Genomic DNA, 120,464 nt, shown 5'->3' on the forward strand with positions numbered 1-120,464 from the left:
GATATTCTGAACTAACAGTAATAATTACTAGCTTCCGACCTATTGAAGAACAGGCGCAAAAGTGGTACCTCTCACAATATTCGCTGTTACAGAATCAATCAGACTGGAGAAAAGGAAGATATTTCCCATTGCCTTGCTTTTTAAAGGCAGAGACTAGCTGCCTTAAATAACTCATTCTTTAAAAATTTTGGAAAGCTCGCGAAAGTTGTTAACGAGCTTTAGAGGTTTCTGCACTACGTGAAATAGATATTACTTTACTATCTACACAAACAATTGAGTAATTTGCTGGTAACTACAATATGGTAACTATTCAACCCTATACCCTTATACACTTTCAGGATTTCTTTCAGACAATTTTTTTCAATGACTTGCATATTTCAATTCACAAAATTATTGCTTGAAAGCCCTTTTAGCTGTAGTTCACATCCACCATTATACCTTGAGCTAATATTACCAACATTTTCTCTTATAAGGCCCAGAAATCAATTTAATATTTTTTTTCTAAAAGTATACATCTTGTTAGAATTGGCTTCTTAAATGCTCCGGTGGCGTACAGAAAGACGGACATAGGAAGAGGAGTATTTTTGATTTTTTTTCTCAACATCGTGTCATCTATATGCTTGGTTGGTTGCGAGTATTACTTTTATGGACTTGTAACTATTAGTGTTGTGATACAAGTATGATAAAATAACAATCTCCTCTAAAACTCTTCATCTTTGTTACAAAAATAGTAACGAGAAAATGTCGGAAAAGAAATTTTCTGATATAAATACCTGAGATTATACGAGTTCACTATAAAAAAAATTGTGTAAATAAGACCTTGCATATGAACTTATTTATTTAATAAATATTATTTTTTTCAATTTTCTTTGAATTTAACTTTAAATTTTTTTTTTTAATTGTTTACAATATAAAATAAAATTCAAATAATTTGTTATAATAAATTTTCTAACAAAATATCACAAAAAAATTTTGCTGTGCACCAACTAATATTATAATTTTATATCAAAATGATGTACATACCACGTCGACCAATTAGGTGCAAGGAAGGCACGGTTCCTCTTCCTCCAATTCCCTCATATAGACCGAAAAAACCGCTTGTGAGGATCAACATCTTAGAGGAACTTGAGAATAACAAAATGCCAATTATCGAAAAAATACTTGAACGTCCATGCGGTGATTATTCTAGACGAAACCTAAAACTGTATTATGGGTCCATAGATGATGTTTTTAATGAGGAGATCCTAAAATCTCATTTTACACATTTTCGTGAGAACTATTATGAGAAATTGTACTCCCGCCGACCTGATGTTGCAGAAACAAGGGTATTAGATGCTAAACCGGAGCATATTAACAATTATACTACAACATTTGGCAAACCAAGCACAATCGAAAATGCTAAAGATATTATACAACCCAACGAGGAATACAAAGATATCAATATAAGATATCATTCTGGTCATCGTGATTATTTAATAAGTCATCAAAAATATTTTCCATCTGAGCAGGTTAACAGACAGTTAGTATAAAAATATTGAAGTCTAATTAAAAAGACTGTTCTTATACGTTTCCTCTATTTTTCAAATAGCTATACAAAACCATTTAACCCAAAGGCCATATTTGGAGATGCCACAAATGTAAATAAAGATGGTTTTTTAGTTAAAGAGTGTTTAACTGATAAGAGTGTTCCCTTTCCGACTTCTAAATATTCATTATATCGTAGTAAACGAGAGAATCCTTTTGTGGGAAAGCCAAGAAGAGGGTAAGCTTAAGAGGAAATTTCAGGACTCAGAATTTTCTACAATTTTATTAATGACTGAAATTCGAAAAAAACACTAATTATTATAGATTCATACGTTTAGGGTTTCACAATCGAATTGCATATTACTATTCATTTATTATTTATTTGCAGTTTTGCTCCTTTAAATCGAATTTATGGCATAAAGACAGATTTCCGTGAAAGTACAGTTAAAAGCATATTAGAAGAAACGGATCCATCTGGCAAAGACCTCGAGTTAAGCTATGCAGTCCAACACGTACACTCCATACGACGTTTCATATTCAACAAGCCTCATGTGACTGTTATAGACATTAAACAAGCAGTTTTAGAAAATACCAATGAGGAGGATTATTACATTCCATTGGATGTGTTGATTTCCATAACGAAAAGATTTCGGATACCGATTTGCCGAATTAAGACAGGAATGGCACTTAGTCATTTCGGTTATGTACAAGTTCGAGATGGCGTAGATTACGTATTCTTATTTGATTACATTAATTTCATCAATGCAAAACAAAATTTTCCAACACATCGACCAGTAGCAGTTATGACACCAAATCAACATCACGTAGACACCGAATATCGAGACTTATGTAAAGGTTTGAATGAGCCAATAAAAGAAATTAAAACCGCAACAAAGCGCCATAAAGTTGGTGATGATCATGTAGATACTGTGAAAGAGCTTATAAATCGAACTCCGTTTTCAAGAGTGGGCCTAACACCAGAAATATTTACAAGACTAAGACCAAAACCTGAATTGGAAAATCTTTTTAATAATGTTATAGCTCAGGAAGTATTTGAGGAAATGTGGGGATTGTGCATAGAGAGGTTTAAACAAAAAGATAAGCTGGTATCGATAGGGCAAGTATATGATATGAAGAAAAACACAGAGTATGAAAGAAGCCTTGCTGCTATTGGCAAATCTTTATTCTAAATTCAAATCATATTTGCATTTACGATATTTGGATATTTCTAGACCATGGGCACAGCTTAAATTAAAAAAAAATTATATTAATAAAATGATGAAATATTGAAATTGCTTCCAGTTTTTCTCTTTGAATTTATGTAAGATCGACTCATCATAAAATTTTAAATATTTTATGCTCTATTATAGAGAATATAGACTAATACATATAAAGGTATATATATTATTTAATATTTATGTAATAGTTTATTTGGTCTCAGCTTAGAATATTCGTGTATATTACTTCTATTGTCAATTCCTGTGAATTGGAATCTTTTAAATTCTACCAATCATTTTGTTTTCTTTTTGTCATGAAAAGAAATTTTTAAATCCAAAAAATATAATTTTATTTGAAATGGATTTATTGTCATAGAACCTTGCAATCAACCTGGGTTTTGACCAAAGTTGATGTGTGCGTTGAGACATGAAACAGATGGGTGACATCATGGGATGTAGAGCTGCAGTTAGACCACTCATTGGGTATTGACTACTAACTGTTCAGCATATGGCTATATTTTGTCCTCAATTGGGCTAAAGTGGTGCTTATTGCACGAGGAAGGCGTCGTATCTTGCAGATGGTGTTAGACGATACAGAAATAGTATGAATGAAGGTACGATTGAATATGATTTCTTGTAGTTTTAAGATTTAGATATGAAATTCGTCATTTTCAGTGAAGAGTGAAAATTTTATAAGGCCCTAAAGTACGTCTAGAGTAATTAGCATTGTCAAAGTTAATCAAATCTCAAGTATTCAAACGGTGTGTTAAGGCTTCAAGTATTTTTAAAGCCACTAATATTCTACTGCATATACGAACTAAAAGAATTAAACGAGAAACAGGTGTCATCTTTGAGTCAAGAAATAATGTTTTATTTAAGTGTGAAGTGCATATTACACATCAAAATTTTTTGTCAAATATTTTTGTTATTGCTGGCTATCACACATCAACACAGTCGACATTATTTTGAAAACACCCCCAGCATAAAATGCAATCATTTTTCACTCATCAGTATAAAAAAATCAAAATTTTTTGATTTCCATCAAAACTTTTTGTCAAACTTCAAATGTTGCTATTACACATCAAATTTGGCACAAATTTTGGATTTCACAAAAAAGTTTGACAAGAAATTCTCATGTGTATATACGCGCTTAAAGGAATGGAGTATATTTTGTAGTATATTTGTTGTTTTTCCTTTTTGCCGGGGCCTGCTCAAAATAATGTCAACTGGTTTGATGTGTAATAGCAAACGACGACAAAAAATTTTGACAAAAACATTTGATGAGTAATATGCGTTTAAGTGAAATATGCAATGACCAAAGAGGACAACAATTTTCCATTATTATCCTAATTGAAGATGAAAAGAAAAAGGAAGATAAAGAAAAATGAATCTCAAAATGAATCTCAAAAAGATGGTTCTTAAAATTTGAATTTTGTTCTGATGCTTTCGTTCACTGTTATATATTAATATGATGATCGGTATTTAAATATAATGTTTAATTTTCTGATGATGACTTTAGACTAAAATCGAAATATCGATGAAATAAAAATTATTGTATAATAAATCGTAATTTTTTTTTTTAATTTTTATTTTTAGCAATAAAAAATTTGACCAACTAGCCTGCTAAATCATAGAAATGTAGATGATCCAAGACAAATATTTTTATATTCAACTTATTAAGAAATGGTTATTGTTGTTTGAATGCAAAGTTTACAGTATTTTAATAGCATTAAATACCTATGTATCAGAGAGCTGATCTACAGCCAGATTTTTTTTTTCTTTCCTTTTATTAATACAACTAGTAAATATACTTAAGACTAACAAGCACTTTTAGTTTAATTAATTATAAATATTTACACTAAGGTTTTATTACTTAATGAGGTCAGAGGGTTTTATACGTTTTAATCTCCGTGCTGAGTCAGTTGTGTTGACTAATTATAAAACAATATACATTTTTATGACGTCCTTGACGGGTTTGATTGCTAGGTCCCGATGTAGGTCTGCACTACGAATGTACCAGGGCGAATATACAATATTTCTAAGTACTTTGTTTTGGAAACGCTGTATTATCATAACATTGCCCTTACTGGTGCATCCCCATAACTGTATACCGTAAGTCCATACAGGCTTTAAAATTTGATTGTAAATCAGGAGTTTATTTTGTGTCGATAACACTGACAATTGCATTTGTAATTTTCTCATAAGACATTGATGCCACACCTTGTCAAATGCTTGCAAAATATCAAGGAACACTGTCGAACACACTTCCTTTTTTTCCAAACAGTTTTCTATTGTACTACTAATTCGATGGACTTGTTCAATTGTTGAGTGGCTGGTTCTAAAGCCGAATTGATGATTTGAAATTAGGTTTTGTTTTTCTATAAGATTTGATAGTCGCTTTTTAAATGTTTTTTCAAAAACTTTCAACAAAATGGGTAGCAAGGATATGGGTCTATATGAAGAAACTTCATATGCAGCTACTCTCCAGAAGGAGGGTACGTATCTCAATTTGAAGCGTGTGTTCATAAGAAATGTCAGAACTTTGATGGCATTTTTTGGCAAATTCTTTAGAATCTCAACTGTCAAGAGGTCAAATCCAGCAATTTTTTTGGATTTTAGAGACTTAATAATATCTTTTATTTCCTGAGCAGAAGCTGGAGGTATGCTTAATTCGCTGTCTAGTTTTAAATTATCCGTAATATTCTCTTCAGCATTTTCTATTGTAAAAGTACTTTTAAGATATTCCGAAAAGACTTCTACTTTCTGCTGATTGCTTTTTGCCCAATTATTTTCAAAGTTTTAATGGCGAGAAGTGTTACTGGTCGTCTGAGGTTTTTTGTTGCCTTCCAGAGTGAGTAGTGTGAATTCTTTTCGCACGATAAATTGCCTAGAAATGTTTTGAAGGAGACGTTTTTCAAATCTCTTACTCTTTAAGTCAACCTTTTACAGGCTCTATTGAGCAGAGACCTATCTCCAGGAGATCTGGTCATTTGCCACTTTCGTTTTAGTTTCGTTTTTCGATAACTAATTGGTTGATTTCATTGGGATAGTTGCAGCCAGCAGTAACCTGCTTTTTAACGGGAGTACTATTCTAACAAGCTTTATGTATATTTTCTGTAAATTTTTCTATATCGCTTTCTAGTTGGTGTTCATCTTCTATGGCGATAACATGATTTATCATTAATTGATTCGCAAGTTCTTTAAAAAGCTTCCAATCTGTGAATTTATTAGCCAGAATATACGGATTTTCTTTTTTTTCTATAGAACTGCAAATATTTAAAAAGATTGGGGAATGATCTGATTTCAGATCAGCTCCATCCTTAATTTCCATAAATCTTTTAGAAACTTTTCTTGAAATTAAATAGTCAATAAGATCAGGTATCTTACTTTGATCTGTGGGCCAATAAGTAGATTGTTGAATAGTTTTTAGAAGTTCCGAACCCTTAGGCGTAATAAGTCTCGAACCCCAGAAAGTATTTTTAGCATTAAAGTCGCCACCAGTAATAAATTTATCTCCAAGAGCCTTTAACATATCAATGTATTTTTCTTTGCCTATATTATAATACGGAGGGATATATAAAGCCGCTATCATAAAAGGCTGGTGATCAGCTTCGATTTCAACTGAAACTATCTGGAATTCAGGAGCTGTTAACAGCCAGATAATTATACCAGCACTACTTTATGTGTATGTCGCGTATAGCAAAGCTGTCAACTCTACTATCCAGAAGCCACAAGTTGCCTAAAAGTCAGACTCTCCGAAGACTCTTTAAAGTGCCATGGTACATCCGCACGAATGACATGCTAAGAGACCTTTAAATAGATCCGGTCAAAAAATATATATAAGGGGCAGAGCCCTGAGGTTACATGCGAAAACCGACAGGCTGCCCTACTTAACATAGCACTATCTAATCTCAGAGTAATCACTAACCATACGAGGGGGCACGCAGATCTTAGATCAGTCATTGAATAATCACGAATCTTACGAAGAATACACAAATTAGTCAGTGAGATGGATGGAACTCCGCAGAAACCTTCAAGCTATCAAAGAGTAAAGTGCCCAGATGATCTAAATCGAAAAAGGCTCAATATAATAATATTAAAGTAGTGTAAAACAGTCCAATTGTTTTTTAAGAAAGGAAAAGAAACGTTTTAATAATTACTGATTTAATGAGTTACATTTTCTTAAAAATATTACGAGATTATTTAACATTATTGCTAAATAATTTTACAATAATATCATTAAATACCATTTTGATGCGAAATTAATAACAAAGACCGAAGCTACTACAATTCTTTTTTTTATACGGCAGCCCTTAGATGATAAATTGTACTATACTGATACGGTACTGTACCGTACATTGTACAGATTTTTAAATTTAGTGCTGAAAAATTGAAATTTAGTCCTGTGCAAGGGTGTACGCGCATTCGCTCTACTCAACACTCGAATAATTGACAATGTTTCATTTATATGCATTCTGACTCTCTCTTTCGTGTACTTGACTCTACCAGATTCACACATACAGCTGACAGGACTTATAACGATATATACTCCGCTCATATGAGACTCATAAACATCGACATTCGACACAAAAAAAGAAGTACAATGGCGGTGCTCTAAGAGACGTATACGAGTATAAGATTGTAACAGATGACGAATCATGGATATATGCATATGAGCCGGAACATAAACAGCACTCGACTGTGTGGCTATATGGGTGTTTCAAGATGAACCAAATCGATGTTTGCGCTCGAAGCACTTCGAAACAAATGGTCGCTTGTTTTTTGGGAAAACTGGTCATGTGGCAACTATAACGATACCATCACAATGGTGCACAATCCTTTATTTTCCAGAAGTCTTCAGTGAAATGCGGAAACAAACAAGTGCCATCGAATCATTCTGGATCTCCATCAAGACAATGCGCGTGCTCACACATCTCGCCTAAAAACCAACTATTTGAACATTCAAAAAATCGAATTGATGGTTCATCCGCCATACACTCGTGATTTGGCAATGACTTATTCCTTATCCTGAACTTCAAGAATAAGTTGCGTGGACAACGCAATTGATTTTTGTTGGCGGCACCATCAACGAAGTTTTTGTATTTGAAAACCATATTTTGGGGTGTCTGAAGAAAATTAGAAGAGGACTTTGACAAATGGTTCGAACGCATGCAAAAGTGTATTATTCATAATGCAGAATAGTTCGAGAAACAATAAAGTAATTTTCAACGACGAGTTAGTATTTTTTCATTATTAGGCTCAAAATATAAATTGTGACCCTCGTATGTTACGATAACTAAATGGACAAAACTTCACCAAAAGTACAGAGTTCAATTCTACCCATTTGTCGTGTTACTTCTCAACGCTATTGAATGCTCAAGTTGGATGTACATTCAGTTTAACAATGTCAACTATTAAAATAGATCTTCTGAACTTCTGAAGACATTTCCTTTTTAAACTCCACTATATTCCTGTGAATAGAGTAATACTCCTTAAAAGTCTAAAGGCTTGGGTAGCAGAATATAATACTCAACAATCCATAATATTTTTTGTCTTACAAGTATAGCCAAATATTATGCGGAAAAAGGTAAAAAAACTATATGTATTTTTCGTCGACTTCAAAGCACCATTTGACTCAGTAAACAGAAACGCTTTACTATATAAACTCTGTAGTATTAACAACCAAATGTCAACCAAATTTATTACGATTCTAAGCAGTTTACATACCGAAAATCGTGCAGCTGTATGGGATGGAGAACACTTATCGCATGGTTTCCTACTAATTCAGGAGTTAATCAACGTTGCGTACTCAGTCCGATTTTGTTCTCTTTTTATATAGACGATGTGTTTACACATCTATCTGAAGGCTCAAATATAAATCTGCAGATGGCATCGCACAGTGTCGCGAGTGTGGCTAAAATTCAATAAAATAACAGCTGAAAACTGAACCATCTTTAAATGCAGTTTTATAAACAATTGTTCCACTAAGAATAATCAAAGAAGATTTTATAAATATGTGTGTAAATTTGACTGCTGGACGACATCAAAGTTTGAAGATGTCGTCCAGCAGTTTAGTTTTCTAAGATAACTACGAAGATTTTATTGCTTAGCCTCCATTTGCTAGTTGCTCTAAAAAAGAATTGTAATGGTTGGAAGTCTTTTCTGTTTAGAGATATTAATAAAGCTTTGATATTTTATTAAAAATAAGATGTCTGTTTCAATTAACCCAAATGAAACAACAGAAAAACTAAAATTTCTTATAAAAGAATTAAAAACACGCTAGAGTGGATCAGCACCTAGAAGTAGGTTATTTCATTAGAAATAGTTATAGATTTTAAACTTAGTAACTTAATGGATATCACATAAATACCATTCATTTTGAAGAGCATCTTAAAAAGACTAGAGCGATTTACTTTAAAAACTACATATGGTTTTTAATGACTATCACTGTTCATAAAGTACTTATTAATGGAAGGAATATAATTGAAGCATTTGATCTTCCTATTGGAGTATAATCTGAAGAAACTTTAGAAGTAACTACGTTAAAGTCGCTTATTTCGAACGCACTTGCAACGTATGAATGTGCGGCCAACTACTCCGCACAACTAACGGCAGAAATTAGTGGATGCTTATGCTAAAAGGGGAGAGACAAAATGTAATAGAAATATACGAACTCGTTAGACCCGAGTTGCACATTATGCAGTACTGGAGAAAATGAAGATACAAGAGTCTGTACTCAGAACCATACATGTTTATAGGTACAGTGATCAAACAAAATCGAACGCACTTGCAACGTATGAATGTGCGGCCAACTACTCCGCACAGCTAACGGCAAAAATTCGTGGGTGCTAATGCTAAAAGGAGAGAGACGAAATGTAATAGAAATATACGAACTCGTTAGACCCGAGTTGCACACTATGCAATACTGGAGAAAATGAAGATTTAATTTAGACATTTTCTTAGTAAATGTCCAATTTTAATGGAGTTACGGGTACACTATTTCGAAAAACAAAAATTAAATATGAACGAGTCAATGAGGCTGCTGAATGGTGAAAACTGGCATATCTTATGGATTTAAGTGAAGCTGACAATTCATTATAGAGAAAATATCGTATTAGAAGCATTTTAAGATTCATAGATTGAAGTTCTCCATATTTCACTTGTATGAAGAATAGTCAATAAAGATGAATCCAAACTACAGATTGACGGCGAAAGCCATAAGCGTATAATAAATAATTAAAAACTATTGATATGTTAGGTTATATTTATTTATATATATATATTATATAGGTTATATTTTATTTATAAAGCAAAATCTGTAAATTTAAATAACCTATATATAACAAAGAAGAATACTACTATTTAGAAATGAATTACCAATTATTAAAGGAATTAAGAATATTAACTAAGTTTAATTATTAGAAGTTAATTAAATTAAAAAGAATTAATGCAAATTTAAAATAAGTTATATTCCGTGAGTCTTAGTTCATTTTGATCGTCATCTAAATTGGCGTCACCACAACTTTACAAAACGGAAGCAGTTAAGACTAAAGCACGCTCACTTTACTGGCTACTTAATTCCAAATCCAAATCATCGCTACAAAATAAAATACTTTTATACAAGGTCGTCTTAAAGCCAATCTGGACATACGGTATACCCATCTGGGGTATAGCAGCGAAGTCAAATCTAGATATGATTCAGAGGTTTCAATCAAAAATATTACGTATCTGCTCCGACGCCCCCATAGTTTATTCCGAATAACGTCCTACATCATGATCTTGGCATCTCTACAGTGTACGAGTCAATACAGCAGATAAGCAGCAACTATCACTCACGACTGATAGTTCACCCTAACCCCCTTGCCGCTAGCCTAACGAGGGATACTTTTAACATTCGTAGATTAATACGCTTCGCAACTTCTGATTTGCCGAATAGATTCTAGAAATTGTAATTCTTCATAAGGCGGTGATTACCACTGGGTAGTCCCGTACATGCCAATCATATGTTATATATGCATAGAATATAAATAAATATTTACCCACAAATTTAGAGGAGTTCTAATTTCAGATAGTTAACGAGTACAAATCTTAACAGTTTTACGAGTATTTAATAAAGTAATATACGCAAACTCTAGTTCACCAAGGGATCGTAAATTATGTAAAAAATACAATAAACAAATAAGAAAACAATAAATTGATTTTTTAAATATTATTATTATCTTAATATGAACTTAAAATAAAAAATAATATTTTCAATATTTAACTAATATGACGTTAAGCAACACCACCAGCTCCATTAGAATCGGGAAGAACCTCTTCGAGAAGTTTATTACTGAAACCAAACGAGGTTTCAGACAGGGCGACACCTTGTCGTGTGATCACTTTAACCTAGTGTTGGAAACGATAATTCGAGCAGCAGAAAAAGTGTAATGATACTTGTGTATGTTAATGATATTAATATCATTGGCATGAACACCCGCACCATCAGTACGGCATTTTCCAACTGAAAAAAACAAGCGAAGCAAATGAGTCTTGTGATAAATGAAGACAAAACAAAATATTTTCTGTCAACTAACAAATCTTCAGAGCGTCTTGTAACCCACGTTACTGTTGACAATTATAAGTTGGAAGTTGTGAAAGACTTTGTTTATTTGAAAACCATCGTAAACATCAAAAATGGCGTCAACTCAACAAAGAATCACTCTTACCAGCAGATGTTACTTCGGACTAAGTAGGCAATTGAGAAATAAAGCCCTCTCTCGACAAACAAAAATCATACTCTACAAGTCTGTTATCATCCCTGTCCTGCTGTAAGGTGCAGAAGCTTGGACAATTACCAACAGTGATGAGATGGCGTTAAGAGTATTCTATAGAAAAATTCTTCGGAAGAACTATGGTCCCTTACGCGTTGGCGACAAGTTTCGAATTAAATGTAACTATTAGCTATATGAGCTATACTACGACATTGACATAGCTAAGTGCGTAAAAATTCAGCGGCTTCGCTGGTTTAGTCATGTCGTGGGAATGGAAGAATATGCTCTGGCTAGAAAGGTGTTTAACTCAGTACTCGCAGGTGGAAAACGCGTTAGACGATATCCGCGTGGAAGAACCAGATGACCAACGATTTGGGTGCGCTAGGTACTACCAACTGGCAACAACAAGCAACTGATCGGACTTGCTGGCAGAGGGTACTCGACGCGGCCAAGGACGACTCACGTCTGTAATGAGTTAGTCATTAAGTAAGTAAGTAATATATTAACAAAGACGATAAAATACTTTTACAAATCATTTATGTTAGAAACGTCAATGTTGTGCGGAAATATAAAAAGAAATTAAATTTTTCTTTCACTTAATGCAATATATATATATATATCTCATTTTTAAATTTAAAATTATTTTTTGGTTATTTTTGTTTTACAATGGTGAAATATACTTTATATTTGAAATATATACTTTTTTAAAGTATTTAAATTTGAAAAAGGTGAAAAATTTTAGTCATTTCAGTTGGTGTTATAGTACGTTTCCATTGCTTACTTAGTAAGCTTAACTTACTGAGTAAATTTCATTTCCATGCTGATTTATTTTCTTCCAACAATACAAAATTTAATGTCATCTGTTTACAATTAAAATATAAACACAGAAAAGCTCTAAAACTAGAACTTTTTGACACACAAAAGCTCTTTCCCACTCCTTAAGTAACTTGTGATAATGTGAACGCAAGCTTAATGTTACTATATGGCTTACTAAGTAAGTAGTGGAAACATAGTATTAGTGCACTCTTCACTCACACCTTCAAAAGGTCCACGGTAAGTTATTGTTGTTCGAAAAAACTAAATTTAATTCACAATGGAGTTGTAGTTCTTGTGAGATATTTTTTAATAAGCACATAACCCGAATATATATTATTTCAATGTGATCAAAACAAGGAGATTTTGATTTTGAGCATTTAAAACAGTTGATAAAATAATTGTGGTGAATTTGTTGTTGTGCTGAAAAAAGTTATTTTTTTGTATTGCTTATTTTGTGGAATAACTGAAACAAAACAAAACAACAAGAAAAAAGTTTTTCGGATAATTACTTATACCTGGTAACAAATGTACCAATAAATACAGAACAGGTCTGTTAATCAGAATAAAAAAGACTTGATTTGAGAAAGAGTTAACAACTTGGAATTGATAAATTGGAATGGTTTGGCAATCTTTTGGTGTTTACACTGTAACAATTAATTTATTAATTTGCAAGAACTAATAAAATACATAGTTGTAGGATAATAAAATGAGTAAGAAAAATCCAATTGAGGAGATTTTCCGACAATGCTTTAAACATAGAATATGAAATATAAATCATATATAGATTACGCACAAGATCAACATCTTACTTGTGCAATGTAGTGATCGACATGAGGACTTAGAAATTAACTTTTGATCAAAAAGAGAAGAGGTTGTTTTTGTTTTTTATACTATATAATTTTGAGTTTAAACAGATATTAATATTAAGTTACGGGTATAATTTTTTAAGAAAATTTCACTGCACTTCCATCTCTGCACTTTTTCACCAAATTATTTTTTTTTTTCTGCAAAAACGTTGCTTCGTAACTAAGCATAATACCCGTAACAGACTAAAGTTCAGAAGAAGAATGAACATCTTGGTCAGATATTTTGTTTTCTGGAATTATTTAGAAATCTCTGGAATGAGAAAAGTCAATTTAAATTATAAAATAATCTATTAATTCTTTAATACTTTTACCTTATGCTTGCCTTCGTAAAACTTCCTTTATAAATGTCATTCACAAAGCGAACTTACTTTGTTTTGGAGACTTTCCAGAAAGTGGTATTTTATCTGGGGAAGAAAACAAAATTTATTAAGACATATAGCAAGTGACTGAAATTAAATACTTGATGTAAGTTAAATTTGTATATTAACTTTCATTCATGAGTGTCATTCACAAAGTGAATTCATTTTTTTGGAGACTTCCTAAAAACGAATACTTAGAGAATACAAACTACAAAATTAAATGAAATATTTAAATAATAATTTTAATTTAATACTTACGCATAAATATTAAAATATTTTAGCTTCCAATTATTAATGTCCAAGTTTCACATTTTCATTATACAGTTACTTTGTTTTGGAGACTTTCTACATAGAGGTACTTTATCTGTATGAATGACAAAACCAAATTGGATATTAATTACTTATACTATAATGCTACTATTACTAATACTCATATTGTTACTACAATTGACAAAAAATAGTTGAAACAACAAAAAGGATTTCCACATCTAATAATAGGTGATTTTAGTGCTTAGAGCGAGAGACTTATTTGTTAAGCAGTTTCAAGAAAGTGGGCTTATTTTTGCGAATCTTGTTTTTGCTTTGTATGTTAATTTTTAAGCGACACGTGTTCTATTGCAGCATTAAAGTCAAAAAAATATCAACTAATGTTGATAGGAGACCGTGTGCCACTTCTCGCAAATTCTTTGAATCAACATTTGCTCAGAGATGTGCAGTGTTCCGGTATAAGCTTTAATGTTTTGAAAATACCAACACGGAACGTAACATAATAACCTATTGACTATCATTACAAATGCAAATTATCCTGCTAATTATTGTGGTGAATTAAAACGAAATAGATAACAAAAACTGCTGCCTTCTATGCAGTCATCCACTAGTCAAAAGAATAGTTTTAGGTTGAGTTCCTCAAAGAATACACAATTATCAATCTTATTTTCACGTTTTAAATTATCTCTGCAACTGTCTAAGCACTTATAAGGAATCTCGTTGCTCTTAGCTCGAGATTAGTATCCAGCTTCTACTCTAGATCATGCTCTGATATTGTGAAGCATGATTACAGCAGTTTGGGCCTACTGTCGAACCCGATGTTCAATTAGCGACCAGCAATTGGAGTAATAAATATGGTATCTGTCGGTATAAGAACGACTGTTCTTCTTACCTTGATCACCTTGGGGTCATCATAAAACGATCAATCGTTTTTCATTTGTATTGACGTCCAGAACTCCACTCGCCCAATAAGCAGATTGGAGCTTCGTCGTCCCCATGAGCAAATATCCAATATAAATAAAAAACCATTTACCCCAATGTGTCGATCAACGGAGGAGATTAAAAATGCAGATTAACTTAATCTCGTTCTCTTAATCTCACAATGTATATGTAATATTACACACATATAATTTTCTATGTGAAATACCAAACACACAAAATCGTACAAACAACAACAAATTCTGTTATCCCTAAAAAAATTTGTGTTTATTTGTGTGTTGCACATTCATTTGCATTTGGTGCTCTTCCTTTAACTTTTGCTCACGAAATCTTCGAATAATTTCACTGTGAATAATAATCGCAAATCCGAATATTCGAAGACTCCGGATTCAATATTTCCGAATCCAATATTTTTTCAACTCCGAAAACTTCGTTGCTATCGGATCAATCGAATAACTTCGGTGTTAGAAATGTCCGAATAATATGAACAGGACTATTGGAAACCATTCAGTCTTAATGTCCTCAGGGAAGTATAAGATGATTGAGTATTGTTGCGTATCATTTTTGTAGTTCACTGTTCATGGTACTCAACATCAACTAAAGCCAAATAATTATACTTTTAGGTGTGCTAGCCGAAGAGCTTTATAAAGATTTGTTGGACTAAACGTTAGCGTCGCATACATGAAACCTTTCAAATAGACCTGGTTTAGGCAGACTGTTAAGTTGAATGCTTACTTTTATAGACTCCATTGATAATTTTATATTTATTGGTTTATATTACACTCTTCTTTTTGCTGTTTAGTGTATACTTTAAAGATGAGTTGCCTTAATTAATGTCGTTTTCGGTTGATAAATCCAGGAAATCTTTTTTACGAGATTTTTATTTTTATGCAGTTTTCGATTGTTATATCTGGGTTAACTTTTTCAATCGAGATTCACTTTTGGTGTAATTTTCATTTTCGATCTCGAAAAAATCTCGAGAAAAATGTGTAACACTTGACAGCTATTTCATAAGACTTGACAGGTAATATGCGATTTAATTCAACATATAAGTATATTTATGAAAAATATAAATACCCATTAACTGAACTACAAAAACGTCAGATTACTCTGCAAATGCTCGATTGAGCAACAAAATTTGACAGACCGAGACCAGACCGAAATCTAAATTGATTCCATTTTATTGTCTATTTAGGCAAAATGTGAAACACTCGAGATTAATTTATAACACTTAAGATATTTTGTCACATTAATAAAATTAATCTGAAATGAACAGTTGATTATTATTATTTAACAACAACATATAGCTATTACCCTAAACATGTTCGAGCAAAAAGACTTGGAGTGCTAATCTAGATATGCCAATCGAGCACGATATGCTCTAGATATGGTCGAGCTCCAGAGCACAAGATAACAAGAAGCAATAAGGCAAAAACAACGATGTTATGTTAGGAATTATGAGTTTCTGTGTATGTACGAAATACATTTTATTGAATAAATAATGCAAATTAAAAACATATGCATTGCCTGTAAATTTTTGGAAACTGATATATTGGACGTGTGCGAGTTAGGCTAAGGTCGTGTGCGAGTTAGGCTAAGTTGCGTTCTAAATGAGGGAAATTCTAAGTTGTGTCGATAATGTATTGATGTATCGATACGTGTTGATAAATGGCAAAATGTGTGCAGTGCAAAAAATCCCAAAAAATCTCCCATTTGGTTTAGCATCAACTTAGCCTAACTCGCACACGACCATTGTACACAAAGTATTCGTCACTATTTATATGAAGGGTATACTAATATCAAAGTAAGCCCGTTCACATGGAAGCGCTATGGACATATTTAATGCCTAGTTTTTAAATTAGGACTTACCAAGCATAAGAGTATCAATTTTGCTATTCGTGGTAGTTTACGGTGTTTAAAGCTTTAAAGTCGAGCAGGCATTCTAGGATGAAAACGAATTTAAAAAATTAGCAAAATTAAAAATATAATAAAACTGCCTATTACCTTCTTTTATTCGTAAATTTTCAATTTAATGTTGTGAATAACATATTTTTTAATTTATATGTTGGCGTTTTTGCTAATTTGGTATTATCATTTTCAAAAGTGCACCTGAAACGGATTATTTTTTGTTTTTAGTAAAAACCAACTTAACTAATTTTGCCAAATCACATATTAAGTAGAATAAGAATTTGAACTTCAGCACAGGAATGAAATGAAATTTACATGTCCAAAATAAAAAACAAAATTGATATAAGTCAAAATTAAGAAAATATATAATAGCAAAATCCATGCATGCTTTATGAATAAATAAAAAAATTAAAATCAATGAAAACCACAAACCAAAGATTTTTATTAAAAACTAATTAATTCCATAGTCAAACAAAGACCGTATACGTATTTTTCTAAATAAAATCACCAAAGTCCAGAACCCTTTTATTTACGAAGACCGTAATATTGCAAAGATGTGAAAGAACGTAATATTACGGTTTTGAAATACGTTAAAATTTTACGGAGTTTACTAAAGACAAAAACCGTCCCGTCGTAATTATTTAGTACAATATGGTATACGTGTGTGTGTGTGTCTGCTATGTGTCATAGTGCATTAACTATTTAATACTCATTGGAAATACACAATTCCCAACTGAGCATTGGCTCCCTTTGACAATTTGCAGAAGTGAGCATTTGTCCTTAGAAAGTTCAAGGAGTCAATAACAAAAACACAATCGGACGCTTCCATTGGGTGGTTATGCTAAATCAATTATCTTCTTTTTGGTTGTTAGATAAAACACAAGTTAGTGTCTAAAGCACACTTACTCAATGGTGTCTGTGACCACTTGGGTGATCCAATAAGACAAGAACTGTACTGAAACAAAAGGTCCACTGAATCATGATAATGTATTACTAAGGTGATTTCACAGAAATATAGTTTAAAGCCGTTGGATGGTTACGTTATCTCTATTAACCAACGCATTTCTAAATAACATTAATGGACGCACCGGTGAACTGATGAAGACACCAAGATAATAATCTTATAGTAAGGTGATGTGAAATACATTTGCAGAGAGAAATACTGCTGCTGATATTGTGTTTACATACATAGCTGTGTAGCGAAGATCGTAAAAAATAATAAGGGTAAATTCTGGCAACAAAATGTTATATATTGTGGAACTTTGGGACAGCGAACCGTACAACAGCTCTCCTCATAGTCTCCAATGGCATCTACGTTTACTTGACCACGATCTGGATGAGGTCAAGAATTTACCAATGGCCCACCAATTTTCCGAAGTTGTTCCACGTAGAGCTCCGGTTCATGCGAATTGCTGCTAATGCCGCCGTTTTCTTTATATATAAGTTAACCATTGTCCGGCTTACAATTGTTAGTTGATGATTTCAGTGTCTTCTATGAAGACTTGGTTTCAAAAATCAAACAAGAGTTTTACGTTCGCTCACTATGTAGCGCTTTTAAAAACTGATTTTAAATTTATTGGTTTTTAAGTACGGCACGTACTTCAGCATAAGAATGCTGACGTAGTGTCTGGAATACAATAAGTTATTAAAATGAGCACTACTGCATAAACTATTGGTGAATCTTAAGCGTTTAAATGTTTGCGTTGTTTACTTATAAATCCAACGGAAGCAAACCTAACATTGCCTCTAACGCCGGTGTTGACGTGGTGCGCATACCACCCGTCTGATAACCATGTTACTTCAATGTCCATTCAAGTATGCAATCATTAATGAAATAGCTAGGTTTTCGAAAATTCTTGACGCACTATAGTCTCAGTTAGAAGACTTAACTGCATAATGATATATGCGCCAATGCTAATGTAAAATGTCGATAAAATTTTTAATCTGCCAGATCTGCTCCTCATTTATGTACATACATATGTCTGTTATTATGTTGTTATTGTTGTTGTAATTTGAGTTAGTACTATTGCGCACTTCCACCCTATTGTAGCTGGGAGGGTTATCCCTGCCCCACACTAAACTTTAACTATACTAGAATCATTATCATTTATTTATTTTCTAACTCATGACGGACTTAAGGTTTGTTAGAGCGGGGTTGGGCAACGTATCAACTTTTGCAATATATTATAGAAAGTTCCCAATTTCTGTGCGTCTTTTATTTTATATTCATTTTTGGTTTTTGCACAAATGTATATATAAATTAGTTTTTCTTGAAAGTATTTTGTTGCAATGAATTTTAATGTAATTTATATTGTTTTTTTTTCCATTGAGGTGATAGGTGATGATACATCATAAATTTTTCTAAGAACAAAACATAATATATTTGTTAGGTTGTTGATTTCTGTAGGTGGAGTTCATACTGAGAAACGCATATCACGGCGGGTGCAATCTTTTAAATTTAAATAAAAAAATTTCCAACAGCTTTTTCCACCAAACTATATGCCGATACAGCTTTCTTCTCGAGATATTGAAACTCAAAGCCACATTTTCGCATTAATTAGATTAATTTTACATTAACAGCGCGTCTACTTGTGGTTGGTGCTATCTATAAAGAATTCAGAATTTAAAATTCCAATATCTGAAATTAAAACAAAATTATATTAATATATGACGTAATGGAAAAAGTTATGCAAAATAGCTGAGTCTACTAAAAAGTCATTATCACATGAGCGTGTCTTGGATATCGAAATCACACTAAATTATTATATTTACAAGCTTCACCACGCCACACAGCGTCCCCTTCAGGATTTTGATCATTGCCTCCAGCAAACATAATGCATTTTAAGTCATATGATGTGTCCGGGAGTGACCATTTCATTAAAATAATTAAGTCAAGAACCACCAATCATAAGCAGTAATTAATGCTACATACAATTTATTCGAGCTGCACACAATAACAACAATGTTAATACAATAGAATTATTTAGACTACCATTTGAGGTGGACAGCTGTGACGCAAGTCACTCACCAATAATTAGAAACAAGTGCCACTGCTTTTAGTAATGTTCGTGTCTACGTCCAAAAGCAAATACCTGCTCGTATTGTCTGCATTGGGAGTGATAAACGTCGCGATCAATTAAGCAGATAACACAAAAGGATTCTGGAAAGGCGCTGGTAATACGAATGGCTTGTTGATCCGGCTGCTCCTTGACACAACTGTTACATAACCCACGCATTTGTATTTGGAAATCCTTTTATGTTTTCTGATAAACGATTTTTTACATGTTACAACAAAAACGTCTCAGTAGCCCTATGTCCTCAAAACGAACAAGTGCCACTCGACTCTCGCAACACAAAATACTCTACGTTTAGCCAAAATGTGATTGCAATTTTATAACATAATTTTACCTAAACATATGCGTTACTTTATATAATTGACACTGTATTAAATAGTGAGGGAATTAAAAAAATTATTTGTACAATAGAATTAAGTTTTTATTCGAAGTTTACTGATATAAAAATAAAATTGGTGCAAGAGCAATAATAGTGACAAAATTAATATTATTATCTTTCATATTCCGTTTTTCCTTATGTCGAAGATTTATAAACATTGAGCTGTTATTCTTGTATTTTTTTTTTAAAGTATTTCATACACATATAAATCGACATGTACATTAATAAAGGCGACTCAAAATTATATATAAGCTACGTTAATTGTTAACATTAAATTAATATAAAATAATTAATATTAACACAAACTCAAATTATACGGAAAGTTTACCGAATACTAAATTCGGTTTAAACATACATTCGGCTGGTGCATACCAATTTCATTTTCATTACTTTCTTATAAGGTTAAAACATATTAATTGTAAGACTAGCACATATAAAAAATAAATATTTAATTTATTCTAAACAATTGTAACTTCAGGTGGCAATTCGTCATCCGATGAAGACAAATCTGGTATATCAAAACGTAAACGAAAATCTTCATCCGATTCCTGATCGCTACCAGCTACCGACAAAACGGGCATCAAAGCATTTGAATACAAATCGATGAAATCTTCAAAATTTGCTTCAGGTTCAAATTCATCGTTATCCGAGACTAGGTTATTTTTGACACCTTCCAACAATTTGTTGATGAACGAATCATCTAATGCACCCATTTCAGACCATACTTGTTCATCAGCTAAATATCATATGAATGTAAAGACATTTATTAGCATAAATAAAATATTTGTGATTGATGTCATTCATAGCTTACATAGTTCGCAACAATTGAATTTACTGAAATCAAATGAATCGATGAAATTCTCATCGAATTCATTGGAATTGATATCTTCACAGTTTTCGGATATAGCAGCCTCAATTTCATGTACAGCCGGTGTTTTAAACTCAGGCTTCTCAACATTTTTCTTTCCATCACCAGATTTGTCTTGGTCACTATCCGACTCCATGTTGCTCTTTAATTGACTTGTTTGCAAATGGATGACATTTTTAAGTTCCCCAAATGCTTGACGCGACGCCAGCAGCTTATTTGCTTTCATATGACTGCCGTTATTTATGTTCGGATCACTGCCATTAACATGTGTATCCATCTGAAATTTTTTTTCACTTTTTTTTTAAAATATTTTATACTTTTTAAAACTTCTATACATAGTTTTTCTAAAAATAAGGACGCAAATTCAATATTTAATTAATTTTCTGCAAAACAAATATTGTGCGCGTTCACTCAAAAAGTGTTTAATGAGCGCCAATTGCAAACCCTTTTGACAGTAGAACACAGAGTTGCATTTAGTTTGAAATATTGTATTATTGTACTCAAATTGTACACATTATATATTGACATTTATAAAAATATAAAAAAAAATTGACAATTTTTAAATTTCTATTATCATTGTTTCTAAAATATTTGTATATTATAATTTTGCTATTAAATATTAAATTATAGTAAATTATATATAGTTTTATATAAATATTATATAGTAAATAAATAAATAGTAAATTAGTTAAGATCAGTGTGTACAATTTTATTTACACAATATTCGGTTTTAATATATAAATATACCAAAGTTATGTCTGTTTGTTTATAATTGTATTATATTATATGAACACATGGTTATGGCTATCAAAAAATTCAAAAAATGAATAAGCTGTTATTAATAATATTTCCACCAACAACAGCAATAAATTGTTACGAGTTCCACTCTGTTTTTAAATTTTTTATTTATTATTCCATAAATTTTAGTTCTACGTAAGTAGTAGACTCAATACCATTAAGGGTTTCAATAAATATATTAAATACATATGAATATATACAAAAATTTTTAGGAGTACGTGAACAAAGTATGATTAAAAAACGATTTAAAATGTTTAACTTATTAGTTACTAACAAGTTAATACTTATTCAAACATAAATTTTTTAAACTATTATTAATTTTGTTGTAAAAGGAAATTTCAAAAATATTCTGCACACTTTTACCTCTTAATTCCATTTAATTCTGTTTCATTTTAATTTTCAATTTATATTAAATATTTATTTTTATACAATATATGATTTGCTTGCATTATGCAAAATTTACCAAACCATAACACATAAAATTTTGACACTTCAAATAATAACAATGAAATAAAATCTTATAAGCATAATAAACGGCTTGTATTGAACGTACCTAATGCGATAATTTTTTAACAATATGTCAATTTACTAACAACTAATATATTCGCCGCTTGATTGCATTTTTGTAAACTATATGCTGCTGTTGCAAGTTACAGAATTTTGTGTGTATTTATTTTAAAATATATTGATAATTCTAGCGTTTATTTATATATGTGACATAAAAAGTTAAGACAATAAGGAGGAATATAAATCAAGCACAAATTGTTTAGTAAAAATAATACAAAAAACATCATTAACGCACAAAGACGATGCCAAGCGAAATAATTACTCTACAACTTGGTCAATGCGGCAACCAAAGTATGTTTTATATTTTAATTAAAGTGATTGATAATTATTAACCACATTACGTCATTTTTAATTATTACGAAATAGTTGGTTTTGAATTTTGGAAACGATTGTGTTTAGAACATGGCATATCACCAAATGGTGTCCTTGAAGATTTTAGCGCTGATGGTTTCGATCGGAAGGATGTGTTCTTCTATCAAGTAAGTATATATCCATTTAGTTAATTACAAAAAAATGTACAACTGTTTATTTAATAACATCTGTTTGTTTAAGATCTGATATTGTCAACTTTTATTTTTTATTATACTTTTTACCATTATTAAGTTTAGTTACTGTAATAGTCATATTATCGAATTTTATATTGTAACGATTACGTTAGAAAATTTGTTAAGAGTTATTTTGTATTTCATACTTCGCTTGTAAAAATAAATAAAATTATTTAAACACAATTTTAGGCCGATGATGACCACTACATTCCCAGAGCTGTTTTACTCGATTTGGAACCGCGTGTTATACACACAATTATGAGTTCACCATATGCGAAGGTAATTATATTTGCATTAAATCAATTTTAGTTAATCTTATCAGTTTGAAAAAAAAAAAATCTGCCTCATTAATGCTCATTTCAGCTTTACAATCCTGAAAATGTGTACTTATCAAAACATGGTGGAGGTGCTGGTAACAATTGGGCTTCGGGATATAGTCAAGGTGAAAAGCTTCAAGAGGAAATATTCGATATAATTGATAGAGAGGCTGATGGAAGCGATTCATTGGAAGGTTTCGTGCTTTGTCATTCAATTGCTGGTGGTACTGGATCTGGTATGGGCTCTTATATTATGGAACGCTTAGCTGATCGTTTTCCAAAAAAACTGATTCAAACTTATAGTGTATTTCCAAATCAAGATGAAATCAGTGATGTTGTTGTTCAACCTTATAATTCAATGTTAACCCTACGTCGCTTGACCACATCTGCAGATTGTGTTGTTGTATTAGATAATACTGCGCTGAATCGCATTGCTTCTGATCGCCTTCATATTTCAAATCCAACTTTTACACAAATAAACTCATTAGTATCTACCATAATGTCTGTCAGCACAACAACATTACGTTATCCTTCATATATGAATAATAATCTCATTGGACTAACCGCTCCACTTATACCAACACCGCAATTACATTTCTTAATGACTGGTTATACACCCTTAACTACAGATAGTGATGTATGTTGGTACATTTTATATTAAGAATACATAAAAATATTTTTAATATATTTTTATTATGTTTATATAACAGCAAACTGGCAATATACGTAAAACCACAGTATTAGACGTTATGCGACGCTTATTGCAACCAAAGAATATGATGGTCTCTACCGGAATTGATAAAACAAATCATCATTGCTATATATCGATACTAAATATTATACAGGTAAATAAGTAAATATATAATAAAATTGTTAATCTTACGTTATTCTTATTAATGATTATTTATATTTATAATTTGTTTAAGTCTTATACACATAAAGTAATTTTATAGAGTAATGAATCTGAAAGTTATAATTTTAATTCTCTAAACTGCATTCATATTATATATTTTTATCTTTTATGTTGGTGATAGAATTAAAATCTTCAAGAAGTATCTTATTAAATGAACAGTTATATTAATAGATTAAAATTAATTTTTATATATTAAATTTATATTATATATTTTGTTGCTATATGTAAACGTTTATACTTATATAGTTTATTATTAAAGTCATTCTAATAAGTAAATAGATTTGATAAAAATTGAGTATATAACAACTATTTATAATTATCGATATAAAATTATCTACATATATATTAAGCTAGTAATAATATTGATTTATTTTATTTTGAAATGGAAAAAATTTATTTAAGAGTTTAAAAATATTTATTAAGCATTTCATTTTTACAATAAAATTTCCTAATAAATATAATAAAATGTTATTTTAGGGTGAAGTTGATCCAACACAAGTACACAAATCGTTGCAACGAATACGTGAGCGAAAATTAGCACAATTTATACCATGGGGACCAGCTAGCATACAAGTTGCTCTTTCTCGCAGTTCTCCGATCGTGCAGAGCAGCCATCGCGTTTCCGGATTGATGCTTGCAAACCATACTAGTATTTGTTCCTTATTTGATCGTGCCTTAACGCAATATGACAAACTTAAGAAGCGTGGTGCATTTTTAGACCAGTTCCGACGCGAGGATATGTTTAAAGACGATTTATCTGAATTGGATGAATCGCGTGATATTGTTGACGCCTTGGTTCAGGAATACGAAGCAGCAACGCAACAAAATTACTTGCATTGGTCTGTGAAAAAACGTGTAGCTGATTAAAGTTCAAAACAAGATTTTTTACAAATATATAAGCGTATATATTTATATATGCTTGTGTTATATATATATATGCTTATATTTATAAAGACAAATTTTCTGTTATCTTATATGATATGCTGTAATTTTAAAGATAAATGTTTTAAAAGATTTTAACATTGTTGCCATAAAAATTTGTTCGGTTTATTCGAATAAATTAAGTTACATAACTTTAAGACTTGTTTTCGAATATAAACTTATTGCCTTAAAAATATTATTTCCATATTTATTTATACCTTTTTTTTTTATTATATAAATAATTATTTTAAATATAGTGTTATTTTTTATTTTAAATATTCTCACTAGTGTATATTTTTAATTTATTATCAAACAAAAAATTTTCCATTTATATAACATTTCATATTTATATTATTCTATTTTTGTTTTTTAAATATATATTATTGGTATTTTGAGATTATTTTGTAATTGAATTCGATTATTATGTTATCTACTAAATGTTCACATATTTAATGCTCAATAAGTTTTAATAAATAAAAATGTTTAACACATAACAGCACAGCTATTGTAGATAATAAATATTTAAATTTTTGCAGCATTAGAGTAATGCTTCCATGCAACAAGCGAAATGTTTACTGTCTATTCAGTAGATATTGTATTTCACATATATTTGCCAATTTCGTAATTTACTCTGATTGTTATGAAACTATGATTTAATTATTTTACTGCTCCTTGTAGCAATTAAATGTTTTATATTTATTGTGAGCTGTAATTTTATCGAATAGGGATCAGATTCTTCTTTTTCTTTATGCCCAAATCGCTCTGCAACATTGGTGATCATATAGCATAAAACTACATTGATACGTGCTTGTTATATTTATCTCATCCTGGGGTTCTTCCAGAAATGGAAAATAAAAATTAACAATCTGAACACTAAAGTCTTGTTTATTACTCGTAAACACAGGCAACATCCACCGAGAGTGAGAGTTGGTGACATCGTGATTAATTGGGAGGATAGCATTAAATACTTAGGTGTCACGTTTGATAAGCGGTTCACTTAGCATAAGCATATACAAGTCAAAAGAAGTAGTTGCGCTAAAACACTGCAATGCTTACAATCACTTTTCAAACACAACAACCTTAGCGCGAAGAACAGAAAACTGATCTATAGCCAGATAATTAGACCAGCATTACTTTATGGGTGTGTCGCGTATAGCAAAGCTGCCAACTCTACTATACAAAAGCTACAAGTTGCTCAAAATCAGGCTCTCCGAAGACTCTTTAAATTGCCTTGGTACATCCGCACAAACGACATGCTAAGAGACCTGAGAATAGACCCGATCAAAAAATACATAAAAGACAGAGCCCTGAAGTTATATGCGAAAACTGACAGGCTATCCTCCTTAGCACTATCTAATCTTAAAGTAATCAGTCTTCGTACGAGGAGGTACGTAGATCTTAGATCAATCACTGAATAATTATGAAGCTTATGAGAGATATACAAATTAGTCAATGAGATGGGTGGGACCCTGTGGTACCCCCAGCTATCAAAGAGTAAAAGTGCCCAGTTGCGCTGACTCGAAAAAAGGATCAACATACATACATTGTTTAAATTTAATTTGAATAAACATAATTACAAATTTTCTACAATTTCTACATATTGTTCTCTGTACCTAGCTATATTCATAATGTACCCCTCGTATTCTAGTCTATTGTTGGATGTTTCGCAGCCATGAATTCTCATGCTTTCCTACCAATATATCGTTTTCCTTCGATTTTTTCCTGAATAATTATTTGGAGTAGCGTATATTTTGGATTTCTCATAATATGCCATAGGTAGGTTCTTATTCTTATCTTTATGGTTGCTAACAATTCACGATCACAGTTCATTTTTCGTAAAACTTCATTATTTGCAACACGGTCCAATCAAGGAATTTCGAGATTTCTTAAAAAAATGAATAACTCAAACGCTTATTAAAGTTGAGATTTTCAAAGTCCAGGTTTCCATGGCGTATAGGAGTATAGATCAGACAGCATTTACAGAACGGATTTTAGTTTTAATATTGAGATCATAACTGTTAAGAACTATTTTGTATCTGAGAAAAGCATTATGTGCTATTTCTCCGCGACATTTGATCTCTCTCTCTCTCTCTCTCTCTCTCTCTCTCTCTCTCTCTCTCTTTGAAACAATTCCAATTTTCATTTATATAAACTTCAAAGATATTCAAAATGTTTTATTCTTTCTATTGGAATATTGTTAATTATTAATTTTGTGTTGCTCTAAATATTTTTTCGGTTTACAATCATATATTTTGTTTTATTTATGTTTACTTGTAGCCCATATTGTTCGCTAGTGGTGTTAATCCTGTCTACTAGCTCTTGTAGGTCGCTTAGACTGTCGACAATAAGGGTGCTGCCAGTCTTATTATCTGATGTGGTTAATGAAAACACCGTTTACTTTTACACCTATGTTGACTATCGCTAACAGATTCTTCAAATATTTTTTTGAAGTAAACATTGAATAACAGTGGCGATAATTTGTACCTTGTCTAACGCCCCGTAAAATAGATATTCCTTCTGTTATATCGAAATCGATGCTTATATGAGAATTTTGTTACCAGTACAATTTTTTAATGCATCGATTTTCCTTGTCATCAATATCAATGTTTTGAAAAATTTCTATAAGCTTATCATATTTTACGGCGCCCCTTAATAATAATCATAATACATAATAATACATAATAGTGTCTCCCGAGTTCCAGAGTCCTTAGTCCTTCTTTAAAAACAAATTGCGATTTTCGCATCAATTCCGCGCATTTTTGTATATTCTGTCGTGTATGATTTTTATAAATATTTTTAGTGCAAGTGGGTGGCATAAGGCTGATAAGTCTGTACTCACTAAAGTTTTTTGGATTTTTTTTCTTAGGCAGTGTTATGAAGGCAAATCAGATGTACGGACGTAGTTTTGCAGACAAAGCTTAACTATAAATAGAGCTACTATATTTCACTTTATGTATATTATGTATTTCAATATTGGTACGTTGTAAAAAATAAAAAACATAATATATACTTAATTTAGGAAATAGTATCGATTCCATTAATATCGCTAAAAACCCGCTATTGAAATATTGGCAACAACAAAAAATAATTCCAATTTAGATTTCTATGGGCCACGAGATCACTTTGTAAAGTGCATGCTCTAAAAAATCCGAATGGTCTTACTGAACCATATAGTTTTTAAATTCTACAGTTTTCTATATCGCACAAATATTCAGCAGCTTTCTAAGGCAAATAAGATACGTATCTATCCAAACACTCTTTTAAATTATTCTACAACTGCGGATTTTGTTGTATAAAACAAATGAAACGAATAAGATTTGGTTTCTATTGAAAGTTAACACCTTAGATGATTGATTTTAAAAAATGTACTCAGACATTTTAATACCTGTGCCAAAAATTCAGAAGATATTGACTTCGGACAGGCCCAAGTTGTTCAGATAACACCTTAGTTTAAGATCTTTTATCAAAAACCTAGTAAGAATAAACTCTATCTCTATCTGCTTTGGACCTTTGATGCTTATACAGTTGTTCTTGAATTCATATTGCTCACAATATGAGTCTTTCACAATAAATTCCAATAGAATTGCTCCAATTTAGTTAATTATCTCTAGTATATAGAATGGTTCATCATTTAGCATTATCTATGCTAATTAACATATAGTACACTATCTTTTGCTTCCAGTCGTTGGTTTTTGACAAGGCGCATTATTATATGGAAGTGTTCATTTTTTCTTGCAGTACATCTAAGGCTGTGTGTATCGTTTCGCTGATCGAAGGTTCCTAATTTTCTAGCTACCTGATTGAAGTACTGTACTTGGGTATGTGTCGTTCAATTTAGTATTATCCTAATAAATAGTTGTATTGTAATATTGTAATACATAATGCATATTAAAGAATCTGTAAACAATAATTATATATATAGAATAGTTTTGCTAAAAACTAAATTTATACATGAAAAATGACGATACTCCAAGACTACAGCTGATATCTTTTGAGAGTATATGAATATACTTTTTAATAATTTACAGTAGATGCCAACCATGTTTAGGTGGTAAATTCATTTACAATTATACTGTTAACCATCAGATGTTGTAAGTTATGTGATGGCTATGTACTAGATGTTCTGTGACAGATAGTATAATAGTTGTTAGCGAATAACTAACTGTACACTGCTTTTATTATTATAATGTCTAGTAGATATTACTTGTGACTAACCCTTATATACTCTTTGTTTAATATATTTTTGTGATTTAATGATAGCACCAATATATTTTTATTAATGGACAAACTCGAGTACCATCAATGGCCTGCTAATAATGTTCTGTTTAGTGATATGTCGAAAGTGATACGCCAAAAACAAATAACTAATTTTGTCGGAATAATAAATTGCGAATTTAATTACATTAATATGAATTTATTTAGCATTTCGAATGTTCTAGAATACAACCTCAATTTAAATATAAAAATCTTATAACTTTTTTATTATCAAATCATATAAAATCAAGCTAATATTACAGTCAATAAAGTTTAAAAATCTAAATCGTAATTAAAATCTACTCTTCCGGACACATATAAACTATAAATATAATTTATACATTTTACAAACCATTTTACAAATATTTTATATGTTTAATAAAATTAAATATACATTTGATAAAAATTATGTAAGTATATATTATTTTGTAATTAAAAAATTTATTTTTAGACATAAAAGTTGTACTCTTATATAAAAACACTATGTATATGAACACTGAGATTTTACTGATACTATATAAATACGACAAGTATAAGTATAAGTATAAGTACTGAATCATACAATCATAAGTATTAAAATACACAATTTATAAAAAGAATTTATATTAATTTCTGCTTAGAAAATATACAGTATTTTGGTTGCGTTTATTAAACACAAACGTTTTTATTCAAAATTTATCCTTCCGGATATGTACAAAAAATATATTAAACATATATATATATATTCTTAATATTTAAAAAAAATTTCACAAAACAAACGTTATAAAATATACAGTGCAATTAAAATATTATTCAATTAAAATGTTATAAATACATGTAAATAAATAGATATATTTTTACAATTAAAACCATACAATCTTCCATTAGACATCAAAATATGCATTAAAAAATGTTTGCTTATATAAAAGCACTATGTATATAAACACTGAGACTTCACTGATACTACATGAACAATTACAATTACGCACACTGTAAAAAACAAATAATTATAAAATAAACTGGGACATTAATATATGTTAAAATACACAATTACACAATTACACAATTAGTAAAAGAATTTAAGGTTACTTCCTAGTTTTGGAATATTTAGCATTTCAGTTGCATTTTCTTGTGCATATTGTAAGAACTCATCACCATAGGAAAGCATTAATTTCGTTAGCATTTCTACATCAGTTTCTGCTCGATGTGCATTAATTGGCGCTTGCTGAAAGACTCTTTCATAAATTGAGCCTAATTTGTATTTCCCAGAAGGAGGAAATTTACGAAACAGTGAACGCCGTACTTCTGGACTTCTCAATTTCGCAACGGTGTTTGCTTCATCCTCAGCTTGAAAACTAAGTCTACGCTTCTTGAAATTGCCTTGCATTGAAACTGCTCGCCGATTAGGTGTGGTTTCATTGCGTGTACGCATTTCGTCGGCATTGTAGCTATTGAATGCTTCTTGCAACACAATTGTACTTTCGTTAAGCTCATCATTACACTCTCCAGTGTCTATAACACTATCATCTAATAGTGGAAGTGGTGTTAAGTCTTCCTCCTTTTCTGTTTCCATTCTCGCTTGTATTATTTCATTCTTTGCAATTCTTTCACGCATAATGTCGATCACCCAAAAAGCTATTAAAGAGTCTAAGCAAAGCGTACCAATAGGTAAAGTCTATAAGAGTAAAAACAAAATATTACTTTTTAAACAATAACAAATTTAATGCAATGTTATTACCATATTTATCCTTTCGAACATTTGATTCAATATGGGAAAATCGAAATTTATACCATTATGTGCTACCAGACACAATGGTTTTTGCAAGCGCCCTAAAAAGCTCAAAATGGTCTTTGCTGTATCTTCATTGAATGGTTGTTCATATTCAAGCATATAATTATTTAGACCTATGACGAAAGAAAAAATTAATTATTAGTATATAAAAATACATCTGTAATAATTAAATAAACTTTAAATTAATTAGACAATTAAACAATATATTTTAAAAGAATCATAGCTATCCTGCTTTATAAACCGAAAATCCTAACTGTCTTTCACAATAGTAAAGGCTAGATTTCTTCGCTTTGATATTAGTTAACTTCAATTTTAATCCCAACAATCCCCAATCCATTCTCACTGTTAAATAATCCCCTCCTCTCTCACATTACCATTACCTTTAACACATGCTAACCCATGCATACGTTTTTGTAATTCTTTCATTTTATATGCTTTATAAATGTCACGACGGAAGAATCAATGTAAAAAAAAATCTATGCTCCTTCTACGTCTTATACACAAGTAAAGCACAAGGAGCGTTCGGAAGAAGTAAACAGAGTAGTCAAGTATGTATTTATTTTTTTCCTAAAGACAAACATTTTTTTTAAAATGGGATTAAAATCCCTTTGAGGTTGGGGAACCGTTTTAGTTTACTGGTTCAGTGTTCCTAATAAATTTCTATTAAATTAGGGGTCACCAAAGTTATTCCAAAGTTGAAAAGTACAAAATTACATCTAATTTCAAAATGCGTTCCTTATGAATGATTAACAATTAGGTGAATACACTGCTCGCAAAGTGTTCAGTTTCAACAGGAACCGAGCACTATCATTAGTATACATCATTATAATACTCTTATTTTTCTGTTTTTAATTATTTTGTTTTTGTATCATAAGTTTATGGTTCACTGTTGTAAAAGTAGTATTTTTATGATAATATTATTTTGAATTATTAAAAGATATAATACTATGAGTAACATTTGTTCCTTTAAGCTGTCTACTAAATATTTTATCATGAAATTTGGAACTAATTTTATTACAAGCAATGTTTGTTCATTTTTGAAAACACATTGATCGCGTATCTTCAACTTAACCGTATTTTCCTTACAATTCATTCCTTAAACAATTGTCTAGAGCAGCCAAAGCTATTTTGACTAAATTCAAGTCAGAGGCCTGAAGCTGAACAGTTACCCATCGACATCAAATCGAAGATAAGAGTCCATTTTTTTTTTGTTGAATACTTATTTATTGCATCTTCTCTTAGAATGAGTCTAACAATAAGTTCTAAAATCTTATCACTAATTACATATTACAAAATTTTATTTTAACTATACATTGTATAAAATAAAATAAAATAAGTATACCTTATATCACGACCCTCACTTAGAACAATGGGTTAAATTTCATTGGAGTGAATGTTAGGTGGTTTATTAAGAAAACACTTCAACTTTATCAGATTAATTAAAAGAAAGATGCGATGTTTACTTCAAGCTATTTAATATAAATTATTGGCTGGACGGTCAGCTCTTTTTAGGCGGGAAGTAGTGGATAGATGTGTAAGATTTCTTGCTAGGAGATTAACATGTTCTGTCAGCCTTTTATTGTATTTTTTTCTTATATTGTCAAATTCAGTTTTAACTAGGGGAATTTTTAGATCTCGGTGAATACTTTCATTCCTTATATACCATGGGGCATCAGTGATTGTTCTCAGTATTTTTGACTGAGCTCTTTGGATAATTTCAATATTTGAAGCACTAGCATTGCCAAATAGCTGGATACCATAAGTCCATATTGTTTTTATAGCATCCATAAGCTTCCATATGTTGAACTGTCTCCATATACACACAAAATTGATAAAATTGTGTGTAACTTTCATATTTTCGAAATGACGAAGCTTCTGCGCAGATGTAAAGAAAGATTAAATTAGAAGTACAAATCTACTTTCATCCACATCATTAAATAATCTCTCTATAGCAAATTGAACCAATAGTCCTTAATACTCAATCTCCTCACAAGATAATGTTATTATACTTTCTGTTTACTAGGATTATGCACGACTTGTCGAATGCAAACAATAACATATTTTATAAACAAGTTTTTTCACAATTAAATATTAGGAATACAATCCTAATTATGTTTATAATCAGTCAGATAATAATAATAACAATGTAACAGACTTTTAAAAAATATAGTATCAATCAGTTTCCACAGAATGATACCCGAAAGGAGCACAGTGGCCAGCGTACAAATAACGCTGAAAGACGCGACTCCCAGGTCTAGGTCCGGAGCCACTCGTCGCCAGCGACGAACAAGTACCGTTCAACACCTTCTAAAGGAACTTCACAAGCAGGTCCCAGCGGATTACCTCAACAACAATAACAGAACAAATTATGGTATTAAAATTAAAAAAAAAATTAAAAAAGAACTTAGTACATATTAATAAGAACACTAAATATAAAACCAAGTATTGAGTGTTCTTTCGTGATTTTAATTACAAATGAAAGCATTAGAAAAAATAATTGGTAGCATGGATGGCTGGTTTATAAGTTTATTTTCATATCTAAAATGAAGTTTAAATTATTTTGGTAAGTTTAAAAATGAACTGTAGTTGAAGGTACTAAGTTATTATTCAAACTTTTAAAGTACTAGGAGTACTAGTAGTATCGGAGAAGATAAAAATACTAAGTATTAGAATTGATTCGGGATTGCTCTATCTACATAGCACAAAAGTAACATTGTAGGTATATTGCTATTTTGAAATACTATCATTTTAAATATTACTATTATTCTTCTGTGTCAGATTGGTACACAAAAGGCGTTGCATTATATAAACATTATTATTCATATAAATTCTTCAATAATTAATGTTCTGTCACTTAAAACACTTTTCATAAATTTATACAGGTTATAAGTATTGCTACTGTTTAACAAAACTTAAACTTCTTCTTCGGACAGAAGTGCTCTATCAAAAAAAAATACGTCTACGTTTTATGAAAATCGGACATACACCAATAAAATGACATATATATATACCATATTTTCTATTTCACGACGATTACACCAAGAACAAACACGTTCAGGTAGATTAAATTCTCTACCGTTCAGTTTATAAAGATTGCCTCTACGTTTAAAAAGTATGCTCGATATGTGCTAAGTGTTTTCGTAATAAAAACTATACATAATATCATATTGCAGCTGTGTCTATTTCAAATATTAATAGAAAATATATTGATGAGGTTGACTAAAATGAAGTAAGAACTATCAACATGTACCCAAATAAACAAGAATCTCCATTCAGAATATATGTATATATTTTTTATCTATCGTACTCTTATATCAATCTTCAATTCAAATTTTTATGTGTATTACCTCAAATCTATTTCGAATAGAAAAATGCGATAATAGGGAAGAAATCTGACTATATAAATAAATTCTTAATTAAGTTAATTTTTTGTTCTATTTTAAATATTTCAAATTGCCATTATCAATGGTCTTCGGAAATACATTTATTGATTTTAATTTTTCATAAGAACCGAAATTACATTGAAATTAACATTAATAGATACTTCACAAATATCTGTAATTACTATTGATATTATAAATGATACCGCATTACTTATTTTCTTGACAAACTGAGTTACAAGTATCTGTTATTAGTGTAACCTGTATTAGGAGTGAAACCTGGCTATATGAGAAACAGCAATAGACTCCGTAGCTTTTACAATATTTACAAATAAGCAATAAATGTTCAATTCTAAGAAATGTTTTTTATAATAGATTTTAATAGATCAAAAAATCGACATTTGCTATACCTAACAATACTGGTTTATATAGCCAAATTTTAATCAATTAAATTTAAATTTACAAAATATCTTATAAATAGCGACTTTTTTTAAAATTAAAAGTTATTATATGTTAGCTACACATGCAGATCCGGTTTGTGTCAATTCCGTAACGCTTAATTAATTACCTGTAAGTTTCTCAGCTTTGGGGGCTATTAAAGACTGAGGATTGATAAGCAAAGTCAATTTATGCAAAACACGCGGATTCGCGGGTATCTCATTGTTAGTTGGTTTATTCTGTTTACATTGCGATAATACATTGGCGGAAAATCCATAAATGCTTATCTCGGTGATGGTTCCTTTATTATAATTATAACAGGGCAGGTTCGCTGTTTCCAAATCGAACACAGCAAATGATTTTATTTCATTTGCAGTCGATTCTAACATTTTAACACTGGTACTATCCCACTCTTTTGATACTTAAATCTAATTACATTATGAAATATAATAGTATTCAACAATTTTATCGATCAGCTTGTTCTAAATTTTTTTAATTATTATTAGGGTTGCACTTTCAAATAAAATTAATAGAAACGTAGTAGCTATTATTTCTGCTACTTTTTTGAAGTAATAAATTATTTTTATATCAGGTGTATTTTTTTTGACATGAATGCGCTCCAATAGAACACGCAAACAAAAAATAACAAAAATATGTCTACTTTCCCTGAGATCTATTCTTTAAATATGCAAACTGAAGTGTACTCAAAAGTTTGCTTATATTTTGATTTTTGATTTTGCTACTTCGCAATTGTGAATAATGAATTTTTCTGCCAAAAAATGTATACTTTTGTCGAATTTTATTCACTGTAAATTTGGTCTTGAGTTTTTAAAAAACAAAAACTTTCGTGGAAAATTATATATAATTTTGTATTATTAGGCAAAAAATAATTATTTTTATATAATTTGTATCATTTTCGAGACATCGAAAATGTGACAAAAAACGCATGCTAGCCTATATTTGCATAGCGCGACAATGTGTCATTGCACACTTAAATAATCGTGAATACACTATATGCATATTAGTCTTGAAAATATTTAGAACAGCTGATTTTTATTTACGTATTTATTTACTTGTAAAATATAACTCCGATTCGATATGCATAATTTTAACAACGCCAAGAAAATATCGAAAGCAGATTATATTGACATTGTTGGACGTAAAATAAAAATAAAATCAAACAATTTCACAAATTTCAAAATCACAAAATTACAAAATCAAACAAAACTTGACAGTTTTGCTTAAGTATTGCCCAGCGAACAGTAAAAAAAGTAGTATCATTCACAATAGAGTCTTCAAAATCAAATATGCAAAAGGTAATTGGTGTTGAAAATATAGTCTTGAATCTTGTCTTGCAAATCAAGTGCAGAATCACAAGAAGAGGAATTTTTTTTGTAAAATCAAATAATTTTGCACATGCGACGAACCACGGACATCCTGAATACCCCTATTTGCATTATTGTTGCAATCTATCAAGTGTTATGTTTTAACAAATTGCAAATCACATTTTGCATAAAAAAAAAATTAATATAAATTGAAAATTAAAATGAATACAAAATTTAAAGGAATGGAAAAATTTTGAAATTTGAAAATAAAATGCTGAAATTTTTCCTTTTTTCCCTATTTTCAAATTTATAAAATTTTTGAATTTTGTTTGAATTTTTATGATTGCAATATTAGTTGGAATTTCCAATGAAGGTTCACAATAGTTCGCTTATTACATTAGTAACAATTTTTTATTTACTGGCCGAAGTGTGTGGTTAGTATACAACTATTAGGTTAGATAGAGAAAATAGTGTTGTTGTGTTGCGTACATTTCAGCCAGTATAGCCCAGCAACTTGTTGTTTTTTCTGCCACACTTGCGTGCCACCGAGGACGCCTAATACGGCATTTACACTGGTCGAAAATGGCTCATTTTGGTCAAAAATCGAGAATGAGAAGCAAATTGCTCATTCCTGCATACAAAATTTCAACCGCAAATACGATCTATTTCATCACATTCTGTATGAATACGTTCGAATGCGTTCCAAATATGTTTCAAATACAAAGAATTACATTGAACACACCCTAAATAAAAGCTCTTCATGGCATTTTGACAGTTTGAGAAAGCTATTTTTGACATATTTACAAAAAAAGTAAACAAATGTTTGGTGGTTGGATTTTATTGACACCGACGCACCTCTTTTTATAACTTCTACTTCCCGAAAAGAAATCGAAGTTAAAAAATATGTTTTCAGTATATATTTTAAGGTTTGAAGGTATATTAAACCTTCACGCAGCATACAAAATGATCCATTTTCGGCCAATGTAAACGCCATATAATATAATTTTAAGATATCGGTCTTTAAAGTTTAAAATTTTCACATGAACATTGCCAACAAGAGATGGAGCATCTACTTATTATTACTATTTGCTTGTATAATCAATGCAAAAATTGACGTTAGATGGCGTGTGTTTTTTTTTATTATAATCAATGAAAAAAGTTTACTTTAAACCACACCACACCTGATTTTACTGAAATCTATTGCAAAACAGGACTGCCTAAGAAATTGGAATAGTTCTGGAATATTTCCTACTTATATCCAATAATAAAATACCGTCTTAAATTGTCAAAATTTTTTAACGACTAAAGAATTTAAGGTAATGTAGAATTTATGAATGATTGTAATAATTAAGCAGTGTTTTGTAGCAAAAAATATAACAGTTGATGCTTAAATATTTAAATGAAAGACAACACAAATAGGTTCAGGTCGCACGTTTGTCGCGCAAATGTAATTTCAGTCATTATTGTTTGATGGGATTTTGTGTACGAACAAACAAGAGAAATCTTTACTTTTATTATTATTCTATTATTGTTGGTAGGTTGGTTACATTTCGATTAAATAAAATTAGCACGAATACAATTTCTTAGTCGAAACGATGGGACAATGAAATGCAATAAAATTAGCTTTTCTAAGGTCGTGTGCGAGTTAGGCTAAGGTCGTGTGCGAGTTAGGCTAAGTTGATGCTAAACCAAATGGAAGATTTTTTGGGATTTTTTGCACTGCACACATTTAGCCATTTATCAACACGTATCGACACATAACTACATTATCGGCTCATCTTAGAATTTCCCTCATTTAGAACGCAACTTAGCCTAACTCGCACACGTCCTAAGTTGCGTTCTAAATGAGGGAAATTCTAAGTTGTGTCGATAATGTATTGATGTGTCGATACGTGTTGATAAATGGCAAAATGTGTGCAGTGCAAAAAATCCCAAAAAATCTCCCATTTGGTTTAGCATCAACTTAGCCTAACTCGCACACGTCCTAAGTAACTTTTTTCACTACGTACTTAAAATTCCGTCAGATGGCGTATCTACTTATCAATTGTGGTTTTTATAATAAATAAATATAAGAATTTTATACATTAATCGCCGTAAGATGGCTTGTCCAGTTCTTATATGCATAAAGTCAAAATTTGCAATTTAGAGCCCTAAATTATATACTCAGAATATCCAATTTCATCGAAATCCGTCAAAACTGTGATCGGCCTTAAAATTTTAAATAACACTCAAATTGACACAATGTCAAAATAAAAATCGTTTCATGTAAATCTAATCTATTGTGTGTAGGAGACTCGAGTGTTTTGTGTTATCAGTGACAATTTTCTTTGGTTTTATTTTACTTTCTACATGACCTTCATTTGGACGTATGTATATAGATATGTGTACATTTCATAAAATTTTGCCTTTTTGTGAGAAAGTATTTATTTTTTATTCTCTTTATGTTGACTGCCTCGCGCTAACAAAAAAATGGCGTGAGAGATAATGTGAACCAGCTGATAGCTTCAAAGTGTGATTGAAACAAGTCCCTCCCCACTCGCTTCAACGTAGATAACTAATTACGATGATCTCTTGTGCATACGTTTATGTTGTTGAGTTTGTTGGTTTCTGTATGTTTAGGGCATAGTATCTAGTTTTTTTTTATTACATAATATAAATAAAGTGATCGTATTTTATTAATTTAATTAATTATGTCGGGTCCGCTCTTTGGTAAACTAGCTATTGTAACAGGTATATATCTTAATTAGTACTATAATTAATTAAGTACTGCACACACAATTAACATAAAAATTCTATTTATTACACTCAGGTGCTGGCTCAGGCATTGGTCGTGCCACTTGTCGAGTACTGGCTAGAGATGGCGCAAAAGTGATAGCTGCGGATCGTAATTTAAAAGCAGCAGAAGAAACCGCAAATGAAATTGGCACAGGTGAGATTTATAGTACCTTGACATGGCATGCAAATTTTAATTCATAATTTAATTCATAACTAGACGTTGCCTCAGCCGCTGAAATTGATGTATCCTCATATGAAAGCGTCAACAAGACAGTTCAGAGCATTGTTTCAAAATTTCAAAAAGCACCGACAATCGTAGTCAACTCAGCGGGCATAACACGTGATGGCTATTTACTGAAAATGCCTGAACGGGATTACGATGACGTTTACAGTGTCAATTTGAAGGGTACGTTTTTGATAACGCAACAGTTTGCCAAGGCTATGATTGCAAACGATTCAAAAGGCGGTAGCATAATCAATCTTTCCAGCATTGTGGCTAAAATGAATAATATTGGGCAAGCAAATTATGCTGCCACAAAATCGGGCGTTATATCATTTACAGAGGTCGCCTCTAAAGAATTTGGTAAATTTGGCATACGTGTCAATGCTATATTACCTGGTTATATAAACACACCAATGGTTGCTGTTGTACCAGAGAAAATCAAAGAGCAAGTTAAAGTACGATGTCCTTTGGGTCGTTTAGGTAAGCCCGAAGAAATCGCTGAAGTCATAGCATTTCTCGCCTCTGAAAAGGCTTCCTATATCAATGGCGCAGCAATCGAAGTAACTGGCGGCCTAAAGTGATAAAGTGAAATATTGTAAAAATTTTAAAAATGTTGCATTTATTTTTTAATAAAACTAGTTGTCGGAAACCTGTGAAAAATCATTAAAATTTTCTCTATGATACCAATTGGCTTAAGTGTTTTTATTGTGCAATTATTTTCAAATTTGAGTAACTGTGCAAAAAGGTAATTTATAAAAAGCTAAATTAGTGTTTTTTTTTTGAGTTAGCCGGTTATATACAGAATTCATCTATATTAAGTAGTAGTTTTTATATTTATTACAAATATAAACTTAACTGTTCGCAAAAAAATCCATAAACTGCGGAATCTATGCTTGTAGGTAACCTGGAAATATTTTCAAATCACATAAATCGAACAACTTTTTCATGGGTAAAGATAAGTCCAATCTTTCTAAATAAGCTGTATAGTTATGGTTATACTGGCGATCCTAAGGATGCACTTAGGGCTATCAGCCCATTGTGTTACTGTATAATAGCTTAAAACTTAAAAACCACTTTAGACCTTCGGCAAAGCCAAAGATGCTCTTAAAAAGAAGGTCATGAAACTGGTTAAGATCCTTGATAGGTAGGTAGGTTATACCGACGATCCACTTAGGCCTATTGGCCCAATTAGCGTATATATAAGAATAACTCAGGGTTTAAAACAACCTAGAATTTTAGGCGAAGCCTAAAATACTGTTCAATGTCAGGTCTCGTAAAAGATCGATTCTCAAGAAGGGGGCTCCTAAAGTGTTAAATCGCCGTCGTGCATGAGCTGGGCAAAAACAGTAGATGAGAGGCATTGTCATCATCTTCCCCACAGCTGTGACAGGTTTGATTGAAAGGAAAATTTAATCCTCTAGCATGGTTCCCTAGTTTACAATGGCCTATAAGTAAGCCAACCAAAAGACTAATATCTCTACGGGGCATCTTAATTGGAATTTTGGATATTCTTTTATCAGAACGTGGCCAAATTGCATACAGATTTCTGCATATCGTTGATCCTCGATAAAGACAGTCCCAAATATAGTTAATCGCATATGCTGGAAAATAACAAAGCAGATGTAAGGCACTTTTATCGTACTCTCCACAACTGTGATAGGTTTAACGGGATATTCAATATTCTAGCGTGGTATATAAAAGAAATTGTTGAACTTTAAAGCAGTTAGTATATAATTTAAGAACTTCATGTTTTACAAAAATAAAATTTTTTTCCAGCAACTTTTTTATTATAAAATTTGCAAAATAGGTACTAAGACAGGTGGGTTAGAGTGGTTCTCGATTTCCTATATTGACATGACCCCAGTAGGATTTCTACAACATTATACCTCGTTGAACAAATTTCTCAACTGATCAAAAAACTTAAATCTGATAGTCTTTTATTCCTTCTGCATCAGCTTCTGCAACAATCTTCGAACTTTTGTAATAGAATTAATAAAAAAGGATTATTATCAGTTCAGTTCAGGGTTCTACAACAAGTCTCGCCGGTAAAACTATTCCGAAGCTTTTCCACAAACATATAACATTATTATTAAACTATATATTTCATTGAAACTAGTACATTAATTTGTAGAACTAAATTTTTCTATATATCTAGAATTCCATGGTTGTATTAACATTGTATGAGCAGTCAGTCTCACTTCCTTAAACATCAAATATATTATAAAGAATTTATACATACATATAACTACTCCATACTCTATACTATACGATCAAGTAGTAATAGGAGCTTAAACATTTCTATGTCTTTTGCAGATTTAGCACTAATTAGAAAGACTGAAAATACCCTCACCAATAAATTCCGCCCATTTCTAAACAGGACTGTAGACGGTTTAAATATAGATTTAGTTTTTCAACATCAATTTTTTTTAAGCTGCAATGGTCAGGCCTCAGCTTTATTTTTAATGCTAATAATTTATATATTACTTATAATTTTGTGTTGTACTCAAGAAAGACTACTATCATTCCATATTTGTGAAAATAAATTATTATACCTCTTTATATACTTTTTTCTAATATTCATTGTGGCGATGCCATGGATCTTATAGTTGCACTTGCAAAATGTTGTGTTGTACAATTTATGGTAAACAATTTTGCACTACTTAAAAGAACTTCAAAGATCTTGATCTGATACTGATCTAATGTACATTGATAGAGCCAACGTGTCATAAAATCTCTCTCAATAATGTTTTTTTCGCACTTCTACAAGCATTGAAATAAGCTAATTCGAGCAAAATATGGTATATTATCGAGCTATAAGTCAGTTCAAGGTTAAAAATATATTTAATATTTATGTTGCACTTTTGATATAGTTTTATTTTATATATATTTTTTTCAATTAGATATAAAAGTGCAACACATACTTTAGATATGTAAAGTTATTGTCTATTGAAGGATTTTTTTATATATATTTGAACCACTCAACTTATTCATGCTTTGCCCCGTTATAACTACGTATGATGTAGGTATATACTTGTCTACGAATGTTTTAAGTATTACTTTCATTTCTAAGGTTATTGTTTTCAATTCCAACTTATATGTTATGGCATTTAAAAAGCTAAATTTATTTAAAACACAAACCTGTTTATTTCTCCCATAAGCAAATGAGTCTAAGTCTTCACAAATAACCTTTACACTGAGAAGGAAAAATTGCCCACCGGTACGCCTTAACGATGTGTTAATCCCTCAATCTACCCAAGCGAAATATTTACGAATACACTTTGACACGAAACTAACTTGGAAGCAGCATATTTATACAAAAAGAAAAGCGCTTGTCATCAGACTGCGGGAGCTCTATTGGATACTGAACAAAAGTTCAAAGCTCTCAGTCGAAAATAAACTTCTTATCTACAAAGCTATACTCAAACCAATCTGGATATATGGCATTGAACTCTGGGTAACTGCTGCATCTTCAAATATTGAGGTTATCCAACGTTTTCAATCAAAAACCCTTAGATTAATCTTAAATGCTCCTAGATATATAAAAAGTGAATGTATACATTGCGATCTCAACATTCCAGTAAGCACAAAAAACGTATGTTACATCATCCCAACCACTTTATGAGCAGAATGATAGCAGAAGGAAGAACGTTCACACACCTCCGCAAAGAAACGCCACTGGAACTTTAATAAGTCCGACTCCAACAGACGGATGTACTATTGAGCACAGTCCCTTCAAGCTCACAAAAATTTTAAGTATATAGTCACTTTTAAATATTGTTTATTGTCTATTCCGATTTGACAGATCGCAATATAAGAAAATAAATTTAAAAAAAAAAAAAAAAAATTTTCCCATAATCATCACGAAGTCCTCATGCACCCAATCTTTCGTTTTAACCACAACAGTTTTAACGCATTATAAAATCCATCAAAGTAATCATGTACATTACGCATATACTTACCTAAAGTGATCATACAACGCGTATTGAATGGGACTTCTTCTCCCATTGTACCCAAAATATTGTATGTTACAAAGAATCTTCCCGTCTCCGCAAAATGTTTGGATATTAATAGTTAAGCATCGTCGTTGGATGCAATTCCGACTTTTAATGCGGTAATCTTTATGAATTGTTTTAATGATCAAATTTCATTTATATTTTTTTGAACAGATTAATTGGTAAATTTTTACATAACTTTATAAATTATTATTATAAAAATTATATGTTATTGTCACTAATATTTCAACTACAGTCTATGGTTATCTTCAAGGTACTAACATAATACCAATGTTTATAATACAGCAATCTTTAATCAAATAAGCTAACTTTAAGACCGTAGAAATCTGTCCATTCTGCTTAAGTTTATAACTTATTTTGTTTTAATTTAATAATAAACATTTACTTCACTTTTTATATAATATATTTATAGCTTTATTGATTTTTTTTAATGAATAAGTTATTCCTCCGTTTTTAATTAAAAATAAATTGAAATATACAATCACAATAGAAATAAAAATTATAGCTAATTTATATAACTAAAATCGTTAATATTTTATATAAATGTGGTGTATATAAAGTAATATATTTATATATAAATTATAAATAAAAATTGTACATGTATAACTAAAACTAAATACATTAAATAATGAATATCTTCTACATGTGTTATATATACATTCTGCTTACTTTACAAAATATCTTCTTATATTCTTGCTTTCTTTTAAATAAATATATATTTATATATATATACATACATAAACATGCATATGTATAATATACATATAAATATAATAAAAATATGCTTAATATTAATATAAATTGATATTGATATAGCTTAATTTAAAATTTACTTTTATACATACAAAAAGCTTAATTTAGTTTTAAATTACAAGTTAATTAATTTTAAAATACAATTTTAAATATAATTAAGTGAATTCATGTGTGTATTTGCTTTGTTTTAATTTTTTTAATTTTTTTGTTGCAATGGTAAATGCGCATTACCCGCGTTTAACGAGTTTCATAGTTTGCTATTTTTTTTATTTATATACGCATATCCGTAGGCAGTATTATATGGGATTTCTCATAAACGATATATTTGTCGTAGACTGTTTGCAACCTTATCGTGTAATATATATACATATATATAATATATATATATATATAATATAATCACTTTATCATATTACACGACACAAATCCGTTAAAGTGGACATTTTCAAGATTATCGAACAAATATAAAGTTTATGTTTTAAATGATTTCAATTTATAAAATATAAATAGTTTTCATTTCAATAAAAAAATATTTCTCTTCTTCAACTTCATATTCATATACAGAAATTTGGTTCTTAATTTGATTTGATTGATTATGATAATGATTGATTTGGAAATTATTTCAATGAAAAAAAATTGTTTTGGAGATAATTAATGTGTTACAACACCTTTAAATTCAATAAAATTCAGGTTAACTGCAATTAAATAATTCAAATACTTTTAACGGTTCAACACTCTCAGGCAGGCAGCAAAATCACGAAAACCCTTATAGGCTCCATATTACATACGAGCAGTTTGTGATAGCATTACGTTTGTATTCAGAACTGCTTATTTGCTTTGTTAAGCAGTTTGAGTCAAATCAAAGTATGGCATATAAATATCTATAAATTTTTTTGACTTATGTCCCGCGCAGGTGACTGAAGATTCAGCCACCAAATGAAAAACCACACTCAGTAACCACTTAAACTCTATGGAAATTTAGATACCATTGTGGTTGTCATTTATGCGGGTCATTATGCTTGTACACGTATAATCAAAGTACCTAGATTGGTCGGATATTTGTTCACGAAGTACGTCGTTGTGTTTTTTTTTTTGATTAATAAGTGAATCATAATATATACGTATATATTGTACGACCTCATAAATTTATTAAATATATGTATATAATAGAATTATACATTATTGAGTTTGGTTTTAATTGGCATCATGCCTAAGAACATATTCGTTATTTTTATTTAAATAATTGTAGTTAACTACTAAAAAATAATGTATCTGGTACTTAATAAATTTAAATCAAGTATTGAAGTTACAATAAGTAAAAAATTTTGTGTATGCTGCTTGTATATTTAATGGGGCCTATAATATTTATTCATATGATCGGAGTTATATGAATTTCGCTTATATTAAAGTTCACGTTGGAATTATTTAATAAATAGAAGATTAAAATGTACGTATTTGTATGTAGTAAATAGATAATTCTTGATTGAACTTTATGGTTATTGATTTTTGTGTTTTGCCTTGCTTGTTATATATCATATTCTCCCCTTACTTCATATTATGTTTGCACGCAAACCATTCATATTTTGATCAGAACCAAAAAGAACTAAAATCACTAATTAGTAATGAAAAAATTAAGTGGTAAGACTAAATTACGTTTGGCGTCGATCATAATCTCTTCTATACTCATTAGCATAGTCCATACGATTATCTCTTGGCGGTACCCAATCGGCAGAGTGAGGATAACGTTGGTCTCGATATCCTCCGTGTGGTAATGCAGGACTTGGCGGTAACATACCGTTGGTCATATAGTAACCTGGAGGCATATAATGGCTGGGATAACCCATTGGAGGCGGAATGCCTTGCGCATATCTGTAATGATATAAATAAATATATTATAGTTATATTAAAAAATTTTGGATTTTTTTATGATTTTTAAAATTAAAATTAAAATTTTCACAGCTAAAGCAAAAAGGCAATTTACCTTCGTTTATCTGGTGGTCGCCGGTCTCTATCGCGATCGCGGTGAAAGTTAGATCCGCTACTGGCACGATTATTGTAATTGTCGTAACGATCGCGTTTATAATCGGAGGATCCACCACCATAACCGCTAAAACGAATAAAAGTCGATTTTATAAAATGTCTATCAATAAAAAGTAAAACTGCTTACCGGTAACGTCCATGTCCCCAACGGTCGCTTCCATCAGCAAAGGCAGACATATTACGACCATCCTCACGATTTTCACCACGTCTATCACCCGCGCCTGCTGCATAACTACCATTTCGATCACGATTTCTATAGAACGGAATATAATAAATTTAACAATAAAATTCCGTAATTCATCATTTGTTCTTAAAATTTTAAATTAATCTCTCGCTAGTAACAGCGCCCATTTTGTATGTATTTATCTTATATGGTTGTTATATGAAACAAAATTTTAAAAATTTGGAAGCATAATATGAGTAGTATTTTAAATATACCGAGAGCTAATTAAATTACCAGTTTATATGGCAGCTATAGCTAAATGTGTATCGATCTGGTCAAACCCTTGTAACTGCCATATAACAGGTATATTCAAATAGTAACCAATCTGGTTAGCAAGCAAAAGTATTCCTTTGGCAATTTGATAGCTAAATATCAAATTTAAGTAACATATCTAAATATACTTTACACATCCACCGTGCAAAATAGTATATAAATTTTATGTTTAACCAAATAAAATATATATAAATTATATTTTTTTGATAATCTTTAATGCAAATATTACGAACAGTTGCCTTGTATTTAGTTTGCAAAGTGTTTTATAAGGTGTAATAGAAATTCATTTCCAAACAATATCTCAATTTGGAAACTTAAATTGATATATTTCCGATATTTTCTCGTAATGGAAACTTATTCGAAATAATGCTCATCACTATTTGTAACCAAACACTATTAAATGCAACATTTGCGAAATTGTTTCATTGATAACTTCCATTTGCTAACGTACCTATTATTATCCATATTTACACGTTTGTACGATGATTTTTGTTCAGAGCCAATCATGCTGCCACTTGCATTCCCGCCACCTACATCAGTCTCTTCACGCTTTCGCTTTGTTGGTGATTCGGCCATTACGTTCTGCTTTGCTTTGTCATATCCACTATATCTTTCAGTTTTCTCTCTAGTTCTTTCTCTTTCATGATCTAATCTATTATGTTTATCCTTTTCTCTATCTTTCTCTTTTTTCTTTTTCTTTACAATTTTATCTTTTTCTGTTGTTACTAAACCGTTTTCTTGCACTTTTCTTTCGCTTTTTACTTTTTTTACTGGAGTCTGTGGAACTACTTTGGAATTTGCTTTTAAGGAACCTGAACCTGAACCTGATTCTTCACTTAATTTCAATGTATGCTTATAAAGCTTAAATAGCTTTTTTGCATCGAATTCTAAAAATAAACAAATAATATTATAAAAAGTCATTTATTTGCCTCTGAATATTGTTTTATTGCACTTACCAGTGAACTTTGAAACGAAGTACCATAAATTACTCCGCCATTCTTTCTTCTCAGGATCTTTATAAGCTAATAGACAGTTGTCAATTTGTTTACCGATTGAAAGCAAACATTCGCGGGTATGTTTTACTTGCTCTTGATTTGATAATGTAGAATCGGGCTTATCTAATGCTTTTAAAGCCTTTTTCACAGGTCGCATTTTCTCCTTACATTCATTAAATATATTTGGATCTAAGTCTCCCAAGACTTCCAGCGCTCGTGGTTCGTTATTCGCTGTAAAATGCATTGGTTTATTTGTTGTATCCGAAGTACTTATTTTCTTCGGTTTCTTGTGTTTATCAGTATTAGTTTCTTTGGCAGCGCTGCTTCGTTTGGATTTTTTCTTTACAGATGTATCTGCATCATTTGATATAGGATCGTGCTCCATATCGGGCTTCGGCAAAGTGTCACGATTTCTCGTTTTACGATCAGCTCGTTCTACATCGGCAGGTTGTGAGTTTTCATCACCATGTGATTCAGATACAGTTTTCGGTTTACTTTCTGGTGTTGGAGGTGTTGTGACAGTAGCTTTCTCTTTAGCTTTACGAGGTTTACGTGTTTTTCTTGGTGTTCCTTTTTTGAGTTCAACGTTCTTTTTAATAATTTTTAATAAATATTCTGCCCGAGATTGTAAATGCTTAGCTTGAGGTTTGCGATCGTCGTTAAAGAGTATTTTTTCTGTAAGGTGTAACGTCGGGTCAATTTTCATTTGTTCCCAAGAACCTATACCGTATTGGTATATACCGCAAAGTAGTTTTGAATCTTCGTCAACTCCCCAGTCTATATCGAAATTCGCAGGACGTGTTTTTATATTTAAAGACCAATTAAGTCGGTCATTTGCTGCACTTGGCATTATTTCGTTTAAAGGAGTAAGTTCTTCTTCGCAGGATAATAATGTTTTTGCATTGAAAGAAACTCCACCAAGCTTAATTGAAAACGTCGCACGGCTTCGTCTCTGTTTCTTTTCATCAACATTACCGGTTTTTGGAGTAGCAATAGCTTCCTCTTTGTGCTCTTCAAGAAATTGTACACATCGTGCATGCAACATTTCACCAATTCTTTTTAATTCTGATAAAGGCTTTTCTTGCAACTCAGCATCACAGGCAATGGCTTCTAAACGCATTAACGGTGCAGGGAACTTTTTATACGATTTAATGAAACGTCTGATTTCACCATCAGTAAAGCCATTTATTTTCTCTTTCATGGCAGGTCGACCACGTTTTTTCGGTCGACCATCATCTCCACTTCCATCAGATCCAATTTCATAATCAGAGTCAGCACCTGAATCAGGTTGTTGTTGGGCTTTCTTTGCACCTTTAGTTGATTGACTTGTTGTTGCAGTTTTTCTACGTGGAGGTAAGTATAAATCTTCCATTTCTTTGGCACGCTCCTGATTTTCAACAATTTTGCGAAAGTTTTCAGGTATAATATCATCCCAATCTTTTGTGTCTTCTTCTTCAGCACCAGCTGTTTCATTGTCTTTTGTTGTGTCACCAGGATCTTCTTCAAATGCAACAATACTTGCAACCTTAAATGCTGAAAGAAGATCATCGCCAGGCATTTCAGGGTCTTCGTTTCTTGTTTCCGCACGACGTAGTATTTCATCGATATCGCACACTAGTTCGTCATCATTTTCTTGTTCATCCTTAAACAATTCTTCAGCACCGAATTTTAAAATTGCAGATAAATCATCTTTATTAAATGGTGTCGTGTTAGATGAACCACCTCCACTTTTATCTAAAACGGTACGACCAGTGGTATCCATACGTTGTATAACTAAATGATCCAACACCATTTTCTGTTTCGCACGCTCAACTATTTGTTCTTCGACTGAACGTGCTGTCACTAACCGATATATATTAACCTGATTTTTTTGACCGATACGATGTGCTCTCGCTTGAGCTTGCAAATCGTTCTGTGGATTCCAATCTGAATCAAAAATGATAACCGTATCGGCGGTCGCTAAATTGATACCCAAGCCACCAGCACGCGTTGACAATAGAAAGCAAAAATCTTGACTACCTTCCGCATTAAAATGATCCAAAGCCTGTCTTCGCATTTCACCTTTTATACTACCATCCAAACGTTGAAATGGAAAGTGTCTTTTTTGCAAGTAATCCGCTAAAATATCAAGCATACGCACCATTTGCGAAAAAATCAAGACACGATGTCCTGTTTCCTTTAGTCTGCATAAAAGTTTATCAAGTAACACTAGTTTTCCTGAGCCCTTAAGTAAAGTTTGTAAAGCCTCATCTTGTTGCATACCTAATAGATCAAATTCCGTTGGACGTATAAGTGCTGCATGATTACAGCATTTTTTTAATTCAATAACGATGTTCAAAAAAGTTGATGTTGATCCCTTTGTACCCTTACGCAATGCATCGAAATTTTTTGTTAAAATCCATTTATAATATTGCTTTTGCACGGACGTCATTTCCACACGCAATATTTGCTCTACTTTGGCAGGTAACGATTTCTCCACATCTTTTTTTACTCGTCGCAAGATATAAGGCTCTAACTGTTGATGCAATTTAGTATAGCCTTTATCCGCTGCGTTTCCGTGCTCCACCTCAAAATCTTCCCATGTCACAAACTTATCAGGCATAATAAAATGAAGTAGAGCCCAAAGTTCTTTTAGAGAATTTTGTAGTGGCGTACCGGTAATGAGCAGTCTGTGATTTGTATCGAATTCTTTTAGAGACTTATAAAGTAATGAATCATCATTTTTTAAACGATGTGCCTCATCAACTAATAGCGCTGCCCACTGCGATGTGCCAAGAAATAATTTATCCTAATACGATATAAAAAAAAAATATAAAGAAATAAATAAATAAATATAGAACACATTGAATTCGATAAAACTGTTAACTAAAATGTATTTAAAAGCAACGTAACAATCTATAATATATAAAATAAATAACTAAAAGGTGAATAACTAAAAAGGTGGGACACTACGCATTATTTATACATTAGATTTGTAATAAATATGTTGTATCGTAAAATTGTATGCTGATATCACAATTTTGAAGATAAAATATGTAGAAATCGAGCAATGATGTCAATTAAAACATTTGTGCCCCTCAATAATCTAATTTATGTTACATACTTACGCAGAAAAGTATTAGTTCCAACATAAATATATATGTAATATATATATATATATATATATATATGTTATATTGTCATTTTAATTACTTATACCAAGACCTTAAGGTTTTTCAGAATAACAGTTTATCCAGAAAGGAGCTAGTTACTTACTAACATTAAATAAAAACTGTATATTAAACATCAACTGTGTTACTGTACACAACTGACGAGTGCAGCAAGAAACTACAACATTAAATATTAAATATTTCTGTAGTTTGAGGCAAAATTTTAAAAATAGGATATAAAAAACATTACATACTCATTAATGGGTCTGAATAAAGGGATATGAACTTGTCGAACAATAAAAAAATTATATTTAATTCGACATTTCTAGAAAAACCAAATTTGTACTCTTATAATTTACTTCTTAAAAAGCTAGATAATAATTAAAGTACAACATCCATATCGCACTACTCAGCATGATAAGATGTATATATATGTATACATGTCACTATCAGATTAAATTTGGTTAATGGTTATTAAGGAAAATTGTTAACTAGAACTAATTGAAATAAATAACAATAAATAAAATAAAATAAAATAAAATAAAATAAAATAAAATAAATGTATAGTTTAGTATAAGCTAATAACTAACCTTAAGCACAATTTCGTAAGTTGTGAGAATGCAATTAAATTTCAGTCTTTTAGAGCCATTGAATTGCCATTCATATTGGCGTATCATTTCCCGAGATTTAACATCACCTAAATATGTAACAACATTCAAGTCTGGCGCCCATAAATCAAATTCACGTTGCCATGCTGTCATCGTACTTAGCGGTACAACACAAAGAAAAGGACCATATAAATTATGCACTTTAAAAAGTGAATAAAGAAAGCAAATTGTTTGAATAGTTTTTCCTAAACCCATTTCATCAGCTAAAATGACAGAATTCTCTTTACACCATGAATGCAACAACCAATTTAAACCATCCATTTGATAGTCTCTCAATGTCAGGCCTTCACAAAGAAAATCAGGTTGTCCTTTGATTTTATAGAATTTTGGTCGTCGCTGCAAGACTTTGCAATGTCGAGATGGTGTACATTTAGAATGTTCTCGATCATCGAATTGATCAACACATCGTTTCCATTTTCGCATGACAAGGCCCACATCTTCCCATGTAGCCTCTGAATAGGGCAGTGATTGCCATTTGCAAAGGTATTCACATGTACCGTCCGACTTGTCATTTCTCGCTATTATACGATCAACGTTGTTATATGATTTTAGGAGATCATTTTGTAATTCCATTTGACATTCAAAATAATCAATGTCTTCTGGTCCAGCAGTACGACGCCAATATTCGATGTCCTGTTCTTTTTTAATAAAATTATCTAATTTCTTCATGCCTTTAACTTTTTGTTCGCGTAACGATATTTTAGACTCCCACGTATTATGAATATACGACCATCCTTTCCATTTAATTAAATATTGTACTTCTGTATTCTCCAAATCATTTTCATCAACACCTTCATTTGGATCACCGTGCTCTTCTATTGCATAAATAGTTGTTTGGCCTCCCGTACAACCTTTTTTACCCTGCCGTTTAGCTAATATCCGTTCAATGGTTTCACATTTTTCTTCCTCTTCAGCAGCTGCTGCTTGACTTTCATCATATTCAACTTCAAGTAAATCCTCAGAATCTGTTTTTTCATCCTCAGATGCCTCCTTATAGCTAACAGTTGCAGCATTACGCCGTGTTCCAAATCTGTATGAAAGAGAAAAAGCAAATTATAATTCATATTTATATATATATACATATATATATATATTTATATTAAAACTATAGTTTTAACCATTTGCTCTTAATTACAAAAATATTTTTTTGTGTACAACACTTCTCGCACCTTTTACTATCCTCTTCACTTTCATCACTTGAAAAGCTCTTTTTGTTTCGTTTTTGTTGTTTACTCTTGGATGTTGGTTTTCGTCTTTGAGGTGTAGAACTATCACTATCATCACTTGGATCGCTTTCTTCGGAGTCCCAACTGTTAATTTATACCGATTTAATATAAGTAAGAATATATTTTTACTAAACTTGTTTTACTTTTGTTTTTTTCGCTTTTTCTTTGCCGGTTTTTTAGATTTTTCGGGGGATGATTTCTTAATTTGTCTTCTGGTACGTTTAGGTTGATAGTCGTCTTCATCGTCTTCCTATATTAACCAAATATTGCAAAAATAATAGATGAATATATATATATGTATTATGTATATGTAACTTAACAAATTTTTAAATATTTCGTTAAATATGTGTTAACATAAGTTTAAAATATATTAAATTTTGTGGTTTATAAAATACTTTAAACTATCCCAGCACTGATGCAGAAATAAAACGAGTACCTACGTGGGTATCTTATATTCGATAAAGAAAAACTATGCGTTTAAATTAGGATCGATTTTAAATTTCCATTTATTGAGGAAATTGGATTCAGAGAAATACTCAAAATCCATGAAGATAGGTCCAAATGCGAAATCCCCCAACTTATTAAAAATAATAACAATATATAATAAGTTAAAATAACTTACACTTGAGGAAGAGCTGGGAGACTGAGATTCTGCAGAAGAAGCAGATTGTGCACTTTCAGCTGATTCAGATTCATCTTCATCATCCTCCTCATCTTTTGTTGCATTTACTGATAAGGATGACGTTGATGGCGCTGTTACAACTCCATGTGGTATTGTTTTATTGCTTTCCTTTTGTGCTTCATTATCACTGTCTTCATTGCTGTCTTCATTTGACTCCTCATCGTTATCACTATCATCATTTGTAGTATTTGATGAATTCATATCAGTTGCGGATGTAATTGAACTATGCGTTGTATTATGTAAGGCATTTGTAACAGAGCTATCAGCACCATTAGCTACTGATCTTTCTTGGCTTTCATCATCGTCATTTGTATCTGTATTACTGTCGGAATCACTGTCACTGTCATTGTCCTCTGAAAAACCATTCGTTTTTGTGTCGTCATGCACAACAGCAGCTAATGGTGGCAGTCCGTCTATTGCATTATTTGTTGTTGCAACTGCTGCTATATTTTGTTGCTGGTGAGAATATATTTGTTTAAAATGATCATTATCTTCAGGTGGTTCTGGCGAACTATGTTCATCACTTGAATCAGAGGAAGATGATGAGGTATCCGAGTCACTATCAGATCCAGAGGAACTACCACTGCTGTCAGTAGCGTTTGCATCCGGCATTTCATTCTCTTCCGAACCAATGCTATGCATGGACTCATCTTGTAGCTAAAATTATATAATATTAAAAACGAAATTAAATAAAACTAAAAATATTTCATTTAATATGAATTGTTTTTGCAAAATTTTAAAATATTTTATAATCTTAAATATTAAATTTAACAAGATATTTCAATTTACAAATAACGTTAAAAAAAGCACAACATATATATTTGTACAATACAATGTTACAATCATATTAACTCAAACGTTAGTAACAATAATTTAACAAAACAAAGGAATATATAATATAAAATACTATTTGGTGATTTTAATTTCAATAGAACAGAGAACAGATCATTATTGCAAATTTTGAAATTGTTCCGTAATTAGATATAATCATTTAAAACATATAACGTAAAGTTCCCAATAAATTATTTTAAAAGCATATGTATATTCTCTTTAAACAGTTGTAGAAGAAACTGGCTTTTGTTGTTGTTGTTCCATTGCACTCTTTTAGTAGATTGGGACAATAGGTTTTTTATATTATATATTGCTGTTCGGGGTTTTAAAACCATATGTACATTCTCTTTAAACCATTATTGAACTGGCTGGGTTTTGCTGTTGTTGTTCCATTGCACTCTTTTAGTAGATTGAGACAATAGCTTTTCTATATTATATATTGTTGTTTGAGATTATGAAATACAAATACTATTTCATAATAGTTATCTATTATCTACTAGTAGATAACAATCAAAAGCACTTCACCTACTTTCGAACGAAAACTATCATAATGGAGACTTCTATAAAATCTAAGTTATGAAAAACAAAAAAAATATTATTCAAAAAAAAAAAAAGTGAGGAGGAATCAATCTCAAAACCCTCATGGAACTTCATATTGAAAAGAGTAGAAACTTTCACTTAGCAATGTGCAATTAAAAAATAATAAAAACAGAAAAACTATAACACAAGACAGCAATTTTAAAACCAGAACCACAGGTAATAAGATATCACCGTCGAAAAAAAAGAAACTTAGCGATTTAATATTGTTTTTCTTGTATTTGTATTTAATGTATGGTTTTTTATTCGATCACAATAGAAAAAAAAATATTGCATAGATGTTTCGAACCGTCCAACTGTTTTCTGAAGCGGAGTGTAATCAGATTAACTAAAAATTTGTTCTCGTACTTTACGTTCATATATAAAAGTGAATCTAATATAGTTGAGAATTCATTTATAATTTTAAGTAACCGATTAAATTTTTTTTAAAATGAATAAACCATATCTGAAATCGGAAAGATAACACTTCTTTAGACTATATTATAGAAAGTTAATAAAATTTTCCTTTTTTATAAAAATCTGGTTTGGACTTCGGTGTACTTAGTTCTTAATTATTACAAAATAAATTTTATTAACCTCAGTTATAAATTTATTTTATTTCTATATAAACCTAAACTTAAGGTTTAAGTTTCAGATGAGTGTATATTTTAATTATAATTACCAAGAATTTCTTGTTTTACTCTAAGGTCAGATTAATACCTAATAATTCGACCCAGAGTAGTGAGATACGTATGTGTAGTACAGAAATAATATTCTCTAATCGAGATTGGTACTATACTTTTGCTCCGTTAAAAATATACCAAACAAAAAGAATAGTCCAGTAATCATTGTTTGTATTATTTACACAGTATAAAAAATAAGATTATCCATCTTTCATATTTTAATGTTCATCTAACTTCTCATAATGCTGCATGTAATATAAGGGTCCTGATCTTATATCTATAAAGATCAGGGACCTTAATTTGCACTCTTATGTTAGGTTAAATTACACTTAATGCAGTCGTCTCCGTACAATACGGAAATAATAAATAATATTCTTAATTAATATTAGTACTATTCGCATACAGCTTTTCTGTTGAAGAGTTATTTGTTGATATAAAAGACTGCTTAAGATCACAGTACTTTCGTTTCCTTTGTTGTAAAAAAAAAAATCGGTAAAGGTGTTCCAGTCTTAAAGTTTTAAATCACTTTCTGATATTTGTGATCAACAACAAGTCTGGTCAGCGATTTTCATTCGTTCTATATATTGAACAGTTAAAAATAGCTTATATAGATCTTTTTTAAAAAAAAACCTTAACATAAAGATAACCCTTAAACCTCGTTTTCATCATGAAATAAAAGATCATTTCATATGATCTTTGACATAAGCACGGACCAGATGGTTAAGAATATCACTGATGCTAACGTAAAATGTTACAGTCCTTTTTATTACCAGTTTATTGAGAAATTACAATATATGTTTTAATGTCATTGGAAGTCAAAACTCTTGCTCTAACTGCTACAACAGTGGTATGTATATCTATACTCGAAAAGTAAATCTTTGTACATCATTTTAAAAACCTTTCAATCCCTGCACTTTTATAGCTTTAAGCTTAGCTAACGATCGTAGCGATCAGTATTAATAAGTAAAAACCAGGATTACAAAATGCATGTGTAGGTAACAGATATCATTTAATTACTAATATATATTCTTAAACACCATATAATCCACTAGTTTATTACACGGTGGTTTTTAGAACATAATTCTCTTTCTTTCAATTAATAGTCTTTACATACAAGAGGTTGTAAAATCCTGATTCAATAATAATCATTACGTATATACATATACATATATATATATGTATATATATATATATATCGTTCTAAGACTTAATGCTAAGTTATAAAAATCGTTTAAAACTCATTAAAATGTACCATTTGCTGAAAAACGCTTACAGTTAGTCCTTCTGGAGCACTGGGTTCCAAATTATATAAAATAATGTTTTCCTTACAACAAACCGTTAGCATGTTGATAAGATGAATCCTCTCCAGAAACTTTCAGCACATGCTGAAACGTCTGAAATGGAGCTAAATACAGAATTTTTCTTACTTAAAGCTATTATTTCTCGTTACTATCAATCCTTTTAAATACTGTACGGAAAATCTTGCATACACATCTTGAAGACCACATTCCCTTAAAGGAAAGCTCATCCTGGTCATAATAACCATTGAAAATCATAGAAAAAGGTCTAAATTCTGAGATTTTCCGGTAAAAATTATAAAAAACCCAAAAATTCATACATAAATCACACGAATCACTTATTTAACTTTAAAATTTTGTTATTTTTAAAATAATGTGTACTAATTACCTCAAGGGCCATCATTAAACTACTTCAAAACTCCAATTATCCCAGCTTGGACTGTTTCAAAGCTTATAGTGAAATTTTTGGTGTATAAACTTGGATTACGTAACCATTAAAATTTTTGTAAAAACTGTAAAAATAAACAAAAAGGACATCATTTTAAAGCATTTTTGATAAGAAATACTCTGAAAAACGTTTAGATTTTGAATTTCAAATAGAAATTGCTAAAATGGGTCCCCAATAAAAATTCAAAATTCTTGGTTCTCTAGCTAGCTAGATTCTTTAAGAATCGTTTCGCGTTTGAAAAATATTGAAACAAGTGATAATTTATTTGGAAAATTAAATTTTTTAACAGCACCTATATTATTTTACATGCAATTGTTTATTATTGGGCAGTCTCTAAATGCATCTCCAAGAATATCCCATTTTTATTGCCACACCCATAGCGCGATTTCCAAAAATTTTTATTTCACGAATAAAAGCAAATATTTAAAAGTATAATTTATAAAATTTAGCAAAATATTTACATTTGAAGGCGGTCAAATTTCAATTTTTACTAAAAGTCTATTATATTTTTTCGCACTCACCTGATTCATAATTACTTAAAACATTAAAGCGTATTTTGCTTAATACGTTTATGAAATTATTTAAATAAGTTAAAATTTTTATAAATATTATTATATTTTGCACTACATTTAAAAATATTAGAATTAAATATGTAAAAAAAAAATTTCCAACGCAGCACAAATTTTTTTCCCGTTGACTTCAATTGCCCATTCAGAAATCATTTGTCGAAGTACGAATGGTCGCCATCTTGTGTCTTCGAATAAGTGTTGCCAATCACGAAATATTTAATTCGAATTCGTATGGCTTTGTGTTTCGCGTATAAAATTTCACTTCGTCTCCGTTGCAAGCAGAAATATGTGAGTTCGATCCGTTAATTAATTTATTAACTAACATTTTATGTATAAATATAAAACTTTAGTGGGAAACACTAAGTTACCCCACATAGCACTAAAAAAACAGCAAAAAATATTTGTTTATTGTTTGTAGTAGCATTTTTTATTAATAAAGCCACTGATACTTGTTTGCTTTGGTAGTGTACTGATTGCGATACGCTCGCCAGCGCCATTTTGGAATTCGCAATTATTTCGAACTTGATATCGAATTTAAAATTGTTGTTCAATGGTATTGTACTAGATGCTACATAATATATTTGCAAAAACTAATATTTAATAATATATGTATGTGGATTGATTTATTAAAATTATTATTCGCAAAGATAAGGTTATCAAACTAATTCTTAAATAGTATAAATTTGCAAACGAAATGTAATACAAATATAGTAACATTAAAATTTTTATTTATTATAATATTTAATAGATTTGTCATGCTGGTTGCGTAAGTTTATTGTACAAAAAAAGCTATGAGTCAAAGCATTGTACGTTATACATATATACTGCATTGATAACTGCAGTGCTAGAGCTCAATAACTTTCCAAAATTAAGTTTGAGTTATTTAGAAATTTCTATTGAATAAAGTTTATCTCTTACAATATTAACATTTATAACTTCTAAATCTAATTAACAAATATTTGTTTAAATTTTATATAAAAAAGGTAAAAAATTGTTCATATTTACAAGTTGACTTATAAATTGACTGTTATAATTTCAATATCTTCTCAATGATAATCTGCAAGAATTATATACCAGTACAAGGAAGTAACAGACAGATTTTCCTATACACATGGGGCTTGCATATAAAGAAGAACCAAAAACATCAAGTAGTTAAACCTTTTAACAAAGGATATGGGCCTCAAAAAAACTCTGTTTCTGACCGTTTAAACTAAACTTCATTGGAGTTTGCAGTGTAGATGGTGTAATCTTTATCCCTGATATTGGTATGATATCTCTTAAAATTCGTTAATGACCTACACGTCTTAAGTAATGTATAGCGTCATTTTTGCCCTTCAGAATTCAAATTTGGTATTGCTGCAAATCTATTAGGTCGATGTGTGGTCTAGATCAGCCAGCTCTATCTATATTATATTTATAATCTTTTAAACTTATTTCAACGTTTTAATATGATTTTAGAGATGTTATCAAAAACCAAATTTTGGGGTTTATACATAAAAGAGTTCCTGATAAAAAACAGTTGAATATACAAAGGATTTACAACCTGATTTCTAATATTAAACAACGTTTGACGTAATGGAAATATGGTATTGGCGATATAAGAAAGTTTAAATTATTAATTAAATTAGTATGATGGTATTAACCAAATAATATTACGATAATTAGTATTAAAGAAGCATTTTAAAGTAAAACTGAACACATATAATATACAGCAAACGTCAAGTACTAACTCTTTTTATTTAATGATATATATTTATATTTCACAAAAATTGACCATCATTTAACGATTTTAGTACAATTAAAATTAACTGTTTACACAATGGCAAATAAAAGAGCAAATTAAATAAAATTAAATTATTAAAAATTGTATCCTACTTAAAAAAGTGCTTTTTGTTATTAATAATTTTTTAAAAAATTGTTGCTTGGGTTTAAAATTAAATTCTCTTTTACAACCAGTATTATCTTAATAGAAGATAATTATAAAAAAGCCATTCCATTTTAGAGAAATGATTTCGCATATTTTCGAATTTTGAGAAAATTAATCAACTAAAATGGTATAAACATGTACGGTAAATCACACTAGGAGTGTATACGGAGACATTCCCTTGTATATACGCCATTATATTCTGCGATTATAATGCTTAGATTATCTATACTTGAGAATAGCATATGTGAATTCGAAAAATAATATTTTCGAAGGTTGTAATATCATATTGTATTAGTTTATGATAATGTGTATTAGTATTTTCTAAAAATAATATGGGATAATGATTAAATATGTGGAAAGCGAAATAAACTTCGCCAATTCCAGCAGGATAATAAAAACTTTAATCGATTATTAACAATAATAAAATTATTGATAAAAACTGTCAAATAAAAAATTATCAATAAAAAAATAAATCAAATGAATTGAAAAACAGCTGAAAAGTTTATCATATTTTGAGTTCTCAAGTTGTTTTGTTAATTTTTGTTTGTATTTAAGGGAAAATACGTAAAGAAATTTAAATATATTATAAAAATTTGCAGTGCTGGCTAAAACTTTTACTCAAGTAATAAATAATATACATATATTTATAATAATGGCATTTTATAGTGCTCAAAGACCAGACTATCATGTGACAAAGTGTTTTAATTGATACATCATATAAAGCAATAACCATTTACCAATTCATTAATTATATTAAATTTAATGAAAATATATAAATATTAAAATATATATAAAATAAATTATATATAAATATTTAAGTTTATACTAAATACTTTTAAAAAGTATGCATAAGTATTAAATTAATATATTTATACATTATTATTTTTATATATTAAAAATACCATGACATGCATAATTGTAATAGATTATTCGTTTTTGACATTAGGTAATTATTTTGACAGCAGCTGTTGTGTATTTTATTAATAATATTTGAGCAGACCAGGCAGCTAAAAATGTAATGTATGCAAAAATGGGCTCATGTAACAAAAAATGTTTCATTTTATAAATATGTAATGTAGTACTATAAATATTGCATATTTTATAAACTACTGGATAATATTGTTCTTTCAAACAATTTTATTGTAAATAATTACGTTTTTGCATTTACCTTGTTTGGATTTTTCTCCTTACGCATGGTCGAAGTAATATGCTAAAATCAGGTATTAAAACTTGTCTCTTGATGTCATTTGCTAACACAACATATATATATAGAAGAAGTATCGGCAAAATAGAAATTAACTCTCTACAGATATTTGAATTAATGAATTTACTTTACTAATAAAATATCAAATTTCTTAAATTTATTTATGGAACAAGCAATAAAAATTATTTATAATTTTAGCACAAGTTATAAAAATTGTACAATTGGGGTCGACAATAACTTTTAGCAGTCTTAAAATTGTTGAAGTTTTTAAAATTAATTTACAATATATATATTATACAAAATTTAATAGCTTAAGAATTTTATATTATTATGCACTGCTACTTTGTTTAAATATTTATATTTGAACTTGTACAGAATAATCATGTGGCTTGAGTAATTTGTCCGTCTATCCGTCCTTTAATAAATATCTATGAATAATATATAGAAAAATTTAGAAAATTATTTTCTTGATTTATTTAAGTTTATAAATAAAAATTAAATGTAAACTTTTCAATATATATATTCAATATAAGTATATATATATATCTTCTATTATATCTACTTTCTTTACTAATTTATCATCTGTAAAATTACTAAATTTTTTGCCAACAGCAATGATATTATTTTCAAGTTCAGACATACGGATAAATACCTGCAAAATCAATCAAATCTAATTATTTTTTTGTTAGCCAACTATCAAAGAAAAAAGGAGTGAAAATGCTAACACTACAGTAAGATTCTTTAATTTAAATTAGCTAATTATCTTTCTGTTCAGTTTTTTTCCAAATAGTGCGACTTACCTAAAAAAATTAGAAGGCTCAAGTTATTTAATTACTTATGAAGTAATATAAACAGCAACCACAAAAAGCAGATGATATCCAAATGGTTTGTCAAGCTTTGAGAGCAGTACCGTTGTTCGTTTTAGAATTGGACAGACTTAATTAATTTAACAGCACATACTACCTGTTTCTAAATCACTAATTTATAGGTTAGATAAGGTTAGAGTGGCGGTCTGGTATCTAAAGGCCACTTGAGTTCATATAATGCCAGTTATGAGATCACGAATTACCGTTTTATATACACAGACCAAAAGGATTCTCAAAAGGACCGCAGAGCCCAGCTTAAGCGCAACGCTGAAAAGCACGTCCTCCCCATTTAAGTGAAAGAGAATTAATCTGACAAGTTTATAAACTGGGTCAAGTCCCTGATTTTCCAGGATGGTAGCTCTGTCAGGTCAGTAAGAAAATAGAGCCCTAAAATTTTGAATCTAAACACTGACACGTTAGCTCTTTCAGAGAAGTCTAGAATTTTCGATTTATATTGGATATAGCTGTAGCGTTTACCAGAAATTTCATAACAGCTTGGTTATCCGAGAAGATTATTATTTTTACATGGCGAATCCTGTTGCCCATGACACAAATCACTGTGTAGTGAATCGAAACTACTTCTGCCTGAAAGACGAGTTGAAAACATTTGAATAAATTTAAATTCGTTTTGGAAAAACTATGGAGTACCAGTTCTTTTCTACTTTAATTTTTAAACCAATACATTACAAAATAAGGTAAAATACACCGTTACTACATTAATGCCATTAAATACCATTAATATCATTAATACAAGAGATATTATTAATTCAAAGCTTCACGATTTTTTAGCATGCTAAACAGTGCTTAAATGCTAAAATATTAAATAGCAAGCAATAAAAGAGATTGTTTACGAGTTTCTCAATTACATATAGCAAAAGAAGTGAAGTTTAACTGCTTGAGGATTTGATTCTTGCTGCAGTCAGCATCCAAGCGTAGATATCGGCAAAGTAGATATGTTTATTCATTGCAGTGCAGAAAAATTCAGAAATGAAACACCAAAGTTAAGTTAACGTCTTTACATGTCCACCTGAGCTATTGGTGTCATTGCTTTCTGCAAACTCCACCATTTCTAATAATTTTCTGAATAACATTTGCAAATATAATTCTGTATTTTAAATAATATTTTTCGGGGCCGATAAAGTACTTGCAGACCAAAATGCAGACCAATTTATGACTGTCTAGGATCACATCTGCTAGTTCTCAACGCTAAATACATTTTTTTTTTATAAATTTACTTCATTAGCGACGATGATGAGCAAGTTAATGAACGAAGACTATATTAACGCAGATTTGCAGACACAAATCGATCATATAATGGATTGCGTTATTCTAAAATTTTTTGACAAGGGCAGGATGGATATCATTTTAACATTATGCAAATAAATCTTATTACAGACATTTAAATTTATCGTTTACACTATCAAGTCAGTGTCGTATTCCTTAATTTTTTCATTATATTTTTAAGTAACTCCAAACGAGTTTGTTATGCCGAGTTTAAGGCATAATACTTACTTATTTTAAAATAAAGAACTATTATCTATCTAACCATTTGAAATCAGAGACTTTAAGAGTATATTCCTTTATGAGATGTGCGAGTTCGAGTAAATTGAGGTAAAGTAAATTAAAATTTCCTAGACATTTGCACCATACCTATTTATTTATTTATTGTACTTATTTATTATTTTTCTGGTAAAAGTTTTCAAATTTATTTATTTATTTATTAGACATCTTATAAAATTTTCACAATGATAACACCTAATTTACCTAATTCTTATCTAATTTACTCTATTCGAAATTGTGGTAATTTAATTTACCATCAAATTACTCGAACTCGCACACGGCCTAAAAACTATAATGTGTGTATATCATCAGCACGGTTTATCAGGAACTTTGTTTTTCTAAAACAATTATAAAGCATTGTGTGGTAATGGAAAAACACCGATTTTCACTTCCACTAGAGTCGTGTGTCATTGTTGCATTCATTGAAGACTCATGTAAAATATTTTCCTATAAATTAACTCCAATTACAAAAGCTATCAATGGTTCTACGAATGTGCAAATTTAACACGGTGTATAAACACCGAAGTCAAAGCAATCAACTACGTAATTTAAAAACTAATTACAGTTGAGTCCAAGTCATGTTAGTCCATTGACACTATCCTTTACGTGTGCCAAAGAAATTGCAAACTATTCAATTGAATTTTGAAATTTGATAGATATTTCAGGGATCCCACACTACAGATTGGCACTTGACGTTGGAGTGCCAATGATTTTGTACGCAACATTAATCCACATAAACCGTGCAAGGAAACTAGACTAACGTCGAAAAACTGATGCCAAATATAATTAATGCAACAATTTGGAATGGAGAATTAAAAGGAGTAGCTGTATTCCTCCAAGGACATGCGACGACAATTTTACGTTCGTCCTACATTTTCAATGACCATGAACAAAGCGCAAGGTCAATCTCTTCAGATGTGTGAAATAAACTTACAAAATCCATGTTGGGTTATATGTTCAATGTTGACAAATTGAACAATTGAAAAATCTGTTTGTTTTGATTTAAGAACGGAACACAAAAAATATTGTGTGTCCACAAGCACTTGAATAAATCGGATATATTTATAATCTAATTTTATTTTTTTTAATTTTTTTGCGTTTTTATCATCAAATAATCTATGAAGTTATTCATCCTGTCCATAGCAGGTTTTTGTATTATGAAATTTGCTATTTGTCCCGCTATGAAGTTTCAAATGAAATCATTTGTTTTCTGGGAGACGTAGCAATGCACGCAGAATACAGCGATTATTTCACTTACAAAAATTGCAATAAAAATTAATATTCTCAAAATGAAAAAAGAGTTATCAATAAAAAAAACAGCGCCAAAACGAAAAGCATTTCAATAATTGTAATTTAGATTTGCAATACATGAGCAAATCACAAGGGGTAGTAAAATTATCCAGCAATCCACGATTACAGACGTTTTATTCAAATTTTAAAATATTGAAGTTTAAAGTTTTTAAGACAATTCATTTTAGGGGATATTTATGTATCTATTGCAGTTAATTGAATTTGATTGCAGAGTGCATATCACAACTCACGAAAGCTGAAAGCTGATGTTGAATAAAAATTCAGTATGCATTTAGAGTTCGATTAAAATATATGTGTTTGAGATTTCACAGTTAATTTTTTGCATCTGCAGAAATTAGTACAAATCAGTAAATTTAATTATTGTTAGTCCAGTGATTGCAATTATTTAAAAATAAATTCATTTGAGTTTCATACAGCTTCAAATTAATTAAAAATTAATATAATAACTGAATTATACAATTTATTTAATACTTTCTTCGGTTCTATATATGAACATATTTTAGAATTTTATTAAATTGGAAAATAAAATAAAATACAATAAAATAAAATAATAAATATTTGAATTGGTATAGCGCCAAAAAAATTACTTTTAACTGTAAGTATTTAACTTTTATAATTATTTTTATATTAATTTAACACACATATTGCACAAAACTTACGAAGGTTCTATAACTAAATGCAAGGATGCCCATCTCAGGTGTCTTTGCACACCGCTAAGTCATTAAACATATTAAAAATTCAATTTAATTTCAAATTATTTATTAGTTTTTATTAAATTTGAATTTCTTTAAAGCTAAATGAAGTGTTAATTTAATGGTAGGTAAAATAGGTAGGTAAAATTTAAACTGCACATCGGGTGAAATTATTCCGCCCACAAATGACGTGCTGGTGCCTGGATTTTATGTATGCATTTTAGCTCAAAACTATATTTTGCATACATAACTGTATGTATTTGTGTAAGTGCAGGTGATGGCTGAAAAATGTCTTTTAATATATGACTAACTACAAGAACTATATGTGTAGCAAAAAACTGATAGTGAAAATAACAAAAGTTATAGTGCTATAAAAAAAAAGTATTAATAACTTATAATAATTACAATATACAACCGAATAATACAATAACACCTGTTTTTATTTATAATAAAGCTCTTTTGAGATGAATTTTACGGTTTCTTAATTATAAATAAATACCTATTAAAAAGTTTGCATGACATTCAAATAGTTTTTTAATAAATTCGTAAGTGTTATTATTATATATAAAATTGATAGTTGGAAGATATTAATAGGTACGAATTTTTGCCTATACTCATATAAAATAAAAATAAAAAAGTTTGCTTTTTTTTATTTCTTTATTAATTAAAAATAATTATAAATTATTTATAATATTTTTATTATGAAATAAAAACTGTTTTTTAATTTGATGTTTTGTAGTTTTTTTTGACACTTCATCCCCCTGATGGTATAATTAGCCCTTTTAATTTTAATAAAAATATATATTTTCAATTTAATACTATATTATATATACAAAAAATATTGTATTTCAAGTATCTGTAATTATTTTTAAATATGTCGTAGGTGTAAAAAGTAATACTTTTTTTGCTATATATATACATACATATATAGCCGTAATTTTTTCTTTCAAAGTAGCAAAAAATACTCGAATCGTACAAAAGACAACATTAAAGCAATAACAATGCTCTTAAAAATTCAGTTAGGTTTTACTCGCAAAAATTTTTACGCCTTAAGTTTTAAGGCATCCAAATTCAAAAATCAGTCTATTGTAAATGTTCACTGGAAATATGTTGCAAGATTCCAGTCATCCATTAAAATCATATGAGCAATACATTTACTAATATACAATATATAAATTCAAATACATAAATAAATAAATTAATTTAAATATATAAGATAAAAATGCTTACCTTTGCTCTTCTATTATTCTCTTTTTTATTCTCTTCTCTTTTATTAATATTTAATCTTTCAAATTTTATATTTCATATTGTACACAATACAACAAAAAAATATGTCAAAAATAAGCATTTAACATATTTTAAAAGTAATGCCAATTTGTTTCAACCAGACTTAATGTTGTTTTTTTATAACTCTGAAATAAAAAATCCTTGAAATCCCTGAAAATTTCATTCTTAAAATTTCAATGGGGTGTTGATTGACGCCTTGTATTAATACGCGTGTTTTTGGACACCATAGTGTTAGGCCGCCACGGCATAGAACGCTACGTAAAATAACATTAAAACTACTACTAGATTGTACCGCCTACTTTAACTACCGACAGATTTTGTAAAGCGTATTTTTATTAAAAACCATTTTAAGAAAAAATAAAATAAGTTCGCTTTAATTTAAAATATAATTTAATTTAAAGTAAATACTTGTGGCTCTTTTGCGTACAAATTAGAGACTTTAGCAATAGAATTATTATTTTTTTTTTTGTCGCACTTCGGAGTTGCCGAATACACCTATATTAAATTTGTATTCGGTAAGCTAATAGCTGAGTAGTTTATACTCGATAAGTTTATACTCGATAGAGTATAACTCGGCAGTCCGAAATTTGGTGTGCATACTTGAATATACACAGTTTGATTTGGTAGCAAGGCATACTTGGTTTGCATACATGTAGCATCGTCTATATCATACTTAGACCGTGTGCAAGTTCAAGTAAATTGATGGTAAATTGAGGGAAATAGTAAATAATGTCGGTCGGTATGGCAGTGAACGTTAGTATTTATAAGAAATTCGAGTAGGGTAAATTAAGTGTTATCATTGTAAAAAATTTTTAAGATGTTTAGGACGTGTGCGAGTTAGGCTAAGTTGCGTTCTAAATAAGGGAAATTCTAAGTTGTGCCGATAATGTAGTGATGTGTCGATAAGTGTTAATAAGCCTGTTAATTAGCCTAACTCGCACACGTCCTTAATAAATAAATTTGAAAACTTTTAACCAAAAATAATAAATAAGTGCAATAAATAAGTGTGGTGCAAAAAATTCCTAGAAAATTTTAATTCATTTTACCTCAATTTACTCGAACTCTCACAGGGCCGTAATAAATTGATCTTCCATCAGTTATAGTCAAGTAAAATTTATTAAGTAATCTTCATGATATTTTCAAAAGCAACCCTGTCAACTGATCATTTTAAGTTATTTCTTTGTTTACATGTTTTCTGTCAAAAAAACATGTAAATATCAAGCGCGTAGTTTAAAGAGAACGTTGAGATTAAATTAATGCCTAGTTGCTGAATAATGGTAGGTGTATGATTTAACATTTTATGGTTTTAGAAAAAAATCATTGAAAATATATTAAATGTATCTAGCTGCGCAGTTTAGCACCAAGTCAAAATGCGACAGGAAGCACAAAATCAGCTTTTACGCCACCTCTTCAAAACAAACGTAAACGTGCGTGTCAAGAAAAGCTGCAGAAACAGCAGAACAATACAAATTTGATATCTTTGCTGCCACTTAGTGAATATGAAAAAACAATTGCAAAAGTCTTATCACGGCCTTTTAAAATTCCAATTGCCAATTATATACCTGATTTCAACAATGGTGGACGCTGCTTGGGTATGCGACGACTGTCGATACGCAAAGCATTACATGATCCACAAGCATGTAATTCTCTTGTTTTATATACGCCGCCTGAGTATACAGAACATGAACGCTTGACACTAGATCCTGTAAAAATACTGGTGCACGTTGTTGTAGATCCATTGCTTAGTAACATATTACGTCCGCACCAAAGAGAAGGCGTACGTTTTATGTATGAATGTGTTGTTGGCCGCCGTGGAGAATTTAATGGCTGTATTATGGCTGATGAAATGGGTCTTGGAAAAACCTTACAGTGCGTAACACTAGTGTGGACGTTATTACGTCAAAGTCCAGATTGTCGTTCAACTATAACTAAAGCTATAATTGTGTCACCGTCGTCTTTAGTTAAAAATTGGGAAAAAGAGTTTGCTAAGTGGTTGCAAGGTCGTATTCACTGTTTGGCTATAGAGGGTGGAGCAAAAGAGGATACAATAAGAGCTCTTGAGCAATTTGCTCTGAATAGCAATCAACGTTGCGGTACACCTGTGTTGTTAATAAGTTATGAAACATTTCGCATATATGCAAACATATTATGTAGGACTGAAGTAGGCATGGTTATCTGTGACGAAGTTAGTACAAAAATACATTCAATTCAATTAGAATTATATTCTCTTTGTTTACAGGGACATCGTTTAAAAAATAGTGACAATTTAACTTACCAAGCATTAATGGGACTAAAAACTAAAAAACGAGTGCTACTTTCAGGCACACCTATTCAAAATGATCTTACTGAGTATTTTAGTTTAGTTAATTTTGTTAATCCTGAAATGTTAGGTACAGCAACTGAATTTAAAAGAAACTACGAAAATGCAATTTTACGTGGCCAAAATGCTGACTCAAGCGATAAGGAACGCGAGCGAGCTGTAGAAAAAACTCAGCAATTAATAAGTATCGTGAATCAATGTATCATACGCAGAACGAATCAAATTTTAACCAAATATTTGCCTGTCAAATTTGAAATGGTTATATGTGCTAAGCTCACACCTGTGCAAATGGAATTGTATACTAACTTTTTAAAATCTGATAAAATTCGAAAAAGTTTACAAGGTACGTTTTCTCTTTGTGAAAATTTTGAAATAAAATTTTGGATATTGTTAAGTAATGCAATAAATATTAGACTGTAGTGAAAAGGCTTCATTGACTGCATTGGCCGATATAACAACTTTAAAGAAATTATGCAATCATCCAGATTTGATATACGATAAAATAGCGGCAAGAGAAAATGGTTTTGAAAGTTCTGCACATGTTTTGCCACCAAATTATAGTACTAAGTAAGTAAGTTTAAATGACATCTATTTAACATAACACTCACTGAAAAAATAAATTAGTAATACTAACACCAAATGGACTTCAAAGCTACGATTTCATGTATCTTATAATTTACGTTTTACAAAATAATTAAAATTTAAAATAGAGAAATAAATCCTGAACTCAGTGGAAAATTTATGCTGCTCGATTTCATGTTAGCAACCATTCGGGCTAATTCCGACGACAAGGTAGTGCTTATATCGAATTATACCCAAACCTTAGATCTTTTTGAGCAATTGGCGCGTAAAAGGTAAATATCTTTAGTTCTTCAATATGACTTGTTCACAAGACTAAATTTTAGAAAATATACATATGTACGACTTGATGGTTCCATGACCATTAAAAAGCGTAGTAAAGTCGTGGATAAATTCAATGACCCTACCTCAGATTGCTTCCTTTTTATGTTAAGTTCAAAAGCAGGTGGCTGTGGCTTAAATTTAATTGGAGCAAATCGTTTATTTATGTTTGATCCCGATTGGAATCCTGCCAATGACGAGCAAGCCATGGCACGTGTTTGGCGAGATGGACAAAAGAAACCTTGTTTCATATATCGTTTGGTTGCTGTAAGACAATTCTGTACTATGTTTTAATTGTATATAATGTAACATAAAACGTATCTAAATTGTAGACGGGTTCTATTGAAGAGAAAATATTGCAAAGACAAACACATAAAAAATCATTGTCTAGTACAATTATTGATAATAATGAAAGTGACGAAAAACATTTTACACGCGATGATCTTAAGGATCTATTCCGTTACGAATCGGATGTTTTATCTGATACACATAATAAGTAATACGAAAATATGCTATATATATTTAAGTATAACAATTTCATATCTTTTTTTTTTAATTTAGACTTAAATGTAAGCGCTGTTTGAATAATATACAAATAACTCCACCACCAGATGACTCGGATTGTACATCACATTTATCGCAATGGTTTCATTGTTCAAATAATAAAGGCTTACCTGATAGTACATTATCGCAAGCTTGGTTGATTAGTAAATGCGTTTCCTTTGTATTTCATCATCGTTCACAAGGCGAAGCATGTTCAAAAATAATAGAAGATTCGCATGAAAAAAATAAAGAAAATTTGAAGAGTAAAAAACGTAAAAGCGCAATGAGCGAAAGCGATTCTGATGAGGACTATACGAACGATGGAAATTATAGCGATTAATGCAAAAAGTATTAGTATAGTAAGAATTAAGATATAAATAAGAAACAAATAATGTTTTTTAATAAAGTATAACGTTATTGATTATATTTTGGTTATATGTAAATAAACTTAATAAAAAAGTATCCTCAAAACAATCGACTATTCGTTATTTCAAAGTAAATTTATATATTAAAATAATATAATAAATATAAAGCTTGTTTAAAAAATTTTCTAGTTCTTTATAATATTTAATATCCTTAGGTTTGAATTTTAACTTAAAACAAACTGTAATAATATTCAATTATAAATAAATTTATATTTTTTAGTCATATCCATAAATATATAAACAGTATTGACTATGTTTACCGGCAACAATAACCAGGATTCCTATTGGAATAACTTCTTGAGTCAAGGCCAGACAAATATAGGCTCAAATAGTAGTGTCCATAACGAAGAGTCTAAAAGCCAGAACTACAATTTCAATTACGAAAGCTTTTGCATGCAAGGTGATAAAAGTTATCGCATTCAATATAATGAGCAAATTGTACACCATAATGCAGAACCAGATCCACGATTCAATCATTTACAAGAAGCAAACCAACAGCAAATGCAAACAAATCCGTTAACATGGAACTCAGCTGACACAGCAAGTGGATGCTATGAGGTATTTTAATGAATACACAAAACAAAACAAATATTAATAAGTAAAATTAAAGGTACCCACTACATTGCAACCAAATTACGGTTCGTATGCAAGTCATACTCCAACTGTAACTTCTACATATCCAAATTATATTCCAACTTCAACTTCTACTTATGGAAATTATACCGAATTTGCAACTTCTGCATATGAAAGTTGTACTTTACCAGTAACTTCTACATATGGAAATTGTAATCCAACAACAACAACTGCATATGGTAATGAGATTCCATCAGCAACTTCTACATATGAAAATCCAATGGAAATGTCTAGCTATGGTAATGACATTGTAAGAACAACTTCTACATTTGGAACTTCTACTCCATCATCAAATTCTACATATGCGGATTCAACAGTAAATTCTTCATATGAAACATATATTCCACCAACAACTTCTATGTTGTTAAATACTACCAATCAACCAATGTCGACACCTGTAGAATACGCATCCGAATATACATCACGGCAACATTCGTTTGATTTTATAAGCCATGACAATTCTTCAAACAATTACTCATATAGTAATTATGAATATTACAATAATAATACCACATATGGGCCACAACCTCGTAAACGACAGCGTCGAATAGCAAGTTCGACATCAACATTTAATGAACAGCAAAATATTTTATCACCCTATGAAGTAGTTTTTCGCCGTAATCAATTAATGCGACAACAACTTGCTGCGTCTATAAGAGAATTAAGAATTGAGGAACGACAATTGCAACTATTGGAGAATTTCGTACCCAGTTGTGTAAATCACCAGAACATGATATTGAGTCGTATTTTTATGCTATTTTAGCAATTAAGTAATCTAAGAAATGAATGGAATATAATCAATGGAATATAAAATGGTTGCAAGCTTTTGATGTATAAAGCTACATGGACATGAAATCTTACCGAACATCAATTAAAAGTAATTGGTATTTTTTCAAAATTTAAACACTTATATACAATACAAATATTCAGTTATAGTTAAATAACATATATATTATTATTTAATTGATAATTTTTTAAATCATAACTATACAAACATGCAGCAAATTTGTTTTTAGTATATTGATAGTAACGATAAATTGTTTCTAAAACGAAGAGAAAAAAAACTAACACAGAATAATTTATTTTTTTTTAAATCGATAATGTTTAAATTTTAAAGCATTAAAGGTTTCTTAAATATTAAACAAATAATTAAAAAAATTTACAATCCATTTTTGGCAGTGATATTTTTAAATCATTGTCTAATAACTATTAAATAAAAAACAGACAAAATTTACATTTAAAAAATAAACTTAAAATGGAATAATTATAACGAGTGAATTTACGATAGTAATAGATTTCGAATTTATAAATTTAAATTAAATTTTGTTATTTATATTAAAAAACATATACAACACTGATATGTTTGTTTTCTGCATATATGTTGTGTTGTTGTTATAGATTAATGTCAATTGGTGTTTTCTTATTGTTGTATTAAAATGCAAAAAAAAACTAAAGTTATAAAAAGCTACGCTTTTTTTAAGTAACTTTGAAAAAAAGTTTATTAGATATAAGATATTTCCACATTTAAAAGTGTGAATAGGTGAAGGTTTTCAATAAAAAGTTTTTTTATTTAAAAAAATATACAATAATTATATCTCTATTCCAGGAATAAAAAAATTTAAGCTGAAATTTTTCTATATTATATATTAATAAGTTTACATATTTTAAATTTCGACTTTATGTAGACGCATTTAATTCAAAAAATTTTATTTTAATTTTTTTTTTATTTTAAAAATGTAATTTATTATTTAAGTTAAATTAATTTTATTGTTTAGTGATGATTTAAGAATTATTTAGTTTTAAAAACATGAGTCTTAAAATATTAGTTTACATATTGTTAATTAAAGAAAAGAAGAAAAATTAAAATATTGAAATCCTTATATTCCACCTTATTATTATTACTAAATGTTTTATATTGACAAAAGAGTTTAATGAAAAAAATGTAAATGTCATCATTGTTGTAACGTTAAATAAAAATATAAACAGACATTTTAAGCTAACTGTGCGCATCATCTATAAATGAATGAATTAAATTAATATTTTTAAAAATATAAATAAAAACTGTACTTTCAAATAAATTATTTATATATAATTTTTCTATAAATTTATTGAAGAAAATTAATTATTTTAACGAAATTTTTTTATTTAACAATAGTTACTATTTATAACTAATAGTATATAAATGATGATTTTATTACAACTGTTTGCACGAGTAATATATTTTCAGAAACCATTTAATTGTTATTAAGCGCACAAATTGCTGTTTCACAGAGAAAAACATGACTTAAATATTTTTTAATAATATTAACAAAAAACAAAAAAAAACAAAAAAAATATATTTTATCTTTTTATAATAAACTATTAATAAAAACTGTTTAAACGATAAGTAAGTGTTTAGATGTTTTTAATTAAATGTTAAGAATATAAAAATATATATACAACTTTACAAATATACAAATGTATTTATTATATATTTGATTTTTATTTTTTAGAAAAAATTTTAAATTTGCATTAGTTAAATATACACATATATGTATATTACCTCAAAAAATTTTCATACTATATTTTTTATTTTTCTAAAATTTTCTTCCTATAAAAACATATAAGTATTACCTGATGAAACATCCTAAAAAATTAAAAAATAAAATATTTTATAACAAAATGTTTAAATAAAAAAGTCAAATAAAAAAAGATTGATTAAAAAACTATTAAAATATTTAAAATTAATACTGTAAGAAGACAACATAGTAATATTATTATAAACTAAAAAAATAATTTTTAAAACTAAATTATATAAAAACACAATAAAACAATAAAGTTGGACAGCTGGAAAAATATATATGTTGTTGAAATAAACAGATTTAAACATTTGCTTAAAAATGAATTTGATACTTATCAGTCATCGCTTGTGATTGTTAAAAAGTGAAATATATAAGATTGTTTAAACAATAATAAACTTATATATACATATATTAAAAAAAATAATGTTTTATAAAACTAAAAACCGTCCTTTTGTTTTTAAGCACGGTTTGAAATTTTATCATATATTGATAAAATTTGTTTTATACCAGCAAATAAAATATATAAAATATTAATTTTTTATATAAAATTGCTATTATAACGTCCAAGCCAAAATTGATAAACTTATATAAATCCTTTCTGGAATCGAATAAAATTGCATTCATCAATTTTTCTTTTTTACATGATGAAATGCTTTATCTATTAGGGATATATATAAATATTTCAATAAATAAGTATAAATCTGAATTAAAGCATTTTGCTATATATGTATATATATATATATATATATATATATATATAAATATATTTATATAATATATATATATAAAAGTATATCTATATAATATATTATCTATATATTTTCTAATTTGTTTATGTACAAATTAAGAATGTAAAACTTTGAAATTTCAATAAAGCTCCTAATTCTTTCTTCTCAAAGCTAAAATCATTATGTTTTATATAATTATCTGCAACTTTTTGACACATATATTGACAATATTTATTAAATTGTTGGATATATGATTCTCAAACTATTTGAGAATCATATATCCAAAAGCTATATTCTATCCAAAAGCTATATTCTAAATAAGATGATGAAGTGCCGTTTACCACTAATTAGCTCAACTTACCACTTTAGGTTGTACATCATATCTGTCACATCCGTATGTTTTATTTCTGTCATTAAAAGGGCTATATCAGTAAGTACTTTTTGAAGCAATTAACAACTTAATTTTTCCGGCTTTCAAATTCATATTAATAAACCAACAACTAGAATGTACGATTTCAGCTCCAAAATTTTTATTAATTAAAATCCCACTTGGATAGATTCCCGTCTTTGAAGTTCCTAGTTACTGTGTTAGTAGTTAAATTGTTACTTATAAAAACACAAAAAAGGTAAGGTTTGGTCTCTTAATCGTAGGAAGTAGTTGAATGACCTGAGCTAACTACTGGATAATACCTCAACAAATAAAAACAGTGAATTCGTCATTATAATTTATGCTAAAGTAAGAAAAGTTCCTAACTACTGTGTCAGTTGTTAAGTGGTTATTCAAAAATACAAAAAAGTTAGAGTTTAGTCTCTTAATCAGATAGAAACAATCAATTCGTGTCATTATAATTAATGCCCAAGTAGTAATAAGATAATCCCAAGTCTAATTTTAATATAAGCACAAATTTTAACTTAGTTTGATACCCCAATGCCTATTTACTTAATTGTCTTGTTTATTAACGGATTGAATTTAGTTCTAGTAGGATACACGTTTCAAAGCCACACGTATACTATAACCAAGTACCACTTATCACCCAAGTTGGAGTTTCGCCGTTCGTAAGAATGATAAAATGTTAGTAGTTGCAGTAACAATGAACCTAGTAGAAGTATACTACAACTTTTTACAACAATGTTTTCGCCATTGTTCCATTTCAACGAATCACAATTACTTTTCTAATTAATAAGCACGTTTCTCATTTCGGTGTTATCGCAACTGTGCTGGACTTTTGTATATTATAAAGAAACATAAAAACAGATTATATATTCTCATATTAACCTAATGTTTCGTTACTTTTTGCTAACATCTTCAGGGACAATACTTGATTATTGTCGATTGACATAATTTACAAATATCATCATATATCATCAGGGGATTCAATATAATAAATTTAAGGTATTGAATTGCATGATTTTGCAATTGATAAATTATTTCGACACTATACAAAAAATATATATATTATATATTTTTATAAAGAATTACCACATTTAGATTTTTCAACAATATATTTATTTAATTGAACTTGGTTTTCGCTTGAATCAAATGATTTATTATATAAGTAATTAATTGCTTTTTGTTTCTGATAGCATTTAAAGCTGATTTGTTTCATTTATGTCAAATATATTATATACTTGTAATATCTTCTTGTTGTTTCTTGTATGTTTTTGTACAGCATGTTTGGTATTTGATTTATACATTTTTGTACAACATTTATAAAAACAAAAACATTTTAAAAATTTTGAAATAAACATTTAAAACAATTTTACAGTTATCATCTAAAATTTTATAAAATATATGCAATTTCTGTTTTTTACCTTACATTTCAGTTTTTACCTTACATGCTGCATATATACATTTAAACTTATTTAAAGCTTCACTTATTTAACTTATTATGTACATGTGTTTTTCTTATTATTTGAAGAAATGAATAATAAAATAAAAAAATTATAGTTTAAAAATAATGTTAACAAAAATAATGTTAATTTAAGTTTAAAAATTAATAATTATATTAATAATTTTAATCGCGTAAAACTGTTTTTCCACAGCCTCTCTCACTTAAGAATTTTGTTCACGAACAAAACATAGTAATAATAGTAACAACAACCATTTGACTTAATAATAAATTCTATTAATGTAGGCAGCAGTATTAAAATTCTTCGTTGTCTTGACGATTAAATATTTTGAATCTCTTTCCATAGATTTGTTTTCAATGGGGGTTTTACTAAGGGTAGTGACATATTTTGGCATTCGTTTAGAAAGTTTTTTATACCCTGATAATAACTGAAAATAAAATAGAAAATATAGTAGATTTAACTTTTCAAATATAGTTAGTTTTAAATGCATGACAAAGCAACTTTAATTTTAACGTATATAAACATTCGTTTTAAAGTTTTTTAGAATATATACAAAAAAGTGATATTTACTTTAAAAGTACCTATATCCTTTGTTCATTTTGTATTGTTATTTTGCATATCATATGATTCTAAGCAATTTTATCGTTACGATATTGAAATTAATGATATTTCATATTGTTTCTTTGCCGATTATCTTGATCTTATTGTATTCGTTTATTGTATTCGCATATTTAAATACCCGTGCTTTGATTTTAGCTCTTTATAACCATATACAATCATATACAAAAAGTTCGAACAATTTCTAGCTGTGAGTTTTTTCTATATTAAAAATTAAGAAATCATTAATTTACTTATAATTTTAAAAGAAATTTAGATTAATGATTGTGTATACATCATTAACTATTCTGAAATGAGCACATTTGTGTTTATTTCAGAAAAGCGTTATTGATCTAACTGATGAAAATATACCGACTCGTCAGATAACGGATAAAATACACTTTAATGAAAATTGAATGCGTCTTTTTCTGAAAAAATACCGGGAAACTAGTCACAGACCGGGACAATTAAAGGATGACCGGCACATTGTTTCATTGGAATAGTCAGGAAACTGTCTCAATCTCAATCCAATTAAAAATATTTGGGCTTTAATAGAACTAAAGAAAACAATTAAAAATTTGCACTAAAACGTTACAGCAGAATATTAATGGCACTTTATTTAATACCATGCCCAACAGAATCCAAAGTGTTATTAGGGCGAAGAGGGCACTACAAAATTATAAATAATTGTTAAAAAATATTATTATTGTTGCTTTTGAGTTAAAATTAATAATTCATATATAAATCAGAATCGATCAGAATTAATTTATAAAGTACGAATATGAATTCATTTATATTCAAAGACAGAAAAATGCTTAATTAAAAATTATTTAAAATTTTTTATAACTTATATATGCTTCGTATGGGAGAATATGTCTACATATAAATAAAAAGGGGTTATTTTTATGATTTCGAGTTTAATGCATTATGTTAAAAAACTTTAAACTACGTTGCATATATATAGTTTGAGGTTTACAAAAGAAAAAACTCAAAGTTTTTTCAAAAGAAAAAACTCAAAAAATTAAGTAACTTTTGTATTAATCTAATTTTAATATTTGAAAAAAATATAATTTATTTTTATTTTATGGTTCAAACTTTTAATACTGTTGAGGATTTTTGTTAAAACTTATTAAAATAAATAAGTATTATAAAAAAATATTTTATTTGTATTGCTACAATCATAAACTTTCTTAAAATGTTTGTACCAGTCTTTTAAATTATGTTATTAGTAGTATATCGGTAATATCAATACTGGAAGTTTTTAACACTCGCCACTCATCCCTTTCCCAACTCCTAACTCCTATATTATAAATTTTTATTTTTCCTCTTATATTCCAATTGACAAGTTTTGTCATCCTTAAGTACTTGTAATCCAGCTTAACTTGGTCTATAACATTAACAACAACATGTTTTTAATAGGTGATATAAAAAATATGTTAGACGTGCTAAAATATATATATATATGTCTCAAATCAATCTTACCCATCTACAATCCATGTATCGTTATGTGAACCCCCAATAAACTCCAAAACGTATTTTTTTTTACTGCCACATTCTGTGTATAATGAACGCATCATACGAGGCGGAACTAAGGTATCAGCCATACCCGATAGAAACAAAAATGGCACCGAACTATTGCCTATTTTACCAATTGAATTAAACTGAAAAAAAAAAAATATGAAAAGCAATTAGAGTAATATATTGCACAGTATAATTAAAATAAAGTTATGTCATTTTAGATATGTTAATTAAATTTGTTTTTCCTGCCTTTGATGAATGTATTTCTTATACTTTTTTGAATTTGTTATTAACTTGTCTTTAAGTTTTTTATTAACATTTAGCTTAAAAAATTGAATAGATAATGTTATAACCAGCCCAATACACAAAAAAGCAGTACTGGAAACTGCGCCAATTATCGCGTGAACAGTCGTTTAAATATCGCACAGAACATTATTTCTGTCAAACGTACAAAAGGTTCTGTATTTCATATAGAAAGATTGAAGTTAATCGTCAACCAACTGATTGGACCTTATAAGTGTGGCTGTAGACCTGGCAAATTCACAATAGATCCAACATTCACAGGGCGCCAAGTCTTAGGAAAGACCCAAGAAAAAGAAATAGACACACACCATCTACTTGTCGATTTCAAAACCGCTTTTAATACTACGACTAGAAGCACTCTTGGTCTAATGGTAAATAAGGACAAAACAAAGTACTTTCTGTCAACAAACAAATATCTTCAGCGACTTGAGAACCACGCCACTGTTGAAAATTATGAATTCAAAGTTATGAAAAACTTTGTTTACTTTAAAACCACCGTAAACACCAAACTGACTTCAATTTAGAGATTCGAGCTAAGAACGTAATTGAGAAATAAAGCTGTCTCTCGACAAAAAAAAGCACGCTCCACAAATCTCTTATTATGTCTGTCCTGCTGTATGGTGCAGAAGCTCATACAATAATCAACAATGATAAAAAGGCGGTAGGATCACTTAAAAGAAAAGTTCGTCGCAAGATCTAAGGTCTTTTACGCGTTAGCAACGAATATTAAATTAAAAAGTATGAAAAGCTGTATGAGCTATACCGCGACATTGACATAGTTAAACACATAAAAACTCAGCGGCTTCACTGGCTTGGTCTTCTCGTGAGAATGGAAAAATTGTTTCGGCCAGAAAACCTTGTATGATTCAGTTCCGGTTTGTGAAATACGGTAGAACGATTGGAAGGTCAGAGTGCCTACCAACTGGCGACAGCAAGCCACTATTCGGGCTGGCTGGTGAGTCAACTGGACATGGCCAAGACTGACCCACTTCTGTAATGGTCAACTAAGTAGATAAGTAAGTTATAACTAGCTTTCAAAGTTTCAAAAGTCGACGGTTTAATTCAAAAAAAGCAAGAATAAATATACGAACGTTAATAACATTATGTCTTAATAAATAAATACAAATCCAAATAAATAAAATATAACTAATTTTGTTTTAATGACAACCCAAATAATAAATAAAAACTAAGCTCTATAAAAAAATGTGTTAACACCTTTGGAACCTAAAAGTATTACCTCTTGACTGACACATTAACTTAACTCAATACATTCTAGTAAGGCGGATATTAAATTATTCAAATTTCCTAAAAAATACGATATGTCAATTGATGTTATATTGTTTAGTTTTTTTTTAACACTTTTAGTAACACCGATCTTTTTATTTTAGCTGCCATATGCATTTGTACAGTTTTTTATCCATTATAGGTACAATTAAAGTTTCTTGCTAAAAAACACAATGTTTGTTTAATTATGAAATTCACTAGAATCCACTTTTTTTATTCGATCTGTAATAACGATTTCTTTATAAAATATATATATGTATCATATACATATGTATATATATATTTACTGCTTACGCTCAGTTAATATTACAAATCAATAATATTATCTATTTAAATGCATATGTTAATTATTTGTGACTAAACAATTTCAATGGTGTTTTTTTCAGGCTAATGGTCAAATTTTTTTTTATATTGTTGTTAAAAATATAAATAAAAATTAAGAAAAAAGAAATCACAATTTAATTTTGCAATAATTTTTATATTACGATATTTCGACTTTAGTCTAAAGTCATCATCAGGAAACTAAACATTATATTCAAATACTAATCAACATATTAATACATAGTGGTGGACTAGAGCACCTCCAAGAAGTATCGTTTACGATGATTATTTTCTTGGTGTAGAATTTTCACATTATTTTTGTTTTTAAGTTGGAATACAGTGTATTTCCAGATCTTAGTGTGATATTATAATTTGATTTATCATGAACATCAGATGTCAATATTTCGTTACAGAGTTTAGGAATATGTATAATGCTTTTGTATTTTATTATCCTTATTCCTAGTGTCATTCTGAAATTTGTTACAGTGTAAATAATATTTTTGATAATCTTTTCCACATTGGAAGAGGAGAAATCATTTCTCTTTAAAATTCTGCGAAATTCTTTTTGTAAATCATTATGGAATGTTGGATCGGTTAGATGTAGAGCTCTTTTTATTATATTTTTTGCTGTATTTTGCGCTACATGGTATGGATGGTTTGAATAATTGTTTAAATTCATTGAACTGAAGAAATATTAAAATGTGTAGATTTTTGTACCCTTCACACTATTGTAAATAAGAGTAACATTTAGTTTATGAAGATGTAATATTGCTAACGCGGTAAAGAAGTTGTTGGATGCTAAATAAGTCATACAAACTATATATATTTTCAATCAACATGAGACGAATTATTTTATCGAGGTCTATATATCTGCAATTAGTAGGGACAAAAACTATACACACAGACTTTTTGTATATCCAAACAGATGAAGCTGACAATTACCAGTCTATATCATATAATAGCCGCACATAATAAATACCAAGAATTAAGTTCCATTTTTCAATAATCATAGTAAGCTGCACTACTGCAGCTTACTGCATATCAGAAAGATATGCTGATTTAAGGTCCGTCATCAACTAAAAGACAAATAAATGATATGATTTCTTAGCCTAGTTAAAGCCTAGTATGGGGTAAAGATAAGCCCCCCAGCCATTATAGAGTAAAATTGCGTAATAGCACTATCTCAAGAAGAAGAATCAAGAAGATTCTCTTCTAACAATAAGTTTAGAAATTTACAGTAACACAATTGAATAAATATAAAAATTTTAATATAGTCTCTGTGTTAATTATTTCGTTTAAACACAGAAATATACGCTATAAATATATATATACATACACTGCATTTTACCTAAGTAGCACACTCAATATATTCAATTTCTTGTCTTTTTATCTTTCAAACAAATAAAAGAAAACTATCGGTTTTTAGTTCATATAATAATATATAATTACCATATTCTTAAATTATAATTATTTATATAACAATAAAAAAACTTAAATTTGTTGAATAATTATTAAATTTAGAGCTGGAAATCTAAAAAAGTATAGAAATACCAAATTGCATTTCATTTGAATAGCACATGTGGATAATAAACTAACCTGGAAACCACACATACTTAATAAGCGTAAAGCCTTAGGTCTCAAATTGCGAAACTTATTTTGGTTCCTCAGCGGAAATTCCAAACTGTCACTAGACAATAAGTTGCTTATATACAAAACTGTACTAAAACCTATATGGAGTTATGGAACCCAATAATGAGGTACTGCAGCAGACTCAAACTTGGCAATTATCCAGCGTTTTCAATCTAAAACACTACGAATGTTCGATCACAAATGCACCTTGGTATGTAACGAATGAACAGCTGCATAAACAACTACGTGTTCCGACAATCAAAGAAGAATCTCGAATTACAAAGAATTACGCTCATCGCATATATATGCATCCAAACCCGCTGGTTACACACCTGATGTCCCTCTCCAATACTTTTACAAAGCTAAAAAGAAAAACATCGAGGGACGTTTTAAATATGTATATGTAGGTCACGCACTTCTACTTTAATTATATATGGATATGTCACTGGATATAGTCCATACGTGCCTTTCTTTTTTAGATCGTAATAACTATTATTACGATTCATGTCAATATATATTACTTATTGTCATTCATACCTGACAGATTGTAATAAAATAAATGGATTATAAAAAAGAAAAAAAAAATTTGTACAGCACATCTTGGTTTCAGTCTCGTTTAAGCGGCGAAAATCATTACAATAATCATTTTTTTCAATAGATATGTGTATTTTAAATATTGTTTAACCATTTAATGTAATAAAAAAACTTGAAACAGCATTTAGCAATATATGGTACAACTGGACCTGGACAGGAAATATCATACAAAATTGGAAGAAGTAGAAAAATTATACACAATTTTATTCAAAATGATCCAAATTATGGAAAAATATGATAGGTCGTGTAAATAGCATTCCTAGCGATACAGATATGAAAGTGATTTTGCGGCAATCTTTAAATTCACATGATTCGGTTGAGAAAATTAGGTCAAAAGCTGGTGTCAAAACGAACAAATCTATCGTATGGCGCGTTATTTCGAAAGACGAACATGTAAAACAATTGAAATTAAAAAAAGCCATCATTTAACCCTATACATAGAGAGACTCAATAGACTTTTTTTCGTCTCAAAATGTCATGGATCAGGGAGTGATATCATGTTGTTTTCTCAGATGAAAAACAGTATAATTTGAAAGGACCAGATAGTTATAACTAATATTTTCATGCTTTGAGGAAAGAGACATTACAGTCGAATCGTTTGCACAGTCAAGTGTACGAAGTTATGGTTTGAAGAGTCATATCTTACTATGATACTTGCGAACTCCAATTCTCAAATGCAAATATGAACGCACAATCATACCTAAGAGTTCAAGAAAAGGCTTTTCCTCCTTTGGAAAATTTGTTTAATCATTTGCTCTGGACTTGCCAACACGACAACGCCCAAATACACACTACTCGTGTTGTAAAATCCTATGTTACATTGAGTCTAGAAATATTGCCATTCTGAACTGGCTACCATACTCTCCGGATATCAATATAATAGAAAATGTTTAGGCATGGCTGGCCAGAAAAGTTTACGAGTTTGAAGAACAATTTTCAACTAAAACTAGACTAGTTGAAGCTATTAAGTAAGCGTGTGCTTTTCTTAGAGCATGAAGTTGTTAAATATATTTAAAAAAAAATGTGCTATTCAAATGAAACAAAATTTATGTGTCATTTTTACACTTTTTTAATTTTTCAGCTCCGAATTTAATAATTGTTCAACAAATAAATTTTTTTTATTTTTATAATAAAAAATATTAATCCTACTATAAATACAAACTAGAAACCAATAGTTCTTTTTAAAGAGAAAAAAATTAATAATGTGGAGTGTGCTCTTCAAGTAAAACACAGTGATGTATATAACATATTAGCACTGCGAAAGGTACTGAACATTCGGTGTAGCCAAAACTAACTTCACTTTTCCATGCTTTCGTTAATAACATTTTATGATTATGATGACTTTTCAAAACAATTTAAATGAAAAATAAACATTAAAACAGTTACCTATAGCAATTGTGCAATTAATAGAGTTTATAGAGAACGAATACAAATAATTGTCTTATATATCAAACTATGTAAACGTTAACAATGTATTAAAGTAATGTAAGAGTTTGAAGAAATTTTATACCTAATAAAATTTAAGTTTAATTAAGGATGTTAGATATTAAAGCAATAATAATAAAAAAGAGTTTCTGAAACACAATTAATTGATTTTGAAAATGTATGACTAAGTATTCAATGTTATCACCATTTTTTAAAAAAAATGCATAAAGTTGCATTGTATCAATTTAATGAAAGAATATATATATACATATACATATATATATGTGTGTATATGTAATACATTCATTCTTATATACTTATATTCTAACGTCAATGGCTTGACTTCTGACCCTGTTAAAAATATACATTTAATTAAACAACAACCAATGCATTTAAATGTTACTATAAAAACTGATTGACTGCAACTTGAAGATAAAGTTTTTATATAATCACAACTTTGCTGATGTAACTTATGTAACTTTAATATTGTCTTATGTATCTTAATACTTAATTGATGGGTACTTACCTTATTTTTATAACAAAAATTTGGTATAAATCTAATTGTTGGATGCACTAATTCCACAGCCATTTCTGGAATACTAGTAAATGTATTCTCTACTATAGCACACATTATTTTCTGCCCATATACGGTATCAGATGCTACGTCAATAGCTACAGCTCCGCCTAACGAACGTCCAAAAACTACTATTTGCTTATGATCCAAATCATGACGTGTATATAAATAATCGATAGCAGCGCGTGCATCTACTGTAAGCCCATGTTCGGATGGAGCACCAGTCGACAAACCATAACCGCGATATTCAAGCATCAAAATATTACAATTTAAATTGTAAAAAATTCCCCAAACATTTTGCATACGATGGCCCATATTGCCGGCATTACCATGAAAAAATACAAAAGTAGGTACCATTTTGGAACGTTCCTCGGGTTGAGAAATCCAGAAAGCGTGCAACAACACTTTGTCCGGAGTACGTATATTAACGCTTTCATGTGGTAAATTATGCATTGTTGGTATCGGAATGTATATTCGCGAATTGGCTGGCATATCTGGATGATACAAAAGTATATCCTGGGCATAGTATAGCATACCTGGGATTTGTTGTCCAGTTATATGTGAATTTATTATTTTGAAATGTAATACTTACCTAATATAAAAGCGAAAAATGCTGCTAAAGTTAATATACCTCCATAAAAAATATAAAAAATAATACAAAGGAGTAGTGCTGCTAATGCAACTACCCACACTCCACGCGATTGTGGTAATGTTATTGGCAGTCCCTTAATAGTAGCAACCTCGCTTTCACTTTCTTGCGACATTCTAGATACAATAGATCTTTTCCTTCTTACAAGTAAGACTGTTTGAAATCAAATGATAAAATCCCAGCGTTAGCACATTTTTAAGCCGTTTCGTTTTGTTTGGTGAAATGACATGTTCATATTTTATACTATATACTGATTCGACACATTGTTAATCTGTGTCCTTTGTAGATATCTGCCACTGTCAAATTTTTGCTGACCGTGAAGTACTTCAGTAGTATTTGGTCTTTATATTAAAACTGATCTTAATTCTGCTTTGTTTGCAAAAAGTATAAACTTCCCAAAATTTTCGTTGTGAGTTAGGCGAGTTTTTTTAAAATAATAACTTTAACTTTAATTGAACTTAAATAGCTTCTCAAATTTTATTTAAATTAATAATTTTGATTCACAAATGTAATTCTAAAAATATAAGACTTTTAACTTAAATTTAATTAGGAAACATTTATTTACAATTAGTTGACATTTAATGTTGTTGGACTTGTAGTGGTGCCAGCACAAATATTTTTTATTATGTGTACAGGGGAGTTGACATATATCTGAACAAATGATTTTATAAAAATAAACTTTTTGTATGTTTTGTTAGCATTTATTGGTAATGTTAATAGTTTGTATTTGATTTTATAAAATTTCATTGCGTTTTTAATATATATATCTGATTTCACACTACATTACCACTTCACTTGTTCCACTGTGTAGTGTAAACGGGGTCATATTAATATGCCGCCTTAAAGGACATTCACATAGTATGGATTTATGAACTGTATTATAAACAACTATCAAAAATAATTTTCTTTTGTATCTTAAAGTGGTATTTTAAAACCATAAATTTAGAACAGGTAGAAAAAATATAAGATTATATATAACATTACATTACCATTCAACTCATTTAAGTAATTAACTCAATAATTATGTTATAATTATTCGTATTTTACATATAAAATTGTTCGCTATATATTAACTCAATTATTAAGTAATCGTGACTACTTGCGCGATTGTTGATAAAAAGAAATAGAAGATGTAATGTTAAATCACATTGAGAAACAAATTTCAAACATAAACAAATTTTTTTAATATAAATAAAAAATTCGAGTTGGATTTTTGTTATATAACACATCAGTCAATAAGACGCGTGACTAACTAAGAAAAATAAATTTTTTCTGCCAAAAATCGATTTTACTCATCAATATAATCTTCTTCAAGAGCAATACAATCATTCCAACGCTTCTCTAACTTCTCGATGCTGTGGTTGTAGAAGGATTTGTCTTTTACCTCAAAATAGGCTTCAGTTGCAGCAATTATTTCTTCATTCTTCAATAGGTTTCAGTTGCAGCAATTACTTCTTCATTTGAGAGATGAAGAAGTAAGCATTTTTTTGAGATCAGCGAATAGCCAGTAGTCGCTGGGGGCCAGATCTGGACTATATGGTGGATGAGGAAGCAATTCGAAGTGTAATTCGTGTAATTTTGCCATCGTTTTTATTGACTTGTGATATGGTGCATTGACATGGTGAAACAAAATTTTTTTCTTCGCCATATGCGGTCCTTAAAGTTTTTTTATAATTTCTGCTTTCAAACGATCCAGTAATGTCCTGTAATAGTTCCTATTGATGGTTTTTCCCTTTTCGAGATAGTCAATGAAGATTATATCATGTGCATCCCAAAATACTGAAGCCATAACCTTGGTATTTCATAAACGTCATATAGATTTGACAATGACAGCGTCATCTGCGTGTCAGTCGTCCGACTTATTGACTGATGTATTATATTGTGTATTATTTAATTATTAATAAAGCGTAAATAATTTGTTATTCAGTTGTGTTCTTTATTTAGAATTCTTTGTGACATTTGTATATTTGGACTTATATAATTTTATATATATTTGTTTTATCAAATGTTTAAAATTTTAACTTTCGATTTTACAACATATTTAATGATGTGCACTATGAGCATTGCAATTTATTTTAATAAATTAGTTCTAAAACTTGAAATAAAAGAATTAATTAGCATGATTGGTTAGTACAGTGAATGATATTAAGAGAAGAAAAACCTTACTATGTGTCCTTTATTGCAATTATGGTAATCAAAATAATTAACGCCAATTTAAAAACCTGCTTTCAAAAAATTGTAATACATCTATTAATTACAATTGTTCTGCTTAAAGGGACTATAATCTATTGTTATTTGAACAAATGAAAGTATTCCATTAAACAAAATAGTTGATCGATCTGGCTATTTTATTTAATTGCAATTAACCAATTATAAATATATGTAGTGCCTCTCCCACTACAAAGATGCCAAATCTTATAATTAATCTATTGTGACTGATTTTTGGAAGAAAATGGAAAACTTCAGTCAGCTATTTATTATTTACAACTGTTTCGATTGTTAATGAATAAATTTGAATATTTTAAAAAGTAATTTTATTAAAAAAATCTATGAAGATGACTAACAGGTTAGTAATTGTGAAGAAGCCAATTATTTATTAATGAATTTTTAATTTCTGGGTATATGTGTGTATATTTATATAAAAAACTTTTTTATAAAATTTAATCGTAAATTTATTTGAAATTTTCTTTCTTGTCATATGTTTAAGCACCAAAAGCTGTTCTACTGAAGCAATCATATCAAAAGAATACACCTGTCAATGAATCTAATACTGCTATACTGCTATAAATCTTCAATAACAATTTCATGCCTTTTATCGCCATTTCATTAATTTAAATTAATGCCATTTAGTCGAAAAAATGTAATAAATTTCATTTAATGGCGCATACTTATTAGGCTACAACTCAATTTAGATTTAGATTAAAGAGATCAGGAGATGACAAAAGAAATTACCGAAAATTAAAAGAATCGATTTTTAACTCATGTACATTAACTACACTATTATGTGATGTTAAACATACGTATTTATATATGTAAGCAGTGTGGGAGTTCGAGTAAATTGAGGGAAGTAGTAAATTATGTCGGTATGGCAGCGAATGTGGATATTTACCAGAATTTCGACTAGGGTAAATTAGGTAAAATAGATGTTACCATTGTGAAAATGTTATAAGGTGTTTAATAAATAAATAAATAAATTTGAAAACTTATAACCAAAAAAACAAATAAGTGCAATAAATAAATAAATAAATATTAACATAAGTACAGTGCAAAAAATCCCTTGGAAATTTTAATTTACTTTTTCTCAATTTATTGGAACTCGCACGCGGCCATAGTATATATTACATATACAAACCAAAATAACCTTATGAAAATATTGAACACTTGGTAACTCTATGACGTTGTGAACAAACTCACTGATTTTGACATTTACGTAGAAAGAGAGTCATTTAAATTGTCATATAAAGATTAAAAAAAAAGTGTAAGAAATCATAAAAATATTGTAAAAATAATTCATGTAAAAGTGAGTGATATAAAATTATAACACAATTTAAAAACACATTTATGCAACTGTGAAATATTTTGAATTAATAATACTCTTATTAAAATAATAGATCAAGAAACAGTAGTGAAAAACAATTATAAAACTCGAAAGATAAAGCAAACAAACTTGATAAGAAGCAAAGGACGGACAACGACATAATAAAATAAGGAGGTTGTCGTGTTGTTTTAAGATTGGTCAGGAAATTGCCAGCAAAAATAACAAAAACAATATATATTTGTTAGCTCATTAAATGATATAACTAATTAAACAATGTTGCATCAATTTGCAACAAAATTAACCGAGCAAAAAACTACCTCAACAATAGTAGAAGCACCAGTAGTGGCAGCAGCAGCAGCAGCAATACAAAGTGGGACAAATACAAACACATATTGTCATATGGAACAAATATGAGAATAGAAAAAATTAAACTAATTAAACAAAAATTTTAATATTTTTGTTGTATATTTTTATCTTTAATTTCGTACGCTATCAAATTGTATTGCTTGCTGACAGAGGCAAATTTTATATTTAGTTTGGTTTTCATTTTTTCGCATTTATATAATTTAATAACATTTAAAAAAAGGTCAAACAAATTTTGTTTTAATTCCCTTCAAATAATTTAAATTTGTTTAATTATAATTTAAAACAAAAGAAAATAAAAAAATATCACGTTCAAAGTGAAGGTCAACTTCTGAAACTACTACAATAACAAAACCGAAACTCAATCAACATATTTAAATTTTACAAAAAACGCCGCTTTTAAAGCAGTGACACAAAAAAGAAAAAGCAACGACACATCACCAACCAGTTTAAAAGAAATTTATATACAGCCAGTAGTACACAAATAAACAACACTAAACTGACAAAAATGACCTCGTCAAGAACGCGTCAAAGCATGCACTATTGTTCCGCTGCTGTTACAGATAAATTACCCGCTTCAGCTACAATACCAAATAGACATTCCGCTGTCACTTTAAACATCTGTACGTATAAATGCTGCTCTTCTTTAGCAAATTACACAAATGCCGTAAGTTTACCACGAATTTTGCTGATGACATTATTTGCATTGATGCTGTTAATGGCATTTGTCGTTGGTGATTTAATACCAACGCAGAATATGTCACGCAAGGAGCGTGAAGCTTTAAGGTTAGTGCTGAGTGACTTCAAATTCAAACAACCATAATTTTAAATTTAAATTTTTTTTAGACATTGGTTTTAGAGATACTGCATTTCTCAATTTGTATTTGTATACTAGAAGTGTATTTAGGTTGTGAATTGTTAGAATTGTGTATAAATAGACTTAAATATCTGTATCTTAAACTCAGAGCACCAACATTATGGATGAATTTCCAAGCTGGCAATTTAATTCAGCATAATTGTAAATGGTTTAAACTAGCTACTTTCACTGGTCAGTGTCAGTGCATATTTCGGACGTAGTCCAAGTAATTATTAATGGTTTCATTATAACGAGAGATTGTAGATGTATTTATTTTATAACAAATAATATTGAATTTATTTATTCTGCAATAAATAAATAAATACATGTATTTTTTTTGTAATAAATAAATATATATATTTGTTATTTTGTTAGTTTTGATTGATGAATATCATATCAAAACATTAAGCAATTAAAAGTATTTTCGTATTAGAACGAGTCTCTCTCTCTCTCTAAGTTTCAAAGCATTTTGGTAATATGATTTTCTAGACATAACTACATTATTTGTTTATTCCTCTCTGCAAAAATAAAACTTCTAATGATTTACATACTTGTATTTTTAATGTAGATGCATTTGTTACGTTGTGATATATTTTACGTTGTATATTTTACCAATTTACCAATAACTTAAACGAGTGGTAATTGCGCCATATGGCGCTTTCGATTGGTAAATCTGGATTCAATCTAGATTTACATTTTGTTGTCCAATCGAACATTTTTAGAGTAATCTAAAGTTTTTCTAGTTGTTTAGTAAATAAATTAATTGAAATAAAATGTTCACATTGGCCTCTTTTCTGAGTAGTTGCATACAACATTCATCACAAAATCTTCAACTCTACTTTTTTCCGTTTTTGCAAGTTGAGAAATATATCTGCATCTGCATCTGTATTTGCAGCCAAATGTGTTTTTATTTTGATTTTATACATTTTAAAACAAATCAATGTTTTTTATCTGTCAAATCATATGAAACAGCTGTTAATTTCAGGGTTATCTTGTTACTCTGGCAAAATATCCAGAGTGTTATAAATTAATCTCGAGTGCTATACAGATTTACCAATCATTGCAATAGAGTGTTATAAATTAATCTCGATTGTTATAGATTTTGCCTAAGATTTACCAATTGAAAACCATATAAGATCCAACATCTCATAGGATGATTGAGTTATGATGAGCTATGATGTCTGGACAAATCTGGCATCTCATTTAATTTCAATAGTATTATGGATCATATTTGTATTTAGAAATGGTTTAAAATTGATATTAGCATACATTTATTGTTGAACGGTTTAATAGCATTGTTTAATAGCATTTCATATTGTGTTAAGACGGAATGGGATACAGCTCTGTAATTCGCTATTAAAATTATGGTGTTCACAAATATTTGTATTAATAATAGGAAAAATCTTAGCTTGCCAATGTAAATGTAAATAAGGACGTTTTTATAGATTATTAATCATAATGTATGTACAATATGCAATATATGTGTATGTCTATTAATTTATTAAGAAGTAGAAACTTCAGTATGAATTAGTCATGTGTTTTTTTACATAGAAATATACATTTTTGATACAGTAAATGGTATAAAGCCATAGCAAGAGTATAACTATAGAGCCGATTATATTTGGAAATGTGATTTGAAATTTTAATTTTATTTTTTATTGATAAGAATGGTATGTATGTGTACCAATTAATTAAAATGTTTGTAAAAATAAAATTATATATTTTACCATTTCTGGCGATAAGTTTAATGCTTTGAATAATGCTTACAAAATTTAAAATTGTAATAAATAGAATTTAGTTCATAAGAGTCATATTCATATGTAAAACAATTTGGAGGTTTTATTGTTAATTATTCGCTTCCACTTTATTCTTGTTGATCACATTTTTTCCAGCACCACAATCTGTTTCAACTTTTTAGCTAATAAGTAAAATAATTCGCATCTTCCTGTAATGTGTGGCTAATGCACTTATACTTTGTAGGTCCTGATCAAACTATAGTTATTGTTTTTTATAACCAGGGGTTAACAAAACATAATTAACGTATTAAAGTAAAGTAATATCACTTTCACATTAGTGTTGAATATTTTTTGATAGGTAGTCGGAGTATTTTTTACCTCAGTCATAGTACCGACTTCAGGGGTAAATTTGAACCCAAAGTACTAGAATTTATTTACATCTGCAAAATAATCAGTGTCGATGACTATATTTTGTTCGATTTATTTGTATTATTACTAAGGTCAATGTCAAGACAAGTAGTGACAACAAAATGTATTCTATATATGCTATATCTAGAATCAAGAAATATAGTTTTTAGAAAAAAGTAGAACAATGTCATTCGTATGCTTGAATTAAGTAACTTTATTAATTCAACAATGTGTCAACAGTATCCACATTTGCTAAAATCAATTCTATCAAGGGTCTAATTGACATTTCTTGTGGTAATAAACAAAAACGGGGAGACTGTAGTGTCATTTTTAATGACTGACAAAGTTTGGAGTGGGGTCAGCATGTAGCACTCTGCTAGTATCACTATCAAATGAATTCTTAATTATATTTATAAAATAAAAAGGATTATCATGAACATTTAGTGCGGTTTAAATTCTGTCTATCCGAAGTGTATTAAATCTGTTATATATTCAAAACATGATATATGATGAGAACTATACATAACTAATTACGATTAGAATCAACTTTTATTTTTTTTCAAATTAATTTAAAATTTATTTTTTACAATTTACGATTTACGATGACAGGATGTATGTGTGGAAATTCAACATATTAAGGTAGATATGTAGATAATTGGAATATGAGTTGCTAAGTTAACAGCATAAGCTGTATTAATCCCTTGTGATGTTACAGCATCCTACTTAAAATGCTTAAACAACTTCATATTGAAGTAAATGTTTCTTTCCATTGATAGCAAAAACTTCTTCACTTTTCTTACAATAATAAAATACAAAAGATAGAGTTTCACTCTAATTTAACTCATGTAATCAATATAAAACCATATTAAAATTATATAACAACTTGTTGTTGTGTTTCTGTTTATTTTGGCATGATTGTAGAAAAATTTTATTCAATTATATATGTTATTAGATCATATTATTGCTTAACCTATGACGGAGTGCTATAAGATTCAACAGTTTTTTAAATATTTTACTAATTAAAAAAAAATTTTTCTATATGTTTTTATAGTGCAAGGCTTCGTTAATTTATAAAATCGTTTACATCAATCAAATTTTAAAAAGTTTGTCACAGTCAAAATAATTTAATATTTTCTACAAAAAGTTTTTCTGCTGCTTTCTCTACAGTTTGTGTTCGTTCTTATATTAAATCAGTTTTATCTAGTTCAACTCACTAAAATTTTTGATAAGTTCGTCCTGGTCAATACCTAAAAATGACAAATATTTTGGCCAGGTGCGGTAGGCATGCCTGTCGTAAGAGGCGACTAAAATCCCGGTACAACTCCGACACTTGTGCAGGAGTGTGCATGGTAGTAAGTGATCTACTCCACTACGTGGTGGCTGTGGTTAATACTTAAACTTACGCGGGAAGAATGTTCGGGTATTTGTTTATCATTCATTCGATGTCGAATTGCGTAATCACCACCGGGTGCTGTGACCCAAGGATTAGCGGATGGAAGTTATGTCTTGCACACATTTCTTCATTGGTACTGACGGAAATTTACATGTGTTTTTGAACACAGTAATGTTAGGCCACCATGACATAGAATGCTACGTTAAATAACATAGAGATCTAACTGTCTTATCAGTGTATATGCAATTGAGAGTCATATATTAGACGAAACTCTTTATCTACTCTTTTTGAAAGTTATATTACAAATAAAGCCATAAATTATTAATTAATGATAAAAATTTTTTGTGGCTGCTATTTATAACTGATCTTAACAGGATCGTTTATACAATAACAACTTATATAATACTAAGAAAACATTTATAATATGTTGGTTTGTGAAAATACGATTTAGTTAGTTATGAACAATAACATTTTTTAAACGACCGCTCTTTTTCCTTAATGGCCAAATATGCTCTCTTTTCGACGTTTATCATGACATTTCAAGTGTCGATATTTTGCGTATTTTATGTCGTATATTGTGTTCGTCGACTGCTCTTATGGACTTCCCATTTCAAATAACCCCACAAATGCAAGTCACAAATACAATCAAAAATTCTACAATTTTGCATGTTGACATTGCCACAAAGTTCGAAATTTTTCGAAATTGTGTTACTTGTATTTTATATGGAAATAAATCTAAATTTTTATGCATAGAATTATTATTATTATTCTCAATTTATAAAATAAATCTTATAAATAAATATTACTCTTTTCACAAACAGTTCGAATAAATTGTTTCCATTCGTTTTTTGAATTTCATTCGCTACTGTCCTACGCCAAGTAGATTTCGGTCGAGCAGGTGTTCTCACTTCTTGAGAGATCCATTCCATGACAGCATAAGCAATTGCATCCGTTGATTTTCTCAATGTGTCACCTAGCCATCCGTATTTTTATTGTAAAATTTCTTTCTCTATCGATTTCTGATTGGTACGACGCGAAAAGTCTTCATTTGAAATTCTAGCAGGCCACCATACACCGATAATACATCGCAGGTCCCTATTAATAAAAGTTTAGATCTTATGAACTAACGAACTAGTTACCGACCATGTCTCACAGCCATATGGCAAAGTAGGTTTTACACATGCATTGGAGATTCTGACCTTAGTTTTGACATGCACGTTATTAGCTTTCCAAACCTTAGCTTTCGCTTAACATTGCGAAGGTGCATTTTGCTTTCTTTAAACGGCTGTTTATGTTAATCATAGTTTTACCATCGCTGCTTTCCCACACTTCCCAAATATTCAAACTGCTGAACATCTTCAATATCCTGGCTCTTTAGATAGAAGGTTGATCTATTAATTGCCTTGACTCTCATTGATTTAGTTTTGGAAAAAGTGATATAAAGTTCAATCCTGGTTGCATTAAAACAATTTATGATAGCGTGTACTGTTTCATGGTAAATATAAGCAGTTTTAATGAGTTATAAAGTTGAAGTTATAGCCTTGCCAGATACTTTATTTATTCCTTGAATACACTGTATGTATATAACATATACATTCTTAACAGGTCCCGATTTTAGTATTTCATAAGATTAAGTGCAATTGTTCGTTTGAGCCAACGCCGTTAAGCATTTTACTCGAGTAGAGCAGATGCTTTATCATGAACAATGGGAAAGACTTTGTTTATGTTCTTGGGCTAATTCTTTTGCCACATTGGTCACGGTTGGAATATTAAGATAGCGGGAACGATCACAATTTCTAATGTAAAATGAAGCGTAACTATAAGTTGTAAGATATTGTTTTGTGAGAGTCAAATTATTATAATAATATATTCGTGAACATATTTCCACATCTGTCTGCTGTATAAATGGGTTTTTGAATTCGTCTATATAACAGGAGTTTGTTTTGTATTGATATTATCACATCAAGGTAGATATTGTATTTTGCTTCGTTTGTATATGGTATATTCAAAGTAGTATCATCTGCGAATGATGCGTGATATATTGATTATTAGATGTCAAGTCGCACGACGTATGCAATAAATACAAAATGTTGCCGAAGGCACTACCTGGTGATACACTAGGGTTATACTTCTTAAATCAGAGTATGCATCAGAGTCTTACTCTAAAAAAATGTGCTTCCTAATAACAATGCAATAACTACAGTATTATTTCGGTAAAATATACGTTTTCATTTTTGTGCAAGTCCCATGTGAAATACTAGAAAGCATCGTATTGGTGAACAGAAGGCCATCAAAATTTAAAACATCTAATGAAGGTTAATACTTTTCAAAATATTTTTGTTTAAAAAAGTATTTTTACTATAACAACTATTTGTGAAATATGATACATTAAATATACGAAATACAAAATATCTGATATCTCAAATAGTAGATAATAGATAAGGTTGTATTTTAATTCATATTTTATAGCTTCGCATATATCAATATCTCATATTTACGATGCTTAGCTTAAAAGTTGTACTTACTATATTCTGGAATACGATGTGCTCGATGTGGTTTGTAATTCAAAAGTTATATTTATCTAGATTAAAATTTTGTTTTATAATTCTATTTTTAATTTTTGATTTTTAATTGTATTGACAAAATTATAACTATAATCTTTATTTAGGGATGAAGCTCGTGAAATGTTTTATCATGCATATAATGCTTATATGAAGAACGCATATCCTGCAGATGAGTTAATGCCGTTATCATGTAAAGGTCGCTATCGTGGTGTAACGCCTTCTCGCGGAGATATGGACGATATACTTGGAAAGTAAGTAAATGATTAACTTTTCAAATATAAAATAATAAATATAAATAACTAATCTAGCATTGACGGTATTGCACAAAATTATTTATGTCAATTATGTTCGGTAAATTTAATATAAGAGTTACCGAGTATAAACCGTAGTTTTGTTTAATAAACACTGGAGTAGTTGAAGAGTGTTACACTAGAGGTTGATTAAAAATCTAAAGTAATCTGATTTTAGTGGTAAATTATGCATAATATCAAAAATGATTATGTGGTGTGATTTTCTTGTTGGCGATATAATAAGAGAGAAACTTCTTGACTGCCTTATGATCACACCATCATTTGTGAGCAATAGGCAATTAAAGTTTTATGTTCGTTTTTTTAAAGGCTTTTATAAATTTTTTTATAAAATTTTTTTTTAGTTTTTTGTATACATATTTGATCTGAAATTATTTTCCTATATAAAATTTCCAACGTTTCAAAGTTTTTGACTTTTTTATCAGGGTAGGATGTTACAACAACTAATTTTACAATAAATGAATTAGAATTATTCATAGTGGAACAGTACCATAATTGTGTTGAAGTCGCCCTGATGAAACTTGGAAACGTTGGAGGAAAAATTTTGGAAACGTTGACAATTTTATATAGGAAAGCACTATATAAATGAGTTCTTATATATAAAAACTACAAATAGTGTTTTTATTAAAAATCTTTAAAAAACTAACATAAATTTAACAGAAATTGAACTCAATAGAAAATACATTGAAACTGACTGTCTTTAAAGCTTTCTTTATAATAATATTGGTTTCATTTAAAATGCCCCATTGAATTTTGTTTTCTAGATTTTTTTTCATTTTCTCCGTTGTTGTTGTTGTTGTAACCCGCTGGGACCGCTCGGCCTATATGATTTACATAAATCAGCGGGTTTACCTGGTTTCAACAGAGGGAGTATTCTGCAAGTCTTCCATATGTTGGGGATAATGTGGGAACAGTTAGGAGAGTTGCCTTTTTGTCGACTATAAAATTTTTACTAATTTATAATAAAAAACCAAAGCTGTACATCTTGCTTCTGCTAAAAATGTGTCTCTAAAAATGTAAAAATCACATAAGCACAAATTCTGGTTGTTAAAAACCGAGAAAAGCGATATCTTCCAAATAAGAAATCATGTGAATCTGGGAATAAATGTATTTTATAATTATAATACAATTTGAATAAGTGAAAATTAAAAAGCTTTATACAGAAAGAAGTCAGAGGGAATTAAGTTTACTGAAAATTAAAACAAAGTCAATTTATGAAAATAATTTTTTTCTTGTGGAAACCAAGTCTTTTTTCACGTATCTTTGCGCTAAATTGGTCTCAAAGCTTGCAATAATAATCTATTACTATGTTCTGACAACCTTTCCTTAATTTCGTAAAATGGAATTAAGTTAATTTCTAAAGTGTGCATACTGCCCCAAATTAAGGAAATCATATGTTTTTTGTTTACAAATCGAATGTTAAACATTACATGCTCCGAACGCATGTTACAACTATAAAGGATGACATTCAGTAGTTTTATTAGCTTTAGTGCATTTTAGGTATGTGAATTATTATTTTTACTCTATTTTAAATTAATAACAATTACAGTTTTTTCTCTATATTTAATTTAAAAATTAGCACTACATTCAAAATATATTTCCGGTTTTATTAAAATCAACTGTCATTGACATTATTGTAAAAAAGTGTCACTTTTTCGTTATCTCATTTTTATCTTTTACTTAAAATTTATCTTATGCATAGTTGCATTTGAAAAGTTCCATAATCTCAGCCTTCGTTTCAACGAACTTAAGGCAATTTTTCTTAATTTTGTTCTAACCTTAAAACTAAATTTTGTATGGAAAAAACAACTTAATTTCGCTGAAACGAAATCGATTTCCTTTTACATTTAAAAAAACTGACTAATATCTTCTTGTCTGATTTCTGGTATAGACTGGGTGCATACCGCTTTTTAACCTTTTGTGTTGATTCAGAATCTTGGTGGAGGTCTCGTTTCATTTATAGTAAGGAAACGGCGTATAAAGACTTTTTATTCTTTACAAAGGGCTCCAGCTATTGCTGATGAAATGTCATTCAAATGTATTTTCGTTGGATTGTTAGCAAATGCGCCAATTTTAATGCACACAGATTTTGGATACCTAAACTTAATAGAAATTGTGGTTGCGTTTCTTATAAATGATGATATAATAAAATAATGTCGATGTCTTAATTCTGTCATTGATAAATAGACGACTTGCTAACCTTTTGCTAATATTGTGATCAAATGGAATATAAGAATCCCATTATTAAGATATGTGTAACACTGGAGACTTTATGATCTATATACATACATATGTATATTCTAAATCTGCATAACGAAATGTATTAATTTAGCTAACATATATCTCTTTACATGTCAACTATAGCGCGCTGAAACTTCGCTAATAAATAATAATAAACAATAAGTAAAAGTAATACCTTTCAAACTCGAAATACTCTCGGCATTTTTTTAATTGTTTCAGTTGTTTTCATAGATTGATTTAAAGTACTAAGTTTACATATAGTCTACAGTATAAAATTCCTTTATTTGTTCATACGGTTTAAGGTCTTGATAAATATTTGTTCTATCTGCTTTTATATGAACTATAGTATTACTACTTTTAATCTATCCTCATATTTGTGCTATGATATATAGCTTATGTTGTAGATTTTAAAAATTGTCTACTTCATTCTATTCTATATATATATATATATATATATATATATATATATATATATATGGACGATATAGATTTATACAACTTTTATACAATGTTTTTTTTCTTTAAAGTAAGTGAAGTTTCGATAAAACAGCTGGTTTTAAGTTTTCGATATTAATTTCAATAATATTTTTTTAAGTCTCGGGCTATATTCTTATCGTAACGAGTTAGCGTGTACTATTAGTCGCACGTCTCAGTCATCAATAAAAGGTTTGCGTAAAATGAAAATGAGCCATAGTCTTTTGAGATCTGCGTTTCCATGCACATATGCAACTATAAACTATATTGTGCTTTTATATAATTTAAAATAAATTTTTGTAGTGAAATTACATGTACTACAAGCGATTTAATAACAATGAAACCTGAATTAAAAAAAACTGTTAATATTATTCAGCAAGTTGATACCATTCCAACGGATTTGAATCAAAATTTAAGAACATTGTTGACTAATGTCTCAGCGGAGTTGACCACAATTTGTGCGGAAAATCAATGGCTCAAAAAAGATCTGAAATCTTTAAGAGATGAAAAACAGAAAAACCACAAACATATTATAGAACTAGAAAATCAATTGAAAAGGAAGAATTTGGTGTTTAGAGGCATTAAACTGCAAGGCACCTTGATTAATTCCATCATAAAAACTTGCAAGGAAAATCTAAAAATAACAGCACCCATTGAAATAATATCTGCAAGAAAAATTAATGAAAAAAATGGCAGATTGTGTATTATTGCGGAATTTAAATTTGAACAAATGGTAAATGAAGTCTTCAAACATACTAAGAATCTGGTTGGAACAAGCATAACAGTGGAGCAAGATCTGAACAGTGACAGATTGCAAACTAAACGTGTACTCATGGCAATTAAAAGAAATATCTTAGCTGTCAATAACTCTCAATGGATTGTTGTGCGTAATGATAAGCTTAAAGTGGCAGATCAATGGCTACAATATGATACCAATAAGCAATTGGTTTGTGGTAAACGGGATGGTATCAATGTGCTTAAACATTATTTTGGAGAAGGCTACAAACAAATCAATGTGGACTATTATGATGTACTCGATAAAATTAACTTAAATAGTTAGATATCCGTTTTACATATATTTGTTACTTTAATCCTTTTAAAAATCAAAAGAAAAAGTGAATATGTTCACAATGATATAGAATTGTATAACAAAATAGTAAATAAATAATAAAATACTTTTCTTATAATCTATACTATTTGTAGATTTAATGCCACTTGACATCATCAGTACACATTTGGCAACATCATCTGCTCTAAGGTTCAAAGCTAAATCACAATGGAGGGTTGGTGACCATGGACATAGTTCCATTCTAAAAGTTTTCAGTCCTACTCCAAATAACATTGACAGCACCTCTTCCATTCTTGATTTTGATAGGAAATTAATTTATTGTTAATTTCCCATCCAAAGATGTTTGGCTTTCAGGGTCCCCTCCTTGGGTGAGGGTTTAACTATTTTTACCGACGACTCATTAACTAGGAGTGGCATAGGAAGTGGAATTTTTTCAGGACGGCTGAATATATCCTCTTATTGTAAGCTTCCAGATCACTATAGTGTTTTTCAGGCAGAAATAGCTGCCATAAAGAAAGCTTTAGCTTGTCTAGAAATAGATAAAATATGTAAAAGGAATATATACATACTATCAGATACTCAAGCTGCTTTAAAAAACTTGAGTTCAGTCCAGTTTACCTTTCGGACAGTTTTTGACTGCTATACATTTCTAAATAATATATCGACGGGATATTTTCGACAATTGCAAAGCAGACGAGTTAGCCAGACGGGGTCTTTCAGGAAATCACTCAGATCACCTAAACAATCTAGGTATATTGTAGATATCATGCAACAAAATAAAACTCAACGATGATTAGGCATCTGTATGCAATTTGGCCATGTTCTAATAAAAGAAAATCAAATTCTCTCATTGAGATGCCCCGTAGAGATATCAATTTTGTAGTAGGTTTACTTACAGGTCATTGTATTTTAAGTAACCATGCTGAAGACTAAATCTTCCTATCAACTATACCCGCCGTAGTTGCGAATAGGACGATTAAAGTGCCTCCCACCTACTTCGCTTCTGTCCAGCACATGCGCTGCGCCGCCTTAACACTTTAGGAACTTTCTTTTTTGAGGATCTAGGCGAACTTCTGGATCACTCTCTTAATAGCATTAAAAGCTTTGCCAAAGGTTCTAAGTGGTTTTAACTCTTGGGTTTTTAATAATACGAAAGCACAATAGACCTATAGGCCTAAGTGGATCCTTTGGAATCGCCGGTATAACCTAACCTAACCTAAATACAATGTTATATTAATTATTAATATTTAATTTTCAATTGTAATGAATTATAAAAACAATTTTAACTTTTTATTAAAAATATTTAAATTAACAATTAAATTCCATTTAATTTATTACAAAATTATATCCCCTAAATATATAATTTTAGTGTTTGTTTTAACTTTATAGATTATATTTTTTTATGTATTTTAGAATTTTTTAAAATATATTTAAAAAACTTAAAACTAATTTTTTTTTGCATATTTTTGTTCGCCTTGGTTCTGACACACATCGCAGAAGCAAGCGTTAATTATTCATCTGAAAACACTAGCGGTCTAGGAACATGAATCTGACCGCGCCTGGCATATATTTGTCAGTATATTTTAGACAAATTGCAGATATTTGGTTTTTATATAAGTTGTTTAACTAATCCTGGAATTCATATGTATCTCGGGAATATTTCTCAACAAGACTCAACGAGTTTATTGTAATGTTTTTAAAGTACATTTGCAGACAACCAAACTTTGATTTTGTATTGAAGACTTTATTTTTATCTGTCATAATTTAGTAAAGCGTGTTGCAGATTTTTTTGCAATTATTTCATTAATAGATTTTCGAATATTGTTATGAAATTATTACATTATTTTTTCGTTGTTTTTTTTATCCCTTTTACCTTTTTTTTATTTAATATTTACAATCCATTTATCTACGTAAATAGTCAATTATTCTATATAATCTTAACATGTATCAGGTTTTTTTGTGTGTGACATGGGTAATATTTTATGCCAAGGCGCTTACGCATTCATGACATAATACCCTTACTTTGCATGCAACCAAAATCTTCGGAATATCTATCAGAAAGGTAGTTCTCCGGGACAGTAATTAAAACTGCCAGCATTAACCTAACCCTAACAATACGCAATACCCGTAGAATAATAGATAGGTGCTCATACATTTTTACTTATGTTTTGTTTTATAAATCTAGTCAAACTTCTATAATTCGAAATCCAATTTTGCAAACAAAAGGTTCTACTTGTGGAGACTTCGAGTTAGAGAATTTTTTTCATTTTTTTTTATTTTTTTTTATTTTTTTTGTTTTTTTTTATTTTTTTGTTTTTTTTTTATTTTTTAAAGAAACTAGAATTACATTTTAAGATATTTATTTATTTGCAATCAAAGCACAGAAGTTATAGTAAAGTAAAATATTCAGAAATTAGGGTTTGGAACTTTAATTTTTTTCTTATTTTCAGTAAAAAGAGATTCCATTTTATTCATACTCTTATAATGATCATCACTTGTAGTATCATTCATTTACAAATATAAATTCAGAATTTTGAATATCTTCTACTTCGTTTTTGGAAGGCTGATAAACAATTACATCCACCGAACTCTCATCATCACTTTCCGTTGCGCTTAGAATTGGATCCCGTAATTTAGAGGTGTAGTACTCAATAATATCGTTATCTGTAGGAAAACTTGATGTACAAATTTTATTGTCAAGCTAAATATAATCGTTAAGAGAAGCATTGGAAGTTATATTACTTACTTTAAACCAAGTTGCCAGCGACTGGCATTTGCACAAAGAAGAATTTGCACAAAGAAGAATGCACTTTCCCATATTCCTATCGGCACAGAACAAAATTTTTCTTCTAGTTATAGAGAAATTTGAGTAAAAGAAGTTCGAGTTATGGAAGCAGAATTGTATGTAATTTGCTCTCTAAAACCTTAGTTCCGAGTTATAGAAAATTTGAGTTATTGTAGTTTGACTGTAGTTATAATCTAAATCTATTGAATATTATAATTTATTGTAATTAAATTTATGATTGTCTGAATGATAATTCTGAGATGTCATCTAAGAAAACATATTTATAACCTTGAAGCCATTTAACTGAGTTAATATCTTACTTAGTTATTAATTTAACATAAGATGTCGATACATATATTTAACTAGTTTATGTAGCATTGCTATTATTGCAATTTGGATTTCTGTGTTTCCTATTAGCACATTTTTTTTTAAGCTTATGACATCACAAATCCAAAAACTTAGGACTTAATGTATAGAATATATATAATAATAAAAATATTGTAATTTGGATTTCTGTGTTTCCTATTAGCACGATTTTTTTTAACTTAAACTATTATAAAGTTAACATATTTGAAAACAAATAGGAGTAATATATTATAGAATTAAATTGTCTTTGAAATTTTTAATACATATTCTTGTGTCGTCACCTTCATCTGACATCATTTATTCCCAGTAGAGCACAAAGTATATTCCATCTTCTAATATTGAATTCTGTTTTACATCTCTCGGGTGATGTCACTCCACCTGTGGAACTCTGCATTAAATAATTATTATTTTTTTCATCCTGAGCGCTTGTCGGGCAATATTTTTAAGATGGTTCTGGGGGATATATCCAATTCAACGCAATTACATATTATTTTAATGACTAGTTGATGATTTGGCAGATTGCAGAATCGTTTTGTAATTACTCGGCAAATGCGCTTATGTCTTTCTATGTCTTGCATCAATTTAAGAGTACAGATTTAACGTTAGTGACCACAATACGCCAGAGCGTCAGAGTAGCTAAATACATTAATGTATTTAATGTTTTCATCATATATTCTCATACACAATATAAAGTTGGCTGCTGTAGAATTTATGTTGATGACATATGTGTTCTCCTGTAACTTCTTTGATCTGATCGTTGATTAAATAGACATACATAGATACTCGTATATTATAAAAATTGATTATAATTTAGTTTCGTCAATGTATATAAAGCAGCTATAAAAATAGAAGTGGTTATCCGTCGATTTGTAGTAATGTTAGAAATTATTTTGTAATTATAAATTTTGAATAAATAACGAAAAAGATTTCACTGATTACTTCTTTGCTGAATGCATTGAAAAATGTGTATGTATGTATACGAAATATATGTCCTTATTTGCTTTAAAAATATAAATATAATTAAAAAAAACTGTATTTTAAAGAATATATTTTTAATAAGTTTATCGACCCTTTTACAATTTTAAATTGCTATAACTTCTTCTTCAGAAATCACAGAGGAGTCATACATTTTGTGATTCATTAATATTTTTAGATGACAATTTATGATATAATATATTCGGCGCTCTTAAAATACAGGGTAAAGGCTGATATATTTATATAAATTACATATAGCAAAAGTTAAATTTTACCTTAATTCATATTATTGGGTTATTTATTAAAAAAAATTAACTGATTAACTGATAATATTGAAGTGAAGTATTTGAAAGTTTTTTTTATTGATTTCTTTTATATTATAAAATAAATATTTTCTATTAAAGGGTGTCCTGATTTATGTAGTATTCACTTTAGACTTTAGAACTGTTATTGAAATATATGGCTTCACGACTGTGTTGTATTATCATAACGCATTATTCCCGTAGTATTGCTATTGCATATCAAATAAAACATTTACTTTTTATGATTCAATTGACAGCAGTGAATGAAAACAAACACTGAAGTACCGAACATAGTGTACCGTTTGTCATCTTTAATAAAAAAAACACTAAACGAACAGTGCATTAAAAAAAGTCTGAAACAATTCAAAAAATTTACTTTACTGTTTGTGTTCTTTTCCCGAAGATAGTGGTCTTTTAAATGATCTTTTCACGAAGATAGTGCTCTTTTTAGTGTTCTTTTCCCGAACGTAGTTGTCTTTTTAGTGTCCCTCGAACAAAACGATTTGGAAACGTTTTTAATATACGTTTTAAGTTAAGATATTGATATATTAGGGAATGAATTAAAAGAAATGAATGGGAATGAAAATTGTTATATAAGAATAAGAATAAGTATAAAAAGTATGGTAAATATTGTTTTACTCGTTTTGTAACTATCTATGCTTTCAAAACTAGGTTCTTAATTGAATCATTATCTATATTTAACTATCATTAAACTATAGAAAATCTGCAAATATTAATATACCTATATAATAGGAAAGGTTTTTTATTATTTCCTTTTGTATCAATAATTTTACGTATAGCGTTTTGATATTAAGTATTTCCATGTTATTTTCTACATGGAATGAACAATGGTTTCAAGAAACTTAACAATTTCTTTAAGTGTACTCTGAGTTTACACGTTATAATTTAGCTTATTAATTGTCTAGTTCCAGAAAAAATCATGCTTTTGATAGAAATTATATCACACTGTTGTATTCCGAGACATGGATGCATTGTAACTGTTTTGCACTAATAACAAATATATATATATAAATGTGTGTATTGTGGTACTGTGAACATTATTGCAAATAATCACCACATAATCAATTTACTATGTTCAAATTATAAACAACGAGTGGATTGGAAGTGGAATTGTTATAACAATAACATAATGTTCTTCTTATTATAGAATTATAGATGATCCCATTTTTCTCTAAACTCGTTCTTAACAGTATATTACGATTTTAATTTTAATATGTTATATAGCAGATAATAATAACAATACATTATTATCTTATTATCGTTGTATTTCTTTCTAAAACTAAGTTTATAGTTTAATTTAATTTAATAATTTAATAAAATAACTAATTTAATAACGTTTTATCCTATTTTCAGTTTTTCCATGACCCTTGTTGATACTTTAGATACTTTGGTGCTATTTGGTGATTTTGCTGAATTCGAAAGGGCGGTAAAATTAGTCATAAGTGATGTACAGTTCGATAATGATATAATTGTGTCTGTATTCGAAACGAATATACGTATGGTCGGAGGTCTGCTGTCCGCACATATATTAGCCGAGTATATACAAAAGAATGCAAATGTTATGCCTTGGTATAGAGGTGAGATGCTGGAAATGGCACGTGATTTGGGTTATCGCCTATTGCCTGCATTTAATACTTCTACTGGTATACCGCATGCACGTGTTAATCTACGTCTTGGCATGAAAGATGAACATTTAAAAAAGTCACGAGAAACATGTACAGCTTGTGCGGGTACTATTCTATTAGAATTTGCTGCACTTTCGCGTTTAACAGGTAAATTAAATTGTTGAATATCAGTGACGCACAATTATATTAACAATAAACTTACATTACAGGTGATCCAATTTTTGAAGCACGTGCACATGCTGCTATGGATGCATTGTGGAAAATACGACACCGGGGGTCTGATTTAATGGGTACTGTGCTTAACGTGCATTCAGGTGATTGGGTAAGACGAGATTCGGGTGTGGGTGCCGGTATCGATTCCTATTATGAGTACCTATTTAAGTCTTATATGCTTCTGGGCGATGATAAATATTTAGCTCGTTTTAATCGTCATTATAATGCTGTAATGAAGTATGTCAGTGAAGGTCCAATGTTACTAGATGTTTTAATGCATCGACCGCATGCAAAATCAAGAAATTTTATGGATGCATTACTTGCATTTTGGCCAGGCTTACAAGTACTTTCTGGCGATTTAAAACCAGCTGTACAAACGCACGAAATGCTTTATCAAGTTATGCAAATGCATACATTTATACCTGAAGCTTTTACTATTGACTTTCAAATACATTGGGGTCAACATCATCTACGACCAGAATTCATTGAATCTACTTACTTTTTATATCGTGCAACAGGCGATCATCACTATTTGCAGGTTGGGAAAAAGGCTTTAAAAACTTTACAAAAATACGCAAAAGTCGCTTGTGGTTATGCGGCAGTTAATGATGTACGCACAGGCAAGCATGAGGATCGCATGGACTCTTTTGTATTATCGGAAACATTTAAATATTTATTTTTACTTTTTTCGGATCCACAAGATTTAATCATAGATATTGATGAATTTGTTTTTACCACTGAAGCACATTTACTACCACTTTCTATAGCGCAACTAGGAAATTCTACATTCAGTAAGTTTAACAAAATATCTATATCAATTAAATTTCTTATAAATAAAATATATAATTCACAGGTTTTCGTCAAGCGGATGAACATAATGTGTTAGATTTCATGCGGACTTGTCCCAGTTCGAATAAGCTTTTTCCTGAACAAGTGCGAAAACCATTGCGTAATTTCATTACGGGCTCTTGTCCGCGTACGCCCACAGGAAAACGATTACGTGCCTTGGATTTTCAAGCAAATAATGCTGATCATTTACGAGCTGTTTACGACATGGGTATTACAATGGTTTCTTTAGGTGATGGAAAAGTGAGATTGTTTCACAGTTTTTACAATGTAAGTGTGAGTGCACTTAAAAAGAACAACTTTTTAAACATATTTTAATATGTTGCTTTTTTAAAATGTATAAAATTACTGCTCTTAAATTTAAGTTTCTAACATTTTTCTAGTAAATTTTTAAAAAACAAAACAAAAAGTTAAGGTTTGCTTAAATTTTATTTATTATTTATTAAATAGTTAAAATTCAGAAACTCTCATTGGCATTAAAATATAATGGGTTATTTATAAAAAAAATGTTGCTCACCAATACACATATTCCTACACATAATATGAAACTGTTATATTTTAAGTTTTTATTTGTTACAGGCTAAAAGTCCTGAGGATGGTGAGATGGGCTTAGTATTTATGCAAGAAATGTTGGAAATAACTAAGTTGCAAAGTATTGATCAATTAGCACAATTACAAGTAAGCAAAATTAAGTATAAGTAATAAGTAAGTTTTTCAATTGTACTACAGTTAGACTGTAGACAACACGTTTTAGTTACTTTACATTAGGTTTGAGCCGAAAAAATTGGCATGAAGTTTTTTTTTAAAACCATCTTTCACACAATTTACAATTTGCTTAAAGCATTTTGAAAATTAAATTAAGTTTTAAAGTGCATGCTCTTTATTTTAACTTTTTAATAACACAAGTTTCAGGTTTTAATTTTTAGCAATAAAAATTGCACTATATTATTTCAAATTTTATAATGATTTTAAAAAAGTTCAAGAAAAAAATTATATTTTTTTTAAATTCTGATATTAGATTATAGCTTTATGTTCTATATAATTAATGGATGATATTGTACAATACAAATCTAAAAATATGTTGTATAATGTTAAATAGAAACAGAAATTAGAAAAAGAAACTTAAACAATAAAGACGATAGAACTGAATATATATTTTGAACGACTGAAGAAAACCAATGTTTATTAATAATAGAAAATAATAAAGTTGATGAATTATAACTGGCGTTAATAAAACTAATTTACGATTACAAGTTTTTATAGAACACATGTAGGGAATATGTTATATTAGTTTACCAGTATATATGCCACTATTATTCTAGCTAATAATATATATATGTAATATATATTAATATTCTTTCCAAAATTGATGTATTTATTTTCCTAATCAACAGGCCGTCGCATATACAGTTGATGATAATTCCAACGATTGGACAGCAATAATGGCGGGTCCATCGCACTTCAGTCCAGAATTAACTGGTGAAAATTTTGTTGAAGGTGAAATTATAATGGCTACGCCATTTCGCGCATGTACCGAGTTAAGTAATACAAAATTAATACATAATAAAATACTTGTGGCAGAACGTGGAGATTGTACGTTTGTTAGTAAAGCACGACTTGCACAAGCATCTGGTGCAAAAGCTTTAATTGTCTGTGATAATATACCTGGGTCTTCCGGTGAAACATTACCGATGTTTGCCATGTCAGGTGATGGCATTGATGATGTTACTATTCCAGTTGTTTTTATGTACTCTCAAGAATTTAGCAAATTATCAACAGTGTTGGAGCGTAAAAAGCAATTAAATGTGCGCATTATGCAAATGGTTGAATTTAAGCGTTGGCAATTGGCTAGAGAATCAAGACTCAACGAAACGATATCAACGACTAAAGCAACTATTGTGGCTTCAACAGCGACGCCTCCTCAAAGCGCTGAAAAAGCTGATTCAACACAAGAAGATAAGGAGTCTAAGCCCGATAAAGAATTGTAGTGACTAATGTTGTTACGTTTTCGTTTCTCTTTCCTACTGCAAACATTTATACTGTTATCTATTTATTTTTTAATTGCTTGAAAAAATGATAAATACTGTAATTATTTTAAGTTATTATAAAAAAAAAATTTAGAAATATATGTTACATTTCAAATAATAATAATATAATATTATATAGTTTTATATTTATAATAAATATATTCTCATAGAAACTGTAATAATGAAAGTAAATTAAAACTTTTGCTGTTATTTTTAAAATTGATTTATAAATTAAAAATGTATAGTAACAATAGTATATAAATTGTAAATAATACTAATTTTAATAAGTATTATATATAGAAATTTTAAATAAATAAATAATTTTTATAATAATGAAAATAAATGGTTATAATAATATATTTTAAAACAATTATACATGAAAATAATAAATTAATAATTATAATGTTTATGTATATCAAAAGAACTATAATAAAAATCATATAAACATATTAATATAAGAATAATAGCTCATAATTATGACATAATAAATAATCTGTAATTATTTAAAACAACTAACTTTCATAAAATAAATTGACAATTATAGTCTAACATTAATTAATTTTAGAAAATAATATGTATTGTGAATAAACATACAACAGAAGTGGTATTTATAAATCAAAGTAACAACTGAACTCGTTACATTCACAGTGCAAAACGGCAACAACAAAATATGTTTCGAGTAAATGTATATTTTTATTTCTGCTTTGCAGTGTTACTATGTAACTCGTTTACCGAGCTTGTAACTCGAGACCATGAATTCTAATATTAATTAAATAAAGAATATTTTTAATATATAAATAAAAACTGTGTATGATAATAATCATATGTACAATGATAATTATAATGATTATAGCAATAATAAATAAATATTCTATATTATGAATAAAAAAGTAGAAGAGATTTACGCGAAAAAAGTTGAATAACACATATTAGTTAAATGCAATAATTAATTTACTATACAGTCGTTTCAAATACTGTCAAATCTCCATTATATATCAATTGGTTCCATTAAGAAGTATGAAATCAATATTCATCATTACTGATCTTTTAAAATTATTTGAGGACAAATCAAAATTTTTCGTTTAAAACTCTTTTTATAATCATAATAATAAAGTTATCAATTATAATATAAAAAATAATATAATAACCCATTTATTGAATGTATCGTTTAACATATACAATATTCGTATTGTTATACATATATTTTAAAATGATTTTTTTAAATGCTATACATATATATACATAAATAAAGATACAATAAGCACAGCAAGGAAAACATCAGTCAAACTAATGCCTTATGTAGTATTTCTTAGTTTATTTTATTAATTTGTTTTATTAATTTGTAAACAACAAAAATTTTATGCATAAAGTAGAGTGCTTAATATAATGACATTACATTTAATAATTGTACCAAATAGTTATAAAAATATTTTTTGTAACCTAGTAAATAAAAAAAACAAAAACTTTTATATTTTTACTATTAATTTGTTACTAACCGTCTTTTTTGTACTAATTTTATAATTTGTAACAAATAAAACGAATTTCAAAAATGATAACCTTCATCGAAATAAATGTTTGTAAAATACTTTAATATTGTTAAAATAGAAAAACTATAAATCAATGTCATTACCTACTTTAGCAACAAAAGTGTTTTCCCTTCAATTTTATTTTTTTTTTTTTAAAGTCAATTTTTTTAAATTCAATGCTTTTTTGTTTGTTTATTTTAAAATCATTAGTTTGATTTTATATAAACAATATACATATATATATATATTTTTTTTTTTTGTTGGTTATTTTTTTATAAATGTATGGTATCCCCATGTAACAACCATTCCCCTTTTTTACTTTAATGTATTCATTAACAAATAATATTGTTAGCTATATTGTTGTCATATATTAAATTAATGCTTTTTGGATAATAAGTGTGGATTTATATATATATAGATATATTTGTATATTTATTAAATTTATATTAGTATGAATTACTAAACACAGTTAAATTAATTAAATGTGAAGAATTTCAACTTAATGTGAAGAATTTAAATTTATATTAAACCAAAAACAATTGGTTGCGATATAGATAAATCATAAAATGCAAGCATAAACAACATTGGATAACAATATTAAAATAAATAAAATAACTTAAACATGTTCAAAATACTATACATAGTACAACGAATAATGTTAATTTATAGAAAAAAAAGATATGTTACTAAACCACTTTTTGATTAATCAGTTGACATGAATGTACTTCTTTAAAAATGAATAAATTTTCAAAAATTTCAACTAATTTCATGTACAAATATGTGTAATTGTATATTTATAGTTAAACCGAATCATTTGCTAAGCAAAATTGTACTTATCAAAAGAGAAACTAAAGTATTTATTTACATGGACGTATGTTATGCCTTACACTATAATATATGTATGTATACAATTTCTAGCACAACAAATGTGATAAGTTTAGTATTAACATCGAAAGCATCGGTTCATATAAGGTTTGAATAATAAAGATAGTGATATCGTCTGATATCATTGATTTTGAATGTTATTTACTAGTTAATCATTTCTTTATATTGTATCAATTGTACTTATTGAAAATCTTGCTTCCATAAAAAGTCAGTTTCAAAAGTTTTTTTTAAAAATGTAAATAACAAACTAATTACTAATCTTTTTGCGTAGTATATATTTATATACATATTTATATAAATATTTTAAGGCAGCGTATATACTACTATAAATAATATTAAATTTAAACTAAGTTTATTACTATTTGTTGTTGCTATTAAAACATATCATTTGAAAAAAAAATAGTTTATTAAGTATACAAAATGCTTCCGGTGAGTGCTTATTTAGCTGTTTTAATAAAGCCATGCTTTGCAACTTACAACAAAGTCCAAAAACTTATATACATACTTACTTTGATTTAAAAAAAATGACTAATAAATATGTTTAATATATTTATAATTTTTTTTTTAAATATTTTATTGAAATTAAAAATAAATAAAACAATAAAAGAATACTTTGTGTTCGTTGCTCAACAATGAAAAATTTATATTATATTAGTCAATGAGTACCGGAACTTGTTACTTTATTACACTCTTTATTTTTTGTTTTTTATTTTTTAATAAAAATATAGTAAATTGCATATGTAAATTAAAAAAGAATTACGAATCATATACAAAATTTTATATTAATATTACTAAATTTCACTCCTTATTTTTTGTTTTTTTTTTTTAAATAAAAAAACTGCATATGTAAAATAAACTGCATATGTGAATTAAAAACAAATTTAAAATCCTATAAAAAAATTTATTATACATAAAAAAACCTGATGATTTTACTTAAAAACAATCAAAACGTATTGAACTTGTAAAATAAATATAAAAATGTAATAAGTACGTGCTTTGAGAAATTTATAAATATTATAGAATTTCAATATAGTCTTAAGTTTTTCTTAAATGTGAGAAAAAAAAAATTATGTATAAATAGATTTTAATTTGCAATTATAAAACTTGTAAGGACATATATAATACTTTTTATAAAGTAATCACATGTTTTACATATTAATTATATTTTTAAATATAAAATTCCTTTTAATACATAAATTTAATTTTGTATGAATGTGAAATAGCGTATGTGCGTGTATGTGCTTAATGTTGCATATGTTAGTTTATAAGCAATATAGAAAAGTATATACATATATATTTAGCATAAATACATATAATCCTAAAAATCAGTTACAACTATAAAAATGAGGAGAAACAATTATAAGAAAATAAATAATTATTTTAATAAAGAATAGCTAAATTGTTTAGTTTAAAATTATTTATGCGTTTTTTAACTTGAAGTAAATAATTTAAAAGTAAATTCTTTCTATTAAAAGTGTATAACTTAGAACAAATACTAAAAAATCAACACGAGTTGTTTAAGTGGTCGAAAGCTGGAATGTTGTTGCAAACTAAATTATAGATTATAACTATTATATTTAAATCAATATAAAAGTTGAAACCAAAGGATTTTTGATCATCTCAGTCAAGTGCTATGGATTTAAATCGACTGGCTTTTTTTTATCGTAATTTACGGTCTTCCCTTGTATCTCGTACGTGGTGAAATCATTGATGTATCATATTTTTGTTGCGTATTTTCCCATAGATTTTTCTGATTTATTTGTTAACACACCACTTCGGTAAACCTCTGCTTATATTTATAATTTTAACTTTATTTTAGTTGTAAGTAGCCGAGTCTTAGACCCATATAGCAACACATTAAGAATGTATGTATAGAAAATTATGTTTTCATATTTGTGTTTACACTTTTGCATTCAACGCTAACGATATTTTGTCGTTGTAGTCAATAGGAACCTAATAACCAAGGATATGACGAGGTATTTTGTAGGGAAGACAATTGCCATCTCAATGGGCTAGAACCATAAATCAATAGACCTCGAACTAGTGTATGCGCTTGTCGACCGTATTTTTGCATTACAAGTAAGTGTTTACTATGTGGCTATATCAAGATCTTAATTAAGCTAAGTCAGTTCATTCTGTGTGTGAAAAAAGTAATACTGTATGCATTATTCATATACTACAGGATACTTAATAGATCTGTGAAGTTATTACTACAACTATGTCTTTTAAAGTCATTATTAATGTTCACCTTTATACGTAAATATTTAGTTTTACACATCTTCTGAAATCCCCTTTTCACAGTAGAGGATGGGATCTGTAGCACGGTGTAGAAATAATTTGTTTCTCTTAATTTTTCATCAATATTTTTTACTCAATTTAAAAGTATCCACAGTTTTTCGTCACTCTATGATCTTGGTGTCCATATATCTGGCAACACTAATCCGATTATGTCAAATGAACATAAATTTGAAAGGTAACATATTAGGCTGAATTTTTTATGTACCTATATGTTTAGTTCCGTATTCGTGTTAAAAGTGATATAGATCTGAAAATAAGTGAAATCTAAAGAAATGCTTTTTTAATACTTTATAACTATAAAAGAGGTTAAACTGCTGCACGGTGAGGATGCTGTGACTGAACGCCAGAGCCAGGAGTGGTTCGCTTGATTTCATTCCAGAAATTCTGATATCAAAATTGTACATTCCTTTAGTCGGGCAGCCACTAAAAGGCTGATGTAATTGTACAGTTGCTGAAGCAAGACCGACACACAAGTTATCAGGAGTTATCGGAGGCACTTAACATGAAATTACAGTTTTGGAATCATATAAATAGATCAGGCTACTCAAAAATGCTCGATATTTGGGTACCGAATGAATTAATGCAAGGAAATTGGATTGACCGAATTACCGCCAGCGAAACTTTACCGATATATAACGAAATCGAACCATTTTTGAAGCGAAACATTACAAATGATAAGGAATAGATTCTAGTGATTCTGAGTGAATTCTGATGATTTTCCATAAACGACATTTAAGCTTCGATTATCAGCAAATACGATAATGTTGGATTTGAAGGGAATTGTCTATTAATATCTACTCCAACCTATTGCGGCGGTTAATTTTGTCCTCCACTGCTTACAACGCAACCGCTTGAATGAAACAATCAAGAAAAAGTAATCAGTATTGGTCAAGAGAGGAGTTAAGTTCCACCACACATATCTTCAGTGCCTTGGAACAAATTGACAAAATTTTGTTGAGATGTTCTTGCACCTTCTGACTACCATTTGATTTGGTCTCTGTAAAACTCTTAATGTTGATTGAATTTAATTAATTGAAACTCTTACTTAATATTAATTCTTTATGTAGACAATTTTAGTTAAACAAGGAACCAAAAAATCGTGGATATTCCGCTATATATTTAAAATTTATAATTTCAAATCTTTTATGGTAAATAAAAACAATATTATACATTTTTCAACATTTTATTTCAACACTGAGAAAATACATTTAAAAATTAATTAGTTCTTTTACAATTTTTGGTTTTGGGTTCACACACACATATTATATATGTTATATTAATTTTTTAACATTTCTTGAGTAACAATGAAAAAATATAGATGACACATAATTTAAATAAATTTCAAATTAAATTTAAAAAAAAAAAATTGATTTAAATGACTTTTTTATAAATTTTTCTTATTGCATGTCACTTGCAACTTTTTATTAATTAATAATTTAGTAACAATTCAATAATGAAATTTGAAAAAGAAATATAAACCATAATGTCTAAATTGGTTTTTAATATCAAATGATATATTTTTTTTATTGTGGAAAAATACTATTACTAGCTACATTCAATTATGCTGACTGAACGGCGTTTCTAAATACTGCCAAATATAGTATATAAAAAATTTTTCGTCAGATTTGATTTCAGAATAATGAGATATACTTTACTGGGTATATTAGAGTTATTAGTACAACGGATTGATTTTTGGAAATAGGTATTATTATTAGCAATAGAACCTAACTAGTAATGTTATTCCCTTAGTTAAATCAAATTTTTCATATGTTTTATCTAATACATAAATTGTAACTTTTTAGGGAATCATATATACATATATGATTACTGATTGGTATATGAATACACCAAAATTAGTTATATTGATATATGTTCATTAAGTATTAAAAACACTGATTATTTGAAAAATCACAAAATAATACTTGAAAAGTAAACACAAATTTAAGAGATATTTATTTTTAAAATTATAATTAAACATTTAAAATAAAAATTAAAGCAAATGTATGTAATCAAAATAATTTTAATACTTAAAAGATATAGCAAACTGACTAACGAATTATTGTGCACAGATTACTGAATCGTTACCAAAACTATTTAAAAGTATATACATAATTTTAAATAGTTAAACAAATAATTTATAATTAAATAGATTATAAAATAAGTAAAAAGTTAGATTTGTCTGTACTGGAGCTTCAGTACCCTGAAGTTACATTTTTTGCTACATTTTTAGTTATATTTTCACACTTAATTATTTGAAAGTTACACACAAATTTTTTTATAAAGATATTATTTATGTTAGTATGATATAGTTAACCAATTTTATCCATTAATCGATTTTGTCTACATATAGAAAGAAGTATGAGATAGTTTTTATGCTAACTGGCTGTTAGATAGATGTCAGATATTAAAAATAAACTGACTTCAATGTTTCATTCAGCGAGTTACAAACATTATTTTAATATAAACTTAATACACTCTTTTTAATTATTTGTGTAAAAGTAATATAAATAAACTTAATAAGTATAAAAAGATATGAGGGGTATTCACGAAAATGTATTTATAGTAAGCATTTCGTATGGACAGCATTAAAAGTTTGTTTTTGATTGATATTAAATATTTGCACATTTATTTTACAAATTGAAATTGTACTCAGAGAGTGTATTTCATGCAAGTTTTGATTTATTTAATAATTTATTTATTCTTGTTCAAGAATGCACAATTTACATAGCTTATTTTACTTTTATTATAAGCTATTTTTTGATTTATTTAAAACTTATTGAAAAATTGTTATAAAATATTTTTAAAAACTAATATATAACATAATGAAACCTCTTAAATTATGTCGAATTTTAAACAGTAAAAATTTTTTTGTATTATATTAAATTTTAGCTGATTTTAACAAGAGCCAAATTTGTTAACAAATCGAGACAATCAGGTGTGCTCACGACTTAGAGTAACCGGTTGCTCTTTTACTCTGTTACCGAGCTCGTTACTCGAGCTCGTGAATACCCCTATGGTTAAAACATAAATTATTTCGATATTAAATCATCTAAACCAACTAAAAAATTTTAAGTTAGCTGTTCAGAAACTCACATACCCTCTATATGGAATAAAAGACAAAATCCCTTTATAAAAATCAAAACAAAAATTTTCTATATAAAAACACAAGATTTTATATTAATATAAGTATTAAAATTACACTAGTAATATTTTATACTAGTGCTTGGTTTAGTTTTAATTTAGCTGCTCAAATACGTAATTTTGTGAAATAATATTAAATGAAAAAATTTAGTTATTAATTTCAAAACAGATATATGCATATTAACCTAATAGACTTTTTAAATATATAGCGTAATAAAAAAATATATAATTTCAAAATTTGTTGATAAATACAAATTTCTCGCTTACCAGAACTTATATCTAACCGTTTAGCTTATAGGGAAGTTAGCGACTAAGTTTTATCAAACACTGCTAATTTTAATAATCATATAAAATAGTAGTTGTAATAATTAATAACCCGAGTGTTATAAATAAAAATGACTCAACAAATATTAATTTGTATTATAAAATAATTTATATCTCAAACGTACGTTTAGGAGGCAGCCATTACTAAATCTTAACTTATATAAAATCAATAAATATATATCAAATATCATTTACATTCTCCACATACAAAATTACATTCTCCACATACAAAATTTCAAGTAGTTTTAAAAATAGTGAAAAATAAATTATTATTTAGTTTTTGTGGTGTAGATGATCGAATTCGATGTGTTGAATATGGCAGACAGACGGACATGAATATATAAATTTTATTGAGCTGATTAAAAATACATATATACACCATATAGGATTTCCACATATAGGGTTGGAGTATATTAAACTCTTTTTATACAATGTATAATAACAGATATAATAATATACACATATAATTTTAAACATGGAGCAGTAAACTTCTAAGAAGTTAAATACATATATTAAATACGTATGTTATTAAAAAAAAAAAACTAGTTAAAAATAATGTATTATGTATAAAAATTATGTATAAATTAAAATTCATATAATTTAACACTCAAATAAGAAAAATAAAAAAAATAAAAAAAATAAAAAAAAATAAAAAAAATAAAAATTCAATATTTCAATAAAGATTTATTGTAGTTTAAAAATGAAACATTATTTTTGTTTAATTAAAGTTTTTCTCTACAAACTCTTAGTGTTGTAGTATTGTATATATACTATAAATTGTTTTTTTTTTTTGATTATATATAGACTTTTAACGACACACATTTTATATAAAGTATCTTAATTTATGTCTTTGTAAGACAAAATAATGACAAGAATTCAATAAAAGTAAGATAAAATGTTTAATCTTAAAACTATTAGAATATAAAAAGGCCTTAATGTGTAACAGTCAAAATATTTCTTTTTTTAAAAAAAATAGCTGAAATTTTTCATATTTTATAACTTAAATATATGTTATGTTCATAACAAAATCATTGAAAATTAAAATTTTATAATACTATTAAGCAATTACAAATACAATTTTTTTATATTGTTATTTCTTTACACCAATTACAACAATTAAACTGGATATGGTTATATAATTGTTAATTATATTAAATTTAATTTTTTGAATACACTTTTATTCAAACATTACTTATGACATAGATTTTTAAATTCATATTAATTATTAAAAATGCAAAATAAGAAATATAGTTTTACAGGATAATTCTGAAAAAAGTTCGTTAAAAGTTTTGCGTAAGATCTTTGTAAGAGGGACCATATGACCGTAAACAGCTGTTAATCGCTACCGCATACAAGTAAACAATTGAATTTTAATACAAATGTAATGGAAAGTCGTAACATGTATGTTCGATTATTACTATTATTTATACATTAATAATTATATACCGAATATATCTCATGTCATAAAAGAAATAATAGCAACAATTGCTGCATTAACAACAGCAGCGGCAAAAAAAAAATTAATTAGTTTTGATCGGTAGCGATTAGCAGCTGTTTACGGTCTTACGGTCTCTCCTAAAAAGATCTTACGCGAGACTTTTAATGATCTTTGTCAGAATTGCCCTGTTAATTAAAATAAAAATTGTATAAGCAAAATAAAATATAATTCTTTTCAATTGAAATAAAGAAGTAAATTTTTAATTAAAATAAAAAATTAAAAAAAAAAAAGAAAAGAAAAAATTAAAAAAAAAGAAAAGAAAAAATTAAAAAACAGGTTAAAAATAATAAAATAATAAAGTATATACCAAACAAAAATTGGAATAGTCACTTTTAAATAGCATTTTGCTTTTTTATTTAGTGACGCATTTTAAAAACAAAAATTAACGAATGAAATTATAAATTGTTTTTAAATCATTTATTTATACAATATTTTTACTTTAAAAATTATGATAAAAAATAAAATATAATATCGTTCGATATTCAATATTTATTAAACAAACTTTTACAAAAATAATTATTTATATTTATTTATGTTCATATTATTTTTTATTCTCTTATTTATTTATATTTTCTTTGTTTTTTAATTTAACATTCACTTAGTTAAATTTTTTAAAAATGCAAAGAAAATACATATTTTCTTTTTTCTTGTTATGATACATATTTTTCCTATCTACCTGCATTAACTGTTAAGGAAGTAATATCCAAAAAATAATAATTTGTAACGAATATGAGTAGTGGTGTTCAATTTTTAATATTAACCGAAAAATCAGTAGTAATGATTTAATGATTTAATTAAATATACATCAATTTCTAAACTGAAATTGCTAAACTTATTCCAGGTAATGTGATTTGGAAAGTTGATTTTTGAAAATAAATTTGAATACATATATTTTTAAACATATTTGATACCACTTCCCAATGTGAATGCATTTTGATAGGAATAAGTATCTAAATTACGTAATATAATTTTTTACTTTTCATTAATAAATGATTTGTTTTAAGCTCTTTTCTTGTAAGTGAATACATACAGTAGTGTGCAAGAAATAGCAACAAATTAAAGAATTTATTGTCACAATTTAATTGCAAATATAAATTTTAATAAAGCAATTAGAATAAAAGTAATGTTGAGCTGTTGTTAATTAACTTCTTACAAATATTTAAAACACATTATTGGAATCTAATTGTTTTATTGTAAATAATACTTTTAATTATAGTGTGCACTACTGTATATATAAAAGTAACTGTGAATTTGATATTGTAAAATATTTTATAAATTAAAATATTTTAATAATAGTTTTCAAATTTACATTTGAAATTATAAATTAAAACATAAATTTATTTTTGTTTCATTAGA

At 28.9% G+C, this 120,464-nt stretch overlaps 10 protein-coding genes and 1 long non-coding RNA gene across 22 annotated transcripts; 6 read left to right on the top strand and 5 right to left on the bottom strand.

Moving 5' to 3' along the window:
- The first annotated feature begins 939 nt into the window (after positions 1 to 939).
- LOC119662669 lies at positions 940 to 2,801 on the top strand. Its single transcript, XM_038072349.1, has 3 exons — positions 940 to 1,519; positions 1,589 to 1,762; positions 1,913 to 2,801. The coding sequence occupies exons 1-3, from the start codon at positions 1,011 to 1,013 to the stop codon at positions 2,712 to 2,714; spliced, it is 1,485 nt and encodes a 494-aa protein (XP_037928277.1). The 5' UTR covers positions 940 to 1,010; the 3' UTR covers positions 2,715 to 2,801.
- A 10,411-nt stretch (positions 2,802 to 13,212) lies between these two features.
- Positions 13,213 to 16,970, bottom strand: LOC119689814. Of its 4 annotated transcripts, none has more exons than XR_005253492.1 (6): positions 16,746 to 16,970; positions 16,611 to 16,683; positions 13,794 to 13,899; positions 13,637 to 13,715; positions 13,488 to 13,580; positions 13,213 to 13,426 (listed from the first exon to the last, which is right to left on the bottom strand). It is a non-coding gene; the product is annotated as an uncharacterized LOC119689814 (long non-coding RNA). The 4 variants fall into 4 exon arrangements; XR_005253491.1 differs by having other exon boundaries at positions 13,637 to 13,728; XR_005253493.1 differs by having other exon boundaries at positions 13,637 to 13,743.
- A 3,194-nt stretch (positions 16,971 to 20,164) lies between these two features.
- Positions 20,165 to 21,480, bottom strand: LOC119689205. Its single transcript, XM_038103982.1, has 3 exons — positions 21,306 to 21,480; positions 20,914 to 21,247; positions 20,165 to 20,838 (listed from the first exon to the last, which is right to left on the bottom strand). The coding sequence occupies exons 2-3, from the start codon at positions 21,245 to 21,247 to the stop codon at positions 20,561 to 20,563; spliced, it is 612 nt and encodes a 203-aa protein (XP_037959910.1). The 5' UTR covers positions 21,306 to 21,480; the 3' UTR covers positions 20,165 to 20,560.
- Positions 21,481 to 22,352: 872 nt separating this feature from the next.
- LOC119690158 (tubulin gamma-1 chain) lies at positions 22,353 to 25,200 on the top strand. Its single transcript, XM_038105157.1, has 6 exons — positions 22,353 to 22,626; positions 22,702 to 22,814; positions 23,070 to 23,159; positions 23,244 to 23,834; positions 23,908 to 24,042; positions 24,588 to 25,200. Exons 1-6 carry the CDS (start codon positions 22,578 to 22,580, stop codon positions 24,975 to 24,977), a joined length of 1,368 nt encoding a protein of 455 aa, XP_037961085.1. The 5' UTR covers positions 22,353 to 22,577; the 3' UTR covers positions 24,978 to 25,200.
- Positions 25,201 to 30,113: 4,913 nt separating this feature from the next.
- LOC119690280 lies at positions 30,114 to 36,034 on the bottom strand. 3 transcript variants are annotated; one of them, XM_038105304.1, is made up of 4 exons: positions 35,948 to 36,034; positions 35,005 to 35,302; positions 31,003 to 31,169; positions 30,114 to 30,939 (listed from the first exon to the last, which is right to left on the bottom strand). In XM_038105304.1, exons 2-4 carry the CDS (start codon positions 35,261 to 35,263, stop codon positions 30,331 to 30,333), a joined length of 1,035 nt encoding a protein of 344 aa, XP_037961232.1. In that variant the 5' UTR covers positions 35,264 to 35,302; positions 35,948 to 36,034; the 3' UTR covers positions 30,114 to 30,330. The 3 variants fall into 3 exon arrangements, with proteins under 3 accessions (XP_037961232.1, XP_037961233.1, XP_037961231.1); XM_038105305.1 differs by lacking the exon at positions 35,948 to 36,034 and having other exon boundaries at positions 30,115 to 30,254; positions 30,319 to 30,939; positions 35,005 to 35,361; XM_038105303.1 differs by lacking the exon at positions 35,948 to 36,034 and having other exon boundaries at positions 30,115 to 30,939; positions 35,005 to 35,361.
- Positions 36,035 to 38,594: 2,560 nt separating this feature from the next.
- Positions 38,595 to 39,860, top strand: LOC119662076 (estradiol 17-beta-dehydrogenase 8). Its single transcript, XM_038071619.1, has 3 exons — positions 38,595 to 38,929; positions 39,009 to 39,128; positions 39,192 to 39,860. The coding sequence occupies exons 1-3, from the start codon at positions 38,890 to 38,892 to the stop codon at positions 39,776 to 39,778; spliced, it is 747 nt and encodes a 248-aa protein (XP_037927547.1). The 5' UTR covers positions 38,595 to 38,889; the 3' UTR covers positions 39,779 to 39,860.
- A 4,261-nt stretch (positions 39,861 to 44,121) lies between these two features.
- LOC119662256 (chromodomain-helicase-DNA-binding protein 1) lies at positions 44,122 to 60,808 on the bottom strand. Of its 3 annotated transcripts, XM_038071844.1 has the most exons (12): positions 57,577 to 58,099; positions 56,996 to 57,119; positions 53,160 to 53,876; positions 52,681 to 52,787; positions 52,481 to 52,621; positions 51,234 to 52,341; positions 47,456 to 50,282; positions 46,951 to 47,386; positions 46,131 to 46,256; positions 45,945 to 46,070; positions 45,617 to 45,832; positions 44,122 to 45,566 (listed from the first exon to the last, which is right to left on the bottom strand). In XM_038071844.1, exons 2-12 carry the CDS (start codon positions 57,008 to 57,010, stop codon positions 45,551 to 45,553), a joined length of 5,835 nt encoding a protein of 1,944 aa, XP_037927772.1. In that variant the 5' UTR covers positions 57,011 to 57,119; positions 57,577 to 58,099; the 3' UTR covers positions 44,122 to 45,550. The 3 variants fall into 3 exon arrangements, with proteins under 3 accessions (XP_037927772.1, XP_037927771.1, XP_037927773.1); XM_038071843.1 differs by lacking the exons at positions 56,996 to 57,119; positions 57,577 to 58,099 and adding an exon at positions 60,720 to 60,808; XM_038071845.1 differs by lacking the exon at positions 56,996 to 57,119 and having other exon boundaries at positions 57,577 to 57,678.
- A 4,256-nt stretch (positions 60,809 to 65,064) lies between these two features.
- Positions 65,065 to 72,190, top strand: LOC119689332 (cell wall protein DAN4-like). 2 transcript variants are annotated; one of them, XM_038104138.1, is made up of 3 exons: positions 65,065 to 65,087; positions 70,880 to 71,217; positions 71,270 to 72,190. In XM_038104138.1, the coding sequence occupies exons 2-3, from the start codon at positions 70,912 to 70,914 to the stop codon at positions 72,053 to 72,055; spliced, it is 1,092 nt and encodes a 363-aa protein (XP_037960066.1). In that variant the 5' UTR covers positions 65,065 to 65,087; positions 70,880 to 70,911; the 3' UTR covers positions 72,056 to 72,190. The 2 variants fall into 2 exon arrangements, with proteins under 2 accessions (XP_037960066.1, XP_037960067.1); XM_038104139.1 differs by lacking the exon at positions 65,065 to 65,087 and adding an exon at positions 70,499 to 70,582.
- Positions 67,639 to 70,615, top strand: LOC119689331 (DNA repair and recombination protein RAD54-like). Its single transcript, XM_038104137.1, has 8 exons — positions 67,639 to 67,748; positions 67,817 to 68,656; positions 68,711 to 69,134; positions 69,205 to 69,358; positions 69,502 to 69,645; positions 69,697 to 69,958; positions 70,024 to 70,187; positions 70,253 to 70,615. The coding sequence occupies exons 1-8, from the start codon at positions 67,746 to 67,748 to the stop codon at positions 70,572 to 70,574; spliced, it is 2,313 nt and encodes a 770-aa protein (XP_037960065.1). The 5' UTR covers positions 67,639 to 67,745; the 3' UTR covers positions 70,575 to 70,615.
- A 4,368-nt stretch (positions 72,191 to 76,558) lies between the features above and the next one.
- Positions 76,559 to 85,812, bottom strand: LOC119689521 (protein ABHD13). 3 transcript variants are annotated; one of them, XR_005253443.1, is made up of 5 exons: positions 85,270 to 85,812; positions 84,630 to 85,213; positions 78,512 to 78,690; positions 77,014 to 77,251; positions 76,768 to 76,859 (listed from the first exon to the last, which is right to left on the bottom strand). XR_005253443.1 is itself a non-coding variant. In XM_038104358.1 (4 exons), exons 1-4 carry the CDS (start codon positions 85,439 to 85,441, stop codon positions 76,751 to 76,753), a joined length of 1,044 nt encoding a protein of 347 aa, XP_037960286.1. In that variant the 5' UTR covers positions 85,442 to 85,811; the 3' UTR covers positions 76,559 to 76,750. The 3 variants fall into 3 exon arrangements, 1 of the variants encoding a protein (XP_037960286.1); XR_005253442.1 differs by having other exon boundaries at positions 76,779 to 76,859; positions 77,003 to 77,251; XM_038104358.1 differs by lacking the exon at positions 77,014 to 77,251 and having other exon boundaries at positions 76,559 to 76,859; positions 85,270 to 85,811.
- A 3,649-nt stretch (positions 85,813 to 89,461) lies between these two features.
- Positions 89,462 to 109,490, top strand: LOC119687878 (ER degradation-enhancing alpha-mannosidase-like protein 3). Of its 2 annotated transcripts, XM_038102407.1 has the most exons (7): positions 89,462 to 90,013; positions 96,289 to 96,435; positions 106,079 to 106,497; positions 106,560 to 107,354; positions 107,417 to 107,679; positions 107,989 to 108,087; positions 108,804 to 109,490. In XM_038102407.1, the coding sequence occupies exons 1-7, from the start codon at positions 89,736 to 89,738 to the stop codon at positions 109,395 to 109,397; spliced, it is 2,595 nt and encodes an 864-aa protein (XP_037958335.1). In that variant the 5' UTR covers positions 89,462 to 89,735; the 3' UTR covers positions 109,398 to 109,490. The 2 variants fall into 2 exon arrangements, with proteins under 2 accessions (XP_037958335.1, XP_037958336.1); XM_038102408.1 differs by lacking the exon at positions 107,989 to 108,087.
- Positions 109,491 to 120,464: the final 10,974 nt, after the last annotated feature.

Source organism: Teleopsis dalmanni, chromosome X, assembly GCF_002237135.1.
Source record: "Teleopsis dalmanni isolate 2A chromosome X, ASM223713v2, whole genome shotgun sequence".
In the NCBI taxonomy this organism is placed as follows: Eukaryota; Metazoa; Arthropoda; class Insecta; order Diptera; family Diopsidae; genus Teleopsis; species Teleopsis dalmanni.

Coding starts and splice junctions, on each gene's coding strand:
- LOC119662669 (XM_038072349.1), top strand. CDS start 1,011: ATGATGTACATACCACGTCGACCAATTAGGTGCAAGGAAGGCACGGTT. Junction 1,520..1,588: donor TCTGAGCAGGTTAACAGACA/GTTAGTATAAAA, acceptor TTTTTCAAATAG/CTATACAAAACCATTTAACC. Junction 1,763..1,912: donor GTGGGAAAGCCAAGAAGAGG/GTAAGCTTAAGA, acceptor ATTTATTTGCAG/TTTTGCTCCTTTAAATCGAA.
- LOC119689205 (XM_038103982.1), bottom strand. CDS start 21,247: ATGGATACACATGTTAATGGCAGTGATCCGAACATAAATAACGGCAGT. Junction 20,839..20,913: donor ATTCAATTGTTGCGAACTAT/GTAAGCTATGAA, acceptor TATGATATTTAG/CTGATGAACAAGTATGGTCT.
- LOC119690158 (XM_038105157.1), top strand. CDS start 22,578: ATGCCAAGCGAAATAATTACTCTACAACTTGGTCAATGCGGCAACCAA. Junction 23,160..23,243: donor TGAGTTCACCATATGCGAAG/GTAATTATATTT, acceptor TGCTCATTTCAG/CTTTACAATCCTGAAAATGT. Junction 23,835..23,907: donor CCTTAACTACAGATAGTGAT/GTATGTTGGTAC, acceptor TTTATATAACAG/CAAACTGGCAATATACGTAA.
- LOC119690280 (XM_038105304.1), bottom strand. CDS start 35,263: ATGTTAGAATCGACTGCAAATGAAATAAAATCATTTGCTGTGTTCGAT. Junction 31,170..35,004: donor CAAAGCTGAGAAACTTACAG/GTAATTAATTAA, acceptor CTTTCGTCATAG/GTCTAAATAATTATATGCTT. Junction 30,940..31,002: donor TGTTCGAAAGGATAAATATG/GTAATAACATTG, acceptor TTACTCTTATAG/ACTTTACCTATTGGTACGCT.
- LOC119662076 (XM_038071619.1), top strand. CDS start 38,890: ATGTCGGGTCCGCTCTTTGGTAAACTAGCTATTGTAACAG. Junction 38,930..39,008: donor TAAACTAGCTATTGTAACAG/GTATATATCTTA, acceptor TATTACACTCAG/GTGCTGGCTCAGGCATTGGT. Junction 39,129..39,191: donor CGCAAATGAAATTGGCACAG/GTGAGATTTATA, acceptor ATTCATAACTAG/ACGTTGCCTCAGCCGCTGAA.
- LOC119662256 (XM_038071843.1), bottom strand. CDS start 60,746: ATGCGTAAGGAGAAAAATCCAAACAAG. Junction 47,387..47,455: donor CTTCGTTTCAAAGTTCACTG/GTAAGTGCAATA, acceptor GTTTATTTTTAG/AATTCGATGCAAAAAAGCTA. Junction 46,257..46,950: donor GTAAATATGGATAATAATAG/GTACGTTAGCAA, acceptor TCCGTTCTATAG/AAATCGTGATCGAAATGGTA.
- LOC119689331 (XM_038104137.1), top strand. Junction 68,657..68,710: donor GCATGGTTATCTGTGACGAA/GTTAGTACAAAA, acceptor CTTTGTTTACAG/GGACATCGTTTAAAAAATAG. Junction 69,646..69,696: donor GAGCAATTGGCGCGTAAAAG/GTAAATATCTTT, acceptor ACTAAATTTTAG/AAAATATACATATGTACGAC.
- LOC119689332 (XM_038104138.1), top strand. CDS start 70,912: ATGTTTACCGGCAACAATAACCAGGATTCCTATTGGAATAACTTCTTG. Junction 71,218..71,269: donor CAGCAAGTGGATGCTATGAG/GTATTTTAATGA, acceptor GTAAAATTAAAG/GTACCCACTACATTGCAACC.
- LOC119689521 (XM_038104358.1), bottom strand. CDS start 85,441: ATGTCGCAAGAAAGTGAAAGCGAGGTTGCTACTATTAAGGGACTGCCA. Junction 85,214..85,269: donor ATTTTTCGCTTTTATATTAG/GTAAGTATTACA, acceptor AACAAATCCCAG/GTATGCTATACTATGCCCAG. Junction 78,691..84,629: donor ATTTTTGTTATAAAAATAAG/GTAAGTACCCAT, acceptor TTTTTTTTTCAG/TTTAATTCAATTGGTAAAAT.
- LOC119687878 (XM_038102407.1), top strand. CDS start 89,736: ATGACCTCGTCAAGAACGCGTCAAAGCATGCACTATTGTTCCGCTGCT. Junction 107,680..107,988: donor TGTTTCACAGTTTTTACAAT/GTAAGTGTGAGT, acceptor TATTTGTTACAG/GCTAAAAGTCCTGAGGATGG. Junction 108,088..108,803: donor ATCAATTAGCACAATTACAA/GTAAGCAAAATT, acceptor CCTAATCAACAG/GCCGTCGCATATACAGTTGA.